Source organism: Crocodylus siamensis, chromosome 3 (assembly GCF_052110815.1).
Source record: "Crocodylus siamensis isolate JL-2025a chromosome 3, ASM5211081v1, whole genome shotgun sequence".
Taxonomy (NCBI): domain Eukaryota; kingdom Metazoa; phylum Chordata; order Crocodylia; family Crocodylidae; genus Crocodylus; species Crocodylus siamensis.
The window spans coordinates 115,023,598-115,167,776 of NC_143397.1; the positions used below are offsets into that span (position 1 = coordinate 115,023,598).

The 144,179-nt window shown below is 45.3% G+C and overlaps 1 protein-coding gene across 8 annotated transcripts; it reads left to right on the forward strand.

The window, feature by feature from the left end:
- Nucleotides 1–24,263: 24,263 nt before the first annotated feature.
- On the forward strand, nt 24,264–70,893 carry MELK (maternal embryonic leucine zipper kinase). Of its 8 annotated transcripts, none has more exons than XM_090039049.1 (19): nt 24,264–24,408; nt 24,846–24,942; nt 25,235–25,320; nt 25,710–25,826; nt 26,906–27,049; nt 28,480–28,548; nt 29,698–29,790; nt 32,408–32,506; nt 45,302–45,370; nt 45,950–46,048; nt 47,609–47,695; nt 51,536–51,667; nt 53,368–53,490; nt 58,915–59,055; nt 60,414–60,639; nt 64,646–64,739; nt 65,244–65,412; nt 68,481–68,584; nt 70,430–70,892. In XM_090039049.1, exons 2-19 carry the CDS (start codon nt 24,879–24,881, stop codon nt 70,605–70,607), a joined length of 2,094 nt encoding a protein of 697 aa, XP_089895175.1. In that variant the 5' UTR covers nt 24,264–24,408; nt 24,846–24,878; the 3' UTR covers nt 70,608–70,892. The 8 variants fall into 8 exon arrangements, with proteins under 8 accessions (XP_089895175.1, XP_089895179.1, XP_089895176.1 ...); XM_090039048.1 differs by having other exon boundaries at nt 24,323–24,408; nt 24,825–24,942; XM_090039053.1 differs by lacking the exon at nt 25,235–25,320.
- Nucleotides 70,894–144,179: the final 73,286 nt, after the last annotated feature.

The window sequence follows — 144,179 nt, forward strand, 5'->3', positions numbered from 1 at the left end:
ACTGATGCAAAGTAATCATTAAACAGGCTGGCTTTTTTCTGGGTGTCAGTTGTCAACTGTCCCGTTTAGTTTAGCAGGGGACCAGCGTTACCTTAGTATCTTAGTTCTGCTGACCTCATGTTTTCATTGTTTCAGAACCATGGATTCTATCATATCATAATCACTTCTTCCACACAAATTAGAAACTTGTTTGACATGCTTCCAGAAGATATCTGGTGAGTTAAAATCCCACATCAGTACCATCTCATAATTTTTGATAATGTTGTCATCTCCTTGTAGAATGCCCCGTCCACCTCTTCTTTCTGACTGGGTGCTCTTTAATAAACTCCCAGCATAATATCACCACTGTACTTTTCCCCCTTTATCTTCACCCAAGTACTTCCAGATCTGCAATCTTTCTCCTCCTAGACCAGAGAACAAGTGTGTGTGTGTAATTGATACATAATGTGGTACCATGACTCTTTTCTTCCAACCCTGTTCATCCAAAACAGAGTATAACCCTGAATGCTGATGTTCCAGTCACAAGAGTTGTCCCATCAAATCTGTGTAATACCAATCAGGTCATTTAAGCTTATCCTGTTTTGTCCCCTTGCATTTGTATTCTACATTCTGACCTACATGTTTTTCCCTTGCATCCTTTTTGCTGCTTACATTTCCAAATGATGTTAAAATAATACAATCATAGAAAATTAGAGTTGGACAGGATCTCAGGAGATCATCTATTCCAACGCCCTGCCCTGCCATCTCAAAATCAATCATCCCATCCAAGGCTTTGTCTAGCCAAGTCTTAAAAACCTCCAAGGATGGAGATTACACCACCTCTCTGGGTAACCTGTTCCAGTGTTTTATTACCCTCCTAGTGAGAAAGTTTTCCTAATATCTAATCTACACTTTCCTTGCTGCAACTTGAGATGATTGTTCCATGTTCTGTTTTCTGCCAACATTGAGAACAGTCTAGCTCCATCCTCTTTGGAACCACCCATCATGTAGTTGAACACTGCTATTAAATCTCCCCTTAGTCTTTTCTTCTCCAGACTAAATAAGCCCAGTTCTCTCAGCCTCTCATAAGTCATGTTTCAACTCCAATTGCACTTTGGCCATACTGATTTCATCCCTGCACACCTGAGCAGTGCTTTTAATTCCTCCCTAGATGTTTTTCCAAGCTTCCACTTCTTGTAAGCTTCCTTCCTGTGTTTTAGCTCCCTGCTAAGCCAAAATTGTCTTTTGCCATACTTGCTAATCTTCTTGCACATCAAGAAGATTCATTTCTGCACCCGCAGTAATGTTTCTTTAAAATACAACCAGTTCTCCTGGATTTCTTTCCCCCTCAGACTGTCATCCCAGGGAAACTTGCCCATCAGTTCCCTGAATGAATCAAAGCCTGCTCTTCTGAAGTCCCAGATCCTTACTCTGCTGCTTTCCTTTCTTTGTTTCCTCAGACATCTCATGGTTGCTGCTGCCGAAGTTGCCATCCACTTCTACATTCCCTATCAATTCTTTCCTGTTTATGAGCAGATCAAGAGGATGGCCCCTAGTTGGCAGGTCAAGAAGAACATGGCCCCTAATTGGCCTCTCCAACACTTGCTCCGGGAAGCTGTCCTCAGCATTCTCCAAAAACTTCCTGAATTGCCTGTGCACTGCTGTATTGCCATCCCAGCAGGTGTCAGGATGATTGAAGTCCCCCATGAGAACCAGGGCCTGTAATTGGGAAACTTCCACTAGTTGTTTGAAGAAAGCATCGTCCACTACTTCCTCCTGGTCTGGTGGTCTATATCAGCCCCCCACTACAACATCACTCTTGTTACTCTCCCCTCTGACCCTAACCCAGAGGCTTTCAACTGGGTTATCTCCAGTTTCACATTGGAGCTCTGAGCAGTCATATAGCTCTTTTATATACAGTGCAACTCCTCCTCTTTTCCCTGCCTGTCCTTCCTAAACAGTTTATACCAATCTGTGACAGTGCTCCAGTCATGCAAGCTATCCCAACAAGTCTCTGTTATTCCAAACACATCATAGTTCCTTGACTGTTCAAGGGCTTCCAATTTTTCCTGCTTGTTTCCCAGGCTTGGTGTGTTCGTGTACAAACATCTGAGGTAACTAGCTGATTACCCTACCTTCTCAGGAAGAATAAGAACGCCTGCCGTGTTGTCCCCTCCTGCTTCCCCCAGGTTACACAGTTCTCCATTTACCTCAAGGCTTTGGTTTGCATCCCTCAGTGAACCTGATTTAAACCCCTCCTCACTAGGTTAGCAAGCCTGTCTGCAACTATGTTCTTCCTAATCTGTCAGGTGGATCCCATCTCTTCCTAGTGATCCTTCTTCTTGGGACAATATCCTGTGATCAAAGTCAAAGCCCTGCAGACAACACCCTCTGCGCAGCCAAGCACTGATCTGCAGGATGTATTCACTCCTGTCTGGGCCCTTCCCTTTGACTGGAACAATTGAGGAGAATACCACCTGAGCCCCTATGCCTTTCACCCAGAACCCTGTAGTCACTTTTGATCTGCTCAGGGTCACCCCCATCAGAATCATTGGTGCCCACATGGATAAGCAGTATGGGATAGTAATCAGAGGGCCAAATGTGTCTCAGTAATCCCTGTGACGTCTTATATATGGGCTCCAGGCAAGCAGCAGACTTTCTAAGACAACAGGTCAGGCTGGCAGATGGATGTCTCTGCCCCCACCAGCAGAAGGGAGTCTCCAACCATCACCACCTGTCACTTCCTCTTGGTGGCAGTGGTCTTGATTCCCCACCCCCCAATCTTGGGGATACCTCGCCTGCCTCTTCCACTGATGGAATATGCTCCTCCTCCTCTGTTGCTAGCGCTCCATATGTTATTTGGGCAAACCACTGGAGGTAGTGATGACAACTTCTTCTTGTTGCCAGAGGTCACAAGTTTCTACCTTCTTGGGAGTCCATGTCCTCTTTCTTCTCTAGCACTGTTTCTCATGGTCCTTCCTCTACAGTCCTAGAAGCCTCCTCCAGCATTGAATCAATGAAGTCCTCATGGCAGAGGATGCTTAAAAGTCTTTCTACCTCCTCCCAGGGCCATCCCTAGGGGGGGAGAATCGAGATGACCGCCCTGGGCCCCATGCTTTGGGGGGCCCCTGCAAAGTGGGGAGGAGCAGCGGCAATGCAGAGCTAGGCAGAGCGGCAGCTCTGCGTCCAGCTGCTCGTTATTTACCACTCCCCCCACCTGTCAATGCCATTGCCACCGATGGCAGCAGCAGCTTCTTCAGGTCCAGGGCCCAGGGGATTGAAGTGGGGCTAGGGCCCTGCATGGGCTGATCCTGCATCACACTTCTAGGCCCTGGGCCCCACACCCTGCTTGGGTCAGCTCTGCTTCCTCCTGTAGCTCTCTTGCCTGTTCCCTGAGGGATACCACCAGAAAGCACCACTCACATCGCAGGCACTCCCCCACCTGGCTATTGCTGGAAAGAACCTGCAAGCTGCAGTCTCCAAAGCACCAAACCGGGACCAGCAATCACTCACCTGCTCAGAGCACATGCCCAAACATGCAGTCCATCAAGCAAACACTCAGCAAAATCAAACACACAGACAGCCCTGCTCACTTACCTTCCCTCACAGTTTACCCAACTGTGAAACAGACAGACAAACAAAACAAAATTAAATGACACCTGTTTAGAAGAAACATCCCCTTATAAAACTAATAACCCGTTATAAATCCAGCAAACAGTTCCTTGCAACTTTACCCAAGTTTTGCTTCAGTTACATGTTTTTTTTACCCTTGCACCAATCTTGCTGAGGGTGCTATTTAGATCTTATATAAAAAAATATGTAGAGCTAGACATCACTTGGTATACTGCCAGCAATAACATCCGCACTGTCTCATAAGCTCATCTAGTGGCCTTACATTCATGCTGAATAGGGCAGGGAGATTACACAGCTTCATGCTTCTAAACAAACAGGAGCTCTGGAGATAGAAGTGCAACTACCCTGTTTGATTTATTGGGATGAATATGACAGGCAAGATTTGAATCAGATTAAGGCCCAATCTTACTCCTGTTAGAGTGAACAGCAGATCTCATATTAAGTTCAATTGGGCCTTTAATGTCTTTCCTTTCACCCATGCCAGGCACATCGGCATCTCATGACTGAGTGAGTTGAGCACTTGTGAAGATACAGTAGCATGATTAACACTGTTTCCGCTCAGTGGATTTTCAGTGATATGTATAGCAAAGATCAAAGGCATTGATCTGTATGATTATAAGATTCTACATAAGGCAAGACAAGCAGAAATGGGCGGGGGGACAGGAGGAAGAAAAATTACAGCTGAATCAATTTTCCTGAACTCTTTGGAATATGCCCCCATCTTTTCATTTATGTAAATCACTGAGCCAGCTTTTGGAATTAAGCTACTACTTCTAGCTCAGAGGTTCTTGACTTCTCAGTCATGGCACCCTTCCACCACTTTTTTGAACGTGGCAGCACTCCTGGTTGATAACCACTGCTGGTGATGCATCAAATTACCTCAGTGCTTCTCAACCAGGTGATGCTGTCTTCAGATAAAACTGTCCTGTGCCTCTGCACAACCAGCTTGGGAAGGGCTGTGGCGCATGTGTATGCCTCATGCTGTGCAGCCCTCCTTAGTCCAGCTTCCCCTACATCCCTTCTGGAAACAGAAGTGCAAGGGACAGTTCCACCCATGCACCTGTCTTAGTAGGAGTGTGGGAGGGTCCAGAATAGGAAGGGCTACAGCATGAGCCCTAATGCAGCAGGAGTGCATGCAGGGCAGTTTTATCTGGCTGCCTCCATGGCACCCCTGAGGGGGGTCCATAGCACCCCAGTTGAGAGTCACTGTCCTAGAAGTATTAATAGAGGCCTTAACTTAGGACATGATTAACTATACACACATATACCATCCACTCTGAGTTTACTTCACTGCAAGTCATGCATGCAGTAGTAATAGCACCTTCTTAAATACTGTCCCTGAATTAGGGCCAAAATGAGAAGTGAGCAAATGGAAGATAAATATTTTCTGTCTATGGCAAGGAATTCAGAAATTCATTCCTTAATGTATGCTGTATGGTAAATACATACAAATGAATATAATGATAGGGAAAGACATTTCCATAGTAATCTTTCTGAAGAATGAGAAGTGGCCTCAGGAGACTATTTGCTGGATTTATTACTGGCTATTCATTTTGTAAGTGGGCATTTGCTTTAAACAGTGGATAGTGCGTGTGTGTGGTTTTTTTAAATAACCGATTCAAAAAATGTGGAAAAAAGTCATGATACACAAACTATCCAGTGTCCTGAAAGAAGATACCCTTTATCTAGGACAAATATTTAGAAATAAAATAATGAATGTGGTGGTAGCACTTGTCTAACAAAAAGATCAAACAGCAGAGGAGCAGGAAGCTAAGCACAAATATAGCTTGCATTATGGCTTCCAGAATACAGGCATGAAAATAAACCAGACTAGGCAAGCATAAGATTTCCATGAACAATGGAGTAGTCTGATTGTTATCATGCCATAAAGTGTTAGCATACAGTATAAGGTGTTTGTACGTTACATTTTTGGAATTATGACCAAAAAATCCTCCAAAATCAGATTTTTATGCTATATCAAGAAAATATTCTACTATTATATTTTGGCATTATTTGCAGATCACCTTGTAAAGCCTGGAAACCACATTTGAAATCTTTACTCATGTAAGTAATCTTTTAAGTAGTCCTACTGATCCACATGAGTGAAGATTAAAAAAAAAATTAGGGAGTATAGCCTGCTTCCCAGCCATGGAAGATAGTAGCCATGCCCTTCAAGGCAGCTATTTATGGAGTAAATTATACCATTAACATTTATTCTGTTTAAATTCTCTAACAGAATATGGCTTGCAAGGTTGCTTGTATGTGTGACACGGGTTTACTTCTCCCTTAATTGAAACAGTGGGTTTTTAATTGGTGGGTTGTTTAAAAACCCACTGTTTCAATTTAGGGACTTCTGTCACATCACAGTGTATCACAACCCCCTGTCAGTTCACCCACCTCCCTCCTCACTGCTGCCATGGCCAGGCTCCACAAGAAAAAAAACAAAAGCAGTGAAGGGCCCAATCCTTTTCCCCCTCAGAACCTACCTGCTTCTCCCATGGTGGGGAAGTGGGGGCAGGGGGTGGAAGGGAGGGTCCCTGAGCTGCAGGGGGTCCCAGTGCTTCCCTGTATAGTGGAGGCACTTCCCAGGCACACCAGCCTGCTAGCAACCCCCCTGCGTGGTCCCAGGAGGCACTGCCACCACAGAGGGAAGCACCAGAACCTGCATAGCTCAAGTGCAGCAGCTCATGCAGGCAGGCTCCACTTAGGAAAAAAAATAGAAACAAATGGAAGGAGCCTGATCTTTTCTTTTTGTTTTCCCCGGAGAGCCTGCCTGCCTCTCCCATGGTGGGGGAAGGGGGAGCTGCTGACAGGCCAAGTGATCCCTGAGCTGCAGTGGGCTCTGGTCCTTCCCTCTGTGGTTGCGGTGCCTTCCTGGGACCTCCCAGGTGGGCTTGCTAGTGGGTGGGCCTGTCTGGGGGCTGCTGCAGAGGGAAGGACTGGGTCCCCCTGCAGCTCAGGGACCACTCAGCCTGCTGGTAGCTCCCCCCACCCCCAACCACCACCATGGGAAAGGCAAGCAGGTTCCAAGAGAGAGAAAAAAAAAAGATCAGGCTCCTAACCATTTTTTTCTTTCACTCAGTGGAGCCTGTCTTCATGAGCTGCCACTGGGTCACACAGTCCCTGGACTGCATGGAGTCCAGTGCTTCTCTCCATGGTGGCAGCACCATCTGGGACCACCTGGGTGGGATGCTAGCAGGCGGGTGCTGTCTTGGGGGTGCCACCACCGCGGAGGGAAGGTCTGGGATCCCCCACAGCTCAGGGGCCACTTGGCCTGCTGGCAGCTTGCCCAACCACGGGAGAGGCAGGTAGGCTCTAGCACCCCGTGCACCATCCTCACTGCCTTCCTGCCACTCGGGACCACCCGGGAATGGGCTGGCTTGCCCCTGGGGCAGTGCAGCAAGGCAGCAGGAGGGCGTTTGGGTGTGTTGGTGGTGGGAGAAGGCGGTAGGGATGGTGCACAGGGCACTAGAAATCCACCAAGCCCACATTTCCCTGAGCATGTCTGGGCTTCCAGTGCCCTGTGCACCATTGCACTTTGTTACATAGTAAGCTAAAATACTTTAGATAGGTTTACCTTGCTAAACAAGGTCATTTAAAGCAAAATACACCGCCAAACATGTACATCCGGATGAACTTAACGTGAAATACATGTGCCAAAGGTGTAAAACAGTGACACCATTAAAGCAGTGTAAGAGGGCAATTAAGCCACTTTAAAAGTCAATTTTGTCATATGTACAAACATCCCTTCCATCTTGGCAAGTTAGTTTTAGGCAAACACATTTCTATTTCCTGAGAGAACATGAGGAGATTGAAGGGAATGCTTACTAGAAATATAGACATGCCCACATACATTTAAAAAGGATTAGAAAAAAAATTAGTAAACAGAAAATATTTTATAAACATTCCCCAGTAATTAGCTTGCATGGCCATAGGAGCAACCTAGTCAAGACTGCCATTCAGAGGGGATGAGAGGGCATGTTGTCTCTGACTGGTTTCTCATAATCGGGGCTCCCACTGGCTGGCTTCACTGGCTGTCATAGCCACTGCAGTCTTGGGTTTCTCCCTCCTTTGGAGTGGCCTCAGGACAAAAGGAGTATTGGCTTTCCTCCTGGTGACATGATGGCCTGGGGAGGGGGGAGGGAGGGCAGAACCTTTTGTGGCACTTACCCAGACCTTTGTTTGTGGCACTTACCCAGACCTTTGTTTGTAGTGGGAATTCTACCTTGCTCCCATGGACAACTGGTGTCTCCTGAGTCGGAGGGAGGGGGGTGTTCCCTGCGACCAATCTCTGAGCCTGAAATCACCAGTGGCAAAAATGGAAGTGCACTTCTGCGGGCACTTCCGGTTTCGCAGCTGGTGTTTCCAGGGGGTGCACGGCCAATCTGAGGGGGTGCACATGCACCCACATGCACCCCCTATGCATTGCCAGTGCTTGCTCCACCCCATGACACCTCCAAAGATTTTTAGAGCAAATTTGGGCATCAGAGGTCCACAGAAAAGACCACAAGATGAAAACTGTAGTAGGCAGAAAATTATTCTATAACAGTGAACGGAACAAAAAATTGATGCCTTCTCCACCAAGATTGCTCCATGCCAGTGGGAATAGATGAGTTCAACCTGCTTCACAGAATCCCCTCATTATAACAACCACCTATTAAACAAGCACCCTTTCTTGGAAAAGCCACTCAGCACTTTGCTGAAGGATGTCATGTGAGGTAACAGGAAGAAAAGGAAAAAAAATAATTTTGAAGGAAACAAAAATCAAAATGAAAGGGAAAAAAATCTAGGGAAACTGGAACAAAAGCACAGTCCTTCTAGCAAGCTTATCTGTGCTGCCATATTATTACAAATAGAAATTTAAAAAAATACCAAGAGTTGATATATATTATTTAACTCCTTTATTTGGATTTCGCTACATTCATAAACATACACACATAGTTCATTCCAATCGCCTTTTATAACTATAAAATCTATTGCATCAGGAAAGGGTTAGCCATCTAAACAGCCAAATTAAACAACCTAGAATCCAAGCTAACTTTTCTCCCTTTTATACCTCAGAAGCCTGCCCATAGGATTTCTGTAGTGGAAGAGAAGGTGAAGGGTGTAGTTCTGAGGACTTGAATCAAACCTTTTGAAGTCACTGGGAATATCTTAGTAGGAGTGTAATTTACATCATAGATAACACAACACAGCACAATGCAATGTAACACTATTAATAGCACAAACTTTACCTAAACACTGCCTTTAAATACTTGTGTATATCTGACAACAGATACATTTATTTCCTTTCATCCAGATTTTTGTCTTGGGCAGGCAACTATCTTGGTAGCTTGGCTTGCCACCATAGGTCATGTCGAAAGACAATCATTTATTTCAATGGGCATTAGTTATATATGGGCCTGCTCAGCTTCATACCACAACTGGTGCTTGTCAGAAAATGATATATTACACCAGCGGTGGGCAATTATTTCGGGCGAAGGGCCGCTTACTGAGCTTTGACAAGCCATTGAGGGCCGCATGACAGGCAGCCAGGGGTAGATAACTATTAATTTTCTAAATTTTTTAGGGGCCCCACAGGCCAGATACAATGGCCTGGTGGGCCGCATCTGGCCTGCGGGCCGCATTTTGCTCACCCCTGTATTATACTTTCAGGATAGCACTAATTTTGTTATAAAGGGTTTGTTTGGTAATGCCTGCTTGTTAAACAGAGGTAGCCATTTATTTACTCTTGATAAACTTCACCCCAGTGTGGAAAGGCCTAGACAAAGACTTAGTCACCAGCATAGTCCACATCATGTAAAGCCTCAATGTCGCAGGGCACTAAGGTGCCTGCTCCTTTAAGGGCAGAAACTGCCTAGAAAGAGGGCCCTACCAGTCAGGCAGGAACCCCACAGGTGCAGGTTACTGTGGCAGCAGGCTAATGAGGGAATTAGCCTGCACCTGCACCCAGTCAGCTGACTGGAAGAGGCAGGGGCCTGGGCACCTATAAACCCCAGGGCTGAGACCACCAGGAGTTAGTTCTCTGTCAGCAGCCAAGGGGAAAGGAGCTCTCATAGAGAAAGCTAACTGGAGAGGCTTGGCTGCCTGTTCTGCTTTTGGTAGAATTAAGGGCTCCAGGAGCTCACCAGGTACCCTGGCCTACAAGGCACTTAGTGCTGGGGGGAAGCTTGACTCTTTTAAAAGGACAGAGCACACCCTGAACTGCTTGTATTATGTTATAGACCAGGTGCTCATATTTTTGGTTGCTGTTTATAAACTGGTGGACTGGGCTAAGGCTATTGGGGGAGAAGGAGGCCTCATTGGGGGCCCACTACAGAATGGGGACCCCAGCACCAGTGTGGGCGCAAAGGCTGGGCTGCAGAGGGCCCGGTGATGACAGGAGGCCGAGCTATAGCAAGGACCCAGTGAGACAACATTTAATTACCATCTGCAAGGCTTGGGGCATGGTAAAGGGGTGGTTTTGGAGCCATGCATCTAGCCCATAAGGCTAAAGGTGTTTTGTAAGGCATTCGAGTGGGACCCAAAAAGGGGGTCCAAGAACCCACAGGGTTCAGCGGGGTCCATAAGGACCATGTCCAAACACAAACTCAAGGGCAGCCTCCCTATATTATAATTACCAGCAAGACATGGCAGGAGAGGAAAAGGGTGCCCACTGGGCAAGACTGGCACAGTCACAGAGCCCTAAGGGCATCACAGCCATCCCTGGGGACCACATTCTGTGACATTCACACGTTTGTATTAACCTGTCATACCCAGAGTAGCCTCAGTGAATTCAGTGTAATTATTTGTGGTGCATGAAGTTAAACACATGCTGAAATCATTAGTCAGAGTCTAGAGACTCACGATGTGTCTGCATTTATCTTGCATAAACATCTGCAACAAAACAGGATTTTCAAAATATAGACTCAGAGTCAAACCCTTACTCAGTAGTTCAAGTCCAGAGGGCCACTTGTAAGTGATGTGAGCAGCTTCCACATCTGATGTGGGGTCAGAAGGTAAAAAAATAATCAAGGGGCATTTATACACATACATTTTCATGCCTGGATGCGCTGGAGATCCAGCGCATAGGAACAGACTCAATTAATCAAGTCTGCTTCACATGCAAGCTAATGCGTGCAATGCTTGCAGTTGTATAAGTGGCAAAATGCGCATTAGCACGGAGAAAGTGTCAGCAATGCACTTCTGAACTAAAACAGCTTCTATGTGTTTTAGTTCAAAAGTGGACTGCTGCCACTTGCTGTGTGCTGACATGCATTTCGCCACTTATATAACTGCAAGTGACACAGAACCAGGTGCTTTTCAAAGCCTTCGATACCTGCAAGCGTTGCAGCATAAAAATGCCCATGGGTACTTATGGTATAAATAAGACGGCAAACTAAACAGGGTTTTCCAGTTTTATTATATATAAATATATCTTATGCCCTTTGTTTACAGAAATTTGTACTCGCCTTTTCTACCCTTCCCTGCTCTTAGGGAGAATGCTATACCGTATTCTGTTCTTCTGAACTTATGTATAATATAGCTCTTGTGGAAGTAACAACTGAATAGCAAATGAAGTACTGCCATCTTCTGGCCATATACATTCTGTTAAAAATAAAAACTACAGAGGAAGAAAAAAATACATACATATATATACACACATATATATGTATATACATATATACATACACATATACATACATACATATATATACACACATACACATATACATACACACACACACACGTGTAATTATATATACATATAATTAGCCCATAGAGACAGAAATAAAGAGTACCCCATAGTAATAGTAAGGAACAATGGTTTGGGTTAGATATTAGGAAAAACTTTCTCACTATGGGGACAGTAAAACACTGGAATAGGTTACCCAGAGAGGTTGCAGAATCTCTATCCTTGGAGGTTTTTAAGACCCAAGCAGACAAAGCCTTGGCTGGAATGATCTAGTTGGGGATGGTCCTACTTTGAGCAGAGGGTCGGACAAGACAATCTCCTGACATCCCTTCCAAACCTAATTTTCTATGATTCTAATGCTCAGTAACAATCTTTTTCACTGTCAAGCTCCTTATCTTCTCTTCTGAACTGTACAAAAGAAAGTATCCCATCACTAACTCCTGAAGTATCATGGCCTATATATTAAAAGGAAATTACAATTACTAGGATACTAACATGAAGTATATCTCAGCAAACTTCCTTTTGAATATTTGTCCTGAAAATATCTGGATTTATTAGTGACAGAATTAAGGTACAAAGACAGTTCTGAGGTGGAAAACAACAAAATGTTACTTCACTCTTTCTAAATATTTTCCCTCTTCTTCTGCCTAGATTGGTGGAAAGGCCTCTTTGCTTTGAGGAAGGAGAAGCTTCGTGCCACCACAACAGAAAGAAAATAAGGATCGTTACATTGCTAACCATTACTTTAACTGTAAGTTGTTTGGAACAGCTTGGGGTAGGGAGTTGTGTGTGAGCATGTGCACGTGTGTGTCTCCTGTGCACAGCATAGCAGTAATAAGGTCAGTCAGCACAGGCACTCCATTATTCAGGCTGTCAAGAGCATGTGCCCCCTACTTAATATATTCTTTTGAGTATACAATGCACTTTTACAAATTAATTATTTAATCTAAAAATGGCCTGCATCTTAAGTTTGAATTTAGAAAATGTCTAGACACCACAGAATTCACTTCCATTAAATGCATCTTCAATTGGGGTTTTACTTTTGTATTAAATAAAGGCTACAAACAGACGTCACATTTATCCTTGGATAAACCACTTTTCCTGGGACAGAGTGCTACAGTTCAGATGTCCATGCCCATTGTCCAAGGATAAATTCTAAAAAGGTTCACAGAATAAGAAGTTTGAATTGTTTATCCTGGGACATCATAAAGTGCATCTGAACAGTTATCCCAGGATTGCATCATTGAATAAATGGCAGAAAACAGGAGTGCATTTACCTGCTCACTAAACCCTGATTAAAAGGGTGATGTGTATATACACACTAAACCTGGGAATTTTCTTCTAGGAGAAACACAGACATGAATTGTCCAGGGACAAATGCAACATCTGTTTCTAGGATGAATGTCAAAAAATGTGGGTGCATCTTAAATTCCAGGATGTCTTATGGCATGTGTAGATGAAACGGGGACCCTATATAGGGCAAAGTAAATCCCTGTGTCATGCACCCACCCTGCACTTACCTGCCTCTCCAGCAGCAGGGAGGGGAGGGGAGGGCAAGCTGCTGGTGGGCAGAGCAGTCCCTGGGCTGCTGCCAGGAGGCAGGGGGCGGGGAGCTGGTGCTTCCTTCTGCGGCAGTGGCAGCACCCCCCAGGCAGCACCCACCTGCCAACACCTGACTCGGGCGGTCCCGGGGGCACCGCAGCATAAGCATGGGTGGAGGGAAGCACTGGGCCCCCGTGCAGCTCAGGCAGGCAGGCTCCAGGGGTGGGGCAGGGATCAGGCTCCCTGTTTTTCTTTGGTGGAGCCTGCCTTCCCGGCTGTTGCCAAGCTGCCTGCAGGGGTTCCTGCAAAGCCATGGAGCTCCATGGTGCCTGGTGCTTCGCTCTGCGGCTGTAGGCGCAGCAAACTTAAACTCCTTAGAGGAATTTTAGTTTGCTGCATCCCAAGTCATTTAAGGCAAATTACACTGCCATAGTTCCTACAGGGCTGGAATTAATGCGCAATACACCACTGAGGTCTGCAAACAACGACACCATTGAAGTGCTACAAAACCATTTAGCCCACTTTAAAGTGTCATGCACACACACCCATCATTTCATCTACATATGGCCCTATATTCAAAGGACTATAATAAGTCACCCCGTCAGCTTCCAACACCAGTTTAAGGCCTTGGTCCCAGGTACCAAAGCAATGTTAACAGATCAATCTAGAGGTGCAATGATAATAGGAAAATTGAGAGTGCCAGCAATTGGCTTTTTTTTGTCTGATGTGGCTGATAAATGTCCCATGCAGCATGCAGGTGGCCAGGAGCACAGTCCAGCAGTGTGGAGAGTAGCTGGGTCTGGCTGGTAAGTCTGTTGTGAGGGAAGGGGCAAGAGGGGAAGGAAGGGGCATAGTAGGGCACAGATCAAGGCCCCTGCAGTGAGGGAAGGAGTGGGGTAGGGTCAGGAACTGCCCAGCCAGGGCAGGGTGGGGCACAGGATGGAGCCACGGCTTATCTGGGAGACATGGGCAGGAGGGGTGGCTCCCACTGCTGCATGCATCCCAGAAGGGCATGGGGGGCATGTGCCCCTAAATCTGCATGCAGGACAGGGTGGGCTGCTGCTGTGGGCTGGCACCAGGGCTGCACCAGCCTCTTCCCGGTGGGGGGTGGACTGCACTGTGCTCAGGGTGGGTGGTGGCAGTGCTGGGGGGGGAGGGGTTGGGGGCTGCAGCCACCCCACATTTCTCCATAGCTCCCACTCCCAGCACTGCCACCTGATGATCTGTAAGGTCCCTTCCAGCCCCTAACAACTATGAAAGTCTGTAACAGTGCACATGTAGATACTAACCCAGCTGGCTGGGGCACAAGGGTTCTTCAGTGCAGGGGCTGCCTGCTGGCTACCCCACACTGGAGCACCCTCATGTCCCCACCAAGCCTTCTGCAGCATGTTGAGCTGGGTCAGAGCAGCCTGGGACTGGCAGGCTGACCCCAAGTGTCCATGGCCAGTCCGGGCTGCTCTCACCCAGCTCAGTGTGCTGCAGTCCTGGTTATACATTTGAACAGCATGCCAAGGAGCAATAAACTCCAGAGCAATAAGCGCTGGAGTTTGTTGCTTTGAATTAATTACACATATAGATGTGTCTCCAATCTTTTAGCTAGCTTTCAGTTCACATGATATCCAAGCTAATTTGAATTAGTTTTTCATGTGAGATTTTTTTGAGATATGGTTTCAAATGATTTACTAAAATTAAAGCCCATGGTGCTTACTGAATTATTGACTACTTATTTTGTAAATTCCTACCTCCCCCACCCCACAAAGTAATCAATCAAATTTGTCTTTGCTCCTTGTTCTATTATGGATTTACTGCATTCTTTTCATAATTAAACTGCATCAATAACTGTTGTCTTCCTAATTAACACTTTGATTTCTTTCCTATGGCCAAAACTACTGAAAATAATACTTCATAATAATTTGGAAACCATGACAAAATTTTAGGACAAATATTTGTTATGAATTGCACAAGCTAAATATTTGCATTAATACTACACAAGTTTGCTTCTTAGAATGCCAAAATGGCAACACTCAGTCTGTAATATTTTCAATGGCAGAAATTCCTGTTAGTACATGTACCGCCCTGATATTCATACATGTCCTCACATCAGAAAAACAAGAAGAGTGAGCAAGAATTAACAGATAAACACTCAGTCTGGAAAGATACAAGCTAATCAATTGCTGGAAATACAATCCAGACATAGGCATATTATATAACAAGAGGAAGATTGCTGAAAAAGCAATAACCCAGAGAGATTTAGGAAAGACAGTGGACAATAAACTATGCATCAAGGAAAATCCTTGACTGATGTAAATCTGACACAGCATCAGCTGAGCATCTGGCCCATGAGCTAGTCAGCTGATGCAGCTTTAAAAAAAAAAAAGGCAAATACTGTCCTTGGCAAAGACATCATATCCCTAAATTAAACACGGTTCTTTGTAATGTCCTTTGGGATGGCACTTTTACCTTTCCCTTTGGAAAATGGCTGATGAGAGGGGCGCTTGTTTCTGTAACATGAATTAAATCATGCTACTCTGGTAGACTTTAGATTCTGAAAAATAAAGTCTGTTTTTAAATCCAGGTCAGTTACATACTTTCCAAATAATCTGTACAACTTATATCTGGCCAACAAGAAAAGTTCAACACAAGGAATGCTACACTGTCAGATCACAACTGACAAAAAAGTCTGGATAAAGGCAGGGCAGGATGGCACCTTAGGGTGCCTGTAGATGTGAGGGATGTCTGCTCCGATGCACTGTAATTACAGTGTTGAGGGGGCTCAATTAATTGAGTCTGCTGGAGCATGCTAATTAGCATGCTCCAGCAGACTTGATGTCTCATGGATTCAGTGTCCCCGTGCTTCAAAATGGCAGCAATGGCACTTTAACTAACACTTGTCAACTGAGCTTTAAACTGCCCCTGCAGCCAGTGTGGGACACTGAATACACGAGAAGTGGCTCCCGAGAGCCACTTTAATTAAAGCACCTCCCCTCCCCCCCGCCTCCAGAGCACATCTGGTTTACAGAGACTGGTAACTGCTCACTGTTTAAACAAAATACCTATTTAAAGAAAATAAGTACAGCTATTCACTGGGGGTGACATTCACTGCTGTGCAGAGGGCCAGCATGATTGTCACCCACTTGGCTGCCAGTCAGGGGACTCTGCTGGGAAACACCATAGGATGGAGTATGAGCAGTCACCTTTTCAGCTAGAGAAGGCTTTTTGCCTATATTTTCTGAAGATCAGTGAAAAAGAGATTCATTCAATATAAAGTCTATACCAGTGCACCACTTAAATCCTGAGAGTATAAATAGTAATTTTAGAGATGCACATTCCTGAGTTTGCTCTTCTACAACAATAGAATTTCATCACTGGTTGGCTATAGAGAAAAGTAGTTTTATAATGCCAACCCTTTGGGAGTACAATGTTAAAACAACGAATTTCAGAATCATGGGTTGGGATTTCACCAAGAAACATGCAGACATCAGCCCATGGGTATAGTTATTGTCCCACAGATCAACATTTTAGACTAGTGGCACCCCAGCTTCTGGCCCTCTGGGCCATCCAAGTGGCAAAGGATCAGTGCGGGGGCTGGAACCAACATGGGGTTTGTGCTTGGGGTTGGCCTGTCAGTGCAATCCAGCATAGCTGCTTGACCCCACATATAGGGATCCAACCATGTGCCGACCTGCTCAAGCACACCTGGATCCAGCCATGTACTGGCCTGACTTTGTGCACCTGGTCCAGCTATGTGCTGGACAAACCCTGTGTGTCTGGATCTGGCTGCACACTGGCATAATATGGCACACAGGGCCACATTATCCAGCCTGTGGGCTTCCCAGAGGTCCAGAAACCTGGCAGCAGGGGAGGGGCAATTAATGCTACCCCATTCCCCCACTGCCAAATTTTTGAACCATTGGGACAGATCTGACCCATGGGCTGGAGGTTGAGCACTCCTATGTCAACCAGCTTGAACTAACAGCACGTTTGTATCATTTCCAATATTATCCCTCCAGGATTGTGATTTTACTAATCAGGTCTTGAGGTTCAGCATTGGTATATGACTTGCCTTGGTAAATGTATAACTGCCCTTCATAGTAATTAAGGAACTTACTGACTTGCTTGCAGCATGTTATTATTTATGTTTTTCCTCACAGTGCTTGCCATGTTCACTTCTTTAAGCTAGCGACCTCAATCATGACCCTACCATTATATAGACAATGACCTCAATCATTACCCTCCACACTTTTAGTTAGTGGAGTACATTTTTATATTGACAGTATTCCTCCTTCAACTTGATTTTTAAAAGGTGAATAGAGGGCTGGTGGCAATAAATTTGAAAAATTATGATTTTTGAGAGTTTGAATTGACTTCTGGAAAAATCATGACAACTGGGGCTTGATTTATCAAATCAGCTGCCTCATTGTAAAGCATATTTGTGTAACTGTACATGCAAAGGCCAGTGAATTGTCAAAGTGTCCTTTGTTACATACAAATGTCAGACCTGTAAATGGCTCTGTGATAATTGCGAATAACTTTATCCTCCATAAAATATTACTCACATAATATGGATACTCTTACAAAGATCACCCTGATTGCTGGAAGTTATATAAACCTAATGACATGTTGTGGTTACACCATTCTTGGCATGGGTGCTTGGTGCCTCCCGAGTCTAGGGGGAAACTCACAGATGTTGGCGGTGGGGGCGGAGCTGGCGAGCTCCCGCAGTTGCTGCTGGTGGCATTGGTGGAGCTGCCGAGCTCCCACAGGTGCCATTGGTGGTGTCAGCAGTGGGGGCAGAGCTGGCGAGCTCCCACAGGCACCACTGGCAGCAGCAGCCCTGTCAGGGGCGGGGCATGTACCCCCCTCCCATGCCTCTCCCCTATGCGTTACCTATGAGTCTTGGTGTAAATTAAAAGGCCACTGTGACCATGTGTATTGTATATTTGGTCTGAGTACCTTTTAAGGAAAAAATAGAACAAGACAGAACTAGGGACAAGTGATGTTTGAAGAAAGTGAACAGGAAGCAAGTTAAATGGAAGTAAATGATTGGCATATGCATCAGGAAGGAAAGGTTGTAGCAGATGGTTAAAGGTAGTAAGAGCTGACTATATGCATTACATTCAGCACTAATTTTTTCTAGCAAAGTACACAAGCTCTTCACCTTTTAGAGACATCCATTTAAATACGACCTGTATGCTAGGTTTAAAGAAAAAATGAGTTTGTCTTTGTCAAACAAGTCTACATGAGAAAATAGTTACTTCATTCATCACTGTTGGTAGTCCCTGCTAAAAAAGCACTATGAAAGGAATTTTGCATGCTGAATGCCCTGGTAGAAAGGAACGTATATAGTATCTGACTGCTCTTCCCTTGACTTTAACTGCCATTAACTCCTACTTCTCTCTTTTAAAAAAAAGATTGAATAGTGTGGCTAAAGAGAAATAACTAGGCCCATAGTGGTTCATGAGCATTGTAGAAAACTGCGTTATTGAATATGACATTAAAAATGTAGGAAAACCCAAAATATCTTCATTCTTGAGAATGTATAAAGGGGAGATAAGAAGAACATACTGTATTTACCTGAATATAAGATGACTTTGAATTTAAGATGACCCCCTCCAATAATTAGATTCTATACATGGAAAATTACAATTTTGTTATAATTTCCCATGTATAGAATCAAATTATTGGAAGGTGGTTGTCTTAAACTTGTTCCTAACCACAAGGCGTGTGTAGGGAGAGTGGCAGGCAGCCTGACCCCATGCCTTGCAACCACCCTGTTTGCATCCCTGCTGCCTGTCCCCCTTGCATCCCACCACTTCCCCCCCAGTGCCTACATTCCTGCTTCTCCCAGCCTTCTTGCCCCACCATCTTGATCCCCAACCCATGCTGCCTTCCAATCCCAATGCGTGCTGCTGGCTGATTCTCCTCAGATTGCCCCATGTGTAGGGTTACCATATGCCTGGGTTTTCCCAGACGTCCTCTTTTTGAGTCCTCCGATCTCCATCCAGGTGGTTTTTAAAAATATGAATAAATGTCCATGATTTTGGTCTGCTTAGCATCCAAGTTTTTCCTGGCAATTCCCAGCTTGCTGTAGCAAGGAGCTGCTTGAAGTGGGGGAGGGTGATTGGAGGCAGAGGGAGCCACATGCGTGCACACACGCACGCAGCCGGCATGCAGCCAAGAAGGGTGATAGGAGCAGCCCTGACAGCTGGATGCAGGTAAGTCTATGCAGAGTGGGGGTTGGGGTTGGAGGTCCAGGGTTTGGGGACTATCTGGTGTGTGTGTGGAGGGGAGGGGAGTGCCTGCAGGTGCTGGGGGAAGCTGTCCAGGTGCTGTGGCTGTGGCTGTGGCAGGGCAGGGGGGCAGTGCCTGCCCCTCCACTGGAGGAAGGGGGAAGAGGTGCTCTTCGGGGGCAGTGTGGAACTGCATGGCTGGGCTGGCAGCACAGGGACAGGTGCCTTTGTTCATAGGGTTGGGGTGGTCAGAAGACACTGCAGGGCTCGGGAGAGCAGGGGGCTGCAGGTAGGGAGTGAGGGGCACCAACAGATTGGGGGTGGGGGGTGGCTTGGGAGTGTGGGGCACTGGCAGGGCAGCAGCAGGGGCCTGTGGGTCAGGGGAAGCAGCAGGGACAGGAGAGCTGTGGTTAGGAGTGAGGGCACCAGCAGACCCAGGAGGGCAGGATACAATGGGCAGAAGTGAGAGGCACCAGCAGAGCCAGGGGCCTGCAGGTTGAGAGTGAGGGGCAGCAGCAGGGTGGGGTACAGCAGGGGCTGTGGCCTGGGAGTGAGAGGCAATGGCATGGGCAAGGTACTGGCATATCACTGCCCCCACAATCATATACTCCCTCCCCCCACCCCCTGGTGTCCTCTTTTCTGAAACTGGGAATATAGTATGCCTCTGCCCATGTGCGCTGCTTCCCAATCCCCCCCATGCAAGCTACTGCCCCAACCCCCAACATACTGCTGTCCCATCCCCTCACATGCTGCTGCTCCATCCCCAATGCATGCTGCTTCCCAATCCCCCACCCAATCAGCAATATGCACTGCTGCCCCATCCCCTAATACACTGCCAACTGACCCCCTGCCTAATTAGTGCATGCTGCTGCCCCAACCCCTGCCAAATCCCCAACCTGCCCTGCTGCCCATCCCCTACCCATTTCACAACAGGTGTTGCTGCCCCATCTCTTGCCCAATCCCTGACTCCTGCTGCTGTCTGAGCTTGGACTCTAACCACTAGCCCCTGATTTGCACTCGCCACATTATTGCTAACTCCATGGCTGCTGACTCCAGGCAGCAGCTCCTGTTCTTTCCTGGGCTCTGAAGATGGAGCACTGATACTTGAATCCAAGATGAGGTTTGTTTGGTTTTTTTTCCCATACTGGATGAGGGGAAAAACCTCCTCTAAGATTTGAGAAAATACAGTAATTTTCTATGAATAGAATGCATTTACTGGAAGGTCATCTTAAATGTGCTTCCCTACCCACAATAGCTGCAGTGGGGAAAACAGACTCCCGCCTCTCTCCCTCTGCCCATGCCCCTAGCCACTTCTCCCTGCTTGCCCCCCCATGTCTTTTCCCACACTGCCTGTTGTCCCTGCCACTTGCCCCCTCCAGTGACTACTCTCCCCAACCTGGCAATCACAACTCCCACAGCCACTTGCCTTCCCTGCCACCACTTACCATGTGCAGTGGCTTGACCAAGGACATGGAGCACATGGTGGCTTTTGCCTTCGCCCAACCAGGCACTGGCAGTAGCAGCAGGTAGGCCATGACTATGGCTCCAGCCTGGGTTGGGGCCAGAGCCAAGTCTGGAGCTGCACCAGCTCCCAACTTTGAAGCCTCCCCTGTACTTCACACACTGCATGCCCCCTCTTCTGTGCTTTTCCTGGGATGCACACCATGTGGTCTCCCTAACACTCTCCCCACCCCACATGAGCCACCCCAGATGTGCCCCACAGCCTGCTCTGGACTGGTACTCAATTCCAATACTGAATGCGCAAAAAAAATCCTCATCTTGGATTTGAGTACATACAGTACATCTCTTGCTTCATAGTTGTTCACCAGAGCAGGATGACTATCTGCCATGGGCAACTGGTGCCTCCCAAGTCTGGGGGGCACCAGATCGCCGGTGGGGGGGAAGGGTCCCCCAGCTGCTGATCGCCAGGCAATGAAGTAAAACCGGAAGTGCACTTTTGCTGGCACTCCCAGTTTCGCAGCTTGCACTTCCAGGGGGTGCACAGCTGATCTCAGGGGGTGCATGTGCACCCCCTATGCATTGCCAATAGCTATCTTTAAGTCTTAGAAACCCAAGCAGAGCTTATCACTGTGCAACATCAAGCTGGGTCAACTACACCCAGTCCAGCTCAGAATGTAGTACACAAGGAGTAGGGTCCAAAGCAGAAGGGAGTGCAGCCCTACCTCTCAGTGTGGCATTGAGCATGCACCAACAGGCCCTGCCTCTCACAAAGTGATCTGGAAGTAGGACTCGATAGCAGTATCAGCTTACTCTTACAGAAGGGATGTCAAACTCCCTCCAGGCTCTGGGCCAAACTTATTCCAGGCTCTGGGACTGTGGGACTCTTCCTGGGGCAGATCCACAGGGTGAGCAATAACTATAGTGGGTCTGAAAGCAGAGGTAAGGTGTCTAGTGGCAGCAAGTGTCTGGTGGTTGCAGGCATGAACACCGTGTGTCCCCAGAGCCTGGGGACGGGGGCACGGTGAGATCCTGCAAGTGGCGGTGGCACTGTCAGTGGTGGGAGCATGGTGGCTGCAAGTGTGGAGCTCCCGCAGGTAGCCGCAGCGCTGTTGGCAGTAGGGGAGGGAGGGTAGTGAGAGCCAACCAGTGTTTGGTGGCCAGCGGTGATCACAGACTATCCACAGATGTCGTCGTTGGCGGGAGGGTGGCGGCAAGCATCCACAGGGAATTTATTCAGTGTATTACTGTTTTCAGGAACACAATAATTTGTGTTTACTTTTAACCTGTAAGTATTCTTTCCTAAAAGACTGCTACTGTTATTTCCAGTAGCCTGTGTGTTCCCATTAAAAATCTCCCAAGGTTCATTCCAAGAAGAGAAAAGTAGCCATAAGCAATGAACTTTCCAAAAGAGACTGACAAAGACCTATATATGTGAGCCCTAGTAGAACTGCCCTGTGCCTACTGAAACCTTTCTTCTCGACTGAAAAGTATTCATTCCAATGCTTGCAATAATTTGCAATATTTGCAAATAAAATCACTTCATAAACACCGTTTTGACAAATGTACTTAACATCTACCTAGAGATATACTCGAGCCCAGGAAAGGACATGAACATCAGACAATTTTAGCTGATGCATGCTGATGCATGTGAAACATTAATTTAAAGAGACCTTATATAAAAAATAAGTAAAATTGTACTGACTGTATACAAGACAGCCTTCTACACATCATTTCAGTCTTGGTTTGAATCTCTAGTTCTAAAAATTTACATGGGCTTGCTAGATAGATGCAAAAAAGAAAATGGGATATGCTGGGAATTCCAGGGGGAGAAGATAAATTTAAAGCATTTTTCTTCCAAAAAAATAAAGCTAAGAACAACACTGCAAACGGATATCAGATTTGCTAGTGATTGTCACTCCCATTGTTTCATTTGGCATTAGAAATTTCCAGTGTGGTCCTAACTTAACATGCTTCCAAGACTGTCTTCTCAAAACTTGGATGTAAGGAAGAACTTCTTTACAGTAAGGGTGACCAGAACCTGAAATGGACTTCCCAAGGAGGTGGTGCCATCTCCAACCTTGGAAGTCTTCAAGAGGAGACAGGACAAACACCTGGCTGGGATCATTTGATCTCAGCAGTATTCCTGCCCAGAGCAGAGGGGTTGGACTCCATGACCTTCCAAGGTCCATTCAAGCCCTTAATTTCTATTATTACTTCTCTTCAGCATTCACTTTCCCCCAAAATTAATCTAGTCCTACTGCTTGTTGCACACTTAAAAATGTTATGTTCCCTCTAAGGGAGAGGGAAGGGGGAATCCTGGCTTAAGCAGGGAGTAGTGGAGGAGGGGCAGAGGGAAGCCAGGAAGGTGCTGCTGTGGGGCATCTGCCAGAGCTCCAGCCAGGGAGCAGAGGGGTGCAGCCAGCCCTGCTCTGGAGCAGAGACACCTGCCCAGAGCTACAAAGCATCTGGGATGCTGGGGGACTCTGATTTAAGTTAAACCAGGAAGGGGTCTGGGACAGACATTGCATAAACTGTTTTGACCCAAATCAGTTAAGTCTGATACTACATTCAATCAGGTTTACCTGAAACTGGTTTCAGTCATTTTCAAACTGCTTTATGTGCACTGAATGTCTGTTTTGTTACTGATTTAAACCAGGTTCTGATCACTTAAACCGATTTATGTTTAATGTTTGTCCCTAGCCTATGAGCAGAACAACATAGGAACTAAACAAGCAAGTCACTTGCCACATCATGGTGGCAGTGCTCATTCAGAGAGCTGTAATTTCTCAGTAGGTAGAACACAGACAGCATCATTGTCTGTGCCTGTCGTATTTTCCTTTCCCCATCAGTGTGCCAGTGGTCCATGGATAGATACAGATAGAATTCTCTGGCCTGATTACAAGAAATGATAGTAATTCCTGGATCATGCTCTGAATATCAACAGCAAAGATTGGGACTCTGGTAAATTTGGGAGCTGTACACCTGTAATACTACAAGTTACAGAAAATCTAGGAAAGCTTTTATTCACATAGCAATAGTAGCCAAACTGATTAATAAAGATTTTCTTCTGCTTGAAATGGTACATCTGGTACAGGGGGCTGGACTAGATGATCTTGTGAGGTCCCTTCCAGCCCTAATGTCTATGAATCTATGCATCTCTGAATCTTTTTTCCCCCCTTTGGCTTCATTATCACTTGTAATGCCTTTAAAATGATCATTTGCAAACTACTTTATGGTCTCTACCTCTCTCCAGTTTATCTTAAGATTGTGAGTACCAGAGGGGTATACAACTGGTTTCTTCACTCTTCCAACACTCCCTGTGAATGCTGTCACTCCCCAGCTGCAGCGCATCAACTTCGCATATGCTTTTTGCGCGTGTTAAATGCTTGCAGTGCTTTATGAAGACGCGCTAGTGAATTGGAGCTGCTCAGGAGCCAGGAAAAATTGTCTACTGTCTGAGGTGCCCGCCAGACTAGGGCTACCCTATCCCACGTGCTTGGCACACAACAAAGCACCCGGATTGGTGCGCCGAAGCCCCCGCTCCGCCCCCACCATTTCCTATTGGGCAAGCTAGCTGCCACTCATTTTCAGAAGCCGCCGGCGCCACCTCTAGCATAAAGGGGGCGTTGTGACGTACGCTAGAGCCCCCACCTCGAGAACAACTATGGCGCTCAACAAGGGGCCTCTCTGACCTCCTTCCCGTGATGCTCCAGACCTAGCCCACCCCTTCCGGGATGCTGCTCTGTTTTGATCGGCCCGTTGCTCGCGGAGGCGGAAGTGGGTGGGCCGAGTGGGAAATTTAAACGGTTGCGGCGGCGGCGTCGGTTTCCCCCCTGCGGCTCCGAGCCTTTGTGTCGCTGGCGGCCCGCGCCTTCCCGCCGGCGTCTGGTGAGGCGCTTAGTGCCGTTTGTGCCCGAGTTTCGTGGGGTGGTGGTGGGACCTGCGGCCCGGCGCTGGGGAGTGCGGGAGCGGGTCGGGAGTGGCCCGGGAAATGTGAAGCCGGCTTTATTCGCCGGCAAGTAGCAGTGGTAAAAAACTGCGGAGGGTGAAGTGGTGCCCCTCGCCTTCGTGGTATCTACTGCGGCCTGTGCCAGTGTTCGGTGAGGGAAGGAGCGGGGACCGGGTTGCCGCCGCCGGGGGCTGGCACGGTGCAGCTGGACCTGGCAGGGGGGTTGGCAAGCCGTGAGCTTCGGGCTGGCTTGCGGGCGGTGTAGTGCGTGTCTGGTTCCTAGGCTGGGGCTCGTCTTGATTTTCTAACAGTTAGTTGTTGCTTGAGTTGAAGAAATGTGTTAAAAGCCTTATAGCGCTGCATGGCTTCCCTTCAGGTGTTCAGCAGTACTACTGGGCGTCTGTCAAATATGGCTGTGGGTGACTATGACGAACTTCTGCAGTACTATGAATTGTACGAAACGATTGGAGCGGGTATGTTCCTCCCCTCGAGGAGTGTAATTGGTTTACTTTTTTGCACTTAAGCTTTTTGGCTCTGGTTGCAAGAGCAGCTGCCTCTGTCCAGTACAGATAGGGTTTTAAGTGCTTGCTGTACGGAGTGAAAGCCTGAGAGTTTTATAATTGAGACTTAATTCTCTTGTCTGCTCTGCTGCAATGTTGGGTTTTTGTAAACTGTTTAAGGTTCATTCTTCCAGTGACTAGAAAAGGATTATGGAGGAAGAGTTCATGCCTGTCTCAAATTCTAAATGCTGTTTTCTGAACTTAGGTGGTTTTGCCAAAGTTAAGCTTGCTCGCCATCTACTCACTGGTGAAAAAGTTGCAATAAAAATTATGGACAAGCTGGCTTTGGGGGTAAGAGAAGCTTATAAGAGCAGATGCTCACTATCCTCAACAAGATGTATGTATCTCTTTTTAAGTGCATGTCATGTAAGTTTTAATAATCTCCCTCCCAAAAAAACCCAACCTTTGATGACATTTCAAAATCTATTTATTGGAATAACATAATATAAAACTAATTTTAAGTTTTTCCAAGAGAAATGTGAGCTGCCTTTTAAATGTGTGCTAAACTTTTGTTTAAACTATGTCAAGTTTTGACATCTTTGCAGTCATTCTAGTTATTACTGATTTGATCTGAGGATCTGTATAAGAACTGGTTTTGGTTGCTACCATTTTAATATGAGTAGCTTTGAAGAGTATTTAAACTGTTATCTACAGCTGTGTAACTTGTTTTTGCTTCTTAGGATGATCTGCCTCGTATTAAAATAGAAATTGATGCAATGAAGAACTTGAGTCATCAACATATTTGCCGATTATACCATGTGATGGAAACATCCAAGAAGATATTTATGGTTTTAGAGGTTAGATAATAGGCACATTAATGCCACTCTTGGGATAGTTGGTATTATTGTTTTTAACTTTAAGAAGTATAGAGTGGTTAAAAGCTCACTTTTTAAGAGTCCCAAATGATGTTCAGTACATTAACCATGTTCACCTTATGAGAAAGATAGAGGGACGTCCATTTCATACTGGCAGTTTTCAGAATTTGTTTCTCTCAGATGCAAGTAAATGCAGCAGTCTTTCTAAGACATTTCAACTTCTGGCTGCAAACATTGCAGCATCATTTTGGTGCAAGAGAAGCCAAAGTGAAACAATTGACAGAATAGGGAATCAAGATGAGACATTCCTTGCAGCCTAGCTATTGCTACTGTTCCTCCCTTTCACTCATTTGAAACAACATTGCTTTATCCTGATCTGTTTTTAAATCTGCTCTGACATCTTAGTCCAGGGTCTTGTCTTTCATTGCCTCAAACTGAAACTTTGTTCCTACTTTGAAGGTCCTCATTAACTCCACCTCTTTATGCATATCTGAAATGCTTTTACTGTAGTTATCATTGCTATAAGATAACTTGCTCTAACATCTTCTTTTTGCAAGACCCTCCACCTATTTCCATATCTTTCTTAGAAATCCATCTGTACTGTGGTCCATGAAGTCATTTATCCTTCACCTGATTTTTCTCCTGAGAAGTAACTACTACAACAGAAATTCAGTGTGCAAGCTGATTTTTTTTTTCACTCATTGCTTTCACCTATATTAAAAATAGTATGAAGAAATGCATGTATGCAAATGTACCAAGTTGGAGTTGCCTTCCTAGTGTTTATCACAGTTCTACGGTCTTGCATCCTGCCACCCTGCCCCTCCCCTCCCCCCAGTATATTTTCAAGCAGGCGTAAAGTCTTGCTGCTTATACAGTTTCACATACCCAATCAGGAATGAGACACTATTGTAATGTTTGGGTCCTGCTGCAAAAGAACAAAAGGAATGGTGCAAAGTGTACTATATTAGGCTGTCCAGTACCTTTTATTTTACAGTGCTCTGGAAATGTAAGGATTCTTCTTCAAGAAAAACTATCTACTACTATTGTTTTGTATCTTGTAGTATTGTCCCGGAGGAGAGCTGTTTGATTACATAATATCCAAAGATCGCCTTTCAGAAGAGGAAGCACGTATATTTTTCCGTCAGATTATCTCAGCAATTGCTTATGTGCACAGTCAGGGGTATGCTCACAGGGATCTTAAACCGGTAAGTTTGACTTGTTCCAGTCAGATTTTTTTAAATAAATTAATTACAAGTACATTATTATGACAAGGAACAATGGACACAAATTATTGGAGACTAGGTTTAGATTAGACATCTGCAAGAACTACTTCAGTTAGGGTGGCTAGGAGCTGGAACCAACTTCCTAGGGAAGTGGTGCTGGCTCCTACCCTGGGGATCTTTAAGAAGAAGCTTGATGCCTACCTGGCTGGATTCATTTGAGTCCAGTTTTTTCGCCCGCCCAGGTGGGGGATCGGACTTGAAGATCTACAAGGTCCCTTCCAATCCTACTTTTATGATTCTGTGATTTATCCAGTGTCTCTTCAGTTGGAGACTGCCAACCCAGCTAAATCTCCCTTTTAGAATAAGTATACTCTTTTGTGGTTTTGCTCTTATGTGCTCTGCTTCGTTTTCCCCTTCTTCGTCTTTTAAAGTTACATTATTACCAGCACAACACTTGTATCTATCAAAGAAATTGTATGCTGCTCCATGTGAAGCCTGCAAATGGTGGTGTTCTCAAAGGATAGTAGAGATTAACCTGGAGCAGGGAAAGTTTTTTTGTGACTAACAAGGGCCATTGAGTTCTATATTCAGACATTCAAGCTCTTGCCAATTGCTATCCTTCCCTTTGATCTAGCTTCTACCTCAGTAGAGGGCTGTCTTTACTGCTTCTGCATATTGTGAGTGCCTGTAGACAACTGCAGCGTGTTGGAGCAGACTCAGTTAATGGAGTCTGTTGAAGTGTATCATTTACTGTGCTCCAGAAGCCTCCATATTTTGTATTGGGGTCCCCATGCTTCAAAATGGTGATGGGGTGGGTAGGGGGGCTTGAATTAAAGCATGTTTAATGAGCTTTACTTCAAAACACACATGTTGCTATTTTGAAGTTGGGGGGTTGCTAATACATGTGATACTACAACACTTTAGAGTGCCCTCCAATATTCCTGCAGCATGTGTTAAAAGTGCCCTATATGTGCTTGCTCAGGACTGAAAAGAGGAGCAGTACAAAAGCTGTCTTCTCTTTCATACTCCCTAATTGGTGATGACAAGAGTAGTGGTGGGCAAACATTGCTGGGCTTGCCCAGCAATGTATTGGCCAACCCACTAATTGGAACTTTGTTTTGCTTTTTTTTGTTTGGTTTTTAAGGATGATAGCCCTTGTGTGAGCTCTGTGCTGAGCAGCTTACATGGGTAACTTATGGAGGTGTGGCGGTTTTTCGGTGGTCATCTTGAGACCATCTTGCCTAGTAAAAGCATTCTTGTAGCCTTTTAAAGGAGATGGACTTAAACTCAAAAGGCATGATAGGGAAGACTGGTTGGGGGACAATATTTATAATTGGCTGGAAGAAGCAAGAAAAAATTAAATGCTTTACCTGGATAATTATCTGAAAGGTACTTCCACTCATTTCCTTCAGGAGAACTTGCTTATTGATGCAGAGCATAATTTGAAGCTGATAGACTTTGGTCTCTGTGCAAAGCCAAAGGTCAGTATGAAAACAAATTATGCTGTTGGTATACCAAAATATAGCTCTTTCTCAAATGCTTTAAAGATGTTAAAGTTTAACTTCCTTTTTTTTTAACCAGGAAAAGTGAAAAGTATTGACAGGCAAGTTATACTGGTGAGTGGGGCAATAGCTTATTGTTTTAAAACACTGACTGGCCAAAGTGGTAAACTTCCATTGCCTTTCCTGTCCTTTGCCATCCAGCTGAGGCTTAAACTTCTTTCTGTACAGCACCTAGAATAAAGAAGCTGGGATCTGTTAAAACCTCAGAACTGGCTTTAGCTTTGGCTGCTCCAAAGATGGTCTTGTAACTGAATGTTGCGTAGTCTGTACAGGTGGTATTTAGAGGACCAATTCCTGTGTTTTCTGTGGAATCATACCTCAGAAATCCGTAGACTTAAAAACTTTAGTATTTAGCTATTCAAATTTTTGAGATGGCCAAAACTAGTTCAGTGCCAGTGGGAACCAATCTAGTGGGTAGAATTTAATCAAACAGCAAACTCTTTAACGAACTGATTAAAGTAAGACAGATAATGTTCAGGCTTTGGAATGTAATTTCAGTTCCCACAGTGGATAACCAAGTCCCTGCAAAGTAACATAAAACTATCTTTAATGTGAGAACATCTTTGATATCTCACTGCCCTGGGCCTTGGAAAGTACATCCAAAGAGGTACTTGGTTACATGTCAGTGTAGGTACATGGGTGGTGCCTTGTGACTGACAGTATTTATAATATTGAGGTCTCCTGAGTACACCTGGACTTCCCTTCACAACAGGAGATACCTGTTGCTGCACAAATTAGTGTGGTTTAAAGATACCTGGCTTGCCATAAATGATCTAGCTAAGGTATCAGAAGCTGCCTAGCCACAGTAACACAGCTGTATGCTGCTTCAAGTGTAGATCTACTTTATACAGCATGCCTAAATTAATACAGAAATTAAGTTGGCATCTTAAGCTATTTTTCCAGAGTAGTTGTCTTGATCAGATTGCTTTCACTTGCAAACCTGTATATTATCAGTATCTCAAAGAATTACTTTTTTCTCAGACCATAGTACAGTTTGAGCTAGACATCTTAAATGTCTTAAACATGAATACTATTATGTATGACTGGCCAGTTGTGTTTTTTCTATAGGGTGGCTTGGATTACCATCTGAATACATGTTGTGGGAGCCCGGCTTATGCGGCACCAGAGTTAATTCAGGGCAAAGCTTATATTGGCTCAGAGGTATGTAGCACAATTCACTTTCTTCAGATGGGTTACTTTAGCCGTGTTCTGAACTGCACGTTGAATATAACTTGGCCTCAGACTTCCTTAAACTCCTGAGGCTTGGTATGTATCTTCTACTGTGACAACTGCAGAAGCAATCACACTTTCATTCCACAATAGCACATAGTACTTGGTGTGCTCCTTATTCTTGGCTTTATCACATTCTGTGTTCTTTCAAGTGTCTCTGTGTGAGATGCTAGAGTGGAGCAACAAGGCAGTATCCTGAAATCCCTTCCCTTCCAATATCCTGGAATTTCTTGGCAGTCCTGCCCTCAACTTGACCTTGGCACATGAGAATTCCTTCTCTGTAAATAGTCTTCCTCATTTCTCAGGCTGCTTTTGCCACTTCCTCTGCTGCCTCTTTTTGTTTTATGCCAGGGGCATCAACCATACAGCTATCACTGTTGAATTACATGTTCTTACTTGCTACTGGTGACTAAACTCTAAACATTTCATCCCCTGATATCGGTCATGCTAACACTGGCTCTAGTGGCTTTAATAATCAGGGATCTGGCTTATCTATTTCCCATGGGACAAAAACAGAGGAAGCTGTGGATTTTACCTTTTAGCAGCGGCAAATGGATTTTTCATTTTACCATAGAAACCTGTGGATTTTTGCAATAAGACCTCTGTAGGCTGGCACAATTCCAGCCTGCAAAGGGCTGGGAGGGAACAGGAAGAGGGTGGTGAGGCAGGAGGCCCCATGTGCGTGTATAAGCACATGGCCCCAGGCAGCCTGAAGAGCAGCTCCCACAGGTGATTAAGGCTGCCATAGGGAAGTAGTTTGCCATACCCTGTTCTACAGTAGAATTCTGGTTAGCAGTGAGGAACTAGAACAGGTTCCACAAACTGTTCTTCAAATTTGGAACAATAAAGAAATCCCTGAGCAATACCACCATTGTAACTATCTTCAAGAAAGGCGATAAGTCTGTGCTGGAACTATCAAGTTACTGCTGTCTTATTCACAGCAGAGGACGTTGTCTCTCCAGCATCCTCCTGAACAATCCTCTAATTCTTGCTGATGAAGACCTGTGAAAATCTCAGTATTGCTTCAGACCATCCTGTGGGGTAACTAATATGATCTTTGCCCATCAGGAGCAACATCAGGACCTTCCCTTCCAGATTTGACTTTGAAGAACCCTTCATCTGTTTTGTATTCAATCTGGGATGTTTTTGATCAAAGACAAAGGTATTTTTTTAATATACTTTTCTTCAGGTTCAATACGCTGATGACCTCCTTGCTCTCACTAAGAAAAACTTCCAGATCATGCTGGATCTTTGCAGAAGCCTACAGAATTCTTGGCCTCTCTCAAGGTTGAGAAGACTAAAGTGTTCTGTGAGACTGCTATGCATCCTGAATATGCATATATGAGCACTACCATAAAGGAAAGGATCCAGGAGGTAGGTGAGCACCTCCCTTACCTCATAGCCACCTTATTCAGAGAGAACATTGAGGAGATTCAGCACAGGATCTGTTGTGCAAGTTCCTCCTTTGGGAAATTGCTTCAATGTGTCTTTTATTGATCATGACCTCCAGAAAGATGCCAAGATCCACATCTACAACTTGGAAGAAAGTGGGGATGATGACTATGGATGTGAAATGTGGGTGGCCTGCTGTTGTCATTTCAAGTGCCTGGAGAGGCATCATCAACAATACCTCCAGAAAATCCTCAACATCAATTGGGAAGATTACTGCACAAATGCCAGCATCCTTGCAGAAGCCAACATTACCAGCAACAAGTTTGTGACTCTTGGGCAGCTACTTGCATTGGACTCCCAAAACAAGTTCTCTAGTCCCAGTTTAATTGTGTCTTGAGATCTTGTAGCGGCCAGAGAAAATGCTACAAGGACGCACTGAAAGCATGAAAAAAACATAGTAGCATCAAGATCTGGGTGGCACTAGCTATTAACGGACTCCGTTGGCACTTCAACCTCAACCAAGCAGCAGCCTGTTTTGAGGTAAAGCATCTTGTCCTCTACACAGAAATGGAGAGGAAACCTATATTCTGCAAGTCTCTGTGAAAGAGTAACTTCTGTGGACAGATTTGTGGCTCAAGGATTGGACTCCTAAATCACCTTGGGTTATCAATGAGCTTTGGTATCCTTGAATTGAGGAATTGCCATCACCAATGACAGTACAATTCACTTGGAAATGCCTGGTGTGATGACGAATGAGATGAGCACTCCCATCACCTGTTTTTTCATTATAAGAATTAACACTTTCAAGTAAAACAATCCAATACATTTCCCATTATCTGCTCCAGGACTTGGCTGGATAAAGAAAGTTTTATATCAAGTCAAAACAAAAGAACTTATGTGGAGACCATAGTTTTTAGCAGTACCTTTAATAATGATAAATTGCCCTAAAATTGAGTATTGGCAGAATTAACAAAATTCACCAGTAAGTTTACTCATCCTTGGAACAAACATTTTCACATGCAAGGTTTATAAGAGCTAAAGTTACTTGTGTGGATTCTATTTTTTGACTGGACACTGTTTTATCTGACTAAGCAATTGGTACATGCTTGTAAATAGAGATGCCATATCTCTTACTTGTCATTTAATTGTTTTTCAGGCAGATATTTGGAGCATGGGGGTATTATTATATGCTCTACTATGTGGCTTTCTCCCATTTGATGATGACAATGTCATGGCTCTCTACAAAAAGATAACGGTATGTATTGTCGTTATTACTGGAGAATTTTAGGAAACAAGCTAGCAAACACTTGCATAGCTAGTGAGGAAAGGTACTATGCATCTTGACCTAAGGTTTGTACCAGTGTTGCTAGTACCGTGTATACTTAAAAGGTGGTATTGATTTTTATTATTTGTGATGTTTTTATTTGTGGAAAATGCATTCAGTATCAGTTAAATGAAACTTCAGATAACTACCAATAGCTGCATATACCTATTATGAAAGTATCCAGAATGAGGGCATCAGTACTACTACCAATAAAGTAGCTTTTACGTGTATGTAAAATCATAGACATAAATTCATGGACATTAGGGCTGGAAGGGACCTTGGAAGATCAATGAGTCCAGCCCTCTGCCACAGGGGCAGGAAGTCAGCAGGGTTCACAGGATCCCAGCAAGGTCAAGAGACATTTGGATGTTTAAGGCGTTCAGGGTAGGTGCTTGAACCATCTTTGGCAGCAGTCTGGTCCAAACCTTGGGGGCTTAGACAGTAAAGAAGTTCTTCCTCACGTCCAGCCTGAAATGGTCATGGAGGAGTTTGTGACTGATCAACCTTGTCATCCCTTGGGGTACACTGGTAAACAGACATTCCCCCAGATCCTGGTGAGCACCCCTGATAAACATGTAGGTGGATGTGCCTATCTCTGTTAGATAATCTGCTCCTGTGCTGCCTTAGTGCAGGGACCTGTTCTTAGGCACCAAGTAGCTTTGTGTGAACCCCGAAGAGGTCCCCAATCAGTTCTGGGGAAACCCCCAAACTCACCTGCCACGACTTTGGATAGAACTTCGGTGGAGAGAGTTCCCGTTGAGGATACCTCCAGAATTGTTACGTCTCTTGGTGGATGTACACGGGGCTCCAACCTCACCTATACCCTGGCCATGCGCCAGTCTTTGAGATGAGCATCAGGATCTTCTGTAACTAACCCTTGGATGATGTCTTCCTCAGTTCCTACGTTTCCTCCTTCATGGATGGATGTCTTGGAATGTTTTGCTTTCGGAGGTGTTTTATCTGACTCCCTGGGTGCTCCAAGAAGGATGCTGCCGGTTGCCACCATGTCTCCATGTTGCCCGTAATTCCCCTATTAGGGCCTCTGGTTCCCAAAACTCAGCAAAAGTTGAGTGAGCCTGCACTCAACAGGGAAAGAAGTAGTACAGGGAAAAGAGAAAGAACAAGAAGAAAAACCTACACCAACAGAATGCTACAACACGCCCGGGATGACCTGAAACCAGGAAAGAAAAAGGGTCAGAAGAGGAGAAAGAGAAAAGAGGAGGGGAAACCATACAGCCGTCGACCCTCTTTTCTCCTCGCATCAAGTGCCCTAGGCAAGGGCGTCCCTTGGGCTGGGACCCATGCTTTTACCCCAGCCGGGGTTTTCTTTGCCTCCTCCCAGAGCTGCCTCTGGCTCAGCATCTTGGCAATGGCTGCCGCTGGTTCAAGCTCCTCCAGCAGCTCCTGCTGCCACTGCTGCTGACCTCGGCCGGATCTTCCAATCCCCACTGGTGCTGGCCGCACCCAGTGTGGGGAACTCCTGCAGCCCTTGCTGCTGCAGTCGCTTGCCTCCGCACCGGCTCTTCGGCTTCTTGCCAGTGCTGGATGCCTCTGTCGCCATGATTCCCCACAGCTTCTTGCGCTCCTGGAGTTTGTTCCTGCACTCTCAGGCCTGGCTTTTATCTTCACTAGGCAGTGTCTCCTCCTGACATCACCCAGCCCCAGCTGTAGATGAGTGCAGCTGATGAATGACATGGGCACCTCCCTTCAGTGTGCTACCTCATTCCTCCAGTGTCCTGCAAGAGGTAAGTTGTTTGTTTGGTGGTTTTTCTTTTTTTCTTTTTTTTTGCTTGTCCCAGGTTTCTCTGCAAGCACAGCTTCCTGCTTGCCCGTTCTCACGTCCCTGGGACAGTGGCCACCGGCTCCTGCGCTTTTCCAGGCTGAAGAGTCCCACAGCTCTCAGCCTCTCATTGTAAGGTCTGTTTTCCTGTCCTAGGATCATACGCATGGCTCCTCTGGACTCTCTCAAGCTTCTCCACATCCTCTTTGAATTGTGGAGCCCAAAACTGGATGTAGTCCTCCAGCTGTGGCCTCACCAAGGCTGAGTACAGGGGGAGAATGACTTCCTGGGATTTGCTTGAGAGGCACCTATGGATGCAAGCCAGCGTTTTACTTGCTTCTGCTAGTTGCAGCATCACATTGAAGGCTCATGTTCATCTTGTGGTCAATATAGTCCCTTTTGTCTGTAGTGCTAGCCAGCATAGCACTGCTGAGCCTATAATCGTGCTGTAGGTTTTTCTTCCCAAGGTGGAAAACCTTGCATTTTTCAGTGTTAAACACCATCAGGTTCTTGTCTGCCTCTTTCCTGAGCCTGTCATGGTCAGCCTGGATCACCCTCCAGTCATCAAGTATGGACACTTTTACCCCAGAGTTTAGTGTCATCAGCGAAACTGGCTAGTCTGCTTCTGATACCAATGTCCACATCATTAATGAAGGTGTTGAATATTATAGGCCTAAGGACAGAGCCTTGAGGGACTCCACTAGTTACAGTACACCACAATGATGGACTTCCATCAGCTACCACCCTCTGGGTCTGACCACAGAGCCAATTCCCCAGTGTTGGATCATGGTGAGGCTGAGGCTGCAGTTGAGCAGTTTTGCTAAGAGATGATTACGGGATACTGCATCAAAGGCTTTTAAAGTCAAAATATATGACCTCAATCTTTTCTCCCTTGTCCAGGTGATGGGTCACCTGGTTATAAAAGGAAATAAGATTGGTCAAGAAAGACCTACCTGCAACAAACACATGCTAGCTATCCATCAGGATGTTGCCATTGGCCACTCTGTTAAGAATGGCCTCTCTTGATTAATTTTTTCTAAGACCTTTCCTGGGATAGAGGTCAGGCTGATGGGCCTGTAGTTTACTGGATCCACTTTCCTTCCTTTCTTGAACACGGGCACCACATTGGACTTCTTCCAATCTTCTGGCACTTCACCAGAGCGCCAGGAGTTCTTGAAGATCCATACCAGGGGCTGAGCTATGATGCTAGCCAGCTCCTTGAGTACCCTCGGGTGTAAACTGTCAGGGCCGGCTGACTTGGTGTCCAGCCTCTCAAGGTGTTCCTTCATAAGGTCAGCATTGATGGAGCGTAAGGAATCTCCCTCACCCAGGCCTTCCTGTTCTGTAATGGGCAGGGGTGTCCCGTGGGACTGGTGAAAAACCAACCCAAAGTACCCATTTAGCAAGTTGGCTTTTTCCTGGGCATCTGTTGTCAGTTGTCCCATCTGGTTTAGCAGGGGTCCAGTGTTGCCCTTGCTTTTCCTTTGGCTCCTCTCATCTAAAAAAGGACTTTTTATTGTCCTTGATACTAGTAGCTAGTTGGAGTTCCGTCGCAGCCTTGGCTTTCCTGGTTCGCTCCCTGCAGGTCCAGACCAGTGCAGAGTATTCTTCTTTGGAGGTGGATCCAGTCCTCCATCCTTTGTAGGTCTGTCTGTCTTTCTAGATGCAGGAGGTCCGCTAGTTCCCTGGAGAGCCAAGGGGGCTGCTGTACCCCTTTGCTGCCTTTCCCCCAAGACTGAATAGATTTTGCTTGTGCATCCAGGATTGCTCCCTTGAAGAGCAGCCACTTGTCCTGAACTCCCCTCCCCTCTGGGCTGTGGTCCTTTAGGGCTTCACTGATGAGCCTCCTGAGCTTGTCAAAGTTGGCTTTCCTGAAGTTGAGGACTTCCGTGTTGCTGACTGACTTGCAAGCTTTATGGCTGATGGTGAAGGTGATCAGCTTCTGGTCACTGTCACCCAGCTTCCCTTTGATTGTTAGGTCATTGATTAGGTTGTGCCCCATTGCCAGAACCAGGTTGAGCAGCGCTTTACCTTTCTTCGACCCTTAAACTTGCATCAGAGCTCATCCATGCATATGAGAGAGCTTTGCGACCGCTCGGATTTGGCTGAGCAGTCTTCCCACGAGATGTCGGGTAGTTGAAGTCTCCCATGACAACCACACACCAAGGGAGTGCGGCCTCAGCCAATTCCCTGGCAAACTCCTGATCAAGCTCTTGATTCTGGGTAGGAGGTCTATAATAGAATCCTGCCTTCATGTCCCCTGTGCCATGTTCCCCATGGATTTTAACCCAGAGGGTCTCCAGTCATCCACCCTGGGTGCCAATGGCTAGCAGGGATGCATAGGTTTCCTTGACAGAGCTACACCCCCACCCCTTTTTGCTCTGTGCCTCTGTGTCTCTCTCCTGTACAGGGTATAGCTATCTATACCTGTGGTCCGGTCATGGGTGGAGTACCACCAGGGCTCCGTTATCCTTATGACATAGTAATTATTTGTGTTTTTTAAACAGGAGAACAAGTTCCTCCTGCTTATTCCCCAAACTCATGGCACTTGTGTACAGGCACGCAAGTGTCTCTTCGGGGGTGGTGGGGGGCCTTGTCTTGCCTACAGTTCGTTCTAGGTCTGGAGCAGGGGTGGGTTCCCTTAAGTGCCTTGGCCTGCTGGCTTTGCAAGGGTTGCTCAGTGGGCCAGCAGTAGCCCCCTCATGCCCTGGTGGGCTTAGTTTAAATCCCAGTGGAGCAGGTCAACCAGTCTGTTTGAAAAGAGCCTCCTCCTCAAGGGAGAGGTGGAGGCCATCTCTTTCCAGCAGCTCACTGCCTCTCTCACCAAAGAACAGACTGTGGTTGTGGAAGCCAAAGCCTTTCCGATGACACCAGTACTGTAGTCTTTGGTTCACTACCTCGATCCTCCTCTCGCTCCTCAGCCTGTAGCCTGAAACTGGGAGGATCAAGGAAAACACCACGTGCACCCCCAACCCCTTAAGCCCTGTTCCCAAATCCCTGTAGCACTTCATGACCTGGCTGGGATTGCCCTGAGCAGTGTCACTTGTGCCCACATGGATAAGGAGCATAGGGTACTGGGCCAGGGGAGCTCGGGGATTTTCTCTGCAAAGTCTTGGATTTGGGCTCCTGGGAAGCGGCAAACTTCGGGCTAAGGGGTCGGGGTGACAGATTGCCCCCTCAGTCCCTCAGGATGAAGTCTCCCACTACAAACACTTTGTATTTAGTTAAGGGGAGAGCAGGGGCGGTAGCTGTAGTTAAGCCTGTGTTGCCTGCAGGAGCTGGCAGGCTCTGCTGGGGCTGCAAGAGGTTCATACCTGTTGCAAAGCTCCAGCAGGGCAGGGACCTTGGTGTGGTGGGCCTTGGGACTCTTGACTACCTTGGTCCAACCCCTTGGCTGGACAGAACAGGAGCTCCCAGCATCCTTCCTTGTCCTTGAAGGCGACTGTGGTCTACCCTTCACCTCCAGGGGGAGAGACTCCTACTGCCAGGCCCATTTCCCGCCCACCATCCCTGATGGCACGCAGTCTCTGGACTGTGGCCTGGAGCTCCTCCAGCTGGCATGCCAGAGACCCCAAAAGGGAGCAGACTTCACAACGGGAGGTGGCCATGCTCCCAGACCCCAAAGCCTGAAATGTCAGGCAGTCCCTGCAGCCAAGAGCCAGAGGCTCCATCTGTGTGGAGCCTGGAACCATGGGCTCCGTCTGGGTGGAGGCTTCTGAGGTGCCAGAGCGGGAGACCACAGACCCCGAGGGGACCTTCAGCTTTTATGACACGTGCCCATCCGCGTGATGCTGCTGGTAGGCTGGCTGCGGCTGGGACTGCCTACCTTAGGGGGCTCGCAGGCAGGGCCTCAAGCCTTTCCGCTTACCCTCCTGCACTAACTTGCACACCTGTTTGCACGGCCTGTTCTAAGCTGTGGTAGCACAGCTCCCTGAGGGGCTGGGTGAAGTAGGAGCCGGGGTGGGGCATGACCCTTCTCAGCTCCACTTTAGCCACCTCCTAGCTAGCTATGTCCCTCCCACCATGGGCCTCTTCTTACCTGTGGGCAGGCCAAAGCTCGTCGAGGGTCCTGGGGGTTCCTGGACTCACGGGGGGCGTAGCGGCCTTTTACCTGCATGTCTCGCTCTGGAGCCAGGACCTGAATGCAGCTTCTGCCTTTGCCAGGCCCTTTTTAAAACTGTGTGCGTATGCAGAAGGGCTAGCTGGTGCTGTGCTGCTCTCGGTGGGCTACGGGGGAGTCCTTGCCTTCCCCCCCCCCCTCCCCCCACTGAAGGAGGGGACAAACAAGTAAATCTCCCCCACAACCTGGCTCCTATGCCAGCAGCCTGGTCGTGCGGCTCCTTGAGGGCCTGGGCCAACTAGGATTCGGGGGGGCACGACCCTCCCCTGCTTCACTCAGCCTTCTCCCAGCTGGCTACATCCCTCCCACCATGGGTCCCTGCTTACCTGCGGGCAGGCCAGGGGTCCTGGGGTCTCTCCTGGGGGTTCCTGGGCTCATAAGGGGCACAGCGGGCTTTCACCTGCAAGTCTTGTTCCAGTGCCAGAACCCAACTATGTGTTCTTTTTATACTGGACTCTGACTTACGAAAGTAAAGACTAAAAAACAAAATCCAGTTTATACCTTTTGGGCACAACAAACTGGAAAAGTCTTGTAGAAGAAAACAAGACGATATAGCATTAATAGAATAAATATTCAGGTATGTGGGCAGTTAGCTGTGAAGCACATGCAAGTAAAATATTTTAAAGTCTTGAACTGAAGAGAATATTTTTAAGGGATATAACATTGGCATTAATTTTGCAGTGGCAAGACAAATCAACTTGGTTGTGGAGCAATTTTGGGGTACGATTATAAAATTAATACTATGATAAGATTTGTCTGTTTCCCTCCAGGACGAAGGAGGACTCCGGGACCTCCCACTCTGTCCAGTCAGGGGCATGGACGAAGGTGGTCAAGGGCCCTAAGGCCTGCCGCACCAAGGCCCCTGCTCCACCGGAGCTTAGCAACAGGTACGCACCTCTTGCTGCTCCAGCAGAGCCTGCTGAGTTGCTAGCTCCTACAGGTAACACAGACTCAACTGCAGCTACCGCCCCCGCTCTCCCCAAGATGAAACGTAAGGTGTTTGTTGTGGGAGACTCCATCCTGAGGTGGACTGAGGGGGCAATCTGCTGCCCCGACCCCTTAGTCCAGGAATGCTGCTTCCCGGGGGCCTGCATCCAGGACATTGCAGAGAAGATCCCAAAGCTCCTTCAGCCCACAGACCACTATCCTATGCTCCTCATTCATGTGGGCACCAATGACACTGCTTGGAGCGCTCCCAGCTGGGCCATAAGGCGCTACAGGGATTTGGGAGCAGGGCTAAAGTGTCTGGGGGCACAGGTGGCATTCTTGTTGATCCTCCCAGTCTTGGGCTGAGGAGGGAGAGGAGGATCCACGTCAACCAAAGACTGGTGCTGGTGTCATTGGGGGACGGAGGGACTACCGCCACTGCTGGCCCGCTGAGCAACCCTTGCAAAGCCAGCGGGCCAAGGCACTTAAGGGAGCCCACCCTTGCCCCAGCCCTGGTACAATCTGTGGGCAAGGCAAGAGTCCCCAAGGGGACACTTGCCTATCTGTACACAAATGCCAGGAGCCTGGGGGATAAGCAGGAGGAGCTCATCCTCCTGCTTAATGCAAATAATTATGATGTCATAGGGATAATGGAAGCCTGGTGGGACTCCACCCATGACTGGACCTCGGGTATAGATGGCTATACCCTGTACAAGAGGGATCATGTAGATAAAAGGGGTGGCGGTGTAGCTTTCTGTTAAGGAAAGCTATGTATCCCTGCAAGCTGATGTTGGTGACCAGGGTGGATGACTGGAGACCCTCTGGGTTAAAATCCATGGGGAACATGGCACAGGGACACAACAGTAGGAGTCTACTACAGACCTCCCACCCAAAGTCCTGAGCCTAACCAGGAGTTCACCTGGGAACTGGCTGAGGCTGCATGCTCCAGGACCATGGTTGTCATGGGTGACTTCAATTTACCCAGACATGTCGCGGGAGGATCACTCGGCAAAATCCGAGCAGTCATAAAACCTCCTCTCGTGCGTGGATGACCTCTACCTGACTCAAGAAGTCTATGGGCCAGCAAGAGGCAAAGCGCAGCTCGACCTGGTACTGGTTACTGGGGATGGCCTAAATGGCAACCTAGTGATCGATGGGAAGCTGGGTGACAGCGACCATGAGCTGATCACCTTCACCATACGCCATAAAGCTGGCAAGTCAGTCAGCAACATGGAAGTCCTTGACTTCAGGAAAGCCAACTTTGACAAGCTCAGGAGGCTTGGCGGTCGGGCCCAAAGGGACCGTGACCCCAGCGAGAGGGGAGTTCAAGAAGAGTGGTTGCTCCTCAGGGGAGCGATCCTCAATGCACAAGCTAAGTCTATTCCATCTCAGAGGAAAGGCAGCAAGAGGGCACAGCAGCCCCCCTGGCGCTCCAGGGTCCTAGCAGACCTCCTGAGGCTAAAAAGAAAGGCCTACAAAGGATGGAGGATGGGATTCACCTCCAAGGAGGATTATTCTGCACTGGTCCAGTCCTGCAGGGAGCAAACCAGGAAAGCCAAGGCTGCAACTGAACTCCAACTAGCTTCGAGCATCAAGGAAAATAAAAAGTCCCTGTTTGGATATGTGGGGAGCTGGAGGAAAAGCAAGGGCAACATTGGACCCCTGATGAACCAGATGGGGCAACTGACACCCAGGAAAAAGCCGACCTGTTAAATGGGTACTTTGCGTTGGTCTTTCATCAGTCCCATGGGACGCCCATGCCCGCTACGGGACAGGGAGGTCTGGGTGAGGGATGTCCCCTGCCCTCCATAAATGCTGACCTCGTGAAGGAACACCTTGAGAGGCTGGATACCTTCAAGTCAGCTGGCCCTGACAATCTACACCCCGGGGTACTCAAGGAGCTGGCAAGCGTCATACCCCAACCCCTGGCAGGGATCTTCGAGAACTCCTGGCGCTCTGGTGTAGTGCCCGAAGACTGGAAGAAGGCCAATGTGGTGTCTATCTTCAAGAAAGGGAGGAAAGTGGATCTGGTTAATTATAGGCCCATCAGCCTGACTTCTATCTTGGGGAAGATCTTAGAAAAACTTATTAAAGAGGCCATCCTTAACAGACTAGCTGAAGGCAATATCCTGAGGGATACCCAGCATGGATTTGTTGCAGGTAGGTCTTGCTTGACCAATCTCACTTCCTTCTATGACCATGTGACCTATCACCTGGACAAAGGGTTCTTGAAGCAGCTGATAGTTTATTTAGCTGAGTTTGCTAGAGAAGATGGGGAGAAATGGAACTTCCTTTTTCTGTTAAGGATTTGTACCCTTGAATCCTGGCATTTTAGTTTTCAAAGTTGAGGATGGCCCCAAAGTGACAAAGGAGTTGTCTGGCAGAGGGATTTAAGGGAAGTTTCCTGCCATGTAACTGGCACGGAAGCCTATGGTCCTACTCTGCAACTAGACTTGTAGGGTATCTATCAATGGATATACAGATTTCCCTCTATGTGGGTTCCCTATATGCAAATTTGCTCTTGTATGATGAGCATATTTAGACCCATAACTCATGTGAGGTAAATTTGCTTTTATGGAATCAGCATAAATGTCCCCATGCAAGTAAATCTGTGGGGGATGGGGAAATGGCTGTGGGCCCCACTCATCCCAGCCCCAGTGGCCCTGGGAGCAGCTGGTGCTGCCTGTGCATCTTTCTCCCACCTCTATGTCTGGGCTCTGCTTGTCCACACTCACCTCTGCTGCTACACTGCATCGTTCCCTGGTGCAGGTAGCTGGTGTTGGCTGCTCCCAGGGCTGCTCCAGCGTGGGCTGGGGTGAGTGTGGACAAGCAGGGGTGCAGTGGCGGGTTGAAAGGCTTTGAACTGAAATATTGGAGACTTGCACTTTTCCAATTCATTCAAAAAGAAATAGAAGCTATCAAACTTTGTTGAAGGCATTTGTTCTGGTACAGTTAATGAGGTGTGAATGCCTTAAATAGTGTAAGAGTGAATCCAGTACATGATTCTAGAATACAGACCTTAACATAAGAGTCGTGGAAGTGAATCATGACTAGGACTTGTAATCTCTGGTCAGTATTTAGTGTAACTTTAATTAAACTGCTAGCTCCAGAACATTAGATAATAAAATGTCTCTACATGCATTCAGATGAAAATGTGTCTTAAACTTTTATCTGAAGACAAGAAAAAAATAACTTTCCTAATTTAAAATCATTTCTTGACTTCCTAGATTTAGTGCTCCCACTCTGAATTTGTTTCATTTTTTTACTTACTTGCAAGTTTGAAAATTTGATTCAAATTAAGACATTTGTACATTGTTGTGGAATTTAATTTCGAACATTATAGATCTTGAAATTTATTGTAATCTTGGCTCAGAACTATCGTTCTGAGTCAGTGTAGTACAGTTTGCTGGTTGATTCTAATTAGGGTCATATCTCTTGCATGCAATAGTTTTTGTTTTAAACTTGTTCAGTTGGAAGTAATGCTAAACTAAATGCCTTCTAGGTTGATCTGAAAATCAAATAAATTGACTTATATTTATCCATTAAAGAGGAACTATTTCTAATCACATCTTGCATTTCAGTGGTTCTTTCTTTAGAGAAATTCTTTACTGTCACTTCAAGCACTGCTATCAACAAAAAACGCTGGCTTTTTTTTCTTCACATAGTCTTGTATGCCAGGGGTGCGTTTTAGAGGAAAACTTAAATATGCTATCGCTCTCCTTGGGTTATAAAAGCTGCATGTGGGCTTCACCTTGGATTACTTCAAGAGCTAAACTGCTTTATGACAGCTATCCAATTGGAATAGTTCTAAATAACTCATTAGTTCTGGCTGTAAAAACATAATTTAAATTCTGGTTAATCTGTCCTAATGTCAAAACTGTGGTTAAAGATATGTTCCTATATATTACCTGCAGTTATCTTTCATTGAAACAGTTGTCCGTAGAAATGAAACACTCATGATACAAATTGCCTTTTTCCTCAGCTTGACAGTTAAATAACATTCCTCAATGACTCTACTGATTTTTCTTGCTGCCTTCATTTTAGCGTAAATGACCTCTTCTTGGCAATTCCGGTTCAAGACTTTTATAGCCACGATTATCCTTCCCCAAATTTTGAAAGCAATTACTCGTGTTGATCTACTTGTCAGGCATTCTACAGGAGCAAAAATCATTGGATTAATACAAATATTTATGTTCTTTGTGGTCTAGTTTGAAGAGGCTGGTATACTTGTGCTGGACAGAAGTCTCGGCATATAAATAAAAGGAAACTAGTGGAAAAACCCATGGCTGCTTTAACTGTTGGTATTGGAATCAAACCTCATACAAGAATACAACAGTACTGCAGAACCAATTCAATAGTTTATGAAGTTTTAAACTCACTGCTTGTGACATACTGTTTGTAAATACAAATTGGAGTAGAATAATGAACAATTATAGTAAAATATCTAGAACAATGACTTTATCAATAGGGTGCTGTGAGATCCTTTTGAGGGTACTGAGCAATAACAGCATGATTCACAAGGTGTAAACCCAGATATTTCCAAGGAAATCATAGTGTCAAAAATCTTCCAACCTGTTGCCTTTTGAGGGTTTTCTTGTAACAAACTAATTACTCTGCCTTTCTGGGTGGGTCCCCATGTGCAGGGGTATGCAGCTGGTGCCACAAACTGGACCCAGGAAATGTGAAAACCTACCAGGAAATTCTGGAAGCAAAACAAAAACAAAAAAAACCTCTCCAAGGGAAAAAATTGGTGGCAGAGCACGTCACTAGTGTGTGCTGCAACAAATGGAGAGCTGGCTGTGCAAAGCAAAGCTCTGGCTGTCATCCAGGCTCTGTGCTGCTAGATCTGCATCCCTGCTGCACCTGTAAACTAGGTAATACTTCTGGAGCCAGCACAAGTGCTGGTCCTAGCTTCCCCTACCCCTACCTAGGACCACTTGCTGTATCCCAAAGTGCACATGCAGCAGCATATGATAGGGCACAAAGCAGCGGCACAAATTTGCCTCTACAAGCACACACAGGTGGTGAGGAGTACAGGCTAGCAGCTTGGAGAGCTGTGTCCAGCTGGTAAACCTGTTGTGGTGGAAGGGAAGGGGCATGGGGGAGGGACCCATCAAGGCTCTTGTGTGGAGGGAAGGAGGGAGTGGGGCTGGAGCAGGTACTGCCCAGCTGGATTAGGGTGTGGGATGGAGCTGTAGTTTGTCTGTGGTTGGGTCGGGGGGGGGGTGCATGATGGCTCCTGCCACTACGCACCCCAAGATAGTATGCGGAGGGCACGTGTCCCTGGATCTGGGTGGCGCGGTGCAGGCTGTGGCCAGGGATCCTGGGGCACAGTCAACAGTGGGAGCTGCTCCTGCTCCGGATGAGCTGTGGCTCTGTTCTGGCTGGGCAGCACTGCCTCAGCCCCACTCCCTGCCTGCCTCACTGTTGGGGCCTCAATCTGTCCCCACAAACCCCTTCCCTTCCCATTCTCCCACAACAGACTCACTAGCCAGACACTGCTGTTTAAGCTGCCGGGCTGCATATCAGAAATCAGACTAGTATTGGCTGATACAGATAGCTGATTTAAGGAGGTGTATCAGCCCAAAAAATCTCAGTGCACCCCTACTTAATAAGGTTTCTGGGAAATGCTGTTCAGGTCTCTTTATGGAAGTAAACTGACACATCCTAGTTCTTATGCAAGTAGTAGTTGCACATTAGTGAAAGTGACTTTGAAAAAAAAAGACTACAGTAGTCTTAGCAAGTTATTGCCTAAAAATGCTAAACTTGGTACCTTTTTAATTTTGAATTCTAGAACAGATTTTTTTTAAGACAAGTGCCATTAAATGATTCAAACAGTTTTAACACACCTACTTGTACTAACTGATTGCTAATTCTAAACCAACTTTATTTCTTACAGAGGGGAAAATATGAACTTCCCAAGTGGCTCTCTCCTAGTAGCACATTACTTCTCCACCAAATGTTGCAGGTAAGTACTTGGCTGTAGTTAGACAAGTTTTTACTTTAGCTAATGGATAGTATTGATGTTGACCCAAAATGTATAAATGCACCATTTTAGTTCTTCAAAGTCTTTGAAATGAAAGTAGCTTGTCCCACTGAAAAAGATGTATTCACATAACATTGCACAATATAGTCAGAATCCTGGTAACATTAAGGTTGTCATCTAGGATCCATTAAACTTTGTTATTAAGGGGATGATAACATTGCCATATAAGTTAATGGCAAGCCATTGTTACCTCAAGGTAGATTTATCAAATATAATTTAGCTGGGCCACATCTAACTAAGGTGTTAAATGCCAAACATTTTCAGCTACTGTCAAAACAAAGGTTTCCTTAACTGAGCTTCATGCCCAAACTGCTAGATTTTTAGGCAAAGGATGAATTTTGCTATCCTCCGTTTATCTTTTGGCAGTTACTTGATCCCTGCAGTCTTTCCTACCCAGAGCATTCCAGCCAGCATTCCAGCCCTAAACTTCTGTGGATCTTTGAACAGTAAATGCAGTTACCACTTTGCAAAATATTGATTGATTTCTCATTTGCCCACTAGGTGGACCCAAAGAAGCGAATTACAGTTAAACATCTACTGAATCACCCTTGGCTGATGCAGGGTTACTCCTATACTGTTCAATGGCAGAGCAAATACCCAGTAAGTAAACAACCTAGAAAAGGACTAGACCAGAGTTTGGCCAACCTGCAGCATGGGTGCCACAAATAGTGGCACAGACCTGCCTTTGTTATGATATGAGCACATCTGGGAGGGGACAGTCAATACAGTGACATATAGGGCAGGGAGCAAAAAGCTGAGCAGGAGATTGGGTAAAAGACAAATTTGAGTGCCCTTTGGAGGGCATGGGGCTAATTTGTGGCATGCCTGCCAAAAACATTGCTCTCCACTGAACTAGACTGTTTCCGCAAGTGTGCCTTATTGAATCAGTTGCATGTATGGAAGGGGTAGGTCATCTTGTGTACCTCTGCAGAAGCCAGGATCACATTTTTCCCCTTAAATGCATTACTTGGCTTGTTTTTAATGTGTGGTTTTTATGTTTTAATTCTTTTGAAGTCTTGGACAATAGCCAGAGCAACGGGTTGGGAAATTGTCTGAGGTGTGCTGGTACTTCTAGTGGTACTGAGAAACCTTCTTGGGTGCCTGACTCTTGATCTTTACTGATACGCTCAGCGTTAAAGCAATTACTTGAGCTGATGTCAGGAAGGAATTTTTCAACAGGTCAGATTGCTAGAGAATAATTAGGGGTTTTAACCTTCCTCTGTAGCACAGGCCACGGTCTGCTTCTCAGGATCATGTAAGCATACCAGTATTTTATTTTAAATTTCCTGCTGTTGTAGTGGCTATGCTGTTGGTATCCTTGCTCCCTTCCTGTTGCATTGTGGATTTCTTATTGAACTGTTGTGCTGTCTGTGAGGGCTCAGCAGAGATGATCTTGCTGACCCTTTTGTACAAATGTTTATTATATGGTTACCTGTGACCACAGAGGATTAGACTAAAGGCCATGGGAGGTTTGTAACTTCCTGTGGCAGTGTAAAGCTTTTCTTTTGAAATTTCATTCAAATTCTAAGTCTTTCTTTCTAAAAAGAAAATCCAAATATGATGGCTACAAAAATTGATGCTATGCTTATTAATTTGAAAAATAACTATGGTCTGATTTTTTTTTTTTTTCAAAATATCAAAAGTTGGATTTTGTCACAGAGATGGACAGTTAAATTCAACATTGTCAACAGTGCTATTTTTATTGGAAATTGGGTACACGTGCCCTTCAGAACATTTCTGATGTGCATTGTATTAGGATTTACAATAGTTACCTAATGATACAATAGAATCCTAACTTCTTATAAGCTGTTGTTTAGGATTAAACCTTGCTGAATACTTCTTATTTAAGGAGAATTCTAGAAAACCACTCTTCACCAAAACTAGAAAAAGAATTAGGCCTGAACAAAAGTGAAGATCCAGCAAAAATTGGGAACAGGTGTTAGGAAAATATTTATGTACTCCCAGTGCCTCTCTTTGACCATTGGGTGTCATTGTTTCTCTACATAACAGTTTTTTTGTTTTGCTTTGTTTTACTGTACATGACATCAGTTCAAACGTGCATTAAATTGTGTATGTAAATGTTAAGCTGTCTCACTCAAAAATTGATCTAGAAATTTTTAAAGACTTTTTTTTTTTATATCACAAACTTTGTTCTTACAGCTTGGACATCTTGATGAAGACTGCATAACAGAACTTTCAGTGTTTCATAAACGCAGCAGGCAAAGTATGGCTGAGTTGATTTCGGAGGTAAGTGACTTGCAGTTGCAGCTTGAGCTTTTTTTTAAGTTTAAATAGGCATTAGCTGATCGTGTTCCTGTGTATGAAGCGTAACACTCCCTAGGAATAAGCTGTTCCTTTAGAATCTAGATACAAATTGCAAACTAGCTATGTTCTTAAAAACCAAATTTGATACTATTTTCCTTTGCATTGTTTCTCATGTCTTCTAAATGGTGAAATCAGTAATCACAATACCAGCGTCATACTCAAAAGTTTTCTTAAGTCAAAAGATGCTCTAGGTGTGTAGTGGCTCTTGCATATTTGTAACTGTTGTAATACTTCTGTGCTTACATGCTAATAATGTAGGGAAGCTGATAAGTTCTCAACAGGAGAACTCAAATGCAATGCTGAATAGACAGTGAAGAAGCAGCTTCCTGGTGCTTGCAAATAAGTGGAAAAGCAAACTATTCAATCATTCATTAGTAAAAGTAGTATATAGTTAATTGTATTCATGACTGACATGTTTTCTGATCTAGGTTGTTTTTTGGGTTGCTTAACTTTCAGCCTTCAGGCAAATGCAGCCCACCAAGCCACTGGGTCAGGAAATTTTGGCAGCAGGAGAGTGGTGGTTGAATATGGTCACAATCCCCCCCCTGCCGAATTCCCAAACCTTAAGCCAATTGGTAGGGACCTGCTTAAATCAGTTTTGCAACTTTCATGGAAACCATGAAAAATGGTGATTAGCTGCAATCAGCTGCCGCCTTGTGCCTTTCTGCTGATCAGTGCAGAGGGGTAGAACTGCATGAATGGCAGCCAGAAGTCAAGATGGTGGCCTTTCCCTCTCTCTTCACCTCCCCCAGGGGCCTCTCTACCAATCAGCACTGAGGGGTGGCCTCCTACCCCCAAATACCTGTGAAATTTGGCTCTGTATGCAGCAAGTAGGCTGCAAAAATTGCTTTGTCTTGCTGAGAATCAAGTAAGTTCCTTCCCATTGGGGATGAGCCAGGGCACACCCTTTCCCCTGCATGGTTGCTTTGGTGCCCACTGGGCTTTCCTAGGTGCTGGATCAGGAACACCAGGCAGATCCAGCCTGTGGACAGACTGCTGCCTATCCATCCCACCATGCAAAAAGGTTGAACACCAGTGATCTAGATGAATTTCACTAGCTTAATTGGTTTGGGCTTTCAAGCTAAGAGTACTGTGACTTCTTTCATCTAAGAGTGGCTAGAACAGCATTTCTTGAAACCTGCTCACAGACCTGTTTATGAGGTCTGTGCTGCCGCCACCCCCCTAGGGTAGAACACAGTCTGAGGGGAGCACTGACGAAGCCATGGCCGTGGGTTAGGGCCACAGCCCAGTGTATGAGTAGCTAGTAGGTGGGAGGAGATGAGAGCAGTGTTCCCTGGCAATCCCTCCCCTGGTCTTACTCCTCATGCTGCTGGCATGGGGCTCTTGGCAGTGACAACAGGTCCAGCCACTCTGCTCCTCTCTCTTGCGCCAGGTCCTGCCCGCTGGCCTGTGGAGGTGGTTCTTGCCTGTGCCAGTCCATGCAGGCTGCAGCTCCCTGCCATGTTGCCTATGCTTGCATCTGCCCTGAATGCCTTCTCTATAAACACCCCAGCCCCTGCATACTGGATATGCAGAAAAAACATTGCTGTGGCACAGGTGGGATGTAATGTTTTTATAGCATAGTGGGGGGGGGCCTCAGGAAGAAAGGTGGAAAATCCTTGGGCTAGAATGCACAAGATATGTTACTATTTTATCTAATATAGTCAAGAGTGGAAAAACAACAAAATGGCTCTAATTTAGTCTCATGGAAAACTTGAAAACCTAGTTTAATGTGTGATTAAACAAAGTAACATTGAAATAACCTGGCATACTGAAATAGAATGTGGTCTAGGCCAGGGGTGGGCAAGATGTGGCCCATCAGGCCATTCTATCTGGCCCCTGGGGCCCCTAAAAAAAAATTTAGAAAATTATTTATCTGCCCTTGGCTGCCTGTGCTGCAGCTCTCGATGGCTTGCCAAAACTCAATAAACGGCCCTCTGCCCAAAGTAATTACCTGCCCCTGGTCTAAGCAGTAATTGTATTGGAGAACAACGTTTGACTTGAATTTGTCTAGCATGCCTGATCTGAACTTGTAGCATGACATATCAGGGGAACAAGAGCTGCTGGCTAATGCTGCTACTTTTTTTGCTTTTATAGCTACTTATGAAATTAGTATATATATCTTTCTTGTTGGCAATTTTTAACGTCTGACTGCAGCTGAAATGAATGGCTTATTTAACCCAGATTAACTTTTATTAGTAGATGTTTTGGATGGGGAATCCAGGAAAAAGATAACAAAGCTGAGATGGAAATACAAAGCGCCCGAGCAAGGGACTAACAATCGAGGGATGGGGGAGAGGAGGGGAACACGACTAGGTTACATATGATACAATGTTAGCCAACTAAGCCCGGGGGTGGTGGGAAGGGGAGGTGGAGGTCATAATGCTGAGAGGGAAAGGAGATAAATATACACATACCCGTTACAGTGGTCCGCAATGTTGGAGGAAGTGGCTCAGAGAAAGCGTCTTGGTCCATAAAGTCCGATCGCGGGGAGGGTCCTCTTCGGGTGGGGCGGGGTCGTCCATGGCGGCGAAATCCTCTCGACGCGGGGGGGCGGTTCCGACGGCAGCTTGTCTGGAGGGGTCGGTGTACTGGTGGTGGCCTGTGATGTGCTCCATGTAGATGTCGCGGGACCAGCAGATGGTGTCAGACACCATGAGGCAGTGCATCAGCTTGGCGTAGTGGCGGGAAACGCGGCAGGCGCGGAGGACGTGCTCGTTGCTGGGGTCCCAGGCTCCGAGTGTCCCCACGATGAGCGCATCCACCGTCACATCGTAGCTGTGGCCCCTCAGGGAGTCGGTCAGCAGGGCGTACTTCTCCCGCTTGCAAGCCCAGGCATCGGTGAAGGCTTGGCGCTTGATGTTCTCGAAGGGGATGGTGACGTCCACGATCACGATCTTCTTGGCCTCATGGTCCGTGATGACGATGTCGGGGCGCAGCTGGCTCTCGCAGCCTGGGACGGTGCGGTTCACGGAGATCTCCCCTGCCCCGGCCAGGATGGCCCGCACCAGGCAGTCCTGGGCAGCGTTGTGGCGGAGCTGCCAGGCTCTGGCGTGCGGCTTGCAGCTGCACAGCACGTGGGGGAGGGTCTCCGCCGCATAGCTGCACCATCGGCACCTCTTGTCCCAGTGGCTGAAGCGCACGGCCCCGTTCAGAGGCAGGCAGTTAAGGCGGGCGCGGTGGAGGAAGCGCCAGTCCATGAAGCGCATGAAGCTCCCGCTGGGCATGTGATTGCTAGCGTCCCACTTTGAGGTGATGTCAAAGACCTTGCCTTGGTCGGGTTTGGCCCTCAGGTCGTCGGCGTACTTGTTGCGGACAGCATCCTTCAGGAACCTCTCCAGGAAGGTCCTCATGCGGGGCGTCACGGTGATGCAGTCACTAAATATTGTCCTTACCCAGTACTTGGACAATTTCAAATCTCATAAAACTAATTTTTAAGGCTAGATACCACACCACATCGTATGAGGCTGCAAGCACCATACCTGTTTCTGTGATGGGGAGGGAGGGGGCAGGGGTTGCAGAACAGCAAAAAGTAAAAGCAGATTGATATTTCCTACTCAAAATGGAACTCAATTGAAATCTATGGATCTTAGTTGAAGCTTATTGAAATCCATGGATTACAGTAGCTCCTCTAGACTCCTTAATATCTGATCAGACTAGAATACTTTCTTTTTCACATGGCAGGTGCTAAAAATGAAATTTTAAGTCAAGTATTTTAACATTACTCTTAAATAATATTCTGAAATTTCTCTTGGTTCTTAGTGGAAATATGATCAAATGTCAGCAACTTATCTTTTGCTTCACTCTAAGAAAACTCATGGTAAGCCTGTTCGTCTAAGATTTCAGTTTCCAACAATAGAAAGCACTTGTATCACACCATCCAGAGAATTAAAGGTAAGCTTTTGGCCTCCTACTTTACAATGTTGATGGAGTGTGTGGTGTTTTCACTCTTATCAGATAAGGTGCCATGCAAATAGAACATGTGTAAAACCTAACTGTTCTGACCTAAGATGGCATACATGGGTATTGAATGACTAAAATATCTCTTAATTACAGAGGATTGAAACAACCAAAAGCAGTCAATAAAACCATAACTTAAAACCATAATTTAGAGTAATAATCTAATTGCCCAAGCTTTCCTTTTTTCATGGCTAAAGCCTGGTGGAGAGAGGGGGGAAAAAAAATCCTCTCAGTGCAGGTGAGCTATTTCACTTCTCTACCTGGGGAAGCAGTCTGATTTATCCGGCTTCTCCAAAGGAAAGGGTTAGTTGCCCCACTGGGTAGATCACACTTAATAAGAGTACTTGAAGTGTTAAACATCCTCGTCACAAAAGGGCCTTCCTGCATGTTTATGCACAGCAACAGATGTTTCAGTCATCTGATATTCTGAAACTTTTGTGGTTTAGCTTGCAAGTTGGTGGCAAAAGACTTGGCCGGGCTTGTCCAGAATCTATGGATATGCCTGGAGGTCTGCTACATGACATGGGCTTATGACCCTCTTACCAAAAACTCCTCCAGTTATTTAATTCTTAGCTAAACAGTCTTTTGAGGCAAAGGAGAACGTGAGCTTCTCTGTCACAAGATCTTGGTACAAGAAACCATTTTTGAAGTCTTACTGTTTCTAACCTGGCCTACTTCCTAATGAGGTGGTAATGCAGCTATCCTCTGAAAGTCTTAATTTCTTGACATGTCATTCATGTTTTATATTGACATATATCTCCTGAAGACTCTACTGTCTAATGGAGAAAAGGGAGATATCTATGCTGGTTTCTCTTGCTCTGTAAGCAGCCTTGAATAATGTTGATCTGAGATTTTGCAGCTCTGCGAGCCTTGAAAAGACAAGTTGTTCCTTGTCAAATTCCAGTGTTGGACTACTCAACTGTCAGATTTTACCTTGCCTGTCTGAGATCTAGGGTATAGCTAAAAGCAGGGATAGGGCCCAGTGCAAGGGCTTCTGCAACTTGTCCATCTTGCCTAGGATTTCCTTTGAAAACTACTGCTGGCTAATTTTAATAGCTAGGATGTATCAAAAATGGGGGATCCAGAAATACTTGCTTCAACCTGTCATTTGAAATGCTTGTTGTTTGACCTTTTACCTCCATGTCAGATCCCTAGTTTTTGTTCAGTTTTCTGTTGACAAACACTAGGAAACTCCAAGAGCTGTAGAAAGCAATGGTCCACTTACTCATAGAGCTGCATTAAACCAGTACCCAAGCACTGAACACTGGTGCTCCTGTATCTTTGATCAAATAGCATAATCTGGAAGATGTGCATGTTTGGGTCCCAAGAAAGCATATCTTTTTACTATGTACTATTGCAGCAGTCTATTTCTACTGTTTCAAAGTGCCCCCTGGATTTAAACATCCATATCTAGCTAGACATTTTAATTAAGATTTTGACTTTATTTGCCCCTCCAATTAGTCTGATACATTTGATCTCAAGACCTATATAAATAGTGGTGGTAGTCTGTTTTCAGATGGTCAGTTTTCTTTCTGTCCCCATAAAGGTGTGTGAACTTGCATTGCTTATTTGTCATTCCTACCTGAAATAATACTTCAGGCTCCAAGCTGTTAACTTTTTTTTTTTTTTTTTAGATGTTCAGCCTATACTTGTGGAAGGGGTCTTCCTGGATAGAACCCTTGCCTTTTTTGCTCTTTTCTGATGCCTCTGGACATAGTTTTTTATGGTGCCAAATTTCCACTAGATTTACTTCATTGGTATGCATTCACATACATCAGTGATTTTAAGTTGGTCACTTTTCCCAAAACTACTCCAAACCAAAAACGGCTAAGTAAAGGGGATATTATCAGTTCAGGATAATATGGTGTTCTTGGCAGAACAATAAACTTCAGGGCTATAGATCTTTAAATGCTGAATTCTGCAAGTGAGAGGAACAGTAGAAGAAGCCTTCCCCATACCAGGTCACTCCCTTTCAGGATCCACTCTCACTGATGCAGGATACTAGACAAGATGGACTGACCTATGGTCTAAACCAGTAAGAAGCAATTCTTATGTAGGGTAAAATGACATGAAGACTAATCTCTAGGTGATTGGACTACATGTAAAGATATTGCAGTACTTCTTGATGCAGTATAATTTGTTTCTATACTGCTTGTGGGGGCTGACCTCAAATTCAGTTCCCGGCACCTTTTACTAAAGTTGCTTTCAGCCATGAACTAAAAATTAACAGCTACAAATATTAGTGAAGATCAAGAATTGCACACCAAATGAGTATAATTTATAGATATTACAGCTGCCCTAAGTAAGAACAACTATAGAAGTAGTCTGTATGACAAATTTTGAGGAAGAGCTTAACTTGGAATTAGACAGCAAAATGGATAGAATAAATGGTGTTTTCAGCTCATGATTTCCTACAATATGAAGGCTTATTTTGGCATAGTTCAAAATCAGACTTGGCAAAACATTATAATTAAAAATCAACCCCGCGTTGATAGGCGGAACTGATTATGCCAAATATTTTGACTTTAAATGACTTACTGTATTTTCTTGAATCCACCATGACAATTTTTTTGCCATTCAACATTCAGGGGTTTGGGAGTTGGGGGGTGTGTGACTTTTTTTTTAAATTTTAGATTCAAGTAGCCTGGGGGTAGGGCAGGTAGCTGCTTCAGTTCAGACCTGTGCGGGGAGGGAGGTGAGGGGGTGCAGCCATACCCTATTCAATTGTGTGGCACATACCCGGGGAGCTCACTATGTATGTGCTTCACAGCTGAAATCTCATGCAACTGCATGACTGCACCTCCCCCTACCAGTCTCCTCACAGATTTGCCCCTGGCTATAATATATGGAAAAGGAAAACTTGATCACGGATCTAAAATTCTTGACTTCAGACCAATGGCCCAGTTGTAGTGTGCTACCATAGCTTTATATTTGTCCTATGAAAGGGTTCCTAATAGAGGTCACCAATACATCAGTCCCATATCAGATTGGCACCAATCTGTGCATGGGGCAAGGGCGGCCTGGGGGCAGTGCTGGGCTTTTCTTGGCAGGGGGGCTGGGCTGTGCTCAGGGTGGGTGGTGGCAGCACTGGGTGAGGGGCTTTAGAAGGGATATGGCAAATTTTGGGGTGGCTGCAGCTCCCTCTTGTAGTCCCTCTCCCAGCACTGCCACCACCCACCCTGAGCACAGCCCAGATCAGCCCTTTTCCAGGAAGAGGTTGGTGTTGGCCCAGGCCCAGCCTGCAGCAGCAGCCTGCCCTTGCCCAATGCATGGATCTGGATGCTCACGCACCCCATTCTCTCCCAGGGTGCATACAGTGGTGAGAGCCACTCCCCAGACAAGCCGATCAAGGCTCTGTCCTGTGCTCTGCCCCGAGTGTGCAACACCCGTCCCTGCCACAGTCCCTCTTTCTCCCTTACCACAGGGACCTCAATCTGCCCCTTCCCCACACCAGACTTAACAACAGGACATTGCTCTTCACACTGCCTGGCTGCATATCAGAATCAGATTGATATCTGTCATTATGGCTTGTTAAAAATCATTCATCAATATCAACCCAAAAATTCTCTATCACTGCACCCCCAGTTCCTAATCTCTCTCACTTACTGAAACTGAGCGGAATTTCATGTAATTGAGACGACAAAGCTGAAAAAGCTGGAGGTGGTAGCAGGGCTGGAAGAGTGGGGAAAAAACAAATCCAATTTCTTTTTGGAAGTTGGGCCATAGCATAACTATACAAAAGACAATCTGTAAGATGTCTCTGCATGCTGTGGCATGAAAGCAAATTCTTCCAAAATCCCCTAATAGTTAGAAGGATCCTGCATGTGTAACTAGCAGAAAATCGTATTATTTAACAAAGTTTAAAAAAAAAAAAAAAAGTTTCCATGCCAAAGGGAAGGCTTTTGTTAACTGCTAATTGAAACTGTTAGATCTTGAAATAGGGAAGAAGGCTAGGTAAGGTCATGATACCTTACATTGGCTTCATAAGAAGTTATGGAAAACTAAAAAATGTAGTCACCCCACTTTTTATATTTTGCATGGGTCCTCCTTTATGGGACTTGTTTTGGGCTGCTGGTTTGCTGCCTTTATCTACTAAGTAGCTCATAGCTGCTGATGACTAAAAAATGATACTTAAAAGTTTGCTTTTGGGCAATGGCTTGTAGGTAAAGCAGATGTGCATTACAAAAATGGTCCAGGGGAATGGCTAAGGTTAACTGATTTCTAAAAACCTGTTTGACAAGTTTCTTTCAAGGCCCACTGGCTGACGCAAGCGAGCAGATGCACAGGCTGGGAAATTGAGAACATGTACCACACTTATCTATAACCTGAGATAAGATGGCATTAGGTCATAGTGCCCAACTGCAGGGTCCTTAAGATTTCTAGTTTGGTAGATAGACCAAATTAGGAGAAACAGTAAAGCCCAAATTAGGATGTGTGCATGTGATGAGTTTGTGTAACAAAAGAATGTGCTGACAGGATAGAACGTGGACAATATGATCTCCACAAGGAGACCAATCAATGATCCCCAGATATGAAGAGTCATCAAAAGGTGGGGAGAAAATGCAAAAACAGGGATTATAGAACAGCAAAGTGTCCCTGAGAAGGGAACCCAAGGCCACCATGGACAGAGGGCATACCACCAGCCTGTCTTGCTTACCCCACTGGGGGAATGGGGGTGGGCCTTGGCCTCCGACCTCCAGGCTGCTGACATCTGGCATTCATGAGAACCTCCGAGTGAAGCTCAGGTACTGGCCCAGATGTACCTTAACTCTGTAAACCCGGACTGGTAGATATAGAATTGTTTGCATTATTCTTATCTGCTATCAATATGTATCAATAAAAAATCACTTATTATCAAATGGAAAGGTCATGGTCAGTCTGAGCGTTTGGGTCTTCCTAGAACAAGGTACCTGGGTCATTAATTTCCAGTGCCAACAATAGCTTCAGTGAAATTGGTGATGGATGCTATTGCTTGTTCATAGAAAAATAGGGTTGGAAGGGACCTCAAAGTCATCTAGTCCAACCCTGTACTCAAAGCAGAACCATTCCCCAACTAGATCATTCCAGCCAGGGCTTTGTTGAGGTGGGCCTTGAACCTTCATGGATAGAGATTCCACTACCTCTCTAGGTAACCCATTCCAGTTTTTCACCACCTTCCTAGTGAGAGCTTGCTGGAATTTGCGACTATTAGCCATGTCCTATATGAGTACAGCAGACCTGTATGCAGAGCCACACACCACACATTCAGGTGTTCCCCATGTTGCAAGGTAGCAGTGTAGGGAGGTCTTTTGACCCTGGGAGATCCCAGGGTCAAAAGCAGGGACAGTATGCACTACTCAAAACTGGAGCCTGGTTGACAGCAGCCATGTTCCAGCTACTGGCCAGGATCCAAGCAGTGGGACTGCTGCAGCTGCAGCTCCCTGAGGCCCCCAAACCCCCAGGTAAGGCTGCTGGAGCCAGCTTCCCCTAACCCACCCAAAATAACTTGCCACATGCCCTCTGGCATGTGGCTCAGGCATTCCCCAGGGACAAGCAGCAGCAGCAGCAGCACATTGTGTGCTGCTGCTGCTGCTTGTCCCCAGGGAAACAAATGTTCACACTTGTGGCCATTGACTGTTTCTTGATATACAAAACTGCTTGTTAATGTTGCTTTTGGCATAACTTTTAGTATGTTCTTTCTTACTATTTTTTATGGATTCCATGATTCCACAAAATTAAAAAGGTCTGGAAGGTACCTTAGGAAGTCCTCTAACCTAAACATCTCATGCAAGTGCTTGTCTAACTATTTCTAAAACTATACAAACAGGGATGCAACTGTCTGTCCTGCCACTGGACACTTGAGACAAGGAAGAGGGCTATGTACCCTTCTACAGGAAGGCAAAAACCCCTACAGTCAATGAAACTTCCTTTTTTGGTCCTAAACATTGTGATCAGTCTGAATGTGAGTGTAGGGGCAAGACCTTCTAACCAGCGACCCCTGGATTTTAGATCCAGCAGAAGTTCAAATGTGGAGCCCAAAACTGCTCACAATGCTGCAGATGAGCTCTAACCAGCACCAGGGGAAGGGGCACGATTGCCTCCTGTATCATGTTGCTATTGAAGTGGCCAAAAAAGCTAATGTGGCTTTTGGCTGCAGTGTCATGCTGTGGACTCATTGAGTTTGATCCAGTCCACCGAGACCCTGAGATCCTTCCCTGTAGTGCTGCCATCTTGCCAGTTGTCACCCATTTTGTTGTAGGGGAAGGGGGAGAGGCATTGATTCTCCTAAAGTATATTACTTTGCATTCGTCTTCACTGAACTTCATCCTTTTGGTTCTAGCCCAGCTTTTCAGTCTATCAAGGTCCTTCTATATAATGTTCCTGTCCTCCAGTATGCTTGCAATCCTTCCCAGTTTCATGCTTTCTGCAGATTTCTTCAGGAAGCTCTCTATTCCAGCTTCCAAATAATTAATAAACATGTTGAATAGCACCCAGCTCAGGACAGACCCCTGCAGGACTCCACTCAACTTTTACCTGCCATTCTGACATGCACCAATTTATAATTATTCTTTGCTTGCAGCTATTGAGCCAATTGTCTGTCCACCTTGTGGTAGTTTTGTCTAGTCAGCATTTCTCCAATTAGTGTGAGGAAGGTTGTGTGGGACTTTTGAAAGACTTACAGAAGTCTAAGTACTATATCCACTGCATTCCTTTCATCCACCCAAGTAGTTACTTTGACAAAAGAGATCAATTTTGGCACAACTTGTTCTTAGCAAACCTGTCTTGGCTGCTTATGATGAACCTTCCCGCCTTCAGATGCTTGCAAGTGGACTTCCTTATGATATGCTCCAGTAACCGCTTGAGTATTGAGTTCAAGTGACTAGTCCACAGTCTTGTCTTTTTGTGTCCCTTTTTAAGGAGGCAGTCCTCAGTCTTTCAGTCCTCTCATACTTTGCCTGTTTCCATTACTTGGTAAATGTTATTGCTGAGGGCCTGGTGATCCTCTCATTTAGTTCCACTGTCAACTTGTAATCTAAAAAGTGTTAGGGATTATGTGGTCTGTATGAGGACTTCAAGAGCTACTGCCTATAAGTAAAACTTTGAAAAATGATGCTGGAACTGTTAATCAAAAGAACTTCACTATTTTTAACTTTTTCCCTCAATGTCAAGTTGGAAACTCACCTGTGTCTTTCTTTAAACAGTCTAAAGAAAACCTGACATACAGAGATGGGCCAGACTGCAGCAAAACACCTTATGCACTTGGATCCATAGAGTTTTCAGATCTGCTTTTTGAAGACTCTTCATCTGAAGACTTTGCTCTAAATACACCAAAAACAAAGCAGGTATTTGAAGAACTATTGTTTTGTTAGGTGCGATTATCTTGAGCTAGAAACTCTTATTTCAACATATGTTTTCATTACATACAACATTAATATAAAAGATCTGTGCTGCAGAAGATGCAGTCCCTGGTCAAAGGAATCTATAGACTTTTGAAGGTCCGATGGCCTAAAAGTTCTGTTTTATTCAATGAGAAATGGAGGACTTGACACTCGGGGGTAATAGAAGGAACAATATGGAAGAATGGAATGAGGTAGACATTTTGAATGGAGTAGGGGGCATAAAGATGATCTCCAACAGGAGTACTTAACCTCTGGCCACAGAGCCACCTCATCTGGCCTGCAGGGCTGCCCACAGGTCAGGAAACTTGGTAGTGGGGGAGCAGTGGCCATTAACTATGGTCATCTCTCCCAAGCCAAACATGCACCCTCTTCCCCTACCTAATTGGTCAATGCCCTTTTTTTCATCCCCCACCCTCCCCACTTATGGATTGGGGCCAGACCATAGACCCTCTTCATCCCCCGCGGGGGCCCCCCCCCCCCCCCCGGCCCTCCTCATTGGCCTGGGTAAAGCTCCTTTTCTCCATGGGGCCAGGCTGCCCCCTGTACTTATCTGCATGGCTGGGTGGTGCCTGCTGTGCCCACCCCGGGGACCAGATCTGACCCACAAATGGACTGGGCAGTATCTATTCAGTCCACCAGGTGAAAAAGTTGGGCACCATTTACTTATAGTGAAGAATTGGCTTGGACTATCAGGCTAAAGCAGGGTGTCAAACATGGCCTACAGATTGGATCCGGCCCGCAGTGCCTTTCTCTGTGGCTGCTAGAAACCAATGAGTTAATGTTTGCCACTTAAGCCCCATCACTATGGCTAGTGCCCAGGGAATAAATGTGGCTGCCAAACTGAGTGTTTTCAGTTGCTCATGACAACTAAAATCTGGAGCTTTTTGTGTGCTGGCTGCACTGGCACTGCAAGCTCCAGCAACCATGGTGATGGGATTGACTGGCAAGGCATAAACTTTTTGGCTGCTGCTAATACAGCAGTGCTGGTAACTGGTAGTGAGAGGCACTGTAGGCTAAAGTTGGCCCTACCAGTTCATTTCGAGTTTGATATCCTTGGGCTAAAGGATTTTCTTTTTGTTTGGGAAGGTATTTGGGTAATGGCTTATGTGAGTAAAGAGGGCAAAGTGTGAAACAGTTAACTACGCTGATCTGACATCTAAAGTAAACACAGTTGACTTTTTAGAGAGCACTTCTAGCTTCATTTTTTTTTTTTATATACACTGTTTCAGTATCAATATCTTTCTTATATGTAGTTAGTATGACAATATTGGTCGTCCTTACCCCAGTTGCATCTCTTGTAGCATTTGAAGTATGAAATAAAACTGGACAATGGGGAATTCACGCCTCCAGCTCCAGTGACAAGAGGAATAGCATCAAAGAACTGTGAAAACAAAGAGAATTTTGATGCAGAGTCTGCTTTAATGAATGAGAACATCTTCACGTTTCCTATTCTGAATATGTCAGCTTGTAACAGTCGGAATGAGAAAAGGATACAAACACCACCAAATCCGACACGTCCCTTCAAAGGTTTGTCTTATGCCACTAGTGGAAGGTCTAGTATTGAATAATTTACAGGAACAAATCTGCTTTCAAAATGTTCAAACTCTTTAAGCATTTAGAACTGCAGAAGTTCCTAAAGAGGCTTGCTTTACCTTTTTAATCATAAATGTGTATTATTTACAATGTACATTTAATGTCAGTTGTTTACCTTGTGCTTGCTATAGGAGGCTAGATCACACACCTGATCTGAGCTTTTAAGAAGTCGAGAAGCGATGGCCATGTTTTAGCATGAATGTTAGTTGTAGAAATTGCCTCCTAGTGCCTTTTTCACATGTTCATGTCTTTTTAATGCACTGTTTTTATGGAAACTTTCTTGTAGCCCCTCACCCCTGAAATCTCATTCCTCTACCCAGTATCTTGCTTGGGCAACCTAGGAATGTGGACAAAATCAGAAAAGAAGGAGGTCCATTTGTTCTTCCCCACTAGCCCCAAACTGAGAATGGAGGGGGGACAAAAAGCAAGCATGTATGTTGTCCATATTGTCCAAGTTCATGGGGATTTGTACAGGATGATTCCACTTCCCTTATGATTACTATGTTGAAATCCCAGGTGGTACGGCTCACTCAGTTCTGCAGCAAAATGAAACTTTTCAAGCAGTGTAGCTGTATTATCATAGTATTCCACCTGGATTAATATGCCCAGCTTCTTGTTTGCCATAATTAACATATGCACTACTGTACTTTGACTTTGTGGCAGTGCACATTTAAGGGCTTGAGCAGGCTGCAGCCAAGCCTGTGGGTGGGAGCAGACCCAATCAGGTGGTCACATGGCAGTCAGTAGGCCTCTTGAATGGTGGGGGGCTGGGTGGCCTGGGTATAAGACCAGGGCCTGAGAGTAGGTAGTTGCTCTAGGGATGCTGCTGAACTAACATCTCCCAGAAGAGTTTTTCTCCCAGAACATCAGGAGGTTGGAGTAGGAGTTTTTTGTGGGGAGGAGGAGGTTCCTAGGGACCCAGGTGGGATTCAGAGCCTTTAGCAGGAGGCAGAAGGCCTTGGATTGTGGGAAGGCCCAGCCTAGAGTGAGGAGCTGCATAGATAGGCCCAAGTGAGGCCAGGATGGCCTATTGAGAGGCTGGCCAGATGGGGGCTCAGTGAAGACAGGCCAGCCTGAGCAGAAGGGGCTTAGAGTTCATGGGCCTATGGAAGGGCTAGGATGGCCCCAATTAGAACTGTTGAAAGCATGGGTGACTGAGGAAAGGCCTGAGAACCTAGGGAGTGGAGCTGACCCTGGAGAGGTCTGTGGAGGGGCTCAGATGAGCCCAGTGTAGTAAAGGGCTGCTTTGTACTAGATTTGTGGGGCTCTAGGCAAGCCTAGTGTGAGACGAATGGTTTATGGAGGGGCCAGAGGGGACCCCTACTGAGTGACAAACAGTCAGCTGTTTGTAGATTGACTGACAGCTCTCGAAGCACAGGCCAGGGTGGTGAAGAGTGCTTACTTGAGCCTGGCCCCACTCTCTGGCCAGTTTGAGTGCAAGTGAAGGTCTCTCAAGGTAGAAGCCACCAACAGGAGAGCAAGGGGGTTGGTCAGCAAGCAGTCTGGGATGACAGAGGCTGAAACTCAGCCATCTGATGGGGGAGGTATCCTGCAAGGGGCCTGAGAGAGATGGGGCCAATGGCTGGGGGTTGTGTTATGAGGTGGAGGCTGGGACAGCACTTAGGAGCCCAAAGTAGAGAGAGACCAGGGCAGATGGGCCTGCAGTGGGTCCTGGGCAATGACCTAAATCTACATCCTGCTGGGATTGGATGGTGTGGTGGGGCAGCTTCCAGGAAATACCATACCTGTGCCTCCCTAGTGAAAGGCGAGGATGGGGCACTGGAAAGCCTTGTGGGTACCATGTGGAGCAGAAAAGCTAGAGGAGCACATCCTGAGAGAGAAGCACCAGGATTAGGCAACGTGCCATGGGTGCCAAGAGGACCTGATGTCCAAAGCATGAGAGTGGGGCTTATGGGCAATTGCACAGAGGCAAGGTGGGGCCTGAGGCCTAGTGGGAAGCTTGAATGCAAGGGAGGAACAGGAAGGCTGACGGACACCTGAGACTCAGGAGTCCCAATGAGGGGCAGAGTGTGATGTGAGAGTCAAGGACAGAGAGGGGACACATGGCCTAGGTATGCATAAGGATACCTGAGCCCAAGTTTGGGCCAGTAGCAGAGTACAGCCCAGCAATGGGGCCCGGACAGTTGGAAGTGTTTTGTGGGGGGGTTTTTTGTTTGTTTTTTGATGCCATCTGCAGGCTATGCGATATGGTGAAGGGGAGGTCAGAGCTGTGTATTACACCCTTGGCATCAAGGCATAAAATGGACAGCCTCCCACCTAGAAACAACTTTTTTATTTTTTTTTGTTGCAACAAAGCTGTAGTAGGCATGTCAGGTGGACGGACTGCTCTGAACAGCTGGCTGGGCCGACCATGTGATCAGCCCTGGGATGGCGTCCTGTCACAGTGACTATACTGCTGCTCTGCCCAGTACTATCTTTTCATATAGACACATTTTACACTACATAAGCTACTCTATGGTAACTTTCCACATGCTTGCTTTTAATTTGTGGAAGTTACCCTATTTTTGTTTTGCAGTAACTTGGTCATGTGCCTGTATCTTAAACCTTGAGGGTTTTTCTTAAGATGCTTTTAGCTCCTTTTAGCTCAGCTGGTCTGAGTGATTGGTCTCTAATCCATTTTACCTAATCAACAGAATTCTTACCAGAATCCCAGTCCCTGACACCTGTGCAGCTGAATGCCATAATAGGGTTATGTATGCAGCTCAGTTAGATCTGTCCTGCAGAATGTACCATTGACACAAAAGTATGATAAAGAACAAAAGTGGTTTCCCTTTTTGGAGGTCAGGCTGAGTTTATAAATTTGGGTTTTACTTTATGCTTTAGTAAACCTAAAACTCTTCTTTTTTTTTTCCACATTTGGCTTAACCTGTTTAAGCAAAGTGGTCCTGAGGATCAGAAGTTTTACTTCAAAACTTGGATTGCAAAATCCAATTGAGGCATAGTAATTTACTGAAATACTTGAATTGCCTAGTGATTAAATGGCCACTTAACTAGACCAAGTGTCTGATTTAGACTATAACCGAACCACCAATGGTGATCTTGAAAGATTATTTTAGGGTAGTGATAGCAGTCCAGGACTACTTCAGGACATATTGCAGAAGTGAAGGCATCTGAGTAAGGTGTACAAACTGGGAAACCAAAAACTGATATCTGTAAACAAGTTAAGAATGTAAACAAGTCACAGCACTGTAATGTTAATACACTAAATGCTGTTCACTTCTTTAATTACCTTTTTAAACTGGCCAAAATGACTTTTCTAAGGCTGTATACCAAGTCAGTAACAAAGTTGGAACTGAAAGCTTTTTTTTTCCCCTGAGTTCTGTGCTCTAACTACTAAATATACTGCTTGCCATGAGCCTTGGGGAATTTAGGGTGCTGGCAGATGTGGGGGGAAAAACATACACTCTATTGGAAGCAGCAGCACATACTTCAACTTGGTTCCACAGCATCTGTAAAAATTAGGTACTTCAGCAGGGCTCTGGCACTTTTAACTAAAACTGATTCAATCCACTATTGGACAGAAGTGCCAAAAAGCCCCACTAAAGTGCCCTGTCTCTACAGACTTTGGGAAAGCTGGGTGCAACAAATGTGCTACCTCTTCTGGGCATACACTAGGCTTGACAAGGGAATACACAGTTTAAAGCCCTTTTTTGTATTTTTTTTTCATGTCTACAAGCAGCCTTAATACCCTGACTAATCCTTCACTGTCCAAATCCTGCAAACATTTAGTACTAGTGTGTTGCAGTTCATATAGAATAATGTAACTTTAGTTTTATTAAGGATACTGAGGTGGGGAGGAGAAGGGGAATTGGTAGGAAATGCAAGATAACTAATCATGAAAACCTCTTGTTGAGGAAAATCCTGTCTTTCAAAAACCTTTCCTAATTTGGGTTGGGTGCCTTTTTTTCCACCCCCCCAGAGAGTCAGTGCACTAAAGAGACCCCAATTAAGAAACAGACAAACCCAGCAAATACAGATGAATTGGCAGCAGCAGTCATTAGCCCTGAGAGACGGTAAGTGCCCAGTTATTCATACACATTTCTGACTTAAAACAGGACTAGTTTAATCCCTGTACAGACCAGAAAGGCTTGTTATAATAGCACCTACAATTTCATTGTCTTGGTAAAAACCTCCTTAAAACCTTTTTCCACTTTCACTAGAAAATATTAAAGGCAAAAGGAAGTTTAAAATTACACACCTCAATAGTCTTGGATATATTCCTATTTTCCTTAATTACAAATTCACTCTTGCTCCAATTCCCCAGAGGGTAGCTGTTTCTATACACAATTCGCTGTTTAAATCTCAAATGACTAGAACAACAATTCTCATATAGTGTCTTAGATGCTGTTTAGCTACAGTGTTTCTCTTTGTGTGTGTGTGTGGTTTTTTGGGCTTTTTTTATGCATCTAGGATCTGGTCACATTTTAGCAGTGTTTTTTTTTTTTTTTTTTAAAATGACTAACTTCCACCCATTTAAAAGATGGAAACACTCATCATTTAAACTGTAAATGTGGCAGGTGTCGCTCAGTAGAATTGGATCTTAATCAAGCTCATGTGGACAGCAGTCAAAAGAAAAAACGAGCTAAAATGTTTGGAAGCCTTGAAAGAGGTCTGGATAAAATGATCACAATGCTTACACCAAGCAAAAAGAAACAATCCATAAGAGATGGGCCAAGGAAACTGAAGGTAAAACTTGTTAGGAAATTACCATTAAAAATTTTAAAATAAAAATCCAGTGACTTTAGAAATAGAGCGGTGAAGTCTTCAGTGGTTTGGACAGCATTCACTCTGCTACAAAGTACAGATGTCTTACTGCATTGCTCCAAATCTGAAAATGCTCCAATTATTGCCAAGAGTCTGTGCCAGTTGTGACAACTGTTTCTGAAACTGTTGGCTGCCTGGCAATTGCTGCAGTTTTACTTTTTTTTTTCCTCCCAGGTGATCTGTAACTTAATAGGGGGATAAAGCAGTAGTTAAGCACCTGCATGGAATCTGTTCTTGTAGTCAAAAATACCCTTTTGCTAACAGTGGGGTAGCAGAACTAGTAAGCAATGACTCCAAGGTGGTATAAATGCAATGTGTTTTTGATTATTAATTGCTTTATTAGAGATGCCAGTTCCATCTAAGCTGCTTTAACCTTTGCGGGGGTATGTTAGCCTTGAATGATATTCCAGGAAGCTAAACCTTAATGGCAATAACCAAGGCCTTTGGAATCAAGGGAAATCTGGGCTTTTCTCTTTTGAGAGACATGGTTGTTAGTACTTGAGGGTCTTATCAAATGTCTTACCAAAATTATCTAGTGTATTAGGAGCAGTGTTTTTGGCTGCTGACAGATATGGTGGGGATGGAATCCATTCCTTTACCTGACCCAGCTTACCCAACATCTGTATAGATTACATGCTTCAGCAGGGCTTTTTGGTACTTTTACCTAATAGCTGATTCAGTTGGCTCTTAGATACAAGCCCCACTAAGGCATGTAATCTATACAGGCATTGGGTGAGCTAGGTCAAACTGAAGCAATGCCTCTGAACATGTGGGGGCGCACACAGCTGACAGTAAAGCACTGGGTTGTAGTGTTTGTGGGTGGTGTGTTCACACCTGTAAGCAGCCTTTGAGTCCAAATAAGAAGCCTGTCACCCCACATCTGCAGGAGTCACCTATTTGATTTGTCTGCCCAAAATGGTATTGATAGCCTGTGTTTTGGTTCTCCTGAATGTCCAAGCAGAAAACAGTAGAAGGATGAAGACTAGAACAGCGTTTACATTATAAATCTTGCATATTGCTGAGATTGGCCACAATCCTTCAAGATGAATATGGTGTGATTTTACTTGGTATTTTCTATTTATGCTTACAGAAAGCTCTTTCTGGCTTGTTTAGTAAGACCTTTTAGCATATTGTGGCATGCAATGAAAAGCATATTAAAGCACTAATATAGTGTTCTTGTGACACCTCTTAATCCTTTAGATTACCTATAAGAATATGGCTATATCCTACAAAATTACTGTAATGCCAGTACATCTTAGTGTGCAGTACTAAGATACTTTTAAATGCACTAAATTAATGACTTGTACACAGTTGCCATGAAATGGAACACACCTTTCAAAATGTTCTCTTGCAATCTAAAAAAAAATTACATAGTGTATATTATACCTGAGTCTTCATCTAGGGAGAGTCTGTGGAGCTAACAGTTGAAACTGAGACATGGCTCTTATTAATACCTAAAATAATTCTACAAGATGTACATCTTCAGTGGTCTAGGTCCATGAGCTATTGTTGGGCCACCTGCTGACCATAAAAGCTGCTTATTGGTAAGAAAACAGTTATGTCAATTAGGACTATAATACATGCAGCTCTGCCATCTTTTGGTCCAAAAAAACTTTTTTGCCAAATGACATCTGTAGTACTGCCAATCTCCCTCTTACACATCCAGCACATGTTGGGCTACAGACTGGACCTATCCAAGTTGAGGCTGTGCTAGGAATAAGAAACTTGGGAAATAGCAGGCAATCAGGTTCCAGATCTGCTGTGCTCTGAAAGGCTTCTGGACTTCTGTGTCTGTTTTACCAAGGTCCACAGCATCTACAACATTGCTATTTTATTTCTAAATGCCTTTAAACAAAAATGCAAGAGATGTCAAAGTTCCTGGTGAATTCCTTAGAAGATTAGCTTTTGATTTGTACGTCCCAGAAATAGATCTTTTGAAAGCCAGGCAAAGCACCTGTGCAGCACTTTGCAGTTAGTCCACAGTATTTGCCTACAAGTTTCCATGTTTAATGTGTGACAACTTGAAAGATTCTTTGGGTATCCCGTTTTAAATGTGACTTCTAAAACAAGTTCCTTTTTATGTACAGTTGTAAAAATGTAATCTTAACCATTTTAAAACTTGATAGGTAGAATTCCTGTGAGGTGCACCCGCATGGCATACTGCACAATTTGCAGCCCAGGAGAAGGGGTTATAGTCTTCCCAATCCTAGTCTGCTCCAGGACTTGAATATGTGCCCTGTGTATTAAAGCATTATAGCTTCTCAGGAAAATCCAAAAGGCTAGAACTGCTGCATACTGCGGCCAAGTCTTGGCATGACCACTGGAATCTACAAGAAGATCCTGGGAGGACAATTTTGTCAGTACTATAACTTAACACAATGGAATCCTCCCCTGATCAGTTACTGGGCCCTCTAGTGCTCTGGTCATCTTTACCTAGTGTAAAATGCACACAATAGGATTAAGACCTCACCACCTTTGCTTTGCACCAGTTGTCAAGAATGGACGTTCTTCATACTTAAACTATGTCTGTGTGGCCCAAGGCTGTACCATGCAGATACCAAAACTAGGCCTGCATGTACTAATTTCAGAATTTGAAACAGTACAACTTGTTTAGCTGTGTAATATGCTGGGTTTATTAGTTCTGGTACAGAACTGCTAGCACAAGTTATCTAGATCCAGAGCTAGCATGCGTAAAACTAGCTTGGGTATCTCCCTACATTCTCTACCATGTAGACTCTAGTACATGAGCTAACACGTTCATGCAAACTTAAGATATCTCTGCACAGCACCATATTATGCCATGAAAATGTACCTTAAGGCTCCTGTCTTGCTAACTTCCAAGAATGAGATGTCACTTGAAACTAAACATTTGCATTGATTTTTTTGCTTGATTTGGAAAAAATTCCACTGTAGCAATTTGCCCTGTGAATCTATGGTGTTGGGAATAAATATTAGGGACTCTTATTTTTCTGACATCATTATGTTTCCAGGCTCATTATAATGTGACCGCAACTAAACTATTAAATCCAGACCAGCTGCTGAATGAAATAACTACCATCCTTCCAAAGAAACATGTTGAATATGTGCAGAAGGGGTAAGTATAAAATATATAAGACAAGACTTTGGGTTTTTGCATAACAGCTAGTGCTAGAGTCTATCCTCCTTTCATTTCCATCGTACTGCCTTCTTAAAATACTGTACTCCATAAAGGACCCATATCCAGCCTCATAATCCACAATATGTCCCATCTGATTCAAATCAGATATTCTAAAATGTCTTTATTGTGCCACAAATACTATCCTAGTTGAAGTAACGTGAACTCCAGTACATATGCATGTTACTCAAACACTTGAATAAATGTGATGAACTATCATGCCAAGATTTGTTCCCATTTCTGATCAATGATACTGGTTAAGAAATGTAAGGTGTCTCCATTTTTAGTTTTCCCAGCATTTGAACTGTGAATTACTGTATTTACTTGTAAACTGGGGACATCCAAGAAGAAATGGTTCGCGCCCCCCCACATCAGCATGGGGTAGGGGAGAGGAGCTAGTCTTGAATTCAATTACTGGTTTGGGGCAGGTGGCAGCTCAGTTCAAGCTTTGGCCCTTGGCTCTGGGCTAAAGCTGAAGCTGATCTGCCCCAGGCTTGTTTGGTGCTTGGGGGGGTGGGGGCTGCAGCCTGCACCCCAACCCCATGCCCTCTACCCCTTACTCCCCTTCTCTTCCTCTTCGCCTCTACTGTCTGGTCCCTTCAGCCCTAACCCTGCTGTGCCAGGAGCTGCTGCTGCTGTTTCTCCCTGGCCAAGCCAGGGCTGTGCTTCTGAGTGTCCTGGAGTTGGGAGAAGGTATGGTTGGGGAGGGGGGTAGGAACAGGCAGGGGCCAGGAGGTGGAGGGGGAACAAGGGGTCATGGTAGGGGTGGCAGGGGCTGGACTGAAGCTGTGCTGCTGCAGAAGGTAAGAAGGGGTGGGGGCAGGCACAGGCAATGGGGGGGCAGGCTGTAGAGCAGAGCAAGGGGGTGTGGGAGACAGAGTTGTAGGACAAGGGGCAGGGAGCAAGGACTCTCACCATCTTTTGCTTTCCTCACTGCCACACTAGGGGTATGTGTTGGGGCGGAATTAAAAATGACCTTGCACTAATTACGTTTGATACATTGAAAATATCAATGCACTTATTTTCCAACTATAGAAGCTAAGTTATTGTGCGGGGGGTGTTGTCTTAGTAGGTAAATAGAGTATCCCTCCCTTCATAGGGTCACTACTAGTCTTGTTTAGAGTGATTTTTTTTAATTCTTAAATGAAAGTCTTTAGTTATAGTATCTTAATCTTGTGGTGTTAAACTTCGATACAAAAAAAGATACGCTTAACTGCACTGAAGTGGATCTATAATTTCTATGACATGATTCAAAGTTCATACCCTGGGCTCTTGCATCAGATTGGCAAGGGATGAGATGCCCCCCAACAATGCTGCATCTGCAGTTTGGCTCAATTCCTCTTCATCTGGACGAATGCTGCAATATGAGCCTTATGCAGGAGTTCAAGGGTACCCTTGGTAGAGGAATGTTGCTGTCTTATCTGTAGACCATACTCCTTGGAGAAATATTAAATCATCCCCATGCTTTTTCACTTGTTAGCCATTGATGTTAATTTTTAGAAAGAGCAGACAGCAGCTGTTGTGGCTGGGAAGGCCTACGCTCTCCATTTAGAAGTTCAGGATAACGTGTCAAGAGGAAAAAATAGCTTTAATTTCACTGAGGCCAGGTTGAGAGGTCAACCTCTTTGCTCCCTGTTGAATAGCAGCTGTGATGCTTTATGTAGAAGGCATTATGTTTTTGGTGCATGTAATCTCTTTGGGTTTTTTAAACCTGTTGAGTGTTTTGTCCAGCTAAACCTTTGACAATTCTAACTCCTATTTCTCTTTTACTTTTGTTTTGTACAGGTATACCCTGAAGTGTAAAACACAGTCAGATTTTGGCAAAGTGACAATGCAGTTTGAGCTGGAAGTATGCCAGCTTAGTAAACCTGAAGCAGTGGGTATTAGGAGGCAACGGCTTAAAGGTGATGCTTGGGTCTACAAGAGATTAGTGGAAGACATCCTGTCTAGCTGCAAGGTGTAACTTGCAGATGGCTTGCATCCTAATGATCAAGGCCGCTGTGAACTGGTTTTAATCATTACACACCTTCTGGAAAAAAGTTCAAAGAACTAAGTTTTTATTTTTAAATGGACGCTATTCTGTGAATAAAAGTGACGTACCAATCTTTATCTGTCCTTGCCGCCTTAATCATGTAGCTTTGTATATTTGCTCTGGCTTTTTATTTTTCTTTTGTCATATATGGTTGTATATTCTGTACTCTAAATGTAGTTTCTAAAATAAAACTTTGCAGATATGCTAAGCTGCTCTTCTGACTTCTGTGTAAAATATAAGGTCCAAATAAGACATAATAGTTCTTATTCAAAAGATTATTTTTGGTAGATCTTCAGTTATCAAGTACATGTTGGGTAGAAAACAGATAAGAATTCATTTGCATAATTCTTTTCCTGTCTCTGCTTTAAGTAGGATTTATTGCGATCGTTAACGAAGTCACAGCTGTGGTTACCAGAGTTAAACTATATGCTCAATATGTTGAACAAAATAGGATTGACTTCAATAAATATGTTAAGTCAACAATGCTAGGATTTAAACTATGAACTTGTATAAATATTACAATATGGTAATTTATTACTAAGCCTCTATGATGGCTAACAATTGTGTTTTGATCTTGCAATAGCATTTTGAAGATCAGTTATTAGAGATTCCACTAAAATGGCCTAGAAGTTAGGCATTCCAGAATCTAAACCACATAAAGGTAGCAGCTCTAGGCAATTAAAATGGAGGTACTGAAGTCACTGTTAAGGTCTTTTGGTTTTATAAAATTGTCTATGAATATTATTCTGGTTGGATTACTGCAAATTTGTGCAATGGGGAAGTAAATCTGTGTTAGGTTGGCTGGCTTGGTTTAGGTGCTATTGTTTAGTGGTTACGAGGTGATAATATTTGTTTATTGCCATCAACAGAGAGAAAGCTGTGTTTAGTCTGAAGTCAAGCAGAAGGAAAGGTAGAGGTGCACATTATAAACAGAGTGAATCAAAGATGCATCAGTTTTTGTGAGCCACAACTTGCTCACTGACACTAAAAGGAAAAAAAATAAAGAGTAGTAAACAGTAATTAAGATTTGTGCTCATAGCTTTGGTTATAGTAGTACTGGGCTCTGATTTTTGCTCAAATGCAGGTCAGAACTCTAGTTTTAGAAAAATTTAGTAGAGTTTAGTCTGGGTGTAGTAAGTATAATAAATAATTTTCCCTGATATCAGACATACACTTAGATAAAGTTCTAGGAATCAAACCATCACAAAATATAGAACTTAAATACAGACTGCAGTTACCCCGTTCCTTGCAAAGTACCACATAACTGTACTTGCTGACTTTTTTGCATTCATTTGCTGGTAGGAATTTTGTATATAAATAAAAAAAACCACAACTGTTAGCCATCATAGAGGCTTAGTAATAAATTACCATATTGTAATATTTATACAAGTTCATAGTTTTTATATATATATATATGATATATATATAAAAAATGGGTGGGCAGTTTTATTTCGGGAGGAGGGGTGCTTACTGAGTTTTGGCAAGCCATTGAGGGCTGCATGACAGGTAGTCAGAGGCAGATAAATATTTATTTTGTAATTTCTTTTAGGGACCCTGCCGGCTGGGTAGAATGGCTTGGTGGGCCACAACCAGCCTGCAGGCTGCATTTTGCCCACCCCTGATATAAACATCTGGTCCTTGCCTCAATCTTGTTCTAAACTGAGATGAGTAACAGATAAGAGAGGCAATTCATGTGGAGACATGGTCTAGCTGTAGGGTTTTTTTTAAAGCTCTGCACCCTATACTGTCTCTGAGCCCTAGTCTAACTGATTTTAATATCTTTCCTAGTGTGAAGTAGCTCTTAAGTAATTTGAAACAGGCTAAGGTGATGACCTTGAAATGACAGGATTTATCATCTCCTGTGCTACTGATGACACAAGACAAACTGGACTGACCACACACTACTGTAGTAAAAGCTTCTGTGAAAATAATTGGACAGACTCAAATGACTCGGATATGAATTAGTTCCCTGTTGGATAGGCTAGAATTTAGGAATATTTACCTGGCATCTTTTAGGTGTCACTGGAGACTGTGGTCTCCCTAATTTCTAAATGGTAGTGAATCCTATGGTTCAGCTGTGCCTGGTAAATGCATTTACCTTTTTTGTGTTGCACAAATACCAGTTGATAGAATCTGCATTGGAAGTACTGTGCCAAACATGAGTTGCACCTGACTTTGAGTGAACCCTAAGGATGTGTAAACCCTTGCTCTAAACAGCATTAAATTACTGGGCAAACACCTAAAGTAAATGGAGGTGATGCAATCAACACTTTACTCGGGAGTAAGAAATGGTATCCATATAAACTGGAGGGAGTTTAGTGAAGCAGCAGTGGCTTCATTGCAACCTTCTGCTCACAGTTAACACAGACTTACTTTCATAAATAAAACTACATAAGTATTCTTTAATGCATGTAATAACCATATTTTGAAGCACATTCTGCATAAATGTCTCCATCCCCTTAAGAATGACGAGTGATGTTATGAAAGCCCAAACAGTAATTAAGATGTCTTCCTTCCCCTCCCCCCAGCTCCTTTTTAAGCTAAAACAACTGGGAGATAATTGATTCAAGTTGTCTTACATGCTCTGATGTGTGAAATAAGGTTCCTCTTTACAGGCTCTAGTACTGATTCCTTTGCTTAATATCCTTTGCTGTGAGTGATATCTGAACACACAGATCTGGGAGATGGCAAGTAATAGGGCTCCTTGGTTTCAAAACTTTTTCTGAACTAGCTTATTGAATATGCTACAAAAAAATACTTGATACAGAAAGTGGGATCAGGGACAGTACCATCTTACAGTGGAGTAACTGCAGTCAAATGCACATGTAGACTAACAGGCTGGCTGGGGCATGAGACTGCTGAAGTGTGGGGGATGCCTGCCTGCCAGCTAGCCCCACACCGTAGCACCCCTGTGCCCCAGCCAGCCCTGATGCTGCCACCCACAGCCTAGGAAAGTCCTGGCAGTACTGTCACTTAACTATATCCAACCTCATCCCAGCTACACTGGGCATGGTCAGTCATATATAACATTATGATTCACATTGACTATACTGCCCCCAAAAGTAGCTAGTGACTTTGTCATGATCCAAACAGTGGGAGATTTCATAGCTTGTGAATAGATTTAGAATAAATAGTTCATGGCCATTGAAGTTTATCTGAGGATGCTTTCAAAATACATTTCCAGTGAAGCCCCTAAGTTGACAGCGCAGTATTTTTCAGCCTTTGATACCTTATGTATCACTTGCGGACTAACGGCAAAAGCGAAACCGGAAGTCCTACTGTGGTACTTCCCATTTCACCACTGTGAGCCAAGTCCCACTTTTCCCTTGCCATCCATGCCGTGGGGCAAAGCAGCCTGTGCAGGGGTCCCCTCCCTGTCCCCCAGCACACTGATGCCAGGGAGTGAAAGCCCTGGTGCACCAGACACGCTGGGAGGGGTGGCGGCTGAAACATCCCATGTGAATAGGCAAAGACTTCTCCGACCCACAGCATGGGAGGGTGGGCAAAACACAGCACCCATATACCCTTTCTGTCTTGTGTACCATGGGTTGCAAAACACTAGGTTAGAGGTTAACACCTTCACTGGGAAGAGCCAAATGCTGTCCGCAGAGGCGCAGTCCTGTTAAACTCTAGGCATGTCCCCATAAGCAGGAATGTGCTTGTCCCCAGGAAATGCCTGGACAACACTGTATGCCAGAGGACATGTACCCAAGGTGGGGTAGGGGAGATGGGCCAGTACCTGAGCTGGTCCCAGCAGCCTTACCTGGGGTCCTGAGGGCCTCTGGGGGCTGCAGCTGCAGTAATCCGGCAGCATGGAGCCTAGCAGGCAGCTGGAGTGTAGTTCTGGCCAGCCAGGCTTGACACCCTGCTTTTCGTAAGGCGTGACGTTTTTTGATACCAGGATCTTTTGTTCAAAACAAAACAAAACCTACTCCTTAAGTTAGGAGCACGGGGAATGCCTGTGTGCGCAATGTGTGTGGTGCTCTGCTCAGCCTCACTCTTCTGGAGCCTAAGGTAAGTGTGGTATGCAGGGAGCTGGGGGCCCCTCTGGCAGGGCTCAGGGGTTGCAAGTTATAGCTGGGGGCACCAGCAGGGCTGCAGGGAGCCAGAAGCTGGCCCCGTCCCCACCCAAGCAGGCAGAGCAGTGGGGGAGCCAGCTCCATGCTACTTCTGCTGCAGCTGCCTGCTGTTGAGGGAAGGGGGCTGCAGACTTGGGTCCCTGACCCATAGCCCTGGCGGCTGGGGGGCAGGGACTGTGGGTGGGGGGGCTGTTGTGGGGGCAGTGAGGGGCACCAGCAGGGCTGGGGGGGCTGCAGGGGGCTTTTAATTTTAATAACAGATTTAGGGGGGGTTGTCAGAGAACTTGTATTTTTTTTTTTTATCAGAGAAAACCAGGATCCTGGCTGATAAGTGGAGAAAGCATGTCAGCTCTTGTGATTACAGGCAACCCCCGCTTAACGCTGTTTCCCTTACTGCTATTTCTCTGTAATACTCATTTTAAATTGATACCTGATTTCACTTAGCACTCAGTGAGTTTCACTATAATGCTTGCAATCGCTATCTTGGGTCATTAAAAGCAATTGCAGTTGCCATCTTGGGTTATCAAATACTTTCGGTTTCGCTTGATGCTCGTGTTGCACAAACGGCAGTTCGTTCCCTGGAGGCGCGCAGAGATCACAGACACACAGACATCAGTCAGCACTTAAGGGTCTATTTGCTTGCAAGCAAAGGTCAGAGCAGAGCTAGATGCTCAAATCAACTCTGACCCTTGATTGTGTTTGCAAACGGCATTTATCTTCCCAAATTTCCTGGGCACGTGCGCAGACACAGAAGTTCTTGCAGTTGATTTTCGTTTCATACAAACATACATGTAACTACATCATCACATACATCGCATGTATAGTATAATTAGTTATTTGAGTGGGGGGCGGAGAGGTAAATATGCAACAGCTAATTAAGCATGCTCAATACCACAAGAGTTCATCAACAGTTCATTCTCCAGTTAAATTCCAGTTTCTGTAATCAGCATGTGAAAGAGTAAGGAGGATGAAAGAGGAACCTTGGGCAGTGTTCTTTTCTTATCAAGAGCAAGATGCAAGCTGTGCAATTCTAACACTCGTTTTGCTTAACATTTGGTTTTTCAGGCACCAATTAAGAGCACTAAGCAGGGGTTGCCTATATGGCCCTTTTCACTCTGGACATCAGTAAGGATTGGCAACCACCAGCATGCATGGCACAGCATGGCATGTGAGGCCATTTTCCTTGACATGCTGAAGCTGACCCAAGCTCTAGGCAGCTTCTGCCAGCAGCTGCCCAGAGCTTGGGCTGGCTGCAGCCAGGAGGCTGCAAACAGCTGCATGGAGCTGTGCAGCCCTGGCACCAGTTTCATGGCTGCAGCAGCTGTGCACGTACTTCTAAGCACACGGTCAGGAAGGGGCCTGGGGCAGTGTAACCCTGGCTCCTCCCTCACTGTCCACTCAGAGGCACATGTGCAGCTTCTACTACGGCCATGGAGTGGATGTCAGGGCTGTGGAACCCAGCACAGCTGTTTGCAGCCTTCCAGCCACCTGTTACAGCTGTCCAGCGTCTGGGCTAGCTTTGGGAGGCTGCAAACAGCTGTGCTGGGCTCCGGAGCCCCAGCACCAGCTCTGTGGCGGTAGCAGGTGCATGCACAGCTCACAGCACATGGAGGGAAAAGGATGGGGGAAGCACAGCCCTAGCTTCTCCCCTGCCATCTGCCCTGAGGAGCATGCACAGCTGCCATGGAACTGGTGCCAGGGCTGTGGAGCCTGGTGCATCTGTTTGCAGCCACCTAGTCACCTGCTACAGCTGCCTAGAGCCAGGGCTGCCTGCGGCAGCCAGGAGGCTGCAAACAGCTGCACTGGACTCTGAAGACCTGGCACTGGCTCTGTGCCAGCAGCAGATGTATGCGTGGCTCGCAACACATGGCAGGGAAGGGGCTGGGACAACACAACCCCAGCCCCTCCTCCACTGTCCACCCAGAGGCATGCATGCAGCCACTGCCAGCAATGAAGATTGGACTCCTTGTGGCTCCCCCCATCTCTGGCATGCCAAGTCAAAGTGTGAGTGGAGGTTGGGGTGATTTTGGCACTCCAGCCAAAAATTTTGCCAACCTCTGCTCTAAGGACCAAATGTAGATGATAGTTTTCACTTAGAATATTTATCTTGCCTACTTGTTCTCTTCTTGTTTTATTTTTTTCCTCCATTTAATCTAGAACTGTTTGAAGATTAGACACTTTACAGAAGTGGCTTCTCCATTGAAAGATTTCATGTCTTGTAACTGTACCCTTAGGCACAGGTTTTTTCTTATACCTTTTACTGTATACTTATTTAGTTAAAGCACATTGAATAACCATGTGAATGTAGCTGGGGTCTCACACTATTCGGCAGGCTACTGAATTGATCTTTGGGTGAGATCCATTGATGTTGCTGCATCATATAATGCAGAGGTGGGCAAAACATGGCCCACCAGCTGATTGGATCTGGCCAGTAGGCAGGCACTTGCCAATTAATTATATCCATCAGTCAGTGCCCCTGCTGCACTCTGCATGTGACCAAGTCCTGCCCACTCCCACCTGAGGCATTGTGCTGCATTCCCAGCCTCCCCCACTAGAAGGCACCAACCCCAGTTTGCAGGCAGGGCTGCTGCAGATGCCCAGGGAACTGCTGGGCACCCCTGGACTCCAGTGACAACTTCTGTCCCTGCTGCAGTGCTCCGGACAGCAAGGACTGAGGGGAGTGGGGTGGGCTCTGCCTGCAGCTCGCTTTGCTCCTGTTCGTGCCTGGCTTGGTGGGGGAGCGTGTGGATGGAGGTGGCAGGAGCCTGAAGGAGCTCGTCTGCTCGCAAAGCCCCATCAGACAAGCGCAGGACTGGCGGGTGGTTTGGGAGCAGCAGCAGGAGCCAGCATGGGCTTGGTGAAGCCCCACCAGGCAGGCATGTGGGATGGAAGCAGCAGCAGCAGGAGCTAGCACAGGCTCAGCAGCAGCCCCGCTGGGCAGATGTGGAACAGAGACCAAGAAAGCAGGCAGTGCCAGGCTTGGTTCTCTGTCCTCCCCCTGCCCCCCCGCAGGGGCTTCTCTTGCTGCCAAGTGGTGGCAGCTGCTTTCCCGCTCTTTGCTAAACACCGCAAGCCAGGCAGGCAGCAGTGATCCCCATTCCCCCTCTCCTTCCCCGCGCCTACGGTGGGGTGGGCTCAGCCATGTCACAAAGAGCTAACGGGAAGCTGGGTGGGGGGAGGAGGCCCTCCACACATGCATCCACACCCCTCGTACACCCCACCCCCCACTATACCCCGACACACCAACACTGTCCCCCACCACACCCTACCATACCCACACACCACTTACACCCTCCACTCACATCCACACATACCCACCTCAACTACACATCCACACATATACCCACCCCCCACCATACTTGCACACACCCAACGGTCCCACATACACACATACCCCTCTCGCACACCCCACCATACCCACCCACACTCGCGCACTCCACCTATCCCTCCACACACAATATACAAGCAACCCCCCACACTCCCAAAAGGAGTGCTTCCTGGGCAAGGGGAGAGAGTTCTGGTGGCAAAGGTCAGGCATTAGGGGTGGGACTTCCAGTCACAAGCTGGTGACCAGAGGCAGGTCACCTGTCACGGGACGGGGCTACCCGTGCAGCCCTCAGTGCCTCACCAAAACTCCTTAAGTGGCTCTCCCAACCAAAATGATTGCCCACCCCTGATATAATGTGATGGGAACCCATAAAACACAAATTGTGTCAAACTTTGCTCTATGCTAATCATAGTAGAGATTACAGCCAGCTTTCAGAGGTAGAAACAATGCTGACATGGAACTGAATATTGAGAAAAGGGGGAAATAGGCATTAATAATCTAAGTTGATGAAACTGAATAATGGTTAATGATGACAAAGTTTGGAACGTGACGATAACTTAGAGCACAACTCTCAGAAAAACATAACAAATTTCTTTTTCAGAATCAATCAGGGAATGAGGCTGTTAGACTAATTATCTACCCATTGTTTTACTTAATTAAAGTCAATATATTAACCTAAGGGAATTATTGGGCTGACATCTATAATTTATGAAAATAGTGTCGCATTTTAAAAAACAAACATGAGAATGCCGTATGGAGTACTCATCAAATGTCTAAAAGCCACAAACCATTATTGTTGGGACAGAAAGATAACAAGGTTGTAGTTTGCTGCTTTTTAATATTTTTGGCAGTTGTTGCCAATGCCTACAGCTTTAATCTTCTGGTCCTTGAAAAATATAATAGCATTAAAGTCAGCTTCACCAAAAAGCTTACAGTATAAGGTTTTGTGATCAGAGCCTATTTAACTCCTGGAATATGAATTTTGCCACCTCAGAATACTTAAGTACACTCACAGCTTTTTTCCGCCACCTGTTGGGTGCTGCGTATTGCTAATTTCCATCCAGGTTCGGTCCTGCTGTGGGCTTGCATGTTGTTTGCATAGGGAATCGTTTGGCCTGAAAGATTTTCAGTATTGCTAATGATACAAGAAACAGAGAGAACGTTACTTAATTCAGATCATAAACTGATACGGGACTTTCAGACACAATAAAGTGGGAATCCAAGGGAGGCTATTTTAGCAGGCATGTTTCAGACCTGGTTTGCCTTCTGAGGACTCTGATTTACTGTAGTTTCTCCATGGGTGGATCTAGAATTTTGAAAAGGGGTAGAGAGTGAGGTGCATCACCACATATAAAACAACATATTTTTCTCTAGTTTATTAAATATAAACTGGAAGCTTTCCTAATATGCTAGGGTCTTATGGCTGTATTATTCAGTTTAAGATTGAAGCAGAAGCAAATGTAACTTCATTGGAATGAATTAAAAACAATCTGTTGGCTTGTGAAATAGGAGCTTTATACCAGGGGCAGCTAACAGACAGCAGAATTGCAGAACAAAGGATAGCTTCAGTGGTGGAACAATAAGACCCATTTTTTAAAAGAGGGTCATTTATACCTGTGGAGTGAAGAGTTTGGAAGGGATTGGGTAGCTTATAATGAGCCGTGACGTCAACTGACTTGTCCAGCACTGCCTGCCCGGAAACGCTGCTGCCACTGCCAAGCAATTGATTTTAACTTTTGGGTGAAGGGGGAACCAAAGAGGGGTGCAAGTGCACCAGTGCACCCCCCTGGATGCACCCTGATTTTCTCTCAGACAACACATCCTCAAATAAAACACATGCCTTGTTTTTGGAAGGCAGGATGCAGAGCCATGGCTGACTAACAGGATGACATAGAGGAAGTTCCAGCTGCGTCCCCAAGACTGTCTCCTGGAATGCCGCACTTCCTAGACCTTCCATGTTCTCAGGACACCTTACTCTGTGTCACACAAAGTTAGACCCTGGGCCCTCGCAAGGGCAATACCAAGACTTTTAGTTCTTACTATAAGTAGTTATTTATATAAATTCCTCTAAATAATATGTTGTTTCCACATCACAAGCCTCATCAAAAAATTACAAGCAGCTCACGTGCTACTTCATGCATGAGCTATAGCGCTTAGCCAATAGCTATGTCTTGTGAGAGGTTTAACACAGGACTCTCTGCCCCTTCAGTTTACTTGGCCATATAAGCGGCAGCCACCCTTGCAGTTGCATGGCATGCACAGTATCTGCAGGCATGCTTCCCTGCTTCATATACATGCTTCCAAATTTGAAGGGGCTAATTTTGGGGGGAAAAGGTATGTGTTGTATGTGAGAAAATGTGGGATATGGTAGAAACTCACCTGGGATTTGTTTGCTGTAAAGTGCTGTATTAAGTCTAGAGTTTGTCCTTTTTAGTTTTGTTTAAATTTACTAAGTTCATTACATTTTAAGGCAAAAAAGCAAACATGACACATTGGTTATCTATGTAGTCTATTCTCTTGCATGGCCCGAGAGGACTTTTGCTCAGTCATTCCTGCATTGAGACATCAACCTCTGGTGATAGACACCCAGGTGCTTGGCTGGAGAAGCAAATGTAAGTTTACATAGTTGTGGAAGGACAGACCGTGATGCCTGTTTTCTGACCAGTTCTTTAAATAATTCTTTTGCAATATAGATGTTTTTATACCATTTCTGTTTGACTAAGCTCTGTCACTCTTTATAATGTACATAGGAAAATTTTCATGTCAGATATTGATATGATTTCCTTTTCATCTTTAATATGACTACATGGATGTTCTGAAGATAAGGGGGAGTGCCTTTCATGTCAAGGGTCGTTGTGCCTTCTGCCCTTCAGATAGCTTTTCTGATATCTCACATTGTTTTCTTCAGTCAGTTCATATACCCTTTTGGGCAGTGCAGGATTTATTATGTCTTACCACAGAAGATTGGATGCGTAGCACTTTCTGAAAAAAAAACTACGGAGTGGGGCTGGGAAGGGAGCTCTTTAAATTGCCTCTAGTTGGACACCAAATCCCACTAACACTTAAGAAAATACAAGCTTGTAATCAAAACAGTGCTAATATATGTTCTAACAGTCTGAAGCTTAAAGAACTGCATTAATTTTTTTTTCTAATCATTTTATATCTGAAAATATAAGGCTAATGAAGTTGTTGGATGCTTGATACTTTTGGACCATCATATCTCTTTGGAGCTTATCATAGGATCATAGAAAATTAAGATTGGAAGAGACCTCAGGATCTAATCTAGTCCAACACCCTGCTCCAAGCAGGACCATCCCCAACTAGACCATTCCAGTCAAGGCTTGGTCTTGCCAGGTCTTAAAAACCTCCAAGGATGGAGTTTCCACCACCTCTCTGGGTAACCTGTTCCAGTGCTTTACTACCCTCCCAGTAAGCAGGTTTTTCCTAATATCTAACCTAAACTTCCCTTGCTGCAACTTGAAACCATTGCTCCTTGTTCTGTCATCTGCCACCCCTGAGAACAGTTTAGCTCAGGGGTGGGCAGTTATTTCAGGTGGAGGGCCACTTAATGAGTTTTGGTGAGCTGTTGAGGGTTCCCACTCCTTGACATGTGCTCTGCCACCTAGTCACCAGCTTGGGGCCAGAAGTCCCACCCCTAACCCCTGACCTTTACCACCAGATGTCCCTCCCTTTTCTCCCTGGAAGTACTCCATTGGGGGGGGGAAAAGGGGGTTGCTATCTTGGAACCAGAAACCCCCCCCCCGACAAATCATATACTAGAAGTCAAACGTCTACTAAAACATATTTTAATTTTATTTAAAAAATATTTTGTAGTGATTTGTGTTTGCTTAGTGTATATAAGGATGATTGCATAATAGTTCAAAAATAAAGCCATACTCATCTATATTTTGTGCAGGGAGAATCTAGAGCTATTATTGTTGCAGTGTATGGTTTGAGTTGATTTTAAGGAGCGTAAGAGTTTCAGTCCATCTGTTGTAACCCAGGATGCTTAAAGTTCTATACCTAACCCAAAAGTAGGTGCTTGCAAACATAGCAAGATTTTCAGAAGTGCCCAGCATGTTACTCCTTGCCCCCCTCTATTGGTTGTTCCATGCCAGAGAACATGCAGCTACTCCAACCACCTGATAATACAGTTGCTGCTTTAGACTCTAGCTCCATCCTCTTTGGAACCACCCTTCAGGTACTTGAAGGCTGCTATTAAATCCCCCCTGGGCATGCCCCAGTGTGAAAAGCTGTAGCACTGGAGTCCAAATCTGTGCTACTCTTGTGGCGGGACCATCCATTGGAGCAGGAGTGTAAATAAGCAGTTTCCAGGTCCATCCAAGTACTGGCCTCTTCTGAAACTGCCCAGCACTATCAGCTGTGGTGGTGGTGCTGGCTTTCTTGAAGAGGATGCCTCTTGAAAATGGCCAGCAATTCCCAGCTTTTATTTGCCTAGTCTCTCAAAGAGCCATCAGATTATAATGGCTTCCCATTGCTGCCTCCTGGGCTGGATAGAACCAGCTGATACAAGGTCAAATCTGTCTGTCTTGCTCACACAAAATCAAGCTGCATAGCTCCAGTAAGTAAGAGAAGCTCAGTTTGGGCTTAGTGTTATTTAAAACTCCTTGTGACCTCCATGACAACAGCAGCTGGCTCTAGAGCCCACAACTTATTCTCAGTCCTAGAGACCATCTAGTCCCAGGGCAAGGCTGGCTTCACTATTGTATGCTAATACATTTTGTTTGGTCAGATCTGCATGTTTAAGTAGATTTGAATAAATTGGCTCACTAGAAATCCTGTTTATTTCTCTAAGCATGTTCTGCAGTGGTTAAAGCTCTGACTAATCCAATTTTCCATAAATCAGGGATATCGGATAAAACAGATCAACTTATTCTGGGTTTTGTGGGGGTTTTGTAATATTAAAAAGTATTATTTTACTTTGAGAACAAAATATGCAGCACAATTTTACAGTGGAGTTCATCAGGTTAAAAAATCAGACAGCCAGATTTATTTTTTATCAGTCAGCTCTGACAAAGCGATGTAGAATTAGACACCCCATGAACTGTTTCTTTGGTTTAATGTGAGGGCTGCGCTTCATTAGAGGATATAGAATAATCCACTGTCATTTTTGTTTTCATCGTATTAGTTTTTTGGCAGAGAATTTATTCAGCCTCCGATATATAGTTATTTATGTGCTACCGACTTGCTTTTTGGCATTCCCTAGAGAAAGCTCCATTAAAACTCTTAATGTGACACCACATAGTTTTAGTAGACTAGAAAATAGTTACAATTTTAATTTAAATTGAAATGACTATGTAATAGCTGGACAAATCATTCTGAGCTCCCTAGAGCTCTTAATTGTAATTCTCCATTGTTTCTATGCATAAATTTTCTTTCCAAGTGCTCAATCTGAAATACTTACTAATTTTTTAAAATGTTATATACTTGCTTATTTAATAATGTTCTATGGTGAACAACTTCATGATTAGACTTTAATGTTAAATATAAATGGTAAAAACAATAGCTTTCACTGTTTGGAAAATAAAGTGTGCTTTTATTTTAACGAGAGTTTAATTTAAAGAACTTGTATTCTATAAAGAAAGAAAGAGAAGCAATCCTAACCAGAGAAAGCGTCAGTTATGTACCACAGGAGTATTATTCGTTCTACAACAAGGAGTAGCAGCATTTCTCAGTGTTGCTATCACCAAGGACAGAAAAATCATGAGATTTTTTTTAAAAAATGCCCAGTACCTAGTTATTTTCTTATATTATCTATCTACTTATTTCTAAGTAGTCAGGGGAAGCTGTCTGCTGATGCACGATCATCTCAGAATCCAGATCCAACCTGAAATCATAGAATTATAGAAAAATAGCATTGGACAGGAACTTCTCGGTTGTCTTCCAGTCCAACCCCCTGCTCAAGCCAGGGGCATTCCTGCATCACATATGTGTAAAAGCCGACTCTCATCACTGACTGCTGGGAAGGATTTTTTGCTCAGCAGTTTCCACTCATTCTCACCTCCCAACTCTGCTTATATTATCCTTTTTTCCTCCCATCCCAATTTTTCCACTCAGTATCCCTCATTCTGCCACTTCTTCCTGTGCTTCATTTGTCACCACTACTCCTTTTCCCTTCTACTTTCCCTGTCTCTCCCTTGAAGTCTCCAACTCCTCAAGTTCTCCCCCGTGGCCAGCCCAGGCCCTTGCTAGCCTCTTAACAGTCCGTTGCACCTCCTGCATCACTCATTCATTTCATCCACAGTCTGCCTGCATCCTCTCTCACCCTGCCTCCTCCTCCTTATGTCCTCATTTCCTCTGTCTGCTACCTGTTCCCTGGCCCCTTCTCTCTCTGTCTCCTGTACCCTGATCCCTTACATTCCTGTCCTGTTCCCTTCCCCCTTGTGTTGTCCCTGCCACACCACCATCTGCCTAACTACCACATGTTCCTGATTCCTCCGTCATAAAAGAATTACTACCTTCCCCAAGGACTGCCTAGCTTCAGCTCTCTTGGAAATATGGGAGTATGATGGTCATCTTTTATTAGTAGCAGATTCCCTTTTGCTCATTAAGGCAACAGAGAAATAGAAGCTGCCTTGAGTAATGGCAGTCTGACTTTAACTCCACTGATGATAAGGGGAGACAGTGGCACTTTTTCAGAAAGACAAAGCTTTGCAAATCTGACAATAAAGAGGAAGGTAATCAGGAGAAGCCACAAGAAGAAAAGCAAATATTGTAAGAGTTGGTGCTGAATTGTGTTAAGTTGGTAACTGTTTTCTTGGAGAATTTATGCATCCTAAAACTTTGAATTGGGCACAGAACTGCAATACAAGAGAGATTCTAGATTACATAGTTCTGATTGAAAGCAAAGCATTTTCTCATCTTTCCACTGGGTAATAAGGATGATATCACAGTATACAAGTGACTTGTATCTCTGACTCCTTTCTGGTATCCTCAGTTGCAGTTGCTTGGGTCTCTGCTGCCACCTTTGATTTTTGCACCTGCAGACCTGCTTCTTCAAGAGCAATACTGATGTTAATTATCAGCCAGCTCTCATACAGCAAAACACTATTCATTCAGAGCAAGGCCATGACAGCTAAACAATTGTGAGGCAAAGAACAGCTATTTGATTTTCTTATATAATTTACCAAACATTCCTCCATCATCTTCACTAAGACCATTATAGGACTAAAGTACAGTCATAGTGCATACAGGACTATTTCTCTAGGTTATGGTCCACGCAGCCTTTTGGATTGAATATATAACACCTTTGTTTCCCAGGTCAGGGCAATGACTGTCTTCAGTCCTCAAGTTGTTGGTCTATCAGGCTTCTTGAATCTAGTCAATCAAGTTTACATCCTTTCTTCCATCCAGATTCCATCCTTCCGTGGAGGCTTGTTACCTATATTATTCCTGCACAATAGAGTTGCATTATTAAAATTCATTTCTTCAGGGAATGCTTTTTAGCTCAATGATTCAGCTAGGAAAACAGTCACTAGCTGAACCACACAGATACAGATAATATTTATAAAACTAATGCAAGTTTTTGAATATTCTCTACATATACAACTTATATCACACTTGCAAAAAACCCCAAACAAAACAAAAGCAACTCTTAAACTAGTTGACCAGCTACATGGAGGTAAGACCACTGGCTCCATTTATGTTAGGCTTTTAAATCACATTGTTACCATAGAAATAAAACTTTCTTTATAGTGTGTATGTGATTTCAGAATTAGTCTGGCATCTCAGCCAAGACAACCTCCATCTCAAGAAGTTCTGCAAACGATAATTGTTGTTTAATTTGTAAACCACCATTTCCACAGTGATCTGAGATAACCTTATACTTCAGACTTGACAATAGATTGCAGGAAAGGTGTGTGGAAGCAGTTAACTTTTGAGAAAAAAATGCTGCCTCATTTTAAACTTTCAGGTAATCAAAACTCACAATTGCAGTCAGACTTTTGCAAAGGCACTGATAACATGATTCTTTTGAGATAACAAAGAATTTCATTTGGAAGACTGAATGTTAAAAATTACAGTCAACTTTTTCTGAAATAATCTGAATATGCTAGCAGAAATACAATGATAGGAAGGTAAATTGCCTGTTATAAATTTTAAGTCCTGGAACTTAACTTGAAACCATTATTTTGTAGTAAGTGAGTGCATCTACATGAGTCATGTTACTGCATATTAGCATAGTTTACTGCACAGTATGTAAAATCCTGGCCTGGGGTCAGCTGCCTCTATGGCAGCCCCTATCTGCACGTTGTAAAAGCCTGCAGACATTTTGGTCCCTCGGAAGATTTTGGAAAAAATATCAAATAAACCATTCTTGACAGGCTAACAGAAGGCAACATTTTGAGCCCTGGGGCACACAGACAGGTAGCCTGAGGGCACTGCAGGCACCTGTGTTCCACTGGGCAGGCCACAGAATAGCTATGCCTGACTGCCAGCACCCCAGCACTGTTGCCTGGCACTGCACTGTCGCGCAGCTGCCAACATATTCTGTCCAGGCCAGCAGGGTGCTGCAGGCTGCTGCAGCCTCTGGCCAGGCCTGTCAGCCGCCAGGGACAACTGGAGACACCTTGTGGCCAGCAGGGCCAGCACCACCTGCCAGTGCCTGCCCCACAGTCCCCAGCAGCCTGCCCTCCACCGTGCCTCTGCCACATGGCTGTGGCCCTGTGCTGGGCACTACTGGTAGCTGCCCAGGCCCTGCAACATGGGGACAGCTGTGTGGGGGCCCAGAAAGCTGGTGCAGGACCCAGTCTGGCATCCTTCTCGCTCAGGCCTGTGTCCATGTCTGTGCCTATGCCTGTGTCCGCAACTGGGGGCCCCAGCTGAACTGGGGAGCTGACTAGTGACCTTGTGGCACTGTGGGGGTGAGTCAGAAGTGTAGTGCCACCTGCCCCCACCAGGCTCTGCTGCCTAGGTGCCCCCCACCCTATGACTCCCTACCTCAAGACAACACAAAAATCATTTTGTACATAGTTTGCACAGGGAAGAACGTTTTTTATTGTTGGTGGATGGTGGAGGGGCTTTGTTGGGGAGGAAGAGGTGAAGGGGCTCGGTTTGTTGAGGGAGGAGGAGTGCTCTGTGTGTTGGGGAGGGAGGGATGAGGGAGTCTGTTTAAAGTGAGGGAAATAAAGACTTGTTCTTCTGAGCACAAGTTGATCATTTTAACTATCCATTGCTCAGCTGGCAAGTCAGCCAGCAATGCAGTAGTCCTCGACATTAGGAAAGCAAACTTGCATAAGCTCAGGAGGCTTGTTCTTGAGGCCCTGAGAGGCCATGATTTCACAGGGAGCGGAGTTCAGGATGAGTGGTTGCTCCTTAAGAAAGCGATCCTAAAAGCACAAGGGGAGTCCATCCCAACCTGTAGGAAAAAAGTGGTAAAACGGCTCAACAACCCCCTTGGCTAAACAGGGAACTCATGGACTTCCTACGTCTAAAAAGAGAGGCTTCTAAAGGATGGAAGACATGAAACACCATTAAGGAGAAGTATTCTGCACTTGTCCACACCTGCAGGGAGCAAACTCGGAAAGCCAAGGCTGCAACTGAACTCCACCTGGCTACACCAATCAAGGCCAATAAAAAGTCCTCCTTCAGATATGTGAAGAGTCAAAAAAACAAGTGCAACATTGGACCCCTGCTAAACCAGCTAGGGCAGCTTGTCACAGGCCAGCTGGGCACTGTGAATATATCACTTTAGTTGCAGACTGATGGAGCACTGCAACTTTATTAGCCACTGGGCTTTTTGGTTCGGGATCGAGCAGGTGATGTTGGAAAGGAAAGAAATGACAAATTTCACTTACAAAAAAGAATGAACTTTACTTATGACAACAAAAGATATAGTTTGCACATATAATAGTTAATAAAAAGGTTAAGCTAATAAACAGACAACATAATACAGATTAAAATTGACAGTGATGATAAAACAGATAAAGAAATTAACCAAGAGTTCCCACTTGGTTAATAACTTATTGATAGTCCGTTGGTTAGAAGATGCATGTCAAGTTGAATCAGCGAAGTCAGGCTGCCCGAAGGAGAAGAAGCACATATTTATTGCTTATTAATTTTTTTGGTTCTGGCCATCATAGCAGCTGACTACCAACACCCAGGAAAAAGCCAATCTGCTTAATGATTACTTTGCATCGATTTTTCACCAGCCCAAAGGGACCACCCTGCTTAACATGATGCAGGAAGGTCAGGGTGAGGAAGAATATATGCCCATCATTGGCATGAATCTTGTGAGGGAGCATCTTGAGATGCTCACAAATCAGCTGGTCTGGATAGACTGCACCCAAGAGTGTTAAAGGAACTGGCAGACATCGTAGTGCAGCCATTGGCAAGGATATTCGAGAACTCGTGGTGCTTGGTTGAAGTACCTGAAGACTGAAAGAGGGCCAATGTGGTGCCCATCTTTAAAAAAGGGAAGAAAGACTTGGGAAGCTACAGGCCAATCAGTTTGACCTTGATCCCTGGGAAGATTTTGGAAAAAATTATCAAATAAACCATTCTTGACAGGCTAATAGAAGGCAACATTCTGAGGGATAGCCAACATGGGTTTGTTGCGGGTAGGTCTTGCCTGACCAATCTCATTTCCTTTTATAACTAAGTGATGTATCACCTGGACAAAAGGGAAGAGGTTGATGTCATGTATTTGCACTTTTAAAAAGCCTTTGACCTAGTGTCCCATGATGTCCTCATGGAAAAATTGGGCAACTGCAGTCTGATGGGTGGGGAACTGGCTCCGAGGTTGGACCCAGAGAGTGGTAGCTGATCAAACCGAATCAACATGGCACTCAGTGACAAGTGGCATCCCCCAAGGCTCTGTTCTTGGACCTGTATGCTTATATGTCTTCATAAATGATCTGGACACCAGTGTCAAAAGCAGACTGGCTAAGTTCTTTGATGACACCAAACTTTGGGGAAGAGTGTCCACACTTAATAGGCTGGTGATTCAGGCCAACCTCAATAAGCTTGCAAGGTGGGCAGATGAAAACCTAATGGCATTCAATACAGAGAAATGCAAGGTGTTCCACCTCAGGAATAAAAACCTGCATCACAATTATAGGCTTAGCAATGCTACACCTGCTAGCACTATTACAGAAAGAGAATTGGGGGTCATGATTGACCACAAGATGAACATAAGCCACCAATGCAATACCACAGCTAACAAAGCAAACAAAATTCTGGCTTGCATCTACTGATTCAACTTAAGCAAGACCCAGGATGTCATCCTCCTGCTGTATTTGGCCTTGGTAAGGCCGCAGCTAGAGTACTGCATCCAATTCTGGGCTCCACAATTTTGGAACGATGTGGAGAAGCTTGAAAAAGTCCAGAGGAAACCCACACACATGATCAGAGGGCAAGAGAACAGGCCTTATGAATAGAGACTGAGAGCCATGGGACTCTTCAACCTAGAGAAGCACAGGCTTGGGGGTGACTTGGTGGCAGCCTGTAAGTACGTAAGGGGTGTGCATCAGGATCTGGGGGAACGCCTGTTCACCGGAGCAACCCAGGGAATGACAAGGTCCAACAGTCACAAACTCCTGCAAAACCATTTTAGGCTGGACATAAGGAAAAACTTCTTTACTGTCTGAGCCCCCAAGGCCTGGAATAGACTCCCCCCAGAGGTGGTGCAAGCATCTACTCTGGACACTTTCAAGAAACATTTGGATGCTTATCTTGCTGGAATCCTTTGACCCTAGCTGACTTCCTGCCCCTTGGGCAGAGGGCTGAACCTGATACTCTTATGAGGTCCCTTCTTGCCCTAATGTCTATGAAATCTATGAAATTATACATGTCTGTAGTGAGCCTGGTACAGGGGCTGGGCAGGTGGGGTTGGAGGTCCGTGGGTGGCGGCACAAGTGAGCTAGAGCAGGGAGTGATGGAGGAGGTGGTCAGCCAGGGCTTCCTGCACCCGCGCCCTGGCCCACACCGATGGGTGTACAGCTGTCTTGGCACCTGGGCATAGGGGGCCTGCTGGGCCAACAGCAGCATTGGGCAATGGTTGTCACTGCTAGGGGTGGGGCCTGGAGCAGCCATGGCATAGGACAGCAGAGTGGGCAAGGAGAGAGCTATCATGCATTTGGCGCGTTTCTCCTGGCCAGGAAAGGAGCTGTCCAGAGAGCGGGCTTGGTTTCTAAAGATGGTTGCTGGGTGCTGGCAGCAGTAGCCAGAGCCTGAATCTCCCTGCTGTGGTGGCAGGAGCCCATTGCAGGGCTGCAGGAAATGGTGCAAATCTGCTTGCTCTCTAACCCCCACGTGTAGACTTCTGCCTGAAAACACTTACACCAGAGTAGTTTACACCAGAGTAAATTTAGGCCTTAGTAAATGCATGTGTAGACACATCTAGTTTCACTACTTTGTTTTTTACTGGACTGTATTGTAAGTAATTTTCTGTCAGTAAATCTGTCCATTTACTTGTCCTTGACAGTATTGTTATAACCTCAGTTGGTAAATTAAAAATTGAGACCCTGTTAAGAAATGTAAGAAATGTTAATGGTAATATGAACAGTGAGCTGTCATCTTTAGATAAATGTTTGGAAAAAAACCTCAAGAAAATAATTTGGGATTGAGGTTGGGATAAAGAAAATGTCAAATTCTCCCCACCAAAATGAAAATCCTCAAAAAAATTGGTTTTGATTAAAAGAAACATTTTGTTTGACATGACAGAAAGTTCTTTGCTCTGCTTGTCTGTTTTTTTAAAAGAAATGTATCTGAAAACATAATTTTGGACATGCAAACTGAAACATTCAGACTTTCATGGGGGGGTTAAGCTTTTTTTTTTCCCAGATGAAACCATTTGCCAAATTTAGATTAAATTACAGAATAGTTATGGCCAACCCAAAACTGCATTTCAGAGTGAATAAATTATTCATCTGAAACATTTCCCCCAACCAGCGGTGCTGAGTACATGGGGGCCTGAGGGCTCTGGCCCCCCTCGGAAAGAGGGCTGTCACCTGAAATGCGTAAAACTATCCTCATGTCCATCATCTTACCCCCAACCTCCTGGCCAAAAAGTCTATGTCCACCTCTGATTCGGTTGGGGGCATTATCAGTTTCAGAGTGGGAGAAGGATTTTTTTTCTTCTACTTGTCCCACAGAAAACCTTTGAGAAGTAGCTGGGGTTAGGAATGGATGAGAAGGATTAACAGCATGTGGTTTCTTTCCCTTGGAAATACTGGAGATTAATGCACTCAGGAAGACATCTGCCCAGGTGTCCTCTTCTATGTAGCCTTGTACTTTTCTTTCTCCTTTTTTGTGTATTACACCTTAATTAATTCTGCACTGCTTGGGGCTCAATAGAGAATGTCACTTGATCTTTGGGTCAGATTCCTTGCCTGAGTTTCTTCTGCAACTGATTTTTTTGGACTTGGGTTGCTGTACATGTGCTTCCTTCTGGTGTGCCCCTAGATACTTATAAAATGTGATCTTTGAAGTTCATGTAATTAGACAGGCATGTCCCAAGAAGCCATAGTGTGATTTAGATGAATCAGTTTTATTCTTTCATCCAGCAATGAATGGGATTATGGAGAAAGCTAATTTCTGTGGGTTGTTTTTTTTTTTTCAAACCCAGAAACTAAATCTAAAAGCTGTTACACACAAAAGTGTAATAAGAATTGTTACTGGGTTCTTGGTTTATTGAAGGAAATTGGTTAACCTGGTAACTCTCACACTCCCCAGTAAATTGATTAATTAGGGCTCAGGTGTTCCTCGCTAGGACACAATGATCCCTGGATGTCTGCCTGCATGCTAGGGTTTATTAAAATGATAAAGAAAGTTACAAAAGGAGAAGATCCTGCTTGCTATGTACAGTATAGAAGAGAAGAAAAAAGATTAATCAACAAATCATAATCATATAAATGAATGCAAGGTCCTCCTGAAAAGCAGTTATTTCTCTGGCAATTTCATTCAGCAATGGCAGGCTGTGCTCTTGAGTCATGTTTCTTGCAGAGGCGCAATTAGCACCAAGATGGCCTCATTATGTCCTATCAAATGTAAACAAAATACAGGAAAATCGCCAAACAGAATGAATTTGCATGGAATTGTTTTATTAATGCAATTTATGTTAATTTAATCTTAGCATAAATCTTTAAGGGTATTTCCCGTATAATAGCATTGCCACCAAGCCTTTACAATGTATTGATCAGAAAGCTTTGGTATCTCCACTGTGCTTTGAATATAATTTTGGTTGCAGCTTGTTACCCAAAGTCTCCTAAGATTGGCCCTTCTGCTAATTAGAATGGGTTGAAAATTTTCAAAATCTCAATTTGTGATTTATATTATATTTTTTGTAAAGTTTCACTTTTTTTTTTTTAAAGTACATTTTACTACAAACGTTAGTAATATTCCTCTCTTTATCCCCTTGTTCCAGCCAGCTCTGTGACTGTTCTTTAGCCTTTACCCAAGCCCCACAGCTCTTTGGATTTAGAGGAAAACTGATCCCTGGGATCCTCCCTTTCAGTGAATTGACCACAACACGATGCCTAGGATTATTTCCAGAAACAACCACCAACTCCTCATGCAGAGGTAGGATCAAAGACTTTAAAATTAGACATATGTTATTATTCATTTTACCAGACTTATTTGAAGATAAGATGACCCCCCAATAATTAAATTCTATATATGGAATGTCACGGATGGCCCCGCGAGCGGCCGTGAGCTCGCGAGCGCCCCTTTGCCGTGCCAATTAGGGTGGTCTGACACCCTCTACTCGCCCGCCACGTCTTAGATCTTATTGGTTCAGTATGGGAGGCTGCCTACTCGCACCTAACGGCACCGCAATGGTATCACTACCGCTCCAAAGTGGGGTCCTCTCCCCCAGCCTTATGGGCAAATGCGTGCCTCCAAAACCTCCCCTTTAGCACGCCCCAAGCCTCGCAGCTGTCCCGGGGGACGTTGTCTGGTCCCCTTCCTGTTCTGCGCCCTCTCCGGGCCTCGCCCTCTCTGGGGCCTGTCCCGCGCTCTCCGCGCCGCGCCCTCTCCGGGCCTCGCCCTCTCTGGGGCCTTCTCTGGGGCCTGTGTACCGCGCGCCCCGCGCCGCGCCCTCTCTGGGGCCTGTGTACCGCGCGCCCCGCGCCGCGCCCTCTCCGGGCCGCGCCCTCTCTGGGGCCTGTGTACCGCGCGCCCCGCGCCGCGCCCTCTCTGGGGCCTGTGTACCGCGCGCCCCGCGCCGCGCCCTCTCTGGGGCCTGTGTACCGCGCGCCCCGCGCCGCGCCCTCTCTGGGGCCTGTGTACCGCGCGCCCCGCGCCGCGCCCTCTCTGGGGCCTGTGTACCGCGCGCCCCGCGCCGCGCCCTCTCTGGGGCCTGTGTACCGCGCGCCCCGCGCCGCGCCCTCTCTGGGGCCTGTGTACCGCGCGCCCCGCGCCGCGCCCTCTCTGGGGCCTGTGTACCGCGCGCCCCGCGCCGCGCCCTCTCTGGGGCCTGTGTACCGCGCGCCCCGCGCCGCGCCCTCTCTGGGGCCTGTGTACCGCGCGCCCCGCGCCGCGCCCTCTCTGGGGCCTGTGTACCGCGCGCCCCGCGCCGCGCCCTCTCTGGGGCCTGTGTACCGCGCGCCCCGCGCCGCGCCCTCTCTGGGGCCTGTGTACCGCGCGCCCCGCGCCGCGCCCTCTCTGGGGCCTGTGTACCGCGCGCCCCGCGCCGCGCCCTCTCTGGGGCCTGTGTACCGCGCGCCCCGCGCCGCGCCCTCTCTGGGGCCTGTGTACCGCGCGCCCCGCGCCGCGCCCTCTCCGGGCCTCGCCCTCTCTGGGGCCTGTGTACCGCGCGCCCCGCGCCGCGCCCTCTCCGGGCCTCGCCCTCTCTGGGGCCTGTGTACCGCGCGCCCCGCGCCGCGCCCTCTCCGGGCCTCGCCCTCTCTGGGGCCTGTACCGCGCTCTCCGCGCTGCGCCCTCTCTGGGCCTCGCCCTCTCTGGGGCCTGTACCGCGCTCTCCGCGCTGCGCGCCTCCCGCCCTCGGGGCTCAGGTGGCCGTAGCCGTGCCTGGCCCCCTGGCACTGTGCCCCTACTGGGCACCCGGAGCCCCCAAACTGCTGGGGAGCCCCGCTGAGGCCTCCTCGCTCCCCTACAGCCTCACCCGGTCCTCCGGTGTAAACTGTAACTCAAAGTTAAGCCCTCTGGCTCCAACCTAGACCGAGGCTCCACACGCCTATCCGTAACTCCAAGCCCTACCGGGCTCTCAGTCCTACCTGCAGTCAGGGTGATCTTGTTCCCTACATCATCGCAACCGGTCAGGGTGGCAAGGCTGCGACCACTAACTCAGGCCGCTCAGCTCAGCCGCAGAGCTCTTGCTCCTGCGGCAGCCAGAAGGGAACTGCTCCCTAGGCTTTGGCCTAGCTGTTTATAAGGGCCTGGCCCTGCCCCTCTCTGGGCCACATGACCTGCCTGGTTGCCCTAGCAACCCCCATCTGTGTTGCTTCAGGCCTCTCCTCTTCCTGGTCTCTCCTTAGGAGCGGGGCGCGGGAGTGCCCCGCGACATGGAAAATTTATAAATTTGCTATAATTTTCCAGGTATAGAATCTAATTATTGGAGGTTTTCCTCACATTTGACACCTTCCACTCCTGCAGCAGGGAAAATAAAATTGGGGGAAGGAGTTGCCCTCCTCCAACTTCTCGCAGCTGTAGGCTCTTTCCCTCTCCTTACTGCCAGACCTTGCTCTCCATGAGCACATGGAAGTTATCAAATTTGAAAACCCTGACCTTGAAATAAACATATGTCTAGCAATTTGCATATAAACAAATTACTACAGGTACCCATAGACTTAGTTCATCTAGAATTGATACATTTTGCCTTTTTGAAAACTGCTGCGAGTTTTAATACAGGTACTCTACAAACACACATTTATAGCCCCTTATATATAGTACAAATAAAGCAAAAATATTTCTTTCTTTCTGTGTGTGTGTGTGTGTGTGTGTGTACACACCTCCACCAACCCATCTTGTGATGGCTGTGGTTCACTTGACAATCCATAAATGAAGTTTTACACATTACAGTTACACCATTCTTGTTCCAGTTACAAAACTGCATCATGTACCTGCATACCCATGCACTCATTTTCCTGTCACCATCTCCTTTAACTTTTTGAAATTTACATTTTGTTTTTAGTTGGAAGTCTCAGGCCAAGTCAGTCAAATTAGGTTTGAATTTTACCCACTGAGCAGAACTTAGTCATTAAAGTCCATGTGGTATTACTACCAGCAAGCATCTTCCCTCCCAGACTCTTCAGCCTGGAGTTTCAGATACTCCCAAATCAGGCTATGCAAAATATCACCTGTTTTGTTTCAAGTCGTTTCAAGCTCAAAACAGCTACATCGAAATGAAACACAAGGCTTCAAAACAGCCTTGAAACTAAACAAGGGCCCTCAAAATGTTTTGAAAGTTTTGAAATGCAGGGAGACAGAAAGTAAGGAGAGGGAAGGGAAAGAGGGGGGAAGGACTGCTCTGATATTGTCTCTGTAGCTGGCCAGTGACTGTGATCCTTCCCTGAGGTCCCTTCCAATCCCAGTGCTCTGGGGGAGGGATGGAAAAACAGCAAAAAAAGCAGCATTGTTTGAACTGAGCGGCTTTCTGCCTTGGGGTCAGTTACTGAGAGTCTTCCAGCAGCATCAGACAACAAAGGCTATCATTTCCTACTTGCTAGCATGTTTGTAGCAAGTGGGATTCATCAGTATCTTTTGCTTTCTCTACCCTTTTATTTTATTATTATAGTCATTGAGTCCTTTCAATTTATTCTTCCCCAAAATGCTCTTTTTGTTTTTGTTACTCTATTTTGATTCTTTTCCCCAAGAAAGATACCAGATTGACCCAAAGAACTTTGTCTGCCAGTACCATATCCTTAGACCAACACCCCTAGCACCTGTCCCCAGTCAGCTGACCAAAAGAAGGCAGGGCCCTAGGCACATCTAAGCCCCAGGGCTGGGGCTGGTAGAGAGAGTTCTCTGGCAGCTGCTGGAGAAGAAGCTCCTGCAGGAAAGGAAAGAAAGGCTCTGTGACAGTTTAGCTGCCTGAGATGCTGCTGGTGCTACTGTGCTGCTTACGTACCTGTTGTTATTTAAAGTGGTGGACTGGACTGAAGCTATAGGGGAGGAGGAGACCTCATTGGTGCACACTACCGTGTCATGTAGAGGCCCCACTGCCAGTAAGGGCATGCCTTAAAACTCACGCAAAGTCACACATGTTATGAGTTTTGCTTGTCAGCAGCTTGAGGTACAGTTTCCCAGAATCTCCTGCACCTATCTCCTTGAAACTTGACAGGCATCTCTACTGTTTTCATTCAAATCAGGCAACAAATGACTAAATTATAGGCATTTTTGTGATTCCCCATTATAGCCTACAGGCGAAACAGCAAAACAGTTTCAACAAAATGAAATGGAACAGTGCTTCAAAACAAAACAAAACAAAATGTTGACATGAAACACTGTCCCTTTGAAATGGTGAAATGGAAGTCAAAATGAAACGGTGCTGTTTCGCACAACCCTACTCCCAAATCCATGACAGGCATTCTACACGCAGGCCCCAAACCCAGAGATTTGAGAGTTCAGATGGCCCTGAGTCTCATTCACCCTTAACCAACAAGCCAAAGAAGCAGGCTAGGGAAAAATCCTCCATCTCCATAAAATAGGCATGTAGCCAGGATCCTCCCCATTGGGAGGTTATAGTACACAATCACGTGGGAGGGGTGCATTGGACAGGTTTCTGCCCTTCACTGTGCCATTCAAGGTGATCTGACTTCTGCAGAAAAAACACCTCTAGGTATTTCCCCTACAAGTGCAAAAGATTTATACATAATGAAGACAAGATTTTTATTTTTTTTTTTAGGGAGGGGGGGGTTGGGAGTGGTTATTGATATATTTCATATTCCAGGTCAAATTAGACAAATCAATTCCAAATCATATCAACTGAGCAGAATTCAGTCATTCCAAAACCATATCGATTGAGCAGGCAGAACTCAATCATTCTAAACAACATGTATGGTGCTGCAGCCGGCAAACATCCTCTATCCCAGACCTTTCACCTTGGGACTTCGAATACCCCCAAATCCATTGGCAGGCATCCTACATGCAGGCCTAAGCCTGGAGATCTTGGGGTTCAGATGCTCCCAGATACTACAGGCAAGGATCCTCCATCCCAGACTCTTTAGTCCAGGACTTCAGATACTCCCTATATTTGATTTTAGCTCACAAGATGCTGATAATGAAGAAAAGCCAGAGTAATGCATGATATTAGTCTAAAGCCCAAAAGCTCATGATTTATCATATAGTTCATTGAGCTGGATGAGAAAGAACTTAAAGAGATAAGATTTATTGCAGGAGAAAAGACAAGAGCAAGGGCAATAATTATTTGAATGTATGCAGATATACTTGAGGTGAGGGAGATAGAACAATGGTTGGAGAATTTTATACAAAGTTATGTATGCTGAGAAGATACATAATAAATACAGTATATGGAAGGGAACATGGAGATCTCAAGTAGTAATGAAGACGGATGAAAAGTGTCCAAGTAGAATAATGCACTTACTGTCAGTAATCCAAGTAGGGCCACACTGAGGGTTTACAATGTATTTAGGTCAACCTAAACAAGAGGTGATTGGACTCCATTTCCTAGCAGCCCCTGCCCTGGCTGGGGCCAGTTTCCATAGAGACCCTAACAGCAGCCATGCTGTGACTTGAGCAGGTCCATGCAAGAAGCAGATTGCAGCTCTGCCCTGCCTCCAGACAATGTTATCACCACTGCAAGAAGCCAAGGCAGAGCCATGACCCACTGCCTGCATGCCCCTGCCTGCAGGCTGCAGATTATGGCTCTGTCCCAGCTCCAGACCGTGCTGTCACCACTGCAGGATCCCAGCACAGCCCCAGAGCAGCTCCCTACCATGCCGCATGCCTTGCCAACATTGCTGGAGCCAGTCTCCATGGAAACCCTGGCCCTGCACTATCACAGTGCAACTGTGGCTGTGTCCTCCACTGAAACTGGCCCCAGCCATGCAGGCTGGGGCTGATGGGAAATGTAGCCCCCTGCTGGCTGGATCCAGCTGATGGGCCGGACTTTGACCACCCCTGGCCTATGCTCTGTAGCAAGTGTGGACAGGGAGAACACCTGACCACATACTGCCAGTACACAATATACTACAGATATGGAAGGAAAGGGCATAGGGAGGCAGAATGCCAAGAAGTACTGAGATGTGCTATTTGAGGGGAAGAGGGACACTTACAGTGGTGATGTCCATGGTCCTTCTCAAATAAAGTTAGAGCTACAGAGGAGCAACAGAGACAGGAAAGGGAACGTTTATGACAGTGGAGGAGATGCCACAAGAAGGAAGACCTGGGGAGGAAGGTGAAATTTCAGCAGTAGAAGCAGTACAGCTAACAACAAAAGAGGAAAAGGAAGGAAAGAAAAATGAAACAAGTGACTTTCAGACAGGAGAGAGAAGATAAAGAGAACACTAGAAGGAGGAGGAAGAGGAGGAGAGTGAGAACAGAACTGGGAAAGAAGACAGCTAAGCTGGAAAAGAAAGAAATCACATGCTATGAAGCTCAGAAAGAAGGCAGGCAATGAGAGAGAGGTGGAGGGAGATGGGTTGATGAAAAACTCATTGGAGCTAACTTGGTCTGGGACTAATGGAGAAGGAAAAGGGGAGTGGAAAGGGAATGTTTCTTGAATATTAAAGCAATAAAACAACTGGCAAAGACTATGGGGATGTGAAAAGGGTAAGGATTTGAGCTGAATGTATGAAGCAGCAGCATAGAAGACTCATAAAAATGGTAGAGATGCGCAATTTAAATGGACAAGCATGGACTTTGTGTACTGCCTCTATAAATGGCAGAAGTGTGTTATTGATCAAGAGGTGGGATAAGATTATCCCAATTCTGAGTGGGGTAAAGCAGGCATAATATATTTACAGGAGTATGGAATCCCATGGGAGAGGAATTACAAGCATTTTGTAAAGAGATGGGGATGGGATCTATCATGGTGGGTGGGATCAGATGTAAAAGTGGCTGGAGTTGCAATTATACTCAAGAGTGAGGAAATGGAAGTGCAGCAAGTGCAAGTGATTGTGGAAGGGAAACTACAATGAATGGTTTGAAAAGGAAGTATTAGAGATTTTTTAAGTGTGTGTGTGTGTGTGTGTGTGCTGAATGAAAAAGAAGTGGCCCAAGACAACATACAGTTGAGAAGATATTGAAGCATACTGAGGACTCCAGTGAAGTGCCAGGGGTGAAATTAAATAAGATTAAAATACGTTGATGGGAATGGGGAACGGGGAAAATTTACAGAAGTTTGGGCTGCGGGTAGTAGAGGGTATAATCAAGATTTTGTGAATCCCAATGGGTGCTGAAGAGAAAGGAACAAAGCTGTGAGACAAGTTAGAGGTAAGAGTGAGGTAGATCTTGGGATTGTGGAATGAGAAAACATCTTTCAAAGGTAAAGTGGCTGCAGTGAAAATAGTAATCTTGCCTATCATCCTTTACACGTAGGTAAGGAGGGTAGAGAGACAGATATGTTGGTTGGGAGGAGGGGGAAGTAAGTAAAACAGAAAAGGTAACCAGAACAGACCTATACAAAGCCAGGGAATTAGGAGGTTGGGGAATGCCAGATTTGGAAAGGTTTGTGTAAACTCACTTTATAAATATATTCTGTGAAGAGGCAATGGAGGGGATTGGGAAGACTGCATGTTTCTGCCATTACCTGGCAAAAAGAAAGTTAAGGAGATGGGGCATGTACAGGGAGATTGGAAAAAGGTGTGGGCATAGCAGCCACTGGCCCACTTTGCAAAGACAGAGAGTTTTATAAGGGTAAATAAAACTAGAGGGAGTGAGATTAAAGTGTTTGAAATATTGTAAGAAGGTGATTAATATAAGAAAGAAAGACATGATAACAATAGTTGGGGATTTGACGGAAGGACAGACGGCAAAAGTGTGGAAAAAAGTGACATGTAACAACTGAAAACCTCACCTGTCTGCAAGCTGAGTGGATAAGCTGTGCTTAAGAGCTCTGCAAGAAAAGGGCAGTAACTTTGCAGAGGGTGCATAAGATTTAACAGACAGGAAGTATGCAGTGCATAGTGCATGCTTTTTATTGGACCATTTGAATTGTGACCAGAGTCCCCTTTGCAAGCCAGGGGCTCTGACTGGCTGCTGCTCAGCCGTAAGAAACTGAGGGAGGGAAAAGAAAATGAGAAGCTGGGGGTGAGCCAATTCTAGCCCTGGAGACAGGGAGCAGAGACTCAGCCACCTGGCAGGGGAGGCTGAGCTGAAACTTGCCCAGGGAGCGGGCATCAGGACAGGGGAGAGCCGGTGTCATCTCATGAGAAACTGATTCCCCATCGGGTTCGGAGCTGGGCAGTCAGGGACACAGGTGCCAGGAAAAGAGTGGGGAGGGAGGGGTTGGTAAGCAAAGCTGGTAGTCTTGCTGGAACTGGGAGAAACTGCAGGGTCAGAGACCTGCCGAGGGAAACCCCTGTCTTTGGGTGGATGTGCTGGGAGGGGGAGACAGCCCCAAGAGGGAGAGGGATGAGAGAATACAAACCAGCACTGGTGTGTGAGGGGACACCTAAATCACTAGTGTTTGCAGGAAGCATATTTACAGAAAGAAACAACAGGGAACTTACTGCCCTCAGCAGCTGTTCAGAGCCTGTTCCATTGTGTTGCCAGGAAGGATTAAAGGAGTCCATTTTCCCTGAAGCAGCAGGAGCCTTGCCTCCACCATGTAGTGGTGGATCATAGTTATAGCTGTGTTGCCCTTTATTGTTATGGGAAAAGGATTGAGACCAGAAGAAAACCCATTGAGTTTGGGGGGAGGGGGGAGACTATTTTAAGAAGTTATAATGAAGTAAATATAATTATTTAGGTAGCTTAGCACAAGTGGGACCACTCAGTGTGCTGGAATTATACATCTAATGTTTTATTTGTGAATTTTATTCTAGATTGTTAGTTTTGTTATTAACTATTGTTATTATATTTATTTTTTTTTTCTGTATATAAATTAGTTGTGTATAATAAAGAATAATGTGTTTATTGGGCTCACAGCTGATTCCTGGGTGGTGAGGGTGAGGGAGACACCTCTCCATGGGACCTCTCAGTCAGTAGTTTGCCTGAGGAGGTCCTAGGGCTACTGGAACCCAGAGGACACAAAATCTGGTTCATCACCCTGCCTTAGCATGCTGGCATGGGTTACAGACAGATAATTGATTGAAAGGAGAACATAAGGATATTGTATATGATGATACGGAATATTTTTCTTGTGAGGGAGTATTCAGTATAAATGGGATTTGGTAAGATCAGCAGCATGCCTAAGAAAGGGATCTGGGGCTGAAGAACCTGTACTGCATGTATTTTGGGACTGCCCCTTTGTGCAAACGGTGTGGGAGGGTGTAACAGGGCACCAGTTCTAGACCCTGTTATAGTTGGTGCATGCCAGCTGGACCAGTCCAGCTAAAGACTTACCTAGGGGAAAGGGCACTGTGGCATGCACACCAAATTCATAGCAGCAAATGCAGCTGTGCAGGCTGAGACTGGAGGGGCCAGGCCAGATAGTACACAACCATGTGTGATGAAAGCTGGTTCCCATTGGCCCCTGGGAATTCTGCCAGAGGTTCAAAGGGGCTGCTGGCACATTTGAAACCCCCTAGAGAAGAGAATACACAGAGATTTCTGCAAGGAATGTCTGCCATGTGGAGACACAGCATTGGAGCTGGAGCCAGGGCTGACCAGAAGCCAAAGCAGGGAACTAGAACCAGGGCTGGAAGTGAGGCTCGGATGGAGTCATGGAGAGTTGTAGGGCTGGTGAGTGTAGAGGAATGGCCAGAGATCCCTGACCAGAACAGAATGCATCAGGAAGGAACTGGGACAATAGAAGATGAGGCCAGCCCCTTCTGAAAGTAACAAGACACAGATTGATAAGGGAAAGTCAATTGTGACAGCTGCCAGTTGAGTGAAGGGACTGGTGACTCATGAACTATGAACTGATCAAGTTAAGTACGTGAATGTAGGATTGAGGGAAGTCTTGGAAAGATAATGGACTGTGACTTGAGTGATTAAGCTGATTTTCTACCAGTGGTGGTGATACTAACCAAGCTGGGAAAGCACACGTGCAAGCATAGATAAGTTGATTTTCCACTGGTGGTGGAGACACTAAGCAGCCAAGCTGGGAAAGTTCAGGTGCAAGTAGAAATGAATTGATTTTCTACTTCCAGTGGTGATGCTAGCCAACCAGGCCAGAAAAGTGTAGATGCACCAAGAATTAAGTTGATTTTTACCGGCAATGGTGATGCAGACCAACCAGGTTGGGAAAGTGCAAGTGAAAGTATAAATAAGCTGATTTTCTATTAGCGGTGATGCTTTTAGCCAACCAGGTAGGGAAAATGCAAGTGCAAAAACTTTTACCCAGCAATGGCAACACTGACCAGCTGATCTGGGAAGGTGTCAGTGCTCGAATAATTAATTTGATTTCAGCAGTAGGGTGACCAACCCTAGAAATTTGCTGCAAGTAAAAAAGGAACATGTTTCACTAAGAACTTGAATTATGAGATCTGACTTCAAGCCTAAATTCCAATGAGGGGTGGTACAGAGCAGGGTGTAGGGAATGAAGGAGCCCTGCAAAGAGAGTCATCACCCTTTAGCTATACTGCTAAGTCACTGATAATATTTTACTTCCCTTTTTCTTTTATTATTGAAACATCGAGCCATGACAGGAAAGAGAAGGGGGACTTGAGGTGGTAGTGTGGGCCAGCAAAACATCTCTGGAAGCACCCACTGACAGAGGAGTTGCATGGTTTTTTGAGGGGGATTGATCTAAATTGTGATTTAATGTATTAAATGGTGTTGTATTGGGTAATGCCCAAAGGACTGGAGACACGGAGACTGAAAACCATACTACTTTCTGTAGCAGTAGCAACATGGAAAGTGAGAAACCTACTGTTAGTCAAAACAGGGACTGGCTTTCACCAGAAAAGAATGTTTGGAATTCACAATGTATGAATTGAAATACTATGTGCATCAAGATGCTAATGAGATGGGAAAGGAGAAGGCAGAGAAGAGATGGAGGAAAGAAGAGTGGCAGTGTTTCTTCCAAAATGGCAAAGGGATGTTGTGAATGTAACTGCTTCCTCCCAGGTTGGGGGTGGTTTGTGAGAAGTTAATATGTTAATGGTGGAAAGGGGTATAGTATAATAAGAGCAAGGTGTTGTTGTAGGGGAGGTTGCAAAGTTGTGTTAATGTAGTTTTTTTGGTTCTTATTTAAAAAAAAAAAAAGGCACCCATCAGCATCTCAGACTTTTGGCTAAAAATCAAGCATTTCTGGCACTAAGGAGAGGAGTTCAGGGCTGGCTCTGGCCCTCTGAGTGCCAGCTTGGTATTGCAGTACCTCCAGGCCTGGTGACAGTTCCCTGTGGAGGGAACACTCACCCATTGTTTTTTTGCCATTAAAAAGAAGGTTCCCATCAGCATTTTCTTGGGCTATGATCAAGTGATCAGCTGAATGCCTGACCAGTACCTTCAGGGCAGAGATAGGGATCAATGGGGCATGGGAGTGTAAGGAGTGGAGAAGTGAAACCACAAGCTCAAAACAATGGCAGTGGTGGCTAGTAAGCAGGAGATGGAAAGTGACATGAAGATCAGAAAAGAAAGTCTAGAGATAGATGGGGAATGAGCAAAAGCCAAAAAGAAAGATGATGAAGGAGATGGGAGCAGCAGCTAAAGTAGCAATGACAGAGGCAGTAACAAAAAAGGAGACAGGGAGAAGACTGAGGCCAGAGGGAAGACAAGAGCAGAGGAGAATGGGAGAGAGAGCAGGAACAGTAGGAGAGGTATGTCAGATGAGAGGCAGAAAGTGGCAGGAACACAGTGGAATGCTGGCCCATCGGGAGTAGCATGGCAAGAAGATATGGAAAATGCGCTAAGGAGTGTAAGTAAGGATTGGGGACTTCAGATAAAAGCAATATCAAGCACTGATGGAATCAACGATGAACAGATATGAATTAATTGTAATGTACTGTTTGAGATATTGGAGGTGCAGGTAGAACATCTCACCTGCCAGATTGGTTTCCAAAACAAAAAGTCTTGGGAATTTACTTACTCGAACCGTGAAGGTCACGGACATTTTTGGAACAAACATGCAAAGGGCTGTGGGAGGAAGCAATTAAGAGGGATAAAGTTTATAGCACGGGAAAAGTCAGGAGAACAAGTGATTGTAGTAAGAATGTTTACCGTTTTATTAAAGGCAGTAGACATAGAAAGTTGGATGGAATTGCATGCGCAAAGAGTAATGTGTATAGAGAAGGTGTGGGACAAATATGGTATCTGGACAGGGTCAGAGAGGGCACAAGTTGTGTTGAGAGCAAATGAGTGGAGGCCAAGTGGGTGTAGGACCTCCCACCTATGATCCAGCTCTGGCCATGCTGGGAATTTATAATGTACCATGGGCAACCAAAGAAATGCAGCAAATGTGCCTGCACTCTTTCCCCTCATGGTGTATTACAGATGTGAAAAGAAGGGGCATAGAGCATGGGTGGGCAAAATATAGCCCGCAGGCTGTATTCGGCCTGTGGAGGATGTTTGTCCAGTCTGTGGCAGGTCTCTTGGTCCTAGGGCAGCACCAGGGCACCAAGTGCCAGTGTTGGGTGCTTGAAGCAGGGTCCAGGTGGTTTGTGGAGAAATAGCCTCAGGGGGAGGCACTGTGGGCAGGCTGGCCTGGCCAGGCCCTTGGGAAGGCAGCAGCTGGAGGAGAGTGGAGGCCAGACAGGAAACAGGGGCTGCCTGGGGCTCTGCAGACTTTGGCTGCAGCGGGTCGGGGGTGTCCAGCAGCACCTGAGGTGGGGCCTGGCACAGCCTGGCCTGCACAACTCCACAGGGATGGGCCACATCCCTGCCCATGAAGGGACACCGCCTGACCAGGACAGGATGCTGGGCTTAAGGGGCTCCCAGCTCTGGATGTGGCCTCCCTGCATGCAGTGCAAGGGCCTGGCCACGAGGCCCAGCTGCAGAAGCTCCCTGAGCCTCAGGGCCAAGCCAGCTGGGAGCCTCCAGCACAGGTACCTGCCCGGGCCCTGGCCTTGCCCACCTGCACCTCTCTTCCAGGGGCCAGACTGAGCTGGAGTATGCGGGGTAGGATCAGCAGAATGCAGACAGTGCCCCTGCCTGTTTTTCTTCTGACTCTACCGCCAGTGTCTGCCATGGCACTGGGACCTGTGACTTCTCTGAAGTGGCCAGAACAGCAACAATTTCCTCACTTACCTCCTGGCATGCCAAGGAAAATGTATCCACATGCCACTAATTGGCATGCATGCCAGGGGTTGACTATCTGTGTTTTAGACTAATATTGTGCATAGTTGGTACTGTGTATACATAGGTACCCAAGTGCTACTTAGAAGTGTGTTTATGGAGTACTTTTGTTAAAACTTGCAGTAGTTGCAAAAAAAGTAAAATGTATCAATTCTGCAAGAGCAAAGTCTGTGGGTACTGCATGCAATTTACTATAGCTATGCTTGTTTCAAAGTTGGTTTAAAAAAAATTGTTCCTCACTTCCATGTACTCAGGGAGAGTAGAGTCTGACAGTAAGGAGGTGGGGGAAGAGGCTGCAAGCCCCAGATTTATTTTCCCTGCTGTAGCAGTGGGAGAAGGACAGATTCAAAACAGACCTCCAATAATTAGGTTCTATACCTGAAAAATTATATCAAATGTATACATTTTCCATATATAGAATTTAATTATTAGAAGTCATCTTATGTTCAAGTAAATATGCAAAATAAGAATGAACTGAGTTTGGCTCCAAAGAAGTTAAAATCCTAAACAGTTTAACTGAGAACGATGTCCTTGGCTTTTTTTTTTTTTAAACTATTCTGTAACAGGAATATGATTCTTTAGTAAAGTCTATTGGCTATAATTTTCTTTTAGTTCTGTAGGACTCTTCAGTAATGGAAGGTCACTTTTTTCCAGCCATATTGCATTTTGTACAACAAAGTACTCACATAGTGTGACATTTGACCTCCTGCAAAATAAAATATGATTCTGGTCTTTGGAGAGCTGCTAAAAATAGGTTACAGAGATCAGATAGTTATACTGCAACGTATGCACAGTCTTTAAATACAATAGTGAGACTGCTGCTTTATGGGTATTTGGGAATTTTAATGCTAATGTGCATTCCTAATAGTTTGTGACTTACTAGGGATCTGTCAAAGGACAATGTGACGTCTCATGGCTATTAAACATCCATTTTCATAGATTAAAACCACTGTCTTCTGTCTGTCTTTCTCACAGAAATGAAGGATGGAGAAAGGTAGGCCTGTCCTAATGCAAGTGATAGTAGCAGACAGAGATGTTCCCATTGGATGATCTGGACTAACGCTATGCAGTTTCCGGAAGCAAATATCTCCTTTGTGCCCCTAAGGCAAAATGTTTACTCTACGCTAAAGCTATATTAAATCCTTAAAATGAAAACATAGTGAATGATTCTATGATTCCAGCCTAAACCTGTAATGGTGGTTGTAATGTGCAGCTGCTTGTTTCCTATTTCTTACTCCCAAAGAAGCATTTTAAAGACATTTTAAAGCTGTTTTCCTAATGAATAAATCATTAAAAAACTTTCCTTCTGGTACCTCTACCTCCACTCTTCCCAGGAAAAAAATAGCACACAAACTCCAAATTCAAAAAAGCCTAACCACATTTAAAAAATGAATAAATAAAAGTAACAGGCAAAACTAAAAGGAATCATTTTCAGGTATGGCTAGCAGATTGCTCAGTGTCTCTGAAGAAGTTCTTCCTAGTGTTCAGGAGTGTACTGTCCTTGTTTGTTCATTCTCTTTCCCTGTTCTTAAGTCAGAATTCATTCTATGCTGCAACTGTTGGGTACACATCATTTGTTACTACTTATACAGCATCATCTTACTCCACATAGAGGATATTCATTTCTGACTTATTACAGAAGAAAAAAAACTTACATTAATAGTTAAAAGTAATGTATTAAAGCTGAGCTTTGGACCAGGGTGATTGATGATCTCCATTACACTCCATTAGATATTTTATTCTTGTTAAATGAAGAGCAGCCAACTTTGTCAAGTATTTTTAGTTCCCTCTGGTCTTATTGGTCCAATCTATTCTCAGGGATGTCCTGTAAATGGCCACATATGGCTTTGTGTCTGTAGGAGTGATGACCATACAGCTGGCTTTCATTGCCCACCAATTTACCCGAGCCCCCTTTATTGTGAGTCTGACAGCACCAGGGAGCTTTGTAGATCTAACAAAATATATCTATTTTCTAATTGTCTATTTATCACCTTCCAGGGATTTGTGGGCCTCTCGTCTGAAAGGAAAGGGGGGATGGCCTTGAACAATGATCCTTGTCAAGGCACTTGCTCACTTTAAATTAGGGTCTAGTTGCTAAATAACTAATTTAGTCCTGCTATCAAGCTGAAAAAGTGGGTATTCAGTGTAAAGTGCCAACTGGGGAATTGATTATGTCTTCTCTTAGTGTGCATGATAAAACTGCCAGACCTGACCACTCTTGAAGGCTGTAGGTCGTTCCCAGGAGGCAGGCGGCTTTTCATCATGGAGAATTAGCACAAGATCTACCAAATAGGCTTCTCAGCATGGCAGCTGAATCCCAAAGAGCCACACAACAGTGGAATTGGTTCAGTCTCCACATGTTCATTGTTTGTTTGCCTCCTTTATTTTTTTTTAATTTTTTTTCTCCCAGAGAAGGCAGCCAGCTTGGTTTTGTTTATCTGAAGAGAGAAGCGGGGTGAAAATATAGAATGGCTGTGATAGCTAGTATTCTTGATGAGTTTGATTACTGGAGGCAGGAAGAACAGAGGTAGGACAAAAATAATTGGGAGTGAGAGGTCCTAAAGAGACACAATGTTTGTTGTGAGTTCTTGGTTCGGTAACTCAACTCCCTGTAAAAGAATGTTTGTGGACTTCAGCTTTTGTGATGCTGCCTGTTTTCTCATTGCCACAGTGGGGAATTAACCTGGGTTCTCAGCATAGCACCATTTTTTAAATATTTCTCCAGTAGACATGCTGAGGCCCTTCAACAGTGGAATTGCTAGGAAGCAAAAGCTGGAAAAGCATCTATGAGTATCTGTCAAGCTTACATTTAGAATGAGAAACTATGATTAGGCTCTCAGTTCTTTGGGGCAGAGGCCATGTCTTGTCTACATTCAAGAAAGCTCCATGGATATTTCTGTAGTGCTGTGGAAATGTTATCGGTAAGATGGGGCTTGATTCTGCTACTCAACCCACACTGAATAGGACCTAGCTCTACAAGCAGTTGATAAGAGTACCAGGCTGAGCACAGAAGTTACAATTTAGGCCATGATGCACATGGTTACTAATTTTCCACCAAGGCAGTTAGGTACTGAACACCAAATGATTTCCACTAGGCAAGCTATCAGTGAATCAGAGACCCAGGGGAGGGCCTTCCCTTCGCTGTAAAGGATTCTTGGTAGGCAACCCCTCTATAAAACTTGAGACCAGCTTCCATCTGGGGGAGTTAGATTAACCCAGGCCTGTTCTGAAACATAAGGGGTGTGTCTACACATGCTATTAATTCAATTGAAAAAACTGTGCCAGAGTTTCATAGATTTCATAGACATCAGGGCTGGAAGGGACCTCGAGAGATCATTGAGTCCAGCCCCCTGCCCAAAGGGCAGGAAGTCAGATGGGTTATAGGATCCCAGCAAGATAAGCATCCAATTTACTCTTGAAGGTGTTCAATGTAGGTGCTTGAACCACCTCCGATGGCAGGCTGTTTCAGACCTTGGGGGCTCGGACAGTAAAGAAATTCTTCCTTATGTCCAGCCTGAAGCGGTCTTGCAGGAGTTTGTGACCGTTCGACCTAGTCATCCGTTGGGGCGCTCTGGTGAACAAACCTTCCCCCAGATCCTGGTGGTCACCCCTGATAAGCTTACAGGTGGCCATCAGATCACCCCTGAGCCTGCACTTTTCCAGGCTAAAGAGTCCCATGGCTCTCAGCCTGTCATCGTAAGATCTGTTTTCCTGACCTCTGATCATGCACGTGGCTCTCCTCTGGACTCTCTCAAGCTTCTCCACATCCTTTTTGAATTGTGGAGCCCAAAACTGGAGGCAGTTTATTTGCTCCTGGACTCCACGTTTACACACGTGCCTGGGACCCTGACATGTTGAGCCCGGTCAGAGCAAGGGGCCCCAGGGGTCAGTCTGCCAGCCCGGGGCTGCTCTGACCCAATTCAATGTGCTGCAAAAGGGCTGGTTAGGGTACACGGGTGCTTGAGTGTGGGGCCAGCCAGCAGTCAGCCCCCACGCTGAAACACGCTCATGTCCCAGCCAGCACCATCAATGTCTACTTATGCATTGTGGTGGAGTAAATAACACTGCTGCAGGATAGTACTTGTGTTGGTAAGTACTATTTTCAGGCTGTATTCATTAGTTTACTGTGTCCTAATAGAGCCTCATGTGTAGACACTGAGACTTTACTGTGAAGCTAATTAGGCAACTGTAGTATACAGCTCATGTAGATGCACCCAAGGGGTACTTTGGATAAGGGAACAGGCTGCTATAATGCTAGGGAAAGGTATGGGGGTTTTGTTGTTTTGGTTTAAAATAAATCTTGGCTACTTTTTTGTTAAACCCTCTGGACTAATATGTTTGGACACTCTTTCTATAGCACCCTGCCACATTCACTATACTAGTTATTTTTGTGCATCAGCTCTAAAAGAGGGTGCTTGCTATACAAGATAAGGGAAGCCAGGCATTGAGGCAGCCTAGGTTATGGAAGGTTTACATACTATTAGGAATGTCATATCAGCAATTTAGTTTTATAACTAGTTCATCCCACTTGGTCTATCTCTTTTCAAACAGTTCAGCTGTTAGCCTATGATTACTTGTCATTTGAGAAGTCTCACAACAAAGAAGAAGGCACAGCAAAGAATCTGTTCACTGGAGATACAGTTGGAGTTCCATTTACTGATATAAAGACTCAAAATGCAATGCTTCAGAGTGCAGCTCTACTGTGAAAAGTGACTCTGTAAGAAAGGCACTTTGGGATTCCATGCTTATTGTGTCTTCCATGTCAAATTTACTCTGTTCACATGTACAAAGATGTTTCTTGCCCTAAGCCTCAGCCCTGCAAGCTCAGCATGGGATCTGAGCGTTAGACTGTTTCTCACATATCATCCCCAGCTGTCAGATTTTACAGGCCAAATTATATTCCATTGACACATGGTGCAGATCTGTGTTTCCAAACTCATCATCTGTGAAATCTCAGCAGAAGTTAATGGGGCTTCATGGGTGTGACTGAGGTTCACAGATTAAGACCAGGGGTTTCCCATGTGGCAGGGGGCATAATTTGGCCTGTAAAATCCTTAGGCCTGCATACAAAGAAAATAAGTCAGTTTGGCTTTGAGTCTAATATGTTGTGAGTCCAGCAACAACCCTGGACACTCCTGAGCTGAACTAACATTTATTATCATAACTCTCTGGGATCATATCCAGGGTGGATCTCAACAATTGCCTCAGTAGATGTACGCAGATCTTGTACTTGCTCTGCCTCTGACTTGAGCCAGTGCAGTCCTGTGCAGAGAGGAAGCAAGAAATGCCTCTGGCTCCTCATAGCAGAGAACATGAAGGCCCCAGTGCTGCAAAAAGGCCACAAGCAAAGCGAACCCTGCAGTGCTGAGCATGAGGGCTTTGGCCATAAAGGGACAGTGCAAGGAAAACACAACAAGACACAATACCCCTTCATCCTAGACAGAATAGTCAGCCAACCATTTGGGAGGACTCCGCTTCCGCTGTGATCGTCCCATACAGCTGGACTCAGTGTGGGGTTCAGCAGATGAGAAGCCTTGTCAGTCTATCTGGAGATTCAGCAGCGATGCAAGGAATTACACACTGAGCAAACAGAAATCTGGCCAGTCTGGTAGGCCAGTCACCTACAACAATCCTTTTCAGTGCATCTTTTGTAGTCTTCATCATTCGCTCAGCTTGGCCATTGGCCTGTGCCCTGTGAGGTGCAATGGTAACAGTTCAAGTGAAGTTGCAGCTGGCAAAATCTTGGAACTCTGCTGAGGTGAATGCACTGCCATTATCCGAAACGGTAGTATCACACACCCCATGGGCTGAAAACAGCTGACGGAGAGCTGTTATAGTGACAATGTAAGAGTTGAGACAGTAATCACTTCAAGCCATTTTGAGTACGAGTCAACAACAATTAAGAAGTTCTTACCTTGAAAAGGGCCAGGAAAATCAATGTGGATGCATGACCAGGTTCCTTGGTCATTTACCAAGGGAATACTGGTGCTTTTCGTGGATTATGATGGGTTGTTTGACAAATGCCGCACTCCCTCACAACCCTTTCTATGTCATTGTCCCTACCTGGCCACCATACATAGCTTCTAGCCAGTGCTTTCATCCTTACAATGCCTGGGTGTGCTGCATGCAGTGTTGTCAGTATGATTTGGTGTCCTGCTTCTGGAATTATGACACGATTTCCCCACAAGATTCAACCCTTGTGGGAAGACTGCTCATGCTGACATGATGAAAATGGCCTGAATTCCTCAGCCAATTTGTCCGCAAGCCAGCCCCTCCACACCCAGTTGAGGACACAGGCAAAGATAGGGTCTCTTCCTTGCTATCTGATCAGCCTGAAGAGGGGCTTCTGGCATGGATGCCAGCATGATACTTCTGCTGGCAGAGTAGTAACACAGTCAGGTATTTGTAGTGGTAGGCAGCTCAATGCATCAGCATTTGCAATTGTTTTCCCAGGTTTGTATACAAGTGTATAGTCATATGCGTTTAGCATGATGCTCCAGCATTGCATGTGGGCGACAAAATAGGAGGAACTGGTTTGGCTGTAGCAAAAATTCCAAGAAGGGGTTTGTGGTCCATTTGGATTTTGAATTTGGGGCCATAAATGTAATTGTGAAATTGTTTAACTGCTGCAATGATTGCCAATGCTTCTTTGTCAATCTATGCGTAGTTCCTCTTGGTTGAAGTCATTGTTCTTGAGTAAAAAGCAATGGGTGCATCCGTGCCATCAGGCAATGTGTGACTGAGGACAGCGCCAATACCAAATGGCAAGGCATCACAAGTAATGGACAGTGGCCTCTGCTCATCATAGTGAACAAGGACAGAGTCTGATGTCAGCAACTTCTTGACACCCTGGAAGGCTTTGTTATACTGGCAAGTCCATTTCCACTGAGCTCCCTTATCCAGTAAGCAATCAAGGGGCTCTGCTATGGTGGCTTTGTCTTTCAAGAAGATGTAATAAAAATTGGGAGGTCCTAAGAATGCTTGAAGATTCTGTCTACATTTTGGTATAGGGGCATCATGTATTGCTTTTATCTCATCTTCAACTGCGTAAATGTCAGAAGCGTCAATTTGATATCCCAGAAAGTTGATACTGGAAACTCCCAGTCGACATTTTTCTCTTTTTACTCTGATACCTGCTATATCGAATCTCTGTAAAACTTCTCTGAGTCTCTCAGTGAGTTTCTCTCTGAGAGCCCCATGATCAGCACATTGTCAAAGTATGGAACCACCCCAGGAATTCCTGCTAGCATTTTCTCCATGAACCGCTGGACAATTCCTGGTGCCACAGAGGTGCCAAACTGGAGGTGCCTGACACGGAGCACTCCCCGGTGTGTAGTTACTGTTTGGGCCTCAGCAGCCTTGTCATCAGTTGCTGATAGGCTTGAGTGAGGTCAAGTTTAGCAAAACCCTTCCCTCCTGCAAGAACAGTAACTGGTTAATGGCAGGCACTGGGTGTGGGTCCTGCTTAAGTGCTTTATTAACAGTGCACTTGTAATCCCCACAGATGTGAACACTGCCGTTAGGTTTTAAAACAGGAACAACTGGTGTGGTCCAGCTTGTATGTACAACTGGCTCGAGGACCCTTTGCATGATAAGCCAACCTAATTCTGCATCAATTTTTGGCTGCATTGCGAAAGGTATATTCTGAGCCTTCATAAAGATAGGGGCTATCACAGGATCCATTTGGAATGTCACAGGTGGACCTAATTCCTCAGAGTAAGTTCCTAATTCCTCAGAGAATACCTGGGGAAGCTCTCTTGCAAGCCTTTCCAGACTTTCTGTGCAGAGACTGTGTACACCTTGAATACTGATTCCCAATGGTGACACCCAGTTTCTCCCCAGAATACTTTTGAAGGAACCCTTAGTGACAATGAGGGGTAGATGCTGTCTAATAGATCCATACTGGAGATCTACACTGCAGCTATCCAAAGTTTCCACAATCTGTCAGTTGTAGTCAAGCAGGCAACACTCAGGTTTCAGTAACTTGGAGAGAGGGTGCCAAAACACCTGGAAGAACGTGTTTTCATCTATGAAGGATACTCCCGAACCCGAGTTCACTTCCATTTTTGCACTTCTTTCCATTTATTACTACAGTTTCAATCATCTCAGAACCTTGAGTTTCAACAACACCAACATTTTGAATTAAATACGGTTTTTGTACCTCAACTTCTGGGGAGGACTCTAATCTGTGAGTGGTTTGGGAATGAATACATTTGCCTTTGTCTTTTTGTCTCCCAGAACTGGCCTTCAAGCGGCAAACTCTCTCTATGTGGCCCTTCTTCTTGGAGGCATGACCCTCTGAATTTCTAAACCTGCACTCCCTTTGTCTATGTTGGCCACCACAATGCAAACATATTTGTGGATTAATTGGTTTATGTGGCACTGTTGGTGAGGGTATAATTCATTGAATTTGCTGGTGATGATCTTTTTGGAATAAGTGGACATTGCTGGAGAATGGCTGGCAAATGTCTCGCACATTATGAGATGCTACTTCAGCTGCCAAGTCTTTTTCTTGTGCAGTAGCCAAGGTCAAATTGGTTCAGAGAGCAGGTGATGTTGGATTGCTTCATCTTGACCCCCACAGATCAGATGGTCATGAAGCAGGGCATCCAGGAGATCCCCAAACTCACAAAAGTTCATAAGGTGACGGAGCTCAGACACAGGATCTGGTATGCCTTCATTAGCTCTTTAGTCCCGTTTTTAAAAAAATGAAATCTCTGCATGGTAACAGATGGTCTTGGGCAAAAATGTGCTTTTAGCAGGGCAATTAGTTCAGCATGAGACTTGGTGTTTGGTAAGGCAGGTGTGAAGGAACAAACAATGGCAAATGCTTTGGCACCACAGACTGTCAGGAGGATCTCACACTTCTGGGTTTTCCACTTTGTTGGCTTCCAGGTAATAGGATAGCCTTTCCACATAAGAGTCCTAAGAAGCCATCTGGCTCACATCAAATTCTTCTGTATGTCCCATTGTAGCCATTTTAACTACCATCAGCTGTAATAGAAAAGAAAAAAAGCTTCCCTCTGATCACAAACACAGCCTGGTCTCAGAATGTTGTCCCACAATCTAGGGTGCCTTTTCAGCAAAGGATCCCATCCTCATTGCCAGATAATATGTTGTGAGTTCAGAAACAACACTCTAGACACTCCTGGGCTGAATGAACACTTATTCATTATTATACTTCTCTGGAATCATATCCAAGGTGGATCTTAACAATTGCCCACAGTACATGTATGCAGAATTTGTACAGGTTTCCCTTAATTTATGCTGTACATGCATTCCTGGGAAATGGTGCATAAATTGAATTTGCATAAAGCAAACCCACTTTACAGTGTAACAAATAGGGATAGGTTCCCATGGCGGTGAGGGAGGGATGGAAGGAGTGAGGCTGGGACTAGGAAAGGGGCGGGAGGAGGGGAGTCGCTCCCGGGGCTGCACAAGGCAACAAAGCAGAGGGAACAGAGTGGCACTCACCCCAACCCCAGCTGCAGCGGCCCCCGGAGTGGCCAGCACCAGCCGCCTGCAGCCTCTGGGCTGCACTGTGTTCTGCGTGTCCCCACTCTCCTCTGCTTCTGGGCTGCGCCATGCTCTGCTGCAGGCAGCTGATGTCAGCTACTCCTGAAGCTGCTGCAGCTGGGGCTGGAGTGAGTGGTGCACCCCACACCACCCAGGGCTGCGCTTGTCCACACTCACCCCAGCCTGTGCTGGAGCAGCCAACACCAGCTGCCTGCACCAGGGCACAGAGGATGATGAGCCGAGGTATGGGGGGGCAGGCAGAGCACAGTGCAGCCCAGCAGCTGCAGGCAGCTGGCGCCGGCCACTCCCAGGGCCACTGCAGCCAGGGCTGGGTTGAGTGGGGCCACGGCCCTTTCCCCTCCCCCCCCAGACTTACCTGCTTGGGTGGGAGGGGAATCTATGCTGATCACATAAGAGTGAATTTACCTCGCATATAACGAATTATGGGTCTAAATATGCTCATCCCATAAGAGCAAATTCACATATAAAGAACCTGCATAAATCAAGGGAAACCTGTACTTGCTCTGCCTCTGACTTGACCCAGTCCAGTCCTGTGGACAGAGGCACCAAGAAATGCCTCTGGTTCCTCATGGCAGAGAACATGGAGTCCCCAGTGCTGCAAAACTGCCACAAGCAAAGTGAACCCTGCTGTGCTGAGCACGAGGGCTTTGGCTGTAAAGGGACAGTACAAGGAAAACACAGTAAGACACACCAGAGTCCAGTTATATGGTAAGGTGTCAGAAAACATCTCTTGGTTTGTGCCCTAATTATGCATTTAGCATGGAAATCCATGAGCTATAGTAAACTTGGAATCAGCATTGCCATTTGCAGATTTCCTTTCCCCAGGAGAAACACGGTTGAAGGGGTGGGGAGAAAACTTTTAAGTAATATAATCCCATATTAAACATTTAAACAGTATCTTTAATTCAAAATACTAAAAACTTCCCATGGGACCCACCCACTGCAGAGAATGGTTTCTGGAAGTGAGGCCTACTATACAGCATTAGCTGCAACAGTGTCAGCTGTGTTCTAGCCATAGAAAGTTTGATGTCTGATGATGAGGGAAAGAGTGGCTGAGACAAATAGCAGATGTGCAATTCTTCTGATTACAGCTGTGCATCTCCTGATCATTTCCCACTCCAAGCCTCTAAATGACATTACATTGCATCCTGGTCTGATACCAAACCCATAAAATTAATGGGAGACTATCTACTGACCTCTGTGGGCTTTGGGTCTGGCTCCAAACATGTTCTTGTCAGTCAGACGGAAGAGAATCCTTTAAAAACTTGTTGTATTGAGGTAATTTCTCAGAATCTCTGCAGAGTTGCACTGTATTTATCTGACTGGATGGAATTAATGCTTCCAACAAAGGTAGTCTATGATGCAAGAGGCATTTGTGTGCCCCTCCAGAAAACTCATGCCAGAATTTCACTCGCCCTTTTTTCTTCTGCACTGTGAGTAACGTATTACAGCTGAGCACTGATGTACATCAGATTGCAAAAGTTACGAATTTGTACTGATTATTTCTCCTATTGATGTTAGAATTCATGCTGTGGACTGCCAGCTTTTGACAACTCCCCATGAGGGAGATTGTATTAAATGAAAATACACTTCTCTGCTTGCTTCTCCCGGTTCCAGGAGCTTGAACTACTATGTTGCTTATGAGACTGTCATAGCCCTGTCCTCCCTTATTTAAGTGTTGCTTTTCAGTCCCCTCACTTCTTCTGCTTCTCAAGGATGAGTTTAGTAAATGATCACAACTATAGATCATAGGGAAAACTGATTTCCAATCATTTATTTGATTTTTTTAGACAAGGTAGTTCTTCATCTGTTCAAAACTTGGCCACAGATTGGTTTAATGTGATCATACGCCATGGCATTTATTTATGCTTCAGATTTTATGAACCAGGACACCTAAAATTAAGCATCTACGTCCATCTTTGGATTTATAGATAATGGCCTGACTTCCTAATGTCTGAGAACTAGAAGTGCTTGGAGGTTTGCTCTCCAAATATCTTCCCCATGGTGACACCTGGGAAAATAAGAGTTTGTGGAAAATATCCATTTCTATTAAAACTAACAAAACTCAAGCACCAATAACTTTTCTTTAATTTTGGGGGGGATTTCAGTTGCAGAAAAAAACCTGAAAAGATATGTTTTACATTTGAAAAAGTATTTGGGGTTTGGCTGCATAAGAAAATAATGGCATGGAAAATAAATACGTCTAAGAGAAATTATTTCCCAGATATCTCAACCCAGCAGCTCAAAGGGACTATTTGTAGAAGGAAGTCTTACTGTGAGAGAGGATATGAAAATCTGACTCTCTATGTTGCCTTTTAAACTCTTCAAATATTCCCTGGCAGTTCTCTTTTCGGAAAGTGTTACTGCATTGTAAAAGCGAGGATCCCAATTCCCACCCATGAGACAATGACATACAGTACAATATCTTCGACGTCTCCAGTGCAGATGGAAATGCTATTTACTGTAATGCACAGAGGCAAGCTGTTTGCAACAGACTAAGAATGTACTGGTCATAATGTAGCTAGCCATAATAAAAAAAAAATAGAAAGCAAAGCCCACACAGGGTTCTGTTGTAGAAGATGTATACCATCATTGCTCACCTCGGTAGACCACGTGATGTGTGATCTGGGCAACCTACTGTGACAACACATGACAAACGCACTAGTTTCCAGTCAGACACCCACTGTTCGTTGTGCTCAGTCCAAAACAACATAGCAGTGTCTGAGACATCTCTAGTACCTAACAAGAACAGAGCAGGTTATATACCAAATTGTATAAAAGCTCTCCACAGTTTTTCAAAATTTGTTCACATGGTAACATGCTACCACGTCACTTAAGCACTGCCTAAATTGTTTGGGTAAGTTCCTCTTACATACAGTGTATGTACATGCAATACTGCATTGCAGTCCTTCAAGGATATTTTTTCTCCTCCAGAGCCCTACTGTATTTTATCAACTTAAATGTGTAACTGAAATACTTTCAGATATCTGTTAAATACCAGCTAAGTTCATTTTGCCAATACATAAAAAAGTCACTAGTTAATATTTTCCTTGTCAAACTTAGAATGGACTGATGCAGTTTTCTTGTGTAAGTGACATTTGTGTGAGGACAATGGTAGCTGTAGCCATCCTGGCTAACTGAAGAATAGTTGGGCATGGAAGATACATCAGGACGTTTACACCAGTTTAGGTTTATTCCCATCTCATTCTGTGTGAGATGGGCAGGCACTGTTTTTTTGCACACATGCCCATGGCATCCAAAATGTTGATGATTTAACCCATATTACTTTTGTCATTAATCATTAGAATACAAATACCTATGGAATTTGTCCTGCCTATATTGAGACCTCTTTTGCTATAGTCCACTCATTGTCACGTCTTCTGTAATTATTCCACTGTGGGTTGTGATCTTTTTAGCTCCCACAAGTTCTGCAGGATATCGTCATGTGAATATGATGGGAAGGAATGACAGGAGCAGGTGGGTGGTATAGAACAAGTGTTCACAAACAAGGGGGGTTTAAATGCTTTTGTCTCTCTGTTCACAGTCTTGATAAAAAAGCAACATCTCTACCAGCTCCAGCTACATCCAAGCCAGTCTGCAGAAAACTAGCAAAGCTCCCCAGCAGTGAGTCATCCTGGAGGGGCTGGGATCCTGTGACACACTGAGCATATCTACATAAGCTATTTTACTGTGTAGTAGACTAATCTACTGCGTAGTAAGTCATCACCATGTAACCGTGCACAGCAGTAAATTAAGCTAATGTGTGGTTTTCTTCTACTGTAAATACAGGTAGTAGATTAACATCACATTAGCTACTGCACAGTACCACTCATGTAGACACTGACCAAGAGCAAATTTGTTCCCAGTAAGACACATCAGCAGAGGGCCACAGGGGATGGGGAAGTTGTCCATCCCCAGCCTTGGCACTGCTCAGCTCCTGGCTCTTCCCAGGAGTCAATCAGTGCTGGGACAGGATCACTCTCTTTCTCCCGCCCTGTCCCAGTGCTGCATGACTTCTGCCTCCCCACAGGAGCCGAGCAGTGCTGGGACTAGGAAGCTCTCGGTTTCCCAACTGGGGTGGGGGCTTGTCAGCAGCTCTCCCATTTCTGGGACAAGCAGGACAGCTCCCAGGCAGCTGTTGGCTGGGCAGGGAGTCCACAAATGGGACAGCTCCAGCCAGCCCTCTGCTGGGCAGGGAATCCCCACCGAACCCCACAAGTGTGACAGCTCCTGGCCCACCTGGGGGTTCACTGGCAGCTGTGCATTCTGATGTGCATGGAGCCAGGAGACAACTGCTGCTGGAGCCAGCAGAGCTCTCCTGGCCCCATGCACATCAGAACCAGTACCCATGCCCCCTGCCATCCCCTGGGCTAGAAACCTGGGGGAGCCTGGAGCTCCCCCTGGCTACTGCAGAGCAACAGCAGTCCTGTTCCAGGTTGCTCCTGTTAGGAGCAGATTTGCTTCCAACAGGGTGCACATATAGACATGCTTCCAGGATGACTATATTATATTAATAGCATATATAAACATGCCCTGAGGATAGAAAACCTGCCTCTCCACTCTGTCTCCATCTACTGTCCACCTTACTGATACCCATGTAGTGTGGAGGTAGCAGGGAATGCTAAAATGAGGCAGATAAGGCAGCAACAGCCATATACCCTGGTGTTTGGGAACCAAACCTGGAAGCAGAGACCCCAGTAAGAGGATGGAGGATCAAAAACTCCTCATGAACCCCTGAGGCTTCTTCTACACTCACCTATGCCCAGCTAAGGTGTTTTTAAAAGTGTTACTCCACTGATGTTCTGAAATCAATTCATTAAACAGTAGCAACAGGAGTAATCAGTTAATTCAAAATAAAAGCAGACTTTTAAATAAAGAATATTTCTCCTGTCTGGAGAAAAAGGTGCCCCTGCCACAGCAAGGGAAGCTTTTATTCTGCACCAGCCAGCAAACAAAGGGATCTAGTGGGAGTTTGGACCTATTTAACCAACACCCCTGGGAGAGGAAGGGTATATAGATGTAGTCAGCTGTGTTAGTCTCAAGTCAAGTAGAAAGCAGGGTAGATTTATGCTTATAGACTAATTAAAGATGAAGGGTATGTAAGCACTATGTAATGTCCAGAGTGGCCAGGCCTACTAGCTTTCCATAAACAATGTATATCAATTTTCAGAGGGTAGGAGCCTCCTTTGAGCTGCTAGAGCCTGTTTCTGGACCCTTAAGTACTTCTTGTCATCAGGTAGAGATGGTGGTTTGTTACATGGCCAGTTGGATGATTATTGTAGGGTCTGGTTTTTATTAGATTATCTGTCCCTACAGGGCTCCCTGTGTGAGACCTCAGTGAGTGCAATGAAATTCTAAACTGGCCACCAGGATAATAGGCACAGGTGTTCCTGGGGAGTAGGGGAGGTATGATACCCAGAACTATACAAGTGGCTTGCCCTTGACCTTGGGAATGTGCCTTGAGCCATACTCTCTAGTCAAAAGGTGCCCACTAACTGTGTCACTGCATTTAATGTAGAACCCTCACTTTTTGCTATTGAAGGTTTAGTCCTCTGGTGTTTGACTTTGGGCTGGCAGGTACTTAGAGAAATAGATGGGATGTAGATTAGACCTAAATCTCTCTTATTAACAAGGCATCACATAATCTAGAGAAGGTGGATGGGGCAGGGGTAGAAGTCTGAGGTCAGAGCAACACTTGTAAGTTCATAGTGACTACCCCTTCTTGGTGTGGGAGTGAATTACAGCTGCCTGACTTGCTTGATGTACTGTCAAACTGCCAGAAGCGAAAATGCATTTAAAGGATGACATCAAAATGGCAATGCTGAAGCTTTATGGCATTAATATTAATATTAGCTAATAAACTGAGCATGCATAAATATTTATAAAGTTAATAATGAGAGATAAGTGTTAGTGTGTTAATAGAGTTACTAGCTGTAAAACTAGGATGATAGAAGAGAATATTAAATATAAAAAGAGGTTCTATGATATAAACATGACCCCAGAACTGGACCAAGGGCACACGATGGGATTGCTATGTCTGCCTAACATATGTGGGGCTTCCTCCTGAAGCCAGTGGAACTTGCAGGGCATGAATCAGCTTTGTAGAGCTGGGGTAAACACTTGGGATGTGTCCCCCAAATGCAAAGGGAATGCTGTAATGATGTCATCAGTACCTCTTAGCCCACGCTCTAGGTTCTCTTTGCTCCTTTTCTGCAGTTGTGCTGTGCTCATTTAGGAACCCAGGAGAGGGTATTGACATAGTAGACACCCAGATGAGCACCAATGCCCTGAGATTCTTGCACAATGACAGAAAACCTGAGGCGACCAGAGGGGAACTCAGGTGCCTTTATGGGAACACCAGAAGTATGGACAACAAACAGGAGGAACTGGCTCTCCTTCTGATAGATGAGGAATTCGACCTCATCGGGTTGACAGAGACCTGATAGGATGACACACATGATTGAGCTGTGGATATCGATGGATATAGGTTCTACAGGAAAGACCGAATTGGGAAGAAGGAAGGAGGGGTGGCCCTCTATGTGAAAGAGCGGTACCCCCCCACCCACCCACGCAGGTCAGGTTTGATAGTGGAGAAAGGTCCCTTGAGACCCTCTGGATCAAGATACAAGGGGATTCGGGAGAGGGTGACCTGATGGTGGGGGTCTACTACGGGCCTCCCTCCCAACAAGAAGAGAATGATCAGGCATTCTCCAGGGAACTGGCTGAGGCAAGCAACACTAAGGACCTGACTGTCATGGATGACTTCAACTACCCTGACATCTGTTGGGAAGACCATTCGGTCAGCTCCAGCAAATCAGCCCATTTCTTGGCAACTATTGATGACCTGTCACAGGTTGTTGAAGGACTAACTGGGGGGAAGCCACTCTGGATTTACTGCTTACCAAAGGGGAGGACATGGTAGGGGACCTCAGGATTGGTGGTACACAATCTAATTAGGTTCACCATCCACCAGAATGCTAGGATTTCAGTTAGTATAAAAGAGGTCCTAGATTTCAGAAGTGCAGACTTTAACAAACTCAAGGGTCTAGTTAGTAAGGTCCTCTGTGACTAGCAACTGGAAGACTTGGGGTTCAGGAGTGATGGTGCCTCCTCAAGGTAGCAAACCTCTCTGCACAAAGAGAGGCCATTCCCATGAGACCAAAAAGCAGGAAGGGAACTTGGCTCAACAAGGAGATTAGCAAATTTTTGAAAAAGAAAAAGGATACATACAGGCAATGGAAAAAAATCAGCAACCAGAGAAGAGTTCACTTATATAACCAGGGTCTGCAGGTATGAGATACGGAAAGCCAAAGCAGGTATGGAAATCAAACTGGCATCCAAAATTGAGGACAAGAAAAAGACTTTCATAGGTACATGGGGAGCAAAAAAAAAGCTCCACTGTGGGACTCCTACTGAATTCAAAGGGGCAGCCCACAGTAGATCCCCACAAAAAGCAGACCTCCTAAATGGCTACTTCACATCGGTATTCCAGAAAGCTACCAAGAGCCGTGCTCCTGTCCAGAGGCCCAGGGAATGTGGGGAAGTCAACAGACAACATGAAATCAGCCCCAACAAGGTGAGGGTCCTCTTAGAACAATTGGAAGTTTTCAAGCCCACTGGGCCAGGTGACCTAAATCCAAGAGTCCTAAGAGAATTGGCTGAACTCATAGCAAGGCCCTTGGCAAAGATATTTGAAAAGTCATGGAACATGGGAGTGGTCCCGGACAACTGGAAGAGGGCTAACGTAGTACCCATCTTTAAGAAATGGAGGAGGGCTGACCCTGCAAACTATAGGCTGGTTAGTCTGACTTTGATCCTAGGAAAAACTTTTCAAAAGATTGTTCAGGAGGCCACCAATCACAAGCTTGTAACTAACAGTATTAAGAACAGATCCAGAGAAGTCCTCCCTCTCTACTCAGCGTTGGTGAGGCCGCAACTGGAGTACTGTGCCCAGTTTTGGACACCACACGTCAAGAAGGATGCAGATAAGCTCAAGAGGATGCAGAGAAGGGCCACCTGCATGATCAAGGGCCTGGAGGATAGGCCCTATGAGGAGAGGCTTCAGGAACTCTGATTGTTCAGTCTGAGGAAGAGGAGGCTGAGAGGGGACTTGATAGCCACCTACAAGTATATCAGGGAGGAGCACGAAGATCTGGGGGAGCAACTCTTCAGGAAGGCACCCGTTGAGAAGACTAGGACCAATGGTCACAAACTAACAGAGGGAAGATTTAGACTGGACACAAGGAAGAGTTTCTTCTCCATAAAGAAGAAATGGATTTGGATGAGCACCTTGTTGAGCTAATCTGAGCTCATTAACCTCCTGCCTGTGGCAGGGGACCAGACTTGATGATCTTCCAGGTCACTTCCGGTCCATTGATTCTATGATTTTATGGTCTACACAGAAAAATGAAGAGGTGAGCGTTGCATGTACCAGCATACCTGTGCTGACTCAATCTAGTTCACGTGGGTACCAATAGCAGTGAAGATGTGGCAACATGGGCTTTAGCATATCCTAGTCACTAGAGTAGGTAACCAGGGTCCATGGAGGGTTTATACAGTCTAAGCTATAGGTGGAATCATTTGGCCATGAGAAAATTGTTATGTGGAGTGGTTTATCCTTCTAGCCGAACTTGACTGCTGGCAGTGCTATGTTATGAGCAGCCCGGAAATAGATGAGCTCCTGTATATCTCTCAATTTCAAGATCACCATTAGAGGCAAGGCACTATGACCAGTCAGGTAAGGAGCCTTAATGAGGTGTGGATAATCACAGAGTCTCAGCCCATCCATAGTGTATATAAGTATAATGAGTCTTAATGAAGTATGAACAGTTGAGAGCAGAGAGCAGCCAGGTTTGAATTGGTTTTAGCAGTATCTGTTATACTAAAATCAACAAGATTTGGAAATAGCTAGTACCATTTACACCAGGGGAAGGCAAAATATGGCCCACAGGCCAGATCCAGCCTGCCAGGCCATTCTATCTGGCCCATCAAACATTTAGAAAATTAACATTTATTTGCTCTTGACTGCCTGTCAAGGATGACAGGAGACAGATGCAGTAGGACCCAGAGGAAGCCCATTGCAGAACCCAGCACCAAGCAAGAAGGCCCCCTAACCCCCCGCCACCCCAGACTCCCCCAGCCAGAAGTCTGTACCTAGCAGAGGCTTCTGGCCTGGACCCCTGTGGTTGTTCCTGCCTCTCTCCGCTGGAGAGGGAAATTCAGATTAGAGTCGGGGAGGAGGGAGGTAAGGGATGACCACAGGCAATCACCCTAGTGCTTGGGGCCGCGCCAAGCCGGCTCCTGCTAAGTGCTGCAGTTGTGGCCATGCCGCTGGAAACCACATGGTGCCAGAGCACCACGGTAGTGGTCAGGAAAGTAGGGAAAGCAGCAGCAGGTGGAGGGTGTGTAGGAGCAGGTGGGCATGCAGGAGCATAGTGACAGCTGGTGGATGGGAGTGTGGGGCCCACACCCATGTCCCAGGGCCAGTTCCAACGGGGTCCAGAGTGGGGTGGCAGAAGGAGAGGGCCTGGCTGGCAAGGCCTCTATAGAGCCAGCTGGGCTGCACCAGCAGGGAGAGGGGGGAGCTGGCCTGGCTCCGTAGAGCTCTGCCAGCCCAGGTCCCACACAACTGCCATCCTGCTCTGGGCCCCATTGGCACTGGCCCTGGTACATGGGCATGGGCTCCATGCTCCCACCCAACTGTCACTGTGCTCCCACACACCCACTTGCTGCCACTCCCCCACACCTGTATCTGCCATTTCCCTGCTTTCCTGCCCCCCTACTGGCCACTCCAGCACCACAGGGCTCCCAGCTGCATCACTGAACCATGGGAGCACAGGGTTCATGCTGGTACCCCAGGGCCAGTAGTGGGCGGGAGTGTGTGTGTGCATGTGCACAAGTCCATGCAATGAGGGAGGGGGAGAGAGAGACAGAGAGAACAATGAGTGAGGGACAGAGTGTGTGCACGCACTGAGGGAGGGACTCTGTGTGTGTGTGTGTGTGTGTGTGTGCACGTGTGTGTGTGCATGTGCACTGAGGGAGGGACAGAGTGTGTATGTGTGTGCAATGAGGGAGTGACAGTGTGTGTGTGTACAGCGAGGAATGGAGAGAGATTGTGTGTGTGTGTATTTGTAGGATGAATGCCACAAGCACTCCTCACTGTACACTCATACACCCTCTCACACTGCCAAACACACAGATCCCCACACCCCCTCACACACTCCAGACCCCCTCCTCCCACTCACAGACCCCCACAAATCCCATACCCACCCATATCCCACATATCCACACACATACCCACATGCTCCCTCACCCCACACCCACCCCACACCTATCCACCCCCAGACACACACACCCCTTCTCCCACACCTCACATACCCACACATCCACAGCCCCGCTCAAACCTATATGCACCCCTGCTGCCCCCCTGCACAATATACAAGAGTAAGACTTCATTTTAAGTTATTATATACAATCACCTCTATGTACAATACACAAACACATGTAAATCAGGACAAAAATATTTTTTGAAATCAAATTAATAAATGTAGATATTCAACTTTTAGAATATACTTTGGTATTTTTCTGGTTCTGAGATGGCAAAATCCCTTGCTGAAAGGACTACTTCTGGCGGTAAGGGGAGGAACATCTGGTGGCAAATTTCAGGCGTTACGAGGTGGGACTTCCAGTCACAAGATGGTGACCAGGGGGCAGGGCACCTGTCAAGGAGCAGGACTACCCATGCTGCCCTTGACAGCTTGTCAAAACTCAGTAAGCAGCCTTCCAACCAAAATAATTGCCCACCCCTGATTTACACAATTTAAATACCAGCCCACTTCATGTGTGGGCATTTTCATAGATTTCATAGACATTTGGGCTGGAAAGAACCCCAGAGGATCATCGAGTCCAGCCCCCTGCCCCAGGGGCAGGAAGTCAGCAGGGATCACAGGATCCCAGCAAGAGAAGCATCTAAATGTTTCCTGAAGGTGTTCAAAGTGGGTGTTTGAACCGCCTCCAGCAGCAGTCTATTCCAAACCTTGGGGGCTCAGACAGTGAAGAAGTTCTTCCTTAGGTCCAGCCTGAATCGGTCACAGTGGATTTTGTGACCGTTCAATCTTGTCATCCCTTGGGAGGCTCTGGTAAGATCCTGATGAGCATCCCTGATAAACTTATAGGTGGCCACCAGATCACCCCTGAGCCTGCGCTTTTCCAGGCTAAAAAGCCCCATTGCCCTCAGCCTGTCATCGTAAGGTCTGTTTTCCTAACCTCTGATCATGCGCTTGGCTCTTCTCTGGACTCTCTCAAGCTTCTCCACATCCTTTTTGAATTGCAGAGCCCAAAACTGGACATAGTACTCCACCTGCGGCTTCACCAAGGCCGAGTACAGTGGGAGAATGACGTCCCGGGATCTGCTTGAGAAGCATCTATAGATGCAAGTCAGCATTTTGCTCACTTTACTAGCTACAGCATCATGCTGAAGGCTCATGTGCATCTTGCGGTCAACCATGACCTCCAAGTCCCTTTCATCTGTAGTGTTAACCAGGGTGCACTACCAAGCCTATAAGCATGGTGCAGGTTTTCCTCCCAAGGTGGAGAACCTTGCATTTTTCGGTGCTGAACAGCATCAGGTTCTTGTCCGCCCATTTCATGAGTCTGTCCAGATCCGCCTGGATCAACCTCCTATCCTCCAGTATGAATGCTTTACCCCAGAGTTTGGTGTCATCAGCAAATTTGGCCAGTCTGCTTCTGACACCAATGTCCACATCATTGATGAAGAAGTTAAACAGTATAGGCCCTAGAACAGAGCCTTATGGGACCCCACTGGTCACAGCGCACCAAGACGATTGGCTCCCGTTGACCACCACCTTCTGGGTCCTACCACAGAGCCAGTTCCCCAGCCAGCAAATCACGGTGATGTCAAGGCCGCAGTTAGCCAGTTTAGCCAAGAGGTGATCATGGGATACCAGGATATTGCCTTCAGCTAGTCTGTTAAGGATGGCCTCCTTGATAATCTTTTCCAAGACCTTCCCCAGGATAGAGGTCAGGCTGATGGGCCTGTAGTTTGCTGGATCTACTTTAGTCCCTTTCTTGAAGATAGGCACGACATTGGCCCTCTTCCAATCATCGGGCACTTCCGAGCGTGAAGAGCTCTCAAAGATCTGTGCCAGGGGCTGAACTATGATGCTCGCCAGCTCCCTGAATACCCTTGGGTATAACCCATCAGGGCTGGCTGACTTGAAGGTAACCAGCCTGTCAAGGTGTTCTTTCACTTTTATTTTCCTTGATATTTGTAGCTAGCTGGAGCTCCATCCTGGAGGAGCAACCACTCGTCCTGAACTCCCTTCTCCATTGGGTTGTGGCCTTTTAGGGCCTCTCTGACAAGTCTCCTTATCTTGTCAAAGTCAGCTTTCCTAAAGTCGAGGACTTCTGTATTACTGACTGACTTGCCAGCTTTGCAGCAGATGGTGAAGGTGATCAGTTCACGATCACTGTCACCCAGCTTCCCTTCAATTGTTAGGTTGCTGGTTAGGTCATCCCCAGTTGCCAGTAAGAGGTCTAACAGCGCTTTTCCTCTTGTTGACCCATAGACTTCCTGCATCAGATAGAGGTCGTCCACACATGAGAGAGAGCTTTGTGACCACTCGGATTTGGCCTGAGCGCTCCTCCCACGAGATGTCTGGATAGTTAAAGTCTAGTTAAGCGGTTTATATTGTTCTGTGGTTGCTACCACCTCAGTCAACAGTAGGACAGAACATAGGGCACTTTTACACATGCTTGGGTTGGGGGGGGAGGAGGAGGTGCTTTCATTAGAGAGGCTCTGAAAGCTGCTCTAATTAAAGCAGCACAGTGTCTCATGTACCAGTGTCCCACGTTTCAAAATGGTGGAGGGGGTGTTTGAACGAAAGCTCATCATATGAGGTTTAGTTCAAGCATCCCCACCACCATTTTGAAGCACAGGGATGCTGGCACACAAGAAGTGGGAGGCTGCTGGAGCATGGTAATTACCATGCTCCTGCAGGCTTGATTAATTGAATCTGCTCTGATGCGCTGTAACTATAGCACATCAGAGCAGGCTCCACATGCATGTACAGGCACTCATAGACATCAACCTGCTGCCCTGGCATGCTTCCTGAACCTTGTATATGGAAACTGATTTCCAGCTTCAGTTGTAGTCATGCTCAAATACAAGTGACAGTCATTATTGCTACCATATGCTACTGTGCTGCTGTTTGCTCACACTGCAGTTTCATCTTAATTTTGCCATATAGCCCTTATTGCACTGTTAAAATTAGATGTAGCCAAAATAGTGAGCTAGTTGCTCTTGGAGTCAACTCTTTACCTGAATATAATCGATGATTTTTCCAGCACTATCTTTTCTTTGCCCATCAGCAATATGGTCTCTCTCAATCAACAAGGAAGGCAGATAAAAAGTAGCACTCTGAGACTAATGTAGATGATGCTCTGCAAATCGGATCCAGTTTATCCAGTTTACCTCCTTTGTGGTGCTGATACACCTAATGGCTATAGATCTTGGGTTCAAAGTAGCGGTGTGATATGCTGAAGTTATGCTGTCAGATTATTCTTCTGGTTCTATCTGAGCAGTCAAATATGACAGGCAGGGATGGGCAGGGGATCAGTGTATGCCTCAGATTCTGCTAAGGCTCCAGGACAAGTATCTGTCACCTCCCTGGATTACTATGAAAGAAATTATAAAAAGGGGAAAATTCAGGTCACAACATACTTGACCACCTGCCTTCAGGTCTTCAGCACCTGACTTTACTATGCTGAGGTGAAGTGGGTATATGAATGACTGAGGAACCAAGCAAGACATTTTGAGAGGGACTCAGTCAGCCTAAGTCATGGTTCTTTGGACTAGGAGGCTTCATGGGGATGCATTAAAGTCTTCCAAGAATGAACAACTCCTCTTCTGTCAGTGCTACAGTGTGGAGACTGGTCCTAAACTCACTCCACTCCATAGCAGTGCAATACCAGCCTGCTTTACCCCGATTGTACTACCTGTGTTGATATAGTCCTCCTAGAACTCCTGGCTTCTCAGGTATCACAGATCTGGCTGATCAGACCTGTAGAGGAGGCAGAATAACGTGCGAGTGTAGGGACTTACTGGGTACGTCTGTATGAGATGCTACTGCACAGTTGTTATGGCACATTTAGATAATACTTGTACTAATATTGAGTACTAAATAAATGTGCAGTAACCAGAGTGCAGTAACCAGAGTTACTGTGCAGTGGCACTGGTGAACGTATTTTAGGTGACACTACTAAAGCACTGAAGTACTAAAGCACAGTGCAATAACTACCCGTACTGCACCATGCATGCGGCACAGGGTTAGATTTCACTGCTACATCACCATAGTGGTACACTAAATGAGGGAGCGTACTGCTACAGCAACATAGCTGCCAATCACATGTAGACCCATGTGATTGCTACATCGCCATAGCATGCCATATGGTGACATAGCGCATCACTATGTGGCTGTAGGGTAACGTAAGGGGGAATGATTCTCTGCTGCTCTGCACCTTGTCTAATGATTTGCATGTATGTAAAATGGATGGGAAATGCTGCTGTTTTGCTTTTGGTAGTTTTAATGCCCACTATCCTCCTGCTTTTTACAGGGATAAATGACTATATCAGAGGCAGAGGTGAATCAGCCCCTAATTTTAGCTCCTGTCAAAATATTTATTTGAGACAACAAAGCAGCAAAAGAGGAAATGAATCTGGCATAATAACTTTATCTGGGTTTTATTTAGTACTATATAGGCATGTCTACATGAAACGTTTACTGCACAGCTGACTAATTAGCTGCACAGTAAATGTCTCAGTGTCTATACAGGTGCCCCTATTAAGGCACACAAAACTAATAAACACAGCAGGGTAGCACTTGTAAATACAAATACTACCTCGCTCCAGAGTTTTTTCATGTACAGTAGCGCACATGTAGACTCTGACCTGGCTGGCTGCTTCAACGCTGGGGTTGCCAACTAACCCCATGCTAAAGCACCTTCATACTCCAGGCAGCCCCTTCACAGCATGTGAAGCCCAGTTAGAGCAGCCCTGGGCTAGCAGGCTGACCCCCAGGACTCCTACCAGCAGGGGCTGCTGTGACCCAGCTTGATGTGCTGTGGTCCAGGTGCACCCAGAAGCAATAAGCTCACTTATTGCTGTGCATTAATAGGCACATGTGACATGCCCCACATGTGCCCCTATTAGGCTGGAGAAACTAATTTACTCTACAGCAGGATAGTACTTGTAAATACAAGTACTATCCTGATGCAGAGGAAAACTACACAGCAGTGAACTTGTAGACACTGGAGGTGCTGGCTGGTGCGTAAAGGTGCTTCAGTGCAGGGGCTGCCTACTAGGTAGCTCCACACTGAAGCTCCCTCATGCAGCATGTTGAGCCAGAGGGATCCCTAGAGACCCCTGCCAGTTGAGGCTGCTTGCATGACTGAAGCACTGTCATGGATGGGTACAAACTGTTCAGGAAGGACAGGCAGGAGAGAAGAGAAGGAGGAGTTGTTCTGTATGTAAAAGAGCTGTACAAGTGCTCAGTTTCAGTATGAAACTGGAGAGGGGCTTGTTGAAACTCTCTGAGCTAAGGTTAGAGGGAAAAGCATCAAGGGTGACATCATGGTTGGTGTCTGATATAGACCACCAGACCAGGAGCATAAAGTAGATGGGGCTTTTTTTCAGGCAACTAGTAGAAGTTTCCAGATCACAGGCCCTGGTTCTCATGGGAGACTTCAATCACCCTGACATCTGCTGGAGTGGCAATACAACACTGTGCAGGCATTCCAGGAAGTTTTTGGAGAGTGCTGGGGACAACTTCCCGGTGCAAGTGTTGGAGACACCAACTAAGGGCCATCTCTTCTTGACCTACTGCTCACAAACAGGGAAGAATTGGTGAGGAATGTAGAAGATAATGGCAAGTTGGGCAGCAGTGACCATGAGATGATTGAGGTCAGGATCCTGAGGAAAAGAAGGATGGAGAGCAGCAGAGTAAGGACCCTGGACTGCAACAAAGCAGACTTTGAATCCTTCAGGGGACTGATGGGCACGATCCCCTGGGAAGCCAGTTTGAGGGGAAAGGAGTCCAGGAGAGCTGGTTGTATTTTAAAGAAACCTTACTGAGGGCACAGGAACAAACCCATCCTGATGTGCAGGAAGAATAGTAAATGTGGCAAGCGACCAGCCTGGCTTAGCAGAGAACTCTTCAGTGAGCTTAAACACAAAAAGGAAGTTTCCAAGAAATGGAGTTTGGACAGATGATTAGGGAGCAGTATAAGAGCATTGCTTGGGCATGCAGGGATGAAGTCAGGAAGGCCAAAGTGCAATTGGAGTTGCAGCTAGCAAGGGACATGAAGGGTAACAAGAAGGGTTTCTACAAGTATGTTAGCAAGAGGAAGGTCAGGGATGGTGTGGATCCTTTACTGAATGGGGGAGGCAACCTAGTGAGAGATGATGAGGAAAAGGCTAAATTACTCAATGCCCTTTTTACCTCAGTCTTCACAGGCAAGGTCAGCTCCCAGACTAGTGCACTTGGCCGTAAAGTTTGGGGAGAAGGCAAGCAACTGACAGTAGCAAAAGAACAGGTTAGGGACTATTTAGAAAAGCTGGATGTGTACAAGTCCATGAGGCCAGACAGGAATCACCCTAGAGTGCTAAGGGAGTTGGCTGATGTGATTATCTGGACATTATCTTTGAAAGCTACTGGCCAATATCTTTGAAAAATCGTGGCAATTGGGAGAGGTCCAGGACAAGGAAAAGGTCAAATATAGTGCCCATCTTTAAGAAAGGGAAGAAGGAAGATCCAGGGAACTACAGACCAGTCAGCCTCACCTCAGTCTCTGGAAAATCATGGAGCAGATCCTCAAGGACTTAATTTCTAAGCACTTGGAGCAGAAAGTGATTAGGAACAGTCAGCATGGATTCACTAAGGGCAAGTCATGCCTGTCCAATCTGATTGCCTTCTATGATGAGATGACTGGCTCTGTGGATGAGGGGAAAACAGTGGATGTGATATACCTTGACTTTAGCAAGGCTTTTGATACTGTCTCCCACAGCATTCTTGCAAGCAAGCTGAGGAAGTATGGGTTGGATGAATGACTACAAGGTGGATAGAAATCTGGCTGGATTGTCAGGCTCAACTGGTAGTATTCAATGACTAGATGTCTAGTTGGCAGCCAGTATCAAGCAGAGTGCCCCAGGGGTCAGTCCTGGGGCTGGTTTTGTTCCATAACTTCGTTAATGACTTGGAAGATGGAATTGATTGCACCCTCAGGACTTTTGTAGACGCCAAGCTCTGGGGGGGGTATATTAGGTAAACTGGAGGGTAAAACTAAGATTCAGACTGACCTAGACGAATTGGAAGATTGGGCCAAAAGAAATCTCATGAGGTTCAACAAGGACAAGTGCAAAGTCCTGCATTTAGGATGGGAGAATCCCATGCACCACTGTAGAAAAGGACCTGGGGGTTACAGCAGACAATAATAAGCTGGATATGAGTCAGCAGTGTGCCCTTGTTGTCAGGAAGGCTAACAGCATACTGGACTGCATTAGTAGGAGCACTTCCAGCAGATCGAGTAAAGTAATTATTCTGCTTTATTCTTCATTAGTGAGGCCATATCTGGAGTACTATGTCCAGTTTTTGGGGCCCCACTACAGAAAGGATGTGGACAAATTAGAGAGAGTCAAGCAGAGGGCAACAAAAATGGTGAGGAGGCTGGGGCACATGACTTATGAGGACAGGCTGAGGGAACTGGGTTTATTTAGTCCAGAGAAGAGATGACTTGGGTTGGGGGGGATCATAGCAGCCTTTAACTACCTGAAGGGTGGTTCCAGAGAGGATGGAGCTGGACTGTTCTCCTTGGTGGCAGATGACAGAACAAGGAGCAATGGTCTCAAGTTTCAGTAAGGGAGATTTAAGTTGGATATTAGGAAAAACTCTTTCACTAGGAGGGTGCTGTGAAGCACTGGAACAGGTTCCCTAGAGAAGTGGAATTTCTAGCTTTCAAGGTTTTTAATACCCAGCTTGACAAAGCCCTGGCTGGAATGATCTAGTTGGGGATGGTCCTGTTCTGAGCAGGGGGTTGGATTATCTAGATGGCCTCCTGAGGTCCTTTCCAACCCTCATTTTCTAGGATCCTATGACCCAGACCCAACTCCACGTGCTTCACATGAATAAATTCTGGAATGGATTGCTCCAGAGTTAATTGCTTCTGGGAACACGTTCAAACAGCATGCCCAGGGGCAAAAAACTCCAGTGCAATAAGCTCTGGAGCTTATTCATGCACAATAATAGCATGTGTAGATGTGCCCTAAGAACAAGATAAATTAAATCGCTCTCCCCCCTCCCCCCCCCAAAAAAAAAGAATAAGAAAGCTTGCAAAGAAAGAATTATTTTAGGTACCTCACAAACCTTTCCTGCAATGGAAATATTAATAACAAGTCAGTATCTTGATAATCTCTTAGAATCACTGGACAGTATTTATAGCAACTGTAATTTTTGTTAGCAAGAGAATCTCATTATAAAATGCTGGCAGAAACCAACTGAAAAGAGCTGCTTTTATAAAGATTTGCATGTTTCATTTATTTACCTCCACAGCCATAGGCCCTGCAACCATTTCCTCTTAACCTTGCAACGACCTGCATTTGGGTATAAGGCTCAACCCTACACCCATGGAAGACAGCAGGGAGTTGCTAGTGGCTGCCATGATGCTGCCTGCCATGAGCAGTCCCACTGACGTCAAAGGGTCTGCTTAGAAGCAAAACATCCAGTCAGAAATGCACACAGGATTGGATTCCAGGTATATACTTTTATATTATGAAACCAATAAAACAGGATGCTCAGGATCGTGGAGGACTGATCTAGAGTCACATTTTTAATGCGTTAAATTAAACATAAAGGAAATGGAAAAATTGGGCAGTAACCAACTTGTGCCCAATTTATTCAAAACACAATAAAGGTTTTAAATTAAACTGTGGCATCTCCCACTACGATGATAATGTTTTCCATTCCTACCATCCAGGAAATACAATGGCACATGGGAATTAATGAAAGAATTGCTATTTTTTCCTACATATACCTCAATAACTATTACTGTGCATAATGGTGCCTAGGAAATTATACAATGTTTGAGAACAGATGTTAATTTTAAGGCTGAAATAACACTAGTGATGAGAGCTCGCTTATTACAACTCCCCTTCCCAATAAAGAATAGACTACGCTCTCCAACATGTAACAGAGCCCTGCTTCTGTGTAATCTTGTGCCAAGCTAAGATACGCATGTGGCAAGGAACTGATGTCATGTGCATACATTATACACTTTAGGAATCATTTCACTTTTAAAATTAGTTGGTTTTCACTCAGCACTTTTATTCCAATTTTGGTTGCACTAGTGTAAATCCAGTGTATTTTCATTAACAGAAATGACAGCTAAGTGCACTTTTTAATGTTAAGGCTTTGAAGGAAAAAGGAAAATGATGGAATGCCAGGTTGTAAAATAATAAATAAATGTATAGCACTTTATTGTAATTCACCACTCACATTTTAAAACCTGTATATATTTTGGAGATAGTATTTTCAAAAGCATTTGGTGTTGCTCTAATTCTGCCCCCGTTGAAGTTGAGTAAATGCGATTTCAAGCAAAACTACATTGGTGGGGAGATTCATATCATCTCCATTTTGAAAAAAATAAAGTATGGATTGGGTCTCTTTGAACACTTGTGGAACCATTAACAACAAGCCTGTGCGACCAGGTGAAACAGGGGCATCTCCTTTGGGATGTATCATTTCAGTAAAGTCTGTAGACAGAATTCAGCTGTGGTAATAACACACAGTACAGTCAGTAGAGAAGACTGTTCCTCTTCTTTTCACATATTTAGTAACTGGGATCCCGACTGCTCTGGAGAATGGATAAGAACTTGTTAAATAGCTCAGAGTGCTCCTGAGAGGGGGTGGGTTAGGAAGTATTCAAATACCAGACAAAGAGGAACAGGAATTAGAGCCAACCGAATGGTTAATTACACAGCAAGAATCAAATAAACCAAGCACTTGAAAAGGGCACTGAGATAATCCTGTGACAGACATGCCTACCAAATAGGAAGCTAAATCTGTTTAGCTTTAAAGCACCTACTGCTTAACATGAGGTACAATAAGTAAGTCACACCTTTGTCGTTTTATGCCTTGACCTTGCTACCCATTCTCCCTTCACTCCAGGGAGGTACTGCTGACAGTAATGTTTGCTCACATAACTGAGGGTTTACAAGGTTCTGGTCTTGACTCTGTGGCTAAACTTGTGGCAATTCCACCTGCTGTGCACAATATCTTCGCAACATAAAACAAGTTTGACTTCCCTCAAACATATGTATTTCTCTACTTAGAAAGCACTGACTGCATACCCATCACAATGCAGCTCTGTTCTGTACAAACTGGAAGCTCTGTTCTGTACAAAACAGAGCTGGATTCATTGGCCCAGAGAAGCAGGTGCTCTTGTAAATAAAAAGCACATAGACAAAAGAGACTAAGACAGGAGAGGAGTGCTGATGAATAGGTGGAGTGACCCATAGAAACAAATCTGGAACAGAACTGAGAACATTGGGACCAGAAGAAAACCAGTGTTTGTGTTTGGAGTGTGAGTTTTGTAGGCAATGCCCTGACTTAGCTCCACTTTGAAGTCAAGATCTTGCAAAAAGCTGGAAATTTGAGAAAGGTGTCAACAGTTTTGAATAGGCACAGCAGGGGTTATAATCAGGTCTGTCAGTCCCAGGGAAACAAGGGTCTTATATAACATAAAGCAGATTAAAATAAATCAGTGAAAGTCAAGAAAGCATTGTGCAGTGTTGTGCCAGAGTTAAAATATAAAAATACACAATAACATACGGAAATATGTAAAAGTGAGGATTCCAGTATTTATATCGGTAGATTTTAGTCAGGCTGAGATCATGCAAGTGCAGATCTGTATTTCTGGAGTTAGTGTTTCTTGATTTAAGTGATCTTCCTTTATTTGTTTTTTTCTTCTGTCATGTTCATTTGATGCCCAAAAGAGAGCATGGATATGGATGTGCGCTTAATGAAGGGCCACTTTCTGAGTTTTTATCCAATCTTTGCTTAGGCAAACTCCCAGTAAAATTACTGACCCAGAATCAGGGCTTGGTGGAAACTCAAAGACTTCATAGTTTGGGCCAAGCTTTATGAATGAAAAAGTGGCTTTCACAGGAGAGGATACATACTGAATCTCTTCTTGACTCTGAGCTCTTTTCTCTGTGGTAAAGAGATTTCTCAGAGCAGGGGAAAAGAAAGTCTTTTTCCTATGAAACAGAAGGCAGGCACGCAACAAGCACCTGGTAAAGGGGCATAACTGGCTTCATTTTTTTGCAAAACATTATAAAGGTGTGTGCATAGACAGAGGCATAGCTGAGCTGTTCTGTGCATTGGATATTGGCAGCACATGGGGAAGCAGCAGTGGCTAGGTCACTGCTGCTGGCAATGGCAGCAGCTACTTTTTCTGCATCTCACCCCCTCCCCAAGTCAGCACCAGAGGCTGCTGCCATGTTTACCCCGGTTTAGTTATACTACTGCAAACAGGCATGTGTACCTGATTCACAGTTAGGCACATAACTGTTTCAGTTGAGGGATATGCTGATGTGTCTGTCTTACACTAGTAGTTTATTCTTTTGCAAACATGCTTAACCAGAGGATATACAAGCTCGCCTTCTTGTGGCATTTTGTTTGTTGTGAGAAGGCAACCCAAAGGACATGGAATGAATTTGTGCCAGTCCTAACAGCCCCAGTGCTGTGACCCTTACTTGAGAATCAGGGTGACTTACTTCATGGCTAGACCCTTGATTTCAGTGTGATCACTTGCATAGCACAATACCCTTCTGCGTAGAAGGGGCAGAATTGGGCCCCAAATCAACTTTATTTCATAGCTGAGTTTTTAAAATGCCAACAAAAATGGTTTTGATCTTTCAATTCCTATGCAAGTCAGTGTCCATCCATATAAAGGACTATCAGTTGCCAGGAGGGTCAGAAGAGAATTGTGTTCCACTGCTCTGTTAAATCCAGTCCGACAGTCTTTTCATAGGTAACATTTCTGTTGACTTGACTGGGAGCCACAGAAAGAAGGGCAGCAGGGTTACCCAGTGGTTTCAAACTTTCCATAGGGCAGCAATCCCCCAATCTTTTCATTTTGTGAAGCACTGTGAGAGGGAATGAGACTTACTGGCCATTTTGCCTCACAGTACATACTGCTCAATTCAGAATGCCTCATTCAGCTGATATGCAGAAGGGCTCTGTGTAGGTCATGGCTCAAAAACCACTACTGCAACTTATTGGTTAAATGCATGTTCTCCTAGACAGAGATGAGATATATTTCTAGATTGGAAGCCAGCAGATATGCAGTTCAAATAACAATATAACACACACAACACGCAGCCAAAAATATTTTATCAAGTCATTTTAGCAAGATTACACTTTGGCATGGATGTATTTTCCACTTTCAGGTAATCTCCATGAAGCTCTCAGATGCCTTTGTTAATAGACCCCTCCAAACTGGCAACTGGCTCCAGTTCACCAAATGTTATAAACTGGTCCAACCATACTAAAGCCAATTTGAGCAATTCTGATTTACCCCAGGTGAGGATTTGGTCCCTAATATTTATATTACCTACTTGTTAAACCTTCTATTAGGCATCATACTATGACCCAGTATGCACTAGAGCTCTGAGCTGCCTTTCCAGATAAAGACTGGCTGGAGTCAATTTACTTTTTGTCTTTCAAAAGAAAAATAGTGTAATGTGCAGTACAGTAAGCAGAGAAAATATGTTCTGTCAGTTGCTGCAAAAGGAGCTGGAGGTCATAGGTTGAATTTGACCCCTTTAAGAGCGCGCACTCCATTCTGATAAATCAGATCACAAGAAAGCAGAGCTACCCTGCCAGGCAGATTAAAGTTGATGCACAGCCTGTTAGCTGCATTCATTAACATGAATCCAAAGAAACTCCCTGAAGGAAAAGTAGTTGAGGGGGAAATGCAAATGCAATCCATACATTTTGTTACTCCAGAACTGGGGGAACTTAGCAACAGCAGACTCCCTGAGATGCACTCTCCTACACTCCAGTAAACCGAGAGGTGTGGGATCCCACTTTGAGCATCAAACATTCTGGAGTGCAGATGTCTTTATCTGTGGAGAAAATGGATTTCACGGGCCCCTGCAGGATTTTAAATTGCAGCATGTGGTGTCCTTATTGACATCTTGCTAAGAATCCGGGGCCGCACATGCTCGAGTTGGTGGAAGATGTTGATTGTATTGCATGATGTTGCAATCCCACGTGGCCTGAAACAATCAGATACAAAAAAATATCAGTAAAGAGCAACCATGTACTCCCACGTTCTGAGGCACAAATGCCCAGAGGTGCTTACAAGCACAGAGACAAGCCCTGGGCGCTCCACAAGAAGTTGCTACTGCTTTCTTCCTCCTCCTAGCCAGCATTATGGTGAAGAAGTTGCTTGACTGGTGTGGATTAGTACCTATTAAATATGTGGAAGAAGAGAGGTTTTAGAAGAGATACAAATCCCCTTTAGAGGGGACTGAGGCAATAGAAAAGGGGTTATTCCACACTTGCAGGAAACAGAGACGAAGATACAGAGGCAGAAAATGGGAGAAAACTGCTTTACTGGCAGAGCAAGGGGGGAGACATGAAAAGAACACCGAGGTCTTAGGGTGGATTTATGTAGAGCTTGGAGTCTTGTCTGCTTTCTTTAAAAAAGTGTCCAAAGAAGTCTGGACAGATGTTCTCCAGGGAGATGGGCGACCTAGCAAACTTGTTCGCTGGCATACGTCAGATCAAGCATTGTAAAGTCAAAACTGATGTCAAAAAGTTAGAAACATTGTAAGTGCAAAACATTGTAACTCAAAACATTGTAAGTCAAGGACTTCTTGTATATTAATTAGATTTGCACACACGTGAAGAGGCTAGACACACTGGCTTAAAACACAAGTGCTAAATCCTGCCATGAGAAGATCCAATAGCATCTTCTACCTACCAGAGGCAGCTGCTCATTGCTGCCTCCTCTTGGATAGAAGCAGGGGGTGGGAAGTAGGGCTGGCTGTGAGATTCAGAAAAGCTTAAATAACTCTTCCCTCTCTTTCCTTTATACGTCTCTCTGCTACTTATACTTTTGTAAGAAGATGGGATGCCCAATCCAAAAAAAAAAACACAGGCAGAAAATTTTCCACTGCCTTTTCTGTCTAAGAGTTCCAATGAGAAGGCGAGGTTGTACATCTGCATCTACATCTTAGCTCCAAATGTTTTGTCTCACTCTTCAGTGCTCTGTGCAATCCACAGAGGTCTGTTACTAGTAGAGTCCTGGTTAGAAATATCATTTTCAGGGGACTGAAGTTCAAACGTCATGTGCAGCAAGACAGATAAAACCTCAACACAATATGTTAGTCCAGGCACAAATTTTAATGTTGACTTTTACACAAATCAGCGTGTGATTTGAAGATTAAGAGGTGCAAACAATATAATTTTTCTTGGTGGAGCAAGGGAGAGGCAAGAGATACAGGGCATCTTGCTGAAGGGCACGGACCTGCGTAGCCACCAAGCTTGCCTGCTATTAAACAATTTTAAACGACAGGGGTTTATGCTACAAAATATAATCTAACCTTGTTTATCAGGCAAGCATATTTTATTGCCTTCCGAGTCATTTAAAAATGCATTGTAATTTTTCAAAACATTAGAACGGCTGGAATATTTCTGAAATACCATAGATATTGGGATTTTTAAAGGTTCTCCCAAGCCTGATATAAATTTAGAAACTGTCTCTGCAGTCAGATCATTGAAAACAAAAGCTAAAATCCCACAATAATATTTCACAGGCAACTCTGTCTATGAATCAGCATTCATTAACTTTTTATCTTAAGCAACAAAGGAAATTGGTTTTTATGTTCTTTTCATACTGTGGACGAGACAAAATCCACAGCAGCTAAACAACCTGGAAGCTTCTTCATCTTTCTTGCTAAATTCAACCCTTCTCAGGCTGCGTCCCATTAGTTCTCCAAAGGCAAATCCGAGAAAATAATTAAAACTTTAATTTATTTATACATCTTCTGTATAGATATTATAGATCCAACAATTGCTGTCTTTGTAATTTATTCATGCAATGTCCTTCAGGAACCTATTGCAACCAGACATGTGAGAGTGGATGCCTGTCCCTCTAGCAAAGCAAATCAAATGCTCATATCACTGAATTACTAAGCTGGAGCCAACAGACTATATCTAGAGGGCTAGGAGAGCCCGCTGCAGGGTTCCTAAAACCCTGCAAAGCTGGCTGGCAACACATGTATCTGAAGAGCACAAGCAGCAGAGCTGGTTGGTGACTTAGAGCCAAGGAACAATTACACTTTGCTTAATCCTTTCAGTAAATGTGTAGGACACATTTCCAGCTGCAGAATCCATTGTACAGCGAGTGCATTATTGAATCACATTTCTTTTCCTGAGGCTCATCCTTTAACATGACAGGCTTGGAGATGGAACAAAGGTCCTTTTATTCAGTTTGCTGGTTGTAATTTCTTTTTTTCACAAGGAAGCGGCTATTTTTCGCTTGAATATGTAATAGCTACCTCCACCTGGGTGATAGGCACCTCCCATGACTCTCTGGGACTACCTGACAACTGCAGAGCTGCAATTTTAATAGACTCCGAGTAGTTTTCTCGAAGAGAAGCCTTAAAAACTCCCCAAGGAGAGATCATCAAGCGGAATGGTCCCTGGTGCAGGATTTATTAGCAGGCAGGATGGGGAGGTTGATTAGCCTGCGTGGCTGAACAGACATGCTGTCAGACAGGCCTCTTAATCCAATCAGTTACCTGTCGGAGGGGAACTGTCTTGGGTTCCCAAGCACAGCACATCCATAGCATGCCACTCCAAGCCTGCATTTCTGCCACTGCCAAGAGTGCTTTCCCTGACCAAGGAAACTTCTTTTTAACCATCAGACATATTTGGGAAGAACTTTCCTATAGGAGCGTGAGTGAAGGTCAAAGTACATGCTCAAAGCCGGCCTCTTAAAATAATTTAACATCAGAATCTATGAAGTCCTGCTGGAAAAGCCTGATCCATGCAGAATTATATCCCTTGGACTCTGTGACTGACACCTTGAAAATTCTGGCCTATTATATTTTTCGGTCGCTTTCCTTTTTTCCTGGTGGCAAAGACTAACAGTCATGATAGAGGTGATCCCAAGTCTCAGCATGTGCATGTTCAGAACTAATGAATAGAGCTGCACCCAAAGGATCAGAACCTGGGTTAAGCAGAAAGCTCCTGAAAAAGTATTAAAATTGATTAAACAGGTTTCCCTTAGTTTATGGCATTTTATACTGGATTCTACCAGAAGTGAGGTTAACAGAGAGAGGAGTCTCCTGAGGATAAAAAGCAGAAAAAAACATGCAGGCAACAAAGCTGAAACACAGGGGAAAAAGTAATGGCAATTCAATGTATGTCATTTTTAAAAGAAATACAAATAAAATAATATTCAGACTGAAGTATTCCAATAGCATTGTATGCAAATTAAAAGATATGGATCTCTCTTATATTTTATGAAGAATAGATATATATAAATATATGGAGAGAGCATTATATGTTCTATAAATACATAAGAGCTCCAGTGTATTTTATATATTCTAACGTATTCTATACATAGTCAAATTGGGGCTTTTCTGTTACTCTTCAAAATTAGAAATAATTTTCAGTTAAAATAAAAGGACTTGTCTTTGCATGCATAGAAAACAAATATTTTCACAGGAGACACTGAAGTGCAACCAACAAGTGATGTATGAGGAAAGCCTGGAAGATCTGGGATGATTTAATCTCAAGAAAACAAAAGAGAGGCATGGGGCTGGATAGCAATCTCTTCAAATACAAAAATAACTGTTGCAATGGTGATCAATTCCTCTCTGTGTACACAGGGGACATGAAAAGAAGTCATGGGCTTAAATTGCAAGAAAGGAGACTGAGAACAACTTTCTACCTTTGAGGGTGGTTTCACACTGGAACAGATTACCTAGAGGCCAGAATCCCTGGGCATGTATACATGTGCATTTAAATGTGCCTAAATACAATCTCCATTAGCTTACTGCGCATTAAGCGGGTTTAGACAGGCGTCTACATGTGCAGGTGTTAAAGCACATTAACATTGTGCGTGGACTGATTGGGATTCAAGTTATTCCCAAGTCAGTCCGCACACACAGCGTTAATGTCCTTTAAACGCAACTACATGTTCATTAATGAGTTTTAATTATTTGCATAGTTAGGTGCAGATTGCCTAAATTTGCCATGTTTAAAGTGTATTAAGGGTGCACATGTGTAAATGCACACCCTAATGTGCCTTAAATTTAGGCTAATGCACCTCAAAGCGTGTTGTGTAGACATGCCCCGTCACTAAAAGTTTTAAATTCAAGTTAGATAAACACTTGGCTTTGATGATTTAGGCAGAAATGATCAAGCCTTGAGCAGGGGGTTGGACTAGATCAACTCCTGAGGGCCCTTCCAGCCATATTGTCCCATGATTCAGAATACATTTTTAAATTTATCCACAAATAAGTTAAAACCAATGAAGCTTATTGGATGAAGTAACTTCTTGATGCAAGATGTGATCAAGGAAATATTTTCACCAAATATGCCCCAAATGCATGCATGTATGTGTGCACACACACACAGATGTGCACATGAGAGAGATAATATCTACATTGTTAAAACCGAAATAAAACATTAAGAAGTGCCAGAATTAAGATTACTTGTGCAAACTAGGTTCTTTCTATGTGTAATCCTCGCCAGCACACTACGCCAGACAGTGTGCCAGATTTTAGATCCTCAGGGTGCCAGTAGCCCTTGGAACCCCCTCAGGCAGGTCTGCTGACTGAAACATCCCTTGGAGAGGTGTGTTCCTCACCCTCACTGCCCAAGAATTGACTTTAAGTTCAATAAACAAATGGGTTTCTTTATTATACACAACTATATACAGAAAAGAAATCAAGAGAATAAATATATATGTATATAATATCAATAGTTAATAAAACCAGCAATTTGAATAGAATTTACAACTGCAACGATACATAAGTAACTCCACCACACTGGGTGGTCCTGCTTGCATCAAACAATACTTTAAAACAGTTCTCCCTCTCCCCGCCCACATAACGCAGGGGGATTTCCCTCTGGTCACACTCCCTTCCCATAACAATAAATGGCAATACAGCTTTAACTATGACCCACCACTAGGTGGCAGAGGTGAGGTGTCTTCTGCTCTGGGGAGGGTGGACTCTTTGCTCTTTCTTGGTAACTTAGCAAAAAAAAAAAAGTCTGTAATCAGCCACTGCAGGCTTCTTTTCTCTAGTTTCCTTTTGAAAAATACACCTCTTGCAAACACTAGGTGTTAAGTGTCCCCTCTCCCACACCAGTGCAGATTTGGGATTCTCCCGGCCTGCTCCCTCTCTGGGCTGTCTCTCTCCCCCAGCACTCCACATGCAGACAGGGTGTTCGCTCTGCAGGCTTCTGTACCTGCAGTACAAGCCTTTCCAGCCCAAACAGAGGAGTTTTTTCTGCAGGTCCCTGACCAGGCAGCTTCTTCCACCTCCCAGCTAGCTTACCACCCCCTCTCCATTCTTTCCCTGGGTACCTCTGTCCATGACTGCACAGCTCTGACCCAGGTGAGGAATCAGCTTCTCCTGGGATGACTCAGGCTCCCTTCTGCCTTGAAGTCTGCTCCCCAGCAAGCCTCAGCTCTGTTTTCTCTGCCTGGGGGGAAGGACGGGCTGTCTCTGTCCCTCTCTCCAGGCTGGTGTAGCTCTCCTGCTGCATCTCACTCTAGCTGCTTTTCCCTCCCTCAGCTTTTATGGCTCCATAGTAACCAATCAGAGCCCAGGGTTTGCAATGGAGGCTCTGGTTACAGTCAGGGTTGTCCCCAGTGGGGTGCAAATTGGGGCGGCTGCCCCAGGCACTGCACTTCGGGGGGGGGCCTGTGGAGCTGGGCGGAGCGGCTGTGCCAACTCCAGGCTGCCATCACTGGCTTTGTGTCTGGTTACTCGCTACCCACACCCCTTCTTTGGGTCTGGGACATACAGGATAGGGGCGGGGGCAGACCCCCGCATGGGCTGATTTGCCTCGGGCTGCACCCTGCTCGGGTCAGCTCTGGTTACAATTCAAATCCTCCAGTAAAAAGCATGCATTGTGCACAGCATACCCTCTGTTTGGAAAAGCTATTGCACCTACT

Bases quoted from the DNA above. Each gene is read 5' to 3' on its own strand.
- MELK (XM_090039048.1), top strand. From the start codon at position 24,831: ATGGCTTCCCTTCAGGTGTTCAGCAGTACTACTGGGCGTCTGTCAAAT. The intron at 45,371-45,949 runs GTAAGTACTTGG...TTTGCCCACTAG, and splicing joins TTCTCCACCAAATGTTGCAG to GTGGACCCAAAGAAGCGAAT. The intron at 51,668-53,367 runs GTAAGCTTTTGG...TTTTTTTTTTAG, and splicing joins CACCATCCAGAGAATTAAAG to ATGTTCAGCCTATACTTGTG.